Raw genomic sequence first — 125,970 nt, 5'->3', positions numbered from 1 at the left:
CCAATTACAAAGATGTTTTTTGTCTTTGTTATTAGTAAGATTGTGCTATGAACTTTTACTAAGGAAAGTAAATACCCATATTAAGACTTAAGAGGAGCAGAGGAGAAGTCTCTTACCAATTTAAAACTAAATCTGCGAGAAATGACCATAAAAGAATAAATGAATCCAAAACGAACAAAAATAAAAAAAATGGAACAGATACTGTTATAGTCAACTGAATAAATTCTAAAACGAGTAGAAATTAAAGTGAATGTTCAAGTCAAACTTAAATGAACCGAAATTGCTACAAACAAGAGTTTCACCGCTCCCTTTCCCCCACCCGTAAATCTTGAAAAGACTCTTGCGTCATTTGCGCTTTCATGGAAACTATGTTGTATGTATTTGCATCTGTGATGTTTAATTTTTCAAAACATTGACGAAAATAGAATTAAACAAATTTAATAGCCTAATTTAGATGACTTGAACAAATATAACCATAGAATAATACGCCATACTAATCCCCCAGAGGCTATTTGACCTGTAAATTAGTTGGAAGATGGTATGGTTCACTACTAATAGAAGAGTAGTCACTTACTTTCAGAGAGAAAAAAACAATAAAGAATAGATATATTAGATATATTCCAATAGTAAAGAAAAAAATGACATTCAACAAAGACACAACAAATGTCCCCGCAAAGACTAAACGGCATGTAAAGGAGGGAAAAGATACACGTTATATTTAAACACTAACTAGCTAACACTAAAAAACAGTGAGACAGGGGAAGAAAGAGAAGGGGGTGAAGTTGGAAGGTATTTCAACTATTTATAAGAATTTATTTGGATTACCAAAACGGCTCCAATGGAACCCAAACAATTAATGATAATGATGGAAAACAACTTATTAGAATTAATAAACAAAACAACGTATGGAAGCAAAAAAAAAAATTACAAGTCTTTTGAAGGTACCAAGCAAGTGGAATTTTTGTTGAAATCAGATTTTATTGTTCGAGAATTAGGATATTCGAAAAGATACACAGCTAACGATTTGACCAATCAGATACAAAGGATGAAGCAAAACTAAGTGATCAGGGAAGATCCATTGTGGAGTTAGGGAAGACGAAATATACACAGGAAGCAACATAAAGTTTTTTAACGTCAATCAATAGTTTAGTTGCTAAATGATTTATTTCTTGGATAATATTTATAATTCTATTGTAACAATTGGTAAGTGATTTAAGAAAAGAAGGAAAAGCGGTCATTTATATATCCCGGCAATAAAATGTACGAATAAATTAAACTGAAATAGGATGCTCAGAATTTGTTCAGGGAAAATTTGTTCGAGTTTTCTTAGAATTCCAAGGTTTCTGCATTTTTAATTTTAATCAAATAAATATGGGCCTTAAAAGATAAATTTTGATCTAGGAGATTTCCATGGAAACAGATACTGTCGTTATTTGATCTTCTAAAAGAGTTTTAGGATGGATGGATTTCAGATAGTTGAGGATAAACCTGAGATACACGAGAAAAAAAAACTAAAAGCTAAATTTAGGAACATTTAGGACAAGGGAGTTGGCATCAAACCAAAATAATTCTCTCGAACAGGTCCACTAACTTTTTACCAAACTCAGCCTCCGTTCTCATAGAAGTAACAACGGTAGTATCATCAGCAAAAGCGACAAGAGAATCCAAAGAAGGTAATCCGTGTTTATGACCATGGGAAAAAGTTGGATGACATAGACGGCAGTAATGTAAGCAATTTCCTTTTCCAAATGCGAAAATTGGGTTATTTATATAAATTAAAAACCCCTAGAATTGACCGTTGAGGGACACCATGGTCAACGTGTGTCAGTGAATGGAAAAGTAGATCAGCAGAAATTGTTCTATTAGACATTTAAGACTTAAACCGATGAAACGCACTACCTCTTAGGCGAGAAAGGAAAAGTTTAAAGAGATGAACACTGTGTGCTAATAAATCAAGATTTTACGACCATCCAGGAATGAAGCTGCAGGAATCGAAAGGGAGTCTAGTCCAGAGAGGAGATAGCCCAATAAAATTGCACAAACATGCACAGTTGAATGATTTATTGGAAAAACAAATTGAAAATTATGAACACAATCTTAGAAGCCATAAAATTATTAAGAAGAGAAAGCATCACCTTTTTAAAATTTTTGCTAAACTCAGACAACAGAAAAATAGGCCGACAATTAGCTGGATTGTTTCGTCACCCACTCTTATATATTATGTATAATTATCATATATTATAACCATTTTTATTATATTATTATAACCATATATTATTATTATATATTATAATAATATGTTATATAATTATATATTAGATATATATATATTATAAACCGAGCATGTTAGAAAATATTCAGGAGAAATGCCATGCTGAAAGGATAGGCTAATACGTTCCGTTAAGAGAGAAATAATAGGAGGAACTATGGATTTGATGACCTCAGCAGGAATATTATCAGGGACAGATTACAAGCAATTTTTCAATGCCTCAGTAATTCTAGTAGTTTTTGTATCAGACTGTGACAGAGATAACAGGAAAAGCAGTCCTCTGAACAATATTTACAAAATATGAAGTAAAGGCATATTGAACATTCAGCTCACCCTCAAATTTATCACCTGTCAAGTTTTCCAAACACATTTCCTGCAATCTGAAAACAATTAAAATAATGTCGAGACTTGGTCTTTTGACACACAGAAGTATAGATATTTTTTTTTAAATTTCTGAATCGTTGAAGGTGAATAGCACTAATTGAGGGGCTAAAGCCCTACAGAGACTATTTTTTTCTACAAATCCTAAGATGACCAGGGGTTATCCAAGGATTTAGAGGAAAGGTCCTCTTTAGTTTTGACAAGATTTTGGAAGAAACAAAATTTCATTTTTTTTTGGGGGGGGGGCAGACCGGAGTTTTGAGAGGGAGGGGGAATTCCGAGGTCTGGGAGTAATGTTTGGTGTAATGGAAATTTTTTATTTCGAACTACAGACTTTGAAGTTTGAACCTCCTTTTCTATTACATACCCTTATTTAACCATTATTTTCATAAAGTGAAATGAGAATTGTTGCTTTCTGCTGAAGAAAATGTTTTGCTCTACAATTTTCTTCCCTTAAAAATCGTCATAAACTAAAAAACAAACTCACAAATTATTTTTAACATCTCGTTTACTATATTTAATTGAAACTTATGTATTAGGAATTTCTCCGTCTTCCACCAAAAAATTTATTTGCGGCACAAACCACAAATTCATGGAAAATAACTGCCTTAAAATTTTATTTTCTATAAGTTAGTTTCCACACCTGGGGCTAAGCAAAAACCAAGAAGTCCTCGAATAAAGGAGGAGGGATTAGTAAGCGAAAATTGACGAAGGAGCTTTATGAAAGGGTATAGAGTAAAGCTTTGCACTGTATGGGGAAGGAACAAGTGTTGCTGTATTGACCCCAAGCGTCGCTTTGGCAGTACAGTCTATAGTAAGTATTTATCAAACATCACAGCATTCACTTTAGTAAGTAAGTAAGACGACACTATACACTTCAGGTCTAAACCGGCGGTGCTGATCTCCGCTTTATGGCCTTATAGCCAATGGTGCAATGGGGGTGTTGAGGCCGACCATTTTGTGCTTTCGTATACCCTTCCTGCTTAAGTTCCCCAGATTTCCATTTAGAGCTGGGAAGACTCTTGCTGAGCAAACAGAGTCACGCAACTGACCCCTGTCCTAAAAAAAATAAACGGCCACGCCTGGAATTGAATCCATGCCCCGTGGCCAAAGAATTATCAAACCAGCGCGCCATCCACTTAACTGGGACGGCTCTTCACTTAGAATTCATTCCCCCCCCCTTTAAATGATTTTATATGGTAGGGCTGTAAGTATAAAATTTCTGAATGATCAATTAGGAGAAAGATCACTGTTTGTTAAAAACATGGTAAATGTTGGATGTATCGGCGTGAATTTGTCTTTTCGTGCTGGATTTGTTCAAAGAAAGCATGTTTTGGCGTCCGTCCTCCTGTAATCCATTTTTTGTTGAACTTGATGAAGAGCCATAGTTCAACTCTACCTTTCAACCAAAGCGGAACTGGGTGGACAAGTCCACATTTTTGATGAGCAAATATTTGTTTTCACAGGAATGGGAAGCAAAAATGAGTTCAACAATTATCCCAGTGAAAACAGGCCTTAAAATGGCTAGGTGGCACAGTATAAATATATAAACAGCTGTAAAATCTCCTAGACTCTCTGCAAAAGATTTTATTAATCACATACCTTTCTTCATCAGTTGAACACCTGTTTTCATTGCTCCACCTTCTTTATTATTTATGCTGTGGTAGCAATTGAAGCTATTACTGCGACGCGAAGGGAAACTTCGCTTTCTGCGCGTTTTGATGTCACCTTTCTGAACCAAATTTTTGTTAATATTTAACAATTATATTCTGGCTAGGCAGCATCTAGGATTAGCAAAATTTTTAAAATTCAAATACATGCAAAAATGTCTAGCTCACACTTATTTTTAAAATCTGGTTTTCTTCATTCAACGCTTGGAAATGGAATTGGAAGATATGTTTGTCAACTCCAGAGGCTAACTTTCAAGTTTTGTAAAAGCACTGGACCAAGTAAAGGAGTAAGGTGGGTAAACATTTTACCAGCCTGACAGGTTTAGGCTGTTACTTTTCATGTAAAGACAAAAAATGGGTCTATGCCGGGCCTGTGCAAAATATAGACAAATAATATTGCAAAGGAAATCAGGGATGAAAAAACAACTGTAGATTAAGAGAGTTGAGTACTTCAGTTCCAACTCTTTGAACACTTTATGACAACAAGCAAAGGTAACCTACAATAGAGAAGACTCATATTTTGGTATCGTAAAATTCTAGTTAATTGACTTCTTGCTATCTCAGAAAGGGTTTAGGTTAGGAAAATGAAACTTTCAGGGATGAATCTACAGACTAAAGTATGTCCCGGGAAGGTATTTTGAAGCAACTATCTCCACTCCTTCTCTCTCTAGAGGGCCCTGACCTTTGGTGACCTTTAAAAATATATGTGCTGTAAAACTGAAACCTTGCAAAATAGATCTTCTACTTAATTAAAGTACAACAAAATTGTTTTCAGCTTCATAACTTTGCTCAATTCCATTTTAGGTAAAATTCTAGTGAATTGACTTCTTGTTATCTTGGAAAGGGTTTAGGTTAGGAAAATGAAACTTTCAGGGATGGGTGTACAGGCTAAAGTATGTCCCGGGAAGGTATTTTGAAGTACCCACCTCCACTCCTTCTCTCTCTAGAGGGCCCTGAAATTTGCCTACATGACTGGTCTATACCTATTGAAATTTTGACAAAACAACATTATACCTTAATTTTCAGTTACTAGTTGCTTTTTCTCTACCTTTAGTTCTGAAAATACAATTCCTGTTATTTGAGTAGAATTCTGAGCCATATCAATGTTTTTTTTTCAAAATTTAGGAAATGTATTTGCATAGGCCTATCTTTAAAACCTTATAAAATGGAATTGAGCAAGTCATGAAGCTGAAAATAATTTTGTTGTACTTCAATTAAGCAGAAGATCTATTTTGCAAGGTTTCACTTTTATAACACATATTTTTAGAGGTCATCAAAGGTCAGGGCCATCTAGAGGGAGAAGGAGTGGAGGTAGTTGCTTCAAAATACCTTCCTGAGACATACTTTTGTCTGTAGATTCATCTCTGAAAGTTTCATTTTCCTAACCTAAACCCTTTCTCAGATAGCAAGAAGTCAATTAACTAGAATTTTACCCCATTTTATAAGGTTTTAAAGATATGCAAGCACATTTCCTAAATTTTGAAAAAAAACATTGATATGGCTCCAAATTCTACTCAAATAACAGGAATTGTATTTTCAGAACTAAAGGTAGAGAAAAGGCAACTAGTAACTGAAAATTAAGGTAAAATGTTGTTTTGTCAAAATTTCAATAGGTATAGACCTGTCATGTAGGTGAACTTCAGGGCCCTCTAGAGGGAGAAGGAGTGGAGGTGGGTACTTTAAAATACCTTCCCATGACATACTTTAGCCTGTAGACCCATCCCTGAAAGTTTCATTTTCCTAACCTAAACCCTTTTTGAGATAGCAAGAAGTCAATTAACTAGAATTTTACCTTTGTTATTTTTCTGCTAATTTGTTGTAGCCTAATAGGGTTACAATTGGTTTTTTGACATATAATAGACAGAATACTACACTAAAATATTTTTCAAAGATATAGGCTAAGGCAGAAAACTGTAGAAAAACAAAATGTAGGATTTGTATGGTGCTTTTTGTAAGGTAGGCTACTGCCAAAAATTAGTGGTGGACCACTTCAGAAGAGAACATGCCTTATTTTATGCTTTTCCATAATAACCTATCATAGTTGCTTTTCTGGCAGTGTATCCCCTTACTTTGCTCTGTCTTTTTTATTCAATGGATAGATTGAAATGATGATTTATAAACAGTAATGAATAAACAGAGATTAAACTTACAGAAAGTATGTTTGAGACATAATAGCTGATAGTTTCCCTTATGAGTTACTTCAGAGACATGCCATGTTTTTTTATGGACTGAGCTTAAATTTCATCTATCCAACACTCCTAGTCATAAGCCATCTTACTGTCTTTTAGATGTTGCAATACCCCCCTTTCTTCATTTTGTGCCAAGTATATAAATATTTACCATTTTTACCTTATTTTGCTGCAAAGTTTGAATTAAGATAACTTAAGACCTAATAAAATTCTTCTCTGTTAATTGAAAATAGTTGTAGTCTATGTCATAGGCTCTTTGGTCAACCGGGCTTCTGTAATGTCAACTAGATGAAATTTGGATTTTGCTGAATAGTATGGTAGTGAATATGGGCTATGTGTTGGATTATGCATAGTGGTTATAATCTCCTCAAGGAAACACTATAAAATTCTGGAAACTAATTTATAGCATTCTAAAATACTTACTTAGGTTATGATACCCAGTACATAGAGAGCCAATTTACACATCGAAACTTAAATTACAATAAAATGTCTACCATACCACCTAAAACATAAATTGTTTTGTCATCAGACTCACTAATATATTCCAAATAAGTATATTATTAGCTTGACCATTTTAACTATAAACAACACTAAAAATTTCAAATGTCATTAAATGTGAAGAACTGTGAGGTTTGTCATTAAATTTGAAGAACTATGAGGTACTAATATTATCAATAGCCAATATTATCAATAGCCAATATTGGAGTCTAGTCTTAGACACACATTTTATGCTTAAGCCTGATCATGAAAAATAATGTCCAACTTTGGACATAGGATCTTAAACTTAGAACAAGGTATCATATTTAAATCACAGACAGGCTCAATCTTAGTCATATTTAATGTTTCAAAAATGTCTTGAATCCAGCTAATTATGTTTAGGCCTAAATAGGCTATACTGTGAAGGTAACTTTGGTCTAAGTTTAAAAAAGGTTTTTGAAGATTGCAGTCAGCCAATCCCAACTAGTCTAGTGTTAACAATCAACCAATCAAAACTACCAAACCTATATACGTCATATCCAAGATTAGGAGCCTGTTGTCTGTGATTAGGAAAGATACATTTTTTTCTATCAAGATGTTTGAATATTAAGTGCTGTCTGAGTACTGAGGTCTTATTCTAAATTATTTCTAAATGTGTTTGCTTTATTCCTTCCCTACTCAGTGAATATATAATGCCTGCTCATTGAATGGTCAATAGGATAACTCTTTTCATCTTATTAATTTATAAGCTATATGGAAGTGGTATGGATGCTATATAAGAGAAGGGGGTTATGTTTAATTGTTCTTCATTTAATAATTACATAGGTCAAAGTCCTGTGGTGGCGCAGTGGGTTTGACCTTAGCTTGGTAATCCAGGACCCAGAGATCAAATCATGCTGCAGGAATGCACTGCAGGTCCAACGCAGGGACCTTAGCAGTCAAGAAGCACTGTTAATCCGATACAATACAACATAAGTCAACATTTTAGAATATTTTATAGTTTCCAGAATGTTGTAGTATTTCCATATTTAGTAGAAAGTAAAACCACTAAATATTTACCAAAATATTATTTTTAAAAAGTGGATGACAATGTAAGATAACATTATAATTCATTTAATAGAAACTTCCTACATAATATTGGCTTATGTGGAAATTTTATTGTTTTGAAGTTTTTTCTGCATTCTCAGAACTATATCTGGGACTTTCAGGGAGGTTGGTGCTTTTTGAGAAAAGTGACTATGATATTTGGAAATAGCATAAGATAATGAACCTTATCCTGTTCAGCATTTTTTTTTTTGCTTGCAAGTGGCCAACCACTAAATATTTGCCTTAGGGCTATATTCAGTCCAATTAGGAAAGGATTTAGAATAAGAATTCAAATTTTGCCTTATAATCCAACTCACATTCTATTAATGAACTTTATTAAGGCTTATGTATCAAAAAGAAGTAGGGTCTAAAGTTCACACCTTAATTACCTTAATTAGCACTTCAGAGCAAATTAGTTGTAAGAACTGTGATGCTCCATAGTTGATGATGGCAATAGATCTTGTTTCTGTGTTAAGGTAAAGCAACAAACCATCAGGACTAGAGAGTGCTTGAGAGATACAATTTAAACCCACTTGTTAACAGTGATCACATGGTAGGTGTGGTTTAAGAACCATTGTCTATTATTTTAGAGTTGGCACCACTGCACAACAGCAACTTTGGTTTGAGTGTGCAAGATGGTTGGGTATGGCAAGCTGCATCACCCTCTAAGGTGACTCTAGAGTATTTATTCCGAGAGTGTTATGGTAGTGAGGGCTGGGAAGGATTTTCCCACAAATCTTCATGGTCTGGCCTCTCATTTCTTGTCAAGCCTTGTTTTGAATTCCTCAGGCAAGGTTGCAGAGAGTGTCTGTTGGCCTAGTTGGTTCCAATCATTCACCACTTGCTAGATGATAAAATCTAGTTAGGTTTTGGTATTAGCAGTGGATATGAATAGCTTTTTGGAAAGTCCTTGTGTTTGTCTGTGGTGGGGAGATAAAGTCAAAGGCTTCTTGTCTGTTTGCTGGAGATATCTGTAGGTGAGCATCATGTCATTATGCATATGCTGAAAAACGAGTGTTGAGAGGTTAGCAGAGTTTGAGAGGGTGTAATCTACTGCATTAGGCTGACTGTGCAAACCTTTGATGCATTTTCTCCTTTGGACACCTTCAACAAGCTGGATATTGCTCTTGTAGAAAGGACCAGCAAGACATGTTCCAAAGCAGGATTAGACTGGCCAGAGCTTTGTATAGTTCCAGAAAAACTGTGGAGGGCTGATTACTGAAAGTTCTTTTCAGGAGTCCCAAATTTGTGTCCCTTTGGAAACTGCTTGGGTGGTGAATTGTGGAATTGTAAACTGTCATCCAACAGGACTCCTAGGTCTTTACCACTACTAGAAGTACAAAGGAAGACTGTCAATGACATTTTTCCATTGCACATAGTCTACTGGTTCTGAAGATTACCATGGCCAAAATGAAGAGTGATGCACTTCAAGATGTTGAAGGACAGAAGACGCTTATCTACCCATGCTTGAATTTTGTTAAGATTGGCTTGCAGGCTACTGTTGTCCATGTCACCAAATAGCTTGGAATGGTCAGTGTAAAAAGTAAGGTGGTTTTTGTTTCAGCTACCAGGTCATTGATGTAGATGAGGACTAAGGTCAGTCCAAGGATTGTTCCTTGAGGGTCGCTACTTATTAAGTTATACTATTATATTTAAGTAAGTTAGTAATGTAGGCTAATTGGTACCCAAATGATTAGATTGCACAGAACAATAAAAATTAAATAACATTACCTGCCTTGCAGCAAGGGAAGCCTAAAGATAAATTGGATATGATAAACATTAGTAGATAAAAGCAAGGGAAGAAGAGATGATGCAATTTAACATGTCAGGTCAAAAACTCAAAACGCCACAATAAAACAGCAATGGCCAACTCAGGTAAACCAGACTTAGTAAAACAGTTACTAAGCTATACTAAGAAAGATCTAGGCAATATAAAACTTATATATTTTGGAACATGTATTTAATACAAATTATAAAATTTAAACTGACAATCATGTAAACTAAGCCTAGATTGTTGACACATGGTATGATATCACAAATTTCAGACTAGAGAGCATACCAACATTACATACTACCTTATGTTCCATATTACCTATGTAAGTTTTAAATGGCAGATTGCTGTCTTGGCACCTAGACAGCAGTTTTAGGCATACCAAATACTATCAACTCAATTAATACTATTGCAGTAAATAAAATGAAATCAAAACCTGATGCATCTACTATTATGAAATAAAACTAGAAATGACTTGCATGACATAGGTGAAATGCATGCTCATTTTAGGTGACATAGGTTTATAGTTAAGTTTAATGTCTTTGTTGTTTAAGTTGCTAAGGCAAACAAACCTTTCTGCTTATTATTATCAGGACTTTGCTAAAAGTTCTTTGGTAGGTGTTTCATCTATAACTCATTAAATTATTTGCAATTCTTTTTAGCTCATTAGCTCAAAATGTAAAAATTTAGAATACAATATATTGAATGGTGAAGAAGATTACAATTAGACCAAAAAGCATTCTGATGCTTAGAACAGATTACCTGAAACTTTTGATGGTGTAAAAAAAAAAATCCACTGGCTTAGGTGTACTTTAAATGCGTGCAGTTTCTAATTTTATTGCGCAAATTTGTCAAAGGGAAAAAAAGGTTATCAAGTTTTTAGTCAATGAATCTCTCAAGTAATTGATTAGCAATTAGATCCTTGCTGACCAAGAAAAAAAGGTTGCCAATATTTCTTTATTGGCAACATTAGAGTTGAACTAAAGTTCTAAAAATATAGATTATAAAATATAAAATAAAAATATAGATATAAAATGAAAATAAAAATTTAGATGTATACAATATAGTTCTAAGACAAGCCAGTCTTAAAGTTCAACAGCACTGCTCTCAGTCAAACTGGAAAAGTAATTATTTTGAACTGAAGACTGGCATGATTAGATAGAGATTAGAGCTGGGAGTGACCTTACTACTTAAGCTTGCGCTGTAAATCCATTTCTGAACGTTTCGTTGATGTAGCTTAACAATTTTATCACTACATCTTGCAAAAAAGGCAATTGAGTCACATTTTCCAAGGAAAGTTTTAAGTACTTGTTTGAATAACCAAATATTAAACATTGAGTTATGCTGCAAATTAGATTCAATGCTACTGTCTAGGTCTGTAATGAAAGAAATGTTTAGATAATTAGGTCATGTTTTACAGATGAAGAATGATAAAGTTGCCAAGAAAATGAGTTTTTCAGCTCATTCATCCAGGGTCAATTAAAAAGTAGGAAATCCTCAAGTGGTGGTTAAAAGAGGCTATAAAAAAGAAGAAAACTTGAAGTTTGTGATTGGGGTTTAAGAGTGAAGTTTTGAGTAGATTGGGGTGGAGGAGGAGCTGTGTTAGCCTTAGTTGCCTTGGAGCTTCAATGAAACATTAGGCATAGTAGGAGTATATACTGTTAAAAGTCAACATGACCACTCACAAAGGCAAGAGTTAATTCTTTTTAAGATTTATATTCTCTATGTAAGTTTTCAATGTGTTATGTTTCTGCCATTCCATGGTTTTAGTATCAACTTTGGACAACAATTTTGTTAAATTTGACAGCTGAGATTCAGTTTTATCCATCTGCTAAATTACATCTTTGTTAAATTTTCTTTGCCCTTTTTAATTGAATACAGATAAAAAAAAAATACGTAAAGCTAGGGATATTTTCCTTTTTTAATCAAATCTTTGATTAAAAAATTCTCTAAAAAAATTTTTCAAGCAACATCATAATTCTGGCCTTGTAAATGGATCTGAAATTACCGATTCAAGAATATTACTAGTTTGTCCTTTTGGTGCATTTTTTTGGCTGTTACAAAATTGTGCATTTCAGAGGAAAATAAACATTAAGGCTTCTTAATTTCCTCCTAAAGAGCACAGTGTAAATATTTCTATAGGTTATTTTCATAGTATTTAAAAAGATTTCTAGCTCCCCCAGAAAAGATTCTTCACTGTTATATTACCTCCTTTTTAATGAGTTGTTAAAATCTTTCTACTTTCACTTATTTCAGCAAAGCTAAAATAATACATTCCTTCATTGCATCAAAATTTTAATTAGCAAGACAATTTCCAAATACTTCTTCAGTTAATTACTACTTGAAATCGTATCTTTAGGTAATTCAATTTCATTGAAGTCATTTTTGAAAAATTTTCATTCCTCTGGTCTAGAATGTTTTTGCTCTTCAGTCCTATCTTGGTGCAATTTATGGCTTTAAGCCATAAATTGCACCACATTTATTTATAAATTTTAAATAAAAATTTATAAATTTTGGCTTATATTTATTTATTTACATAGATTGGTTACAAAATCGTGTGTTTCAGAGGAGCATAAACTTAAGACTTCGAAATTTGCTTCTTTTAAAGTACAGTAAAAATGGTTGTATTGTTATTTACATAGTTTGAAAAGACTTCTAGCTCCCCCCAAAAAAGATTATTTCTCTTTTTATAATGAATTCTGACAAAAACACCTCCTTTTTAATGAATTGTTAGAATCTTTCTACTTTTACTTTTTTAGGGATTTTATTCAGAGTGACCTACTTGACTATGCAAAAAACAACCCAGGTGTTGTAGTATACTTAAAGCCAAGGAGACATCGCAGTCCTCGTGTCATTGCTGAGTATTGTAAGTTTAATTTCACTTTCAATTAAATTCACTAATTTTTTATCTTCCGGAGTGGGTAACTATGTATAATCTATTCTGGATAGGCCTTCAGAGAGCAAAAAGAGACTTCATCTCTTTGTGTTTTGCTAAGCCTTGCTTAATTAACATCCCTGACTTGAACAATGCTGGTTTTTCTTCTAAGGCCCTGTCAAAAGGTATCAATTTTTCACCAATCCATACACTTATAGAAATCTTCCAAAGAATTTTTCTCTGGTTTGGACCATAGGCCATGGGCTGGTTTGGGCCATTGTCATGGGCTCACACTAATACAACAAGCATAAACAAAAAATAAAATCTTGCTCCTGTTCATCTATACTTCCCTTTGTAATTGTTTTTTTCCCTATGTTCATTTTCTATCTCATCTTTTGCTACTTGTGGATCTTTTTTGTTTGTATACACATATTATGTATTTAAATTCTTTTTTGCTGCTATTTGTCTTCTGACTAGAAGTTAAAATTCGTCATCCACCTTATTGTTACTTTTGATCGTCAGTTAGGGATAAGTATTATTTTATCTTGTTATTTACACTGAATATTTGTCAGAGCTCAATGCATTCAATAACTTTTATTTAGGTATTTTCCATAAAGGAATACTCTGGAAATTGTGTTAAAATGAAGATAATTGCGGTTGTTTGTTTCTGAACTTGTTTTATGCTATATGATATTGAGAGTTACATTGTTGGTTGAGTTTAATATTTTTGTATGGATTTTGACTGTCCTGATATCAAGCCCTACCCTCTAGAGCTGACACTGTACAAATATTAGTTTTGCTTTCTTTTAATATAATAAGATGAAAAGATGCTTTTAGAAGTAAAATATATGAAGAATAAAAGAGATAATACAATGTAACAGTTGTTGACACCAAACAGCTTTCACTTTAAATTATGACTGTTTGATTTATACTAAGGGGATTAAATACCTTAAACTTAAAGCATCACCCTAAGTGATCACCCTAATTGCACTCTAGCATCACCCTTTAAGATGACTGTAGAGTATTTATTCCAAGAGTGCTATGGTGGTGAGGACTGGAGGGCGAACATTGGAACATTCGGGACACTGGAAGGGCAGTGGAGGGCGAATAAATTCAATACCTTAAACTTAAAGCATCACCCTATAATTTTCGACCATTATGAACATTCTTAATGTGCTTGGTCAAACTATTTAGACTTGATTTTATGGTCTTGCTATAACTTGTAGTGCTTGGATACGAAATCTGAATAAATGACAGAAAACTAAAAGCTCAGAAACTAAACTAAGCACCTCATGGTTGTATGATACAACCAATACAACCATAATTAAAATTTTTAAACTAAACATTGCACCTCAGAAACTAAAAGCTAAAGCTAAAGTCTAAAAACTTTCTCAGGAATTTTAGAAAAAACATTTAGCTTCCTTCGTTTTGTTCTGGAGATAGAGATATTTAGTTTTGATGAAACTTAAAGATATTTAGTTTTAAATAACTAGAAAGTATGAATTGTGTTTTTACAATTAAACAGCGCAGAATTTTTTTCATTAAATTTCAGGAAAGGATAGTCCCTAAAATGTCCAAGCATAACTGTAAGGAAAATTCCAAAGATGAGCTCAAAATAAAGGAATACCCTTTGGTCTACCCGCTTTGACTTAAAACCTTGCTAACGCACTTTCTAAATCAAATTTCATAGTCAAACTACAGGTTTTCAACAGTTTTCAATGATAACTAGTCCCAGGGAAAATTTGCTGATGGAACTTTGAGACGGTAAGCTGATGTGGAGGTTAAATAAATAATTTTTAAAGGATCGAATCCTCTAAAGACTAGTTTATAAATTCAAGAAATATGTACTGCTGTGAAGTTAGCATACTTGAAATTTTGAAAATTCGCAATTTCTATTAAGCAAAATTACCATCTAACTTATAAATACCTTAAAGCAGGTCTTCTTAGTGCAGCACCTCTCAGCTATAGCAGCAACCACTAAAAACCACTAATAAATCATTGAAATCTATTGATAACAGATGAATGGAAATGAGAAGAAGGTGAATTGGTAGCTCTTTAATAATAAGATGTAATTTTTTTTCGGCAATAAGGTGGATAAGACAATTGAACTATAATCTAATATCCTAGTTTTATTCAAATTTTTAAGACTTTTTGGAGACAGGCAAAACCTGCTTCCAAACATAGAATAGACGTGGAATAAAACTTGGTTGCATTGCGTGCAATGCCATCTACTTGTATATTTAGTTTCATTTTTGGCCGACAGGTTAGCGCTGATGATTAGGACAAGTTAAGATTTTGAGAACTTTTAGGAGACACACAAAACTCTCTGTTCCCAGGCATACAATAGATGTTGATTAGATTAGAGTAGAATAAAGCTTGGATTATCTTTATTACTTTTTGGCTGGGGGATTAAAAGAGCCATCTAATGCTCAAATGATATGAAGAGAAGATAAGTTTCTGTTTTAGGAGATGGGATTATAATCATCACCTTCTCTTTTAAGATTTGTTTTTTTTATAACTTTATTTCAATTGCTATTCCATTTTAATTTCTATCTCAAAATTGCAAATTATTGCGTTTTTGGATCTTGTTTTAATCTATTTTGATTAATGATGCTTATGTATGAAATTCTAAAGCTGGTTCTGCCTAAAGTATTAACGTGATATAATTAAATTTTTCTGGTGATAAACTTCTTCCTTAAGTTTGAGTTGTTTTAATTGTGAGCTATTTTGGATTTTTAGTTTATTAATATGGTACTCACTTTTGGTAGTTTTTCTTGGTGTCAAACATCTATGCATGGTGTTCCTACAAATACTCAGTACTCACCTCTCTTCCTGAAATCAGTCTTCTCATCAATCCCCCTGAAAAGGTTCGTACAATTTCCTGTTGATAATTTATCAACAAATATTTTATAAGCATATGGTAATATATTATATTTCGATTTCCTGTTTAGTAAATGGTCATAGAGAGCTGATTTCATTGGACGATTTTTCGAAAGAGGATGTTTATAGATGGTCAGAATATTTGAGGATGAGAGAAGGTAAGTTTTCCTTTTACCTCTACTCATTTGGTAAAGTAGGAAAAGGGTGCCGTCACAATCTCCATGGATAAAAATCTTAAATCTGAGTTTTAGTATCCTCACTCTTGTATGCTCTTACTCTCTCTCTTATATACCCTCCCTTTCTCTTGTATACTCTTCCTCCTAGTTGTATACTCTCCTTTCCTCTTGCATACTCTCATACTCTCTTGCACAAAGTCTCCGTGGATAAAAATCTTAAATTAGAGTTTTAGGATCCTCCCTCTTGTGTGCTCTTACTCTCTCTTATATACTCTCCCTTTCTCTTGTATACTCTTCCTCCCAGTTATATAATCTTCTTTCCTCTTGCATACTCTCATACTCTCTTGCACACAGTCTCCGTGGATAAAAATTTTAAATTTGAGTTTTAGGATCCTCTCCTTTGTGTGCTCTTACTCTCTCTTATATGCTCTCCCTTTCTCGTGTATACTCTTCCTCCTAGTTGTATACTCTCCTTTCCTCTTGCATACTCTCTTGCACACAATCTCCGTGGATAAAAATCTTAAATTTGAGTTTCAGGATCCTCCCTCTTGTGTGCTCTTACTCTCTCTTATATGCTCTCCCTTTCTCGTGTATACTCTTCCTCCTAGTTGTATACTCTCCTTTCCTCTTGCATACTCTCTTGCACCCAATCTCCATGGATAAAAATCTTAAATTTGAGTTTTAGGATCCTCCCTCCTGTGTGCTCTTACTCTCTTTAATATACCCTCCCTTTCTCTTGTATACTCTTCCTCCTAGTTGTAAACTCTCCTTTCCTCTTGCATACTCTCATACTCTCTTGCACACAATCTCCGTGGATAAAAATTTTAAATTTGAGTTTTAGGATCCTCCCTCTTGTGTGCTCTTACTCTCTCTTATATACTCTCCCTTTCTCTTGTATACTCTTCCTCCTAGTTGTATACTCTCCTTTCCTTTTGCATACTCTCATACTCTCTTGCACACAATCTCCGTGGATAAAAATCTTAAATTTGAGTTTTAGGATCCTCCCTCTTGTGTGCTCTTACTCTCTCTTATATACTCTCCCTTCTTTTTGTATACTCTCCCTCCCTCTTTTACACTTTCCTCTCCCACCCCTTTTTAAAGAAAAGCTTTTATCTCATATTTTACGAATGCTTCTTCTATTCAAGCCTATTGAGACAAATAGTGGAAGTGGGGTTGAAAATTCTCATAATGGACAGAGACGTGAAGTAAGCTGTATAGACAATTAGCAAGACTTGAGAATCCAGCTATATATTATTACACAAATTTCTCCATTATCTAGAATTTCATTGTTTAAAAAGTGTATGTCTATATGGATTTGGTAGATGATTCTGAGTTTAGTCATAATGCCTTAATTTTAGTTAATTTTCTTATAATTTTCTTAATTTTCTTACTTTAATTTTCTTAAGTTTTCTCAATTTATTAAGAAATAAATTATTAAAAATAATTATTAATAAAGTAATTATAATTATTAAATTATACCCATATTTATTATTAAAAACCATAATTATTAAAAATAATTATTATTAAATTACGACCCATAATCATTAAAAATAAATTATTAAATTTATTAAAAATAAATTTTCTTGATTTAATTAAACTTGATTTTCTTAATTTTAGTCTTAGTCATAAAGTGCACAACTCTTGTGGAACAATAACTGTGACAATTATTTCAGAGGTTCTGTTAAAAACAAATATTAAAACTAACACCACAGTATAAGTATACTAATAGTAGCAAAAATTTGATTCAGAAATGGGGCACATCATAACGTGCAGAAAGGGAAGTTTCCCTTTGCGCTACAACAATAGCTTCGTTTACTACCACAATATAAATATTAAAGAAGGCGGAGTAATGAAGAAATGTGTGCGACTGATGTGTCCCAAAAATCTTTAATGGAAGTATAAGAATTTCTGCCACTGTTTATATATTTATACTGTCATAAATACAAGAAAGACTGGACATATTTTTTGGTCCATTCTTGAAAAATATTTACACAAGAAGTCTGAATAATGTGAAACAGTGTCGAAACCCCTAAACAGTCAAGTTACCCTTTCAATGTTGCTTGGAGAGGTTCTTACTTGTTTATTCGTGTTAATTTTTTGCAGTTTGGTTTTAATTTATTGTAGCGGTTGTTTTCTTTTAAGGTCCAATTTTTTTGGGACGGTCGAGTGGAGGTCTCGGCCGAAATATTTGTATTGCAATTTAATTTTCACTGGCTGTAAATATTCTCGTTTTTCTTATTTTCAATCTGTTTCTTATCTTAACGCGTCAATTATCAAAAAAGAAGAAGAAGAAGATAGAAACGTTGAGGAAATCGATAAAAGTCTCACTTTGTAGGGGGACTTGGGGGCTACCCCCAGTGTTGGGTTCGGTACCCCAAAAAAGTATTTAAGTATAAATACAAAGTACTCAACCAAAATTGTAATTAAGTATCAGTACTAAGTACTTGAAGTAAATTGTGCTTTAGGCCTTAGTGCTTAAGTACGCAAGGGCCGTATCCAGGGGGGGCTACCAGATTTGAACCCTCCCCCCCCAAAAAAAATGCTTTCCGACTTAAAATTCATCTAAAAATGCTCTAATCTTACTCGAAGCTATTAGGGAAAATTCATGGAAAGTTTTTTTTTGGTAACCCCCCCACCCCAAACAAAATTTTTACAGTAACCCCCCCCCCCCCCCGAACGAGAATCCTGGAAACGGACCTGAACTCAGCTTCAACCATATTAGAACTTTTATAGCAAAAAAAAGGCTTCTCATTCATTATAATAGTAAAAACTGTCTAAGATTTATAATCAGTATAGACTTTCATAGCGGCTTCATTGGGTAAACATTACGGGTGACGTAACAAGTATGATATATCCAATTGTTATGTCAAATAGGCTTTTCAACCTTTTTCAGATTTTTTTTCTTATGTCACCCGTCTGAATGTCGCATTAAACATTGTTCACATTGGTGTGATATCATTGTTCATATTGGTGTGATTGGTGGGATCAGGAAAGCTCGGTTCTATTTTCTGGCATGTACCACCAATCAGAGCTTAATTGATGGTCTCAACGTGTCAAGAAAGATATGGAAGTCAACGTAACATAATATTAGCGTTACGTGGCTGTTTTATTATATTCGGATGTAGTGAGGTAACATTTCTTATCACACCAATGTGAATAATGCATTACATTTACTTAAAAAACTGAAGTTCAACCTCCATTGAAGGATTCTAGCCCCAGATTCTAGAATCTGAACCAATGGAGACCGGTCTTTTTCTGACAGATTGACAGATCCGTCAACAGATGACTGGCCTTCATTGGTCCAGAATCTGTCAATGAAGACTGAACTTAAACTATGAAAACTTCGTTTAAATAGTTGCCATAGCACTATGATCAATAGCACAGTTTAATATCCTACTACTTCGAAAAAAAAATGTTTGAAAAAAAGTCCTTATTATAATGAGGAGTCATGACATCTTTGTTTACTTTTAGTAACAAAAGCTTCTCAAACTTAGTATCTTCTAAGCAGTGTCTGTTTCAATCAATACATTTCCTTCAGCGGACAATAGGTGTTCAGCAGGTGCAGATGATGGGAGATGTGTATTTAATTTCTTAAACAGTTTTGCAACTTATAGATAGTTTTTCAGAGAATCGAGGGTCCTCCTCTTGTCTTGAAGAAATTCGAAGAATTCAGCTTTCAGACTAGTATCTATATTTACTTCTTAGTCACTGACAGTATCTTTATCTTCCATAAACGAAAATAAATCCAGATTGACTATTCCCTCTCATTTCTTAATATGCCAATACTGGAGACACTACTGGTGGAAGCTCATCACGGGAGACAAGCATGGCCGCTTTGCTCATTTCTAAGTTCATTATGTCTATTATTCGTTTTTTTGCCCTTACAAGGCTGGAGTCAACCATCGTAATTTGAAACTCGGGCGAGAGCAAGTAGCTATGACTAGTTTACTGAAGGCTATCCAATTTAATTGAGAAAACATGCGGAAAGTGTTCATGCAAACCACCTAAAATGGTCTCTACTAATGGCAAAGCATGCTTGAGAATACAGATATTCTGAAGTCCTTTTAGTTTAGTCTCCAAACCATAAAGTACTAAAAACAGCACCAGGATAGCAATTGTTTTGCTAAATATAAGGCTTGGCACAGTGGATCTGTAATAAGCACATACTCCTTAAGCAGTCCCTCTCCACCGGCTCTAACTTTGGAACTTTCAGTTCATCACAGGCACTGGATAAATGTTCTGCATCAGATATGTCTACAAAACGCTTTACTACATCATGGAGAGACTTCCAGCGTGTAGCATTTGGTGCGACTGAGTGCCTTCCAGTAATTTCCAAAAACTGTCGGCAGATTTTGTGCTGTGATTTGCCACATTCTCTATGCTTTGACATTTGGACATGGTGGATTGATGAAGTCTTTGAAATGAAGCATTAACAAATGCTTGCTCAGTATCTTTTTGTGCAACCAGGCTTAGTGTATGATTACAGCATCTCAAATGCTCCGGGAGATAAAATTTTCACTGTCGATATCATCTATGCTGTTGTCGAGAATCGTAACAAAACTAACTCGTTACAAAACGTAACGAGAATCGTAACCAACAGATTCTATAGTAACAGTATCTTCATCACAGTAAAACTCATCATCAAAATTTTCCGAAACACTAAAAACTCTCTTTTCTCTGTTCACTCTCTTTCTCTGTCACTGACGGAGCAGTATACTACCTGTAAGCTTTAACAAAACTATTGCCATTATCCGTGATGGATAATTATGATTATCATTATCCGTATAATTATCATTATCATTTACGGATAATTATCATTATCCATGCCATTATCTGGCATAAACTAAAGTCTTCATTGATTGAGTTTGGATGGGAAGCACAAGCAGACAAATCATAGGTTCAAATAAATCGTCTCTACGCAATTGAAGCCTACTTTCTTACATAATCAGAGTCAATCCAATGGGCCGTAACACTTATGTATTTTTTGTGATTTGTGCTCCAAATGTCAGCAGTGGTGCAAAGATAGTCAGTCTCACGAAATATTTCAATAGAGGATCTTTTCATTGTTGTATGCTTCGATTCAACGCACGGATATGGCTCTTTTTGTTTCATTATGATTGCATATGGGGCCAATCCCAGAACCAGTTTCCTGAAGGCAGGTTTCTCAACTGTGCTTAAAGGGTAAGTAGACTCTGATTATGAACTAACATAACATTGTGAACTAGCTTAAGTGGACTACATAGTTGACTATCAAATAATCAACTTGGCTTTTACTTAGTTTCACCAGTCTCTTTTCAAAAAATTCTCCACTTGGGGTTCTTGCTCTTTCATAATTTGATAGCTTTTCAGAGCTACTTGTACTTGGAAGAGAACGCGAATCTTGCAGTGTCCCCTCTTCCATGCTTTCTTCATTTCCTTCATCCTCCATTAGGAATCTTTTCCTATCAGAAGACTGTTTTTCTGCTTTTTCCTTGTATTTGACAAATGTCTGATGCGACCGAGGGTGGACGAGCTACAAAAAAAAATTTAAATACAAAAACGGAAGACACTTCAGATACATTGAAATAGCATAGGTTTATGTTGAGATTTGAAGAAATATGAAGATTAGAGAAATTAAGACAGTAATGGAAAAAAAATTGGACCAAGCATGATTAAATAGCCTACAGTCTGCTCAATCAATTAGATATATGATTGTAGTGGCTCATCTAAACCCTCTTGCTCATATACCTATTTTCATCAAGTTATTGAAAGATTTGGTATGGGTTTTAATTTTCGTGATCTTGGTGCCTGGTAACCATGATTTTGATGTGGTGCCTGAGCCCTAAGAGCAAAGATAGTTCCTTAAACCTAAGATCTACAAGCAGTGGCGAGAATACACAAGAATCCTGATTGGGGGGGGGGGGGCAAACTTCCAAAGTTTTCGCTACCTTACGGCGAAAATTGTGCAAATTTTCCACCTAAAAGTTTATTTTTTCTAATATTTTCAAAATAGATACAGTGGCAGATCAAAGATTCCAAGAAGGAGGGAGGGGTTTGGCTACGATGTAAAATTACGCTCTTATCTAAATACTTATAGTTGTAGCCAAAGGTGTCACTACCCCTTTTCTTTTGGATATTATATATATAAAAAATGGTTTAAAGTGGTAGAAGTTTCAAACAGTTCGTGGTAACAAACTGTAGTAAGGAGCGACCCGGCTCAATAGTAACCGAAACTCTAAAAAATGAAATTTTAATGCCAATAGTTACATCAAAAGAATCGCATTTTAATGCTGATTTTAAATATATAAGTTTCATCAAGATTAGTATTACCCATCAAAAGTTACGAGCCTGAGAAAATTTGCCTCATTTTAGAAAATAGGGGAAATACCCCTTAAAAGTCAGAAGATCTTAACGAAAATCACACCATCAGATTCAGCGTATCAGAGAACCCTACTGTAGAAGTTTCAAGCCCCTATCTACAAAAATGTGGAATTTCGCATTTTTTGCCAGAAGACAAATCACGGATGCGTGTTTATTTGTTGTTTTTTTTTCCCAGGGGTGATCGTATCGACTCAGTGGTCCTAGAATGTCGCGAAAGGGCTCATTCTAGCGGAAATTAAAAGTTCTAGCGCCCTTTTTAAGTGACCGAAAAAATTGGAGGGCACGTAGGCCCCCTCCCACGCTCTTTTTCCCTAAAGTCACCGGATCAAAATTATGAGATAGCCATTTTATTCACCATAGTCGAAAAACCTAATAACTATGTCTTTGGGGACGACTTACTCCCCTGCAGTCCCCGTGGGAGGGGCTACAAGTTACAAACTTTGACCTTTGTTTACATATAGTAATGGTTACTGGGAAGTGTACAGACGTTTTCAGGGTTTTTTTTTGTTTTGGGGGGGGGAGAGTTAAGGGGAGGGGTTACGTGGGAGGATCTCTCCATGGAGGAACTTCTCATGGGGGAAGAGACTTTCAATGGAGGGGGCGCAGGATTTTCTAGCATTATTTAAAAAAAAAACAATGAAAAAATAAATATGAAAAGTTTTTTCTACTGAAAGTTAGGAGCAGCATTAAAACTGAAAACGAACAGACATTATAACGCATATGAGGGGTTTACCTTCTCGTAATACCTCGCTCTTTACGCTAAAGTATTTTTAGTAATTACAACTACTTATTCTACGGCCATTGTGATTCAGGGGTCATTCTTGAGGAATTGGGACAAAATTTAAGCTTTAGTGTAAAGAGCGAGGTATCGACGAGGGGTGAGCACCCTCATATACGCAATAAAAACATACAAATACAGATGTTCGCTACGTAAGTTAATTCGTAAGTTACGTATATTTTTTACTTACGAAAACGTTTGTAAAAAATTTAAAGTTATAGTTGCCTTTTTAAGTAATCAGCAAATTGGAGGGCAACTAGGCCTTCTCCCTCGCTCCTTTTTTCTCAAAATCTTCCGATTAAAACTATGAAAAAGCCATTTAGCCAAAAAAAATTAATATGTATATTTCGTTTTAATTATTTATGTGCGGAGAGCCAAGATTAAAACATGCATTAATTCAAAAAGTCCAGAAATTAAACAAAAAAATGACAAGTTTTTTAATATGAAAGTAAGGAGCGACATTAAAACTTAAAATGAACAGAAATTACTCCGTATATGAAAGGGGCTTTTCCTCCTCAACGCCCCGCTCTTTATGCTAAAGTTTTTTACTGTTTTAAAAAGTAGAGTTAAGAAAAAGAGTCAAACTTTAGCGTAAAGAGCGGGGAGTTGCGTTGAGGAGAAAAAGCCCCTTTCATATACGGAGTAATTTCTGTTCGTTTTAAGTTTTAATGTCGCTCCTTACTTTCATTTAAAAAAAAACTTGTTTTTTTTGTTTATTACATCATAGAACTACTAAGGTCTATTTTCTTATTTGCCTTATTATGCCATACATTTCTTACTTCAAGAATGTGAAATGGCTTACTCAATTCCAACTATAAGGATGTCAACTCCAATTTCCAATTTAAAAAATTGTATGATGTATTTCGTATTTGGACTAGATTTTCACACATTCAACAGGCCAGTGACTTCTTCAGGAAATATCAGCATTGATTTATATTCAAATTTACTGCCTCAAAAATAGCCGCGTCGCAATTCTGCATAAAAATCCTGTTATTCATTTATAATAAGCCTAACGTTTTGAAATTTGTTCTGATTTCTAGACGACTTTGCAGAAGTTCAAAACGAAATTGTACTTTGTACTTAAGTATCGATAATTAGATGAAAAATGTATTTAAGTATGTACTTAAAGTACTCTTCAAAAAATGTCTTTAAGTATGTATTTAAGTACTTGGAACTGTACTTCAGTACCTACTTAAGTACCTTTATTTAAGTACCGACCCAACACCGGCTACCCCTTGTCTATATGCTCGATTAGGTGTATCGTCTAAAGGAACTAAATGCTGCTTAAGTACAGGAATTGAATTTGTGGTATAAAAAAAGGTTGGTGTTTTTAACTTCCTTGGTCACTTCTCATGTGAATACTAGGTGGCCATGCTAAAGACAGCTTCTTCCAAGATTTGCTGTTTAAATTTTCGGCTCCTATGGCCCATCGTTTTCTGACTTGTACCACAGTACTGTACTTTATTATTATATAAAACTTTTCCCCTGAAAATAAATAAAGGTATAAATACAGATTTATTATAAAGTACAAAGTATTCAGTTGTGCAAATATACAAATCAAGCTTGAAACGAAAAAAAATTAGTGCATGCCTCCTTCTCTCATTTTAAAAGTCTAAAACCTACTGCATCATTGGCGCTTTACTGAAAACAATATGTGTCTTAATCGGTCTTGGAAAGTAAAAATAAAATCTGTTGAATATTTGATATGTAATGATATTAATTGTTGAAAGATCATCAGTTCAAGGTTTTTATTTCACTGTAATTTTCGTTTTCAATGCTATAATGACTGGAAAAGAAGATATTTGTAATATGATTCGTTTTCAATGAAACGCCAATGACACAGTAGGCTTTAGTTTTTTGCAGTTAAGGAAGGGGCAGTATCCAAACTCTTGTTTGTATTGAAACTATATTCGTCTTGAACAATCTTAGAAAGAACTAATAAATTAAACTGAATACTTGATGTACAGTGATATTAATTGCTGAAAGCTTATCAGTCCAAAATTTTACTGTAAATTTAATGTTTAATTTTCACTGTAAAATTAATGTTTAATTTCCAATATTAAGTACAAAAGAAAATATTTGTAATTTAATTCATTTTCAGTACAGCGCCAATGTCGCAGTAGGTTCTAGACTTTTACAGTGAGATAAGGAGGCGATACCCAAACTCTTGTTTGTACTGATTCTTATTTGTTTCAAGCTTGATTTGCATATTCAATTTAAGTTTCACTTGTTTTAAGATTTATTTATTCATTTATACTAGTATCTCCTGTATGTTCGTTTGCAGTGATTGTTTATTTAATTTCCGTTCATTTTGTGTTCCATTTATGCTTCAATAGCAAAATATTTTTTTTTGTTTCAAGCTGGATTTGCAAATTCAATTTAAGTATTACTCGCTTTAAGATTTATTTATTCATTTGTATTAGTACTTGTTGAATATTTTTTGCTATGATGGTTTTATTTCATTTCTGTTCGTTTTGGGTTATTCTTTAATAGTAACTTTTAAAATAGTAATTTTAACAGGTATTTGTATCTGCTGATCTTAAGTTTAATATGGCCTTTACCTTTCTTTTGAAAAACTTCTTTTTGGAAAGTTATTTTTAATTAATTTTTGTTCATTTTTGATTGCAAAATGTTCCGAGTTTATAAAAAATTCCTGATTTCAAATTCTTTTTTTTTTACATCAAACATTCATTGAAGTATCAAAACTAGTATCAAAGTAACAATATCAAAGTAAAAAAATAACAAAGCAAACAAGGTATCAATTGATGCATTTGGGGAAAAGGGTGTGGAGGGCTAGCTGCCCTCCAGTTGCTTTATACTATTAAAAAGTGAACTAGAAATTTAAATTTTTAATCAAATGAGCCCTCTCTGAAGGTTGGTCGAGCATCTCTTCTGTAAGAACCATATGTGCCCCCTTGGCATAACTTATAACGACTACCCCTGGAAGGTTGTGTCGGCACCAGAGTTTTGTTATCTGACCTTTGAACTATTTTTAACAAAATGGCTATCTCAAAATTTTATCTGATGCATTTGTGGAAAAAAGGGCGTGGGTGGGGACTAGCTCTTCCAATCAAATGAGCCCTCTCTGAAGTTTATAGGAGCATCCCTTCCATAAGAACCATATATTTCCCCAGTGCATAACTTACAAGGCCTGTCCCCGGGCCTCAGGGGATTGTGTCGACACCAGACTTTTGTTATCTGACCTTTGAACTATGTTTGAATAAATGGCTATCTCAAAATTTTTATCTGATATATTTGGAGAAAAAGGGCGTGCGGGGTAGCTGCCCTCCAATCTCTTTAAACTCTTAAAAAGTGAACTAGAACTTTCAATAAATAATTTCTCGACCACATTGGCTAATCACGATAAAACATAAAAATCGCGAAAAAAGGAAGAAAACGAGGACAATAAATAGCCAGTAAAAAAATTGAAAAATTATGTAAACATTTCGGTCAAGACCTACGCTTGACCGTCCTCAGTGCAGAATAAAACTGATAAAAATATAAAAAACCAAACCTTAAAACAAAATACCAACGTCACCCCACTATGTTATCCCTATTCCCTGGGTGGGGGAAAGGGGTGCCTTTTTGGAATTGGTCTCCCCCCCCCCCCTCTTGCCCTTGCCAAAACTTAAAATTATGGTCTGTGATATATATTTTAGTCTTTTTTACCATCTGTTTTGTAATAGGGCTTGGAAGAAGGATAGATTTTTAAAGGTGCTTAACTACTTAAAATATAAGGATTATTATCACTTATGGACATAGATATTGTGTAGAGATATTGGATATTGATATTGTTTTTTATAGATACTGCGTTGGCTGTTTATTTTTCTATTCTTTAATTTTCAAGGAATGCCGCCAATGAGGTTCATCAAGCCACAGAGGACAGATAATCCTTCAATTCAAGGTCCCTGGACACCATTCACTCATGAGGCTCCTGAGATAAATCTTGCCAAAATTCCAAGCGTAAGGAAGTATTTTTGGTTGAAATATGGTCTTCTGTCTAGAGTTTTTGAAATAGTCTTTCCTCTGTACAAAGGATGAAACAGAGAATGGTAACGGTGTTGACGCCTCACACCTTCTCTTCTACCCCGCAAGGATTAGAGCGTAATTTCTACAAAATGCTGGAGTGGGGGTGGGGGGCAAGTTGGAGGCAATTTTTCCAAATCAAGTCTTTCCCAAATCTTGTTGCAGAAACAAACTTAGGGGAATTTCAAAGAAAAGATTGAAACCTCTCAGAAGTTGCGGTGGATCAAAATGAAAAAATGCACCATCTTCCGTTTCTCCATTTTGTTTTCCCTGCTAGCTAAGGCTAGCAGGATACTGCAAGATTGCTGAGACCTGCTTGATGGCTTATTTTAAACTTTTCATCATATTTACGTGCTTTTTATTAATTTTGCCTTGATAATGACGTCGCAAATGCCGTATAGCACCTTTTCGATGATATTTCTGAGTTTGAAAGACAGTAAAATATTAACAAAGGTACACTTCCTTGGTTTAAAGCCCTTTGTTTACAATACTCCCTCTTGTATAATCTTCGCCCATTTTTTTTAGTAAATATAAGTTAAAAAATACATTTTGAAGAAAGACATTTAAACTTTATTCACGAGTAACAGCTGTTATTGGTGTTTATCTTAATAATAAAAGTCAATTGCAAAAAGTATTTTTAGAAAATTTTGGAAAGGAGCTTGAAACACTGATTTGTCTCTTTCATTTTTTTTCCCAGTACTAGTGAAACGTCGTAACGAGCTGTTTAAGAGCTTATTACACCTGTGAGCTAATTATACATGTGTCTTGCCAAAGCCATCGTAAAGTAGAACCTGCAACTCATGTATAATCTCTGCCTATTTTTTTAGTAAATAAAAGTTAAAAAACACATTTCGAAAAAAACATTTAAACTTTATTCACGAGTAACAGCTGTTGTTTGTGTTTATCATAATAATAAAAGTCAATTGCAAAAACCATTTTTAGAAAATTTCGAAAAGGAGCTTGAAACACTGATATGTCTCTTTCATTTTTTTCCCCAGTACTTGTGAAACGTCGTAAGGAGCTTTTTAAGAGCTTATTACACCTGTGAGCTTATTATAAATTTGTCTTGCCAACGCCATCGTGAAGTAGCACCTGCAACTCTTGTATATTCTCCGCCCATTTTTTTTTAGTAAATAAAAGTTAAAAAAAACACACTTCGATAAAAAAAAACATTTAAACTTTATTCACGAGTAACAGCTGTTATTTATGTTTATCTTAATAGTAAAAGTCAAATACAAAAATAATTTTTAGAGAATTTCGAAAAGGAGCTTGAAACACTGATATGTCTCTTTCATTTTTTTTTTCCAGTACTAGTGGGACACTGGAACGTCGTAAGGAGCTGTTTAAGAGCTTATTTGTAGGCTAATGCTTACATCTGCGGGCTTATTATAAATTTGTCAACGCCATCCAACTTTACGATGGCCAATGCCATCGTAAAGTAGCACCTGCCGCTCTGTGTCATTTCCGGAGTGGACAGGCTTGCAAGCATAAATATTGGACCATAGAAAGCTCCATGTTCGAAAATCTTTAAACGGATGGTTAAGATCCTCCCTTTGAATATTTCCTTTCCTTTTCTCCCTTGTAAGTGAATTAAATAAAAAAACAAGTTTTTGCAACTGAAAGTAAGGAGCGACATTAAAACTTAAAACGAACAGAAATAACTCCGTATATGAAAGGGGCTGTTCCCTCCTCAACGCCCCACTCATTACGCTAAAGTTAGTTTTTCTGTTTTAAAAAGTAGAGTTGAGAGAAAGAGTCAAACTAAAATATTTTTCAAAAATTATTTTAAAAATTATTTATCTAAAATTATAAAATATTTCCTAAAATTATTTTTCTAAAATAAGGCAAATTTTCTCTGGATCATAACCCTTGATGGGTAAAACTAAACTTGATAAAACTTATATATTTAAAATCAGCATTAAAATGCGATACTTTTGATGTAACTATTGGTATCAAAATCCCGTTTTTTTAGAGTTTCGGTTACTATTGAGTCGGGTCGCTCCTTACTACAGTTCGTTACCACGAACTGTTTGAAAAAAGTGGTTTTGAAAAAAAAAAAAAAAAAAAAAAAAAAAAAAAACACCTAGCGAGAAAGCGTTTTCACTCAAATTCAAAGCTGATTAAGTAAAGATCTTAAGTGACATTTATGTGTATGTCCATTCAGTAAAAGTTAAATACGAAAACATTATTTTTGGTAATTCTAAAAATGAAATTGAAGCGCTGGTGTGTCATATTTTTTCTTATTTTTCTCCTGCACTATTGGGGCACCAGCACATCCTAGGAATTTTAGAATGAGTAACATAGCACCTTTTTCGAAATCAGGGGCTTATATTACTTCCCCCGCCCCGTCAAGTCGTCTATGAATTCATCATTGGATTTTAGGTTAAATGCATACATGGCATTTGGGGACAAGAGAATTGGCTTCCCTGAATTTTTCACAATTCAGCTAACTTAAGGAAATATCACGAGTCAGGTTCTTTGAGCTATTTTCGTAGATATATGTTGTGTAGTCTTTGAAGCAATAAGTTCTGTTCTTTGTCAATTTTATTCTTGCTTCCATCAAAAAAGCTTAGTTAAAAAAAAAATACTCTGAAAGCATTGGTTCCCCATTTTGTTCCCTACTAAGGTTAAGGTTAGCTGTTTTTGATTATATTCTTTTTGTCATTAACACTATACGTGCAGGCAAGATCGATTTATTCTCATTGTTAACCACGACTATACATTAGTAGTATAGTATATTTCCCAAAATTAGTAGTTAGTAGTATATTTATAGTTAGTGTATTTATAGTTTGTAGTATATTAGTAGTTAGTAGTATAATTAATTAGTCATTAGTAGTATATTTTCCCAAAATTAGCTTTTATGTCAAAAGTTTCGCTCTAAGAAGCACAGGTGGTGTAATTTGTCGGCCATCAAGTTGAAGTTATGATTATTTTAATTATGTTTACTAATTACTCCGCATGGATGCTATGCATGGAGGTAGGAGATGTTTATTCTCTTTGTTAGTTTGTGCTAAATAATATTCATATAGAGACCCTTTGTCACAAGCCTGGTATCAAACTTTCAACCCGTGTGGACTGTATTATAAGAACAGGCATACGGAGATCGCTGAAACTCGCATTGTCTAGTTTCTTTTATAACTTTACTAGTACATATTACACATATTTTGTGAGGGTTGAAAAAAAATTATTTTCCCCTCTTCCCCTCAGCGAACAATTTGAAGTATCATTACCCCCCCCCCCCCCCCGCTAAAAAAATCCTTCAAATTTCAAATCCAAATCTGGCTAAAATTGAAGTACCAATCTTTCGAATTGATATCTGCCCTTGCACTCCCCCCTAAAAAGTCCTACTTTATCGCCCTTGATCAAGAGGGAACTGGCGGCGAAAATATTTCTTCTCAAGTTTACACTAAGCGCTCTGGGATTTGTTTGGATATATATATACATATATATATATATATATATATATATATATATATATATATATATATATATATATATATATATATATATATATATATATATATATATATATATATATGTATATATATATATATATATATATATATATATATATATATATATATATATATATATATATATATATATATATGCATTATATATATGCATTATATATATGCATCTTTTAATAAATAAACTTGTACTTGTTGTACATTAAGAGGTGCCGCAATCGTTGAAAATATTTACTTTTAGGAAGAACTTGGTCGGGCGCACAATTTGCCGCCCACTGCAACAGAAATCATTTTGGAGATGCAAGAAAATGCCAAGCAAATTGATTCAAATCCAAGTGAAACTAGTTTTTAACCTTTTCATTTTTGTGCTCAGCAAAGTAAATTTCTTTAGTTTTTTCTTTTTGTTTTGATTATAAGTTCAGACTGACTGATAGAGCAAAAATTTCAAACGTGTGGATTAAATGAAAAGTGAATTAAAAACGAAAAAAAAAAAAAATGAATGTATCAAGAAGACCAAAAACGAAACTAAATTCTTTGATTTGGTTAAGTGGAAACTTACAAAACCTTATACCAGGGGCGTAATCTATTCAAAATTCTGAAGGGGCAAAGTTGGAGCTAATTTCCCTATATCAAATGAAAATGACATTGAAAACTGAAAAATGAATCATATAGTACCATAAAGGCAAAAATACAGTAAAGAATACTGAACCGTTTCGGTGAATTTTTAAATTATGCAGGCTTATCTTAGTTCTGATCCGATTTTTGAATATTTCAAATTTTAGCTGGGGGGAGGGACAAACTGGGGTCTGGGGGCAGTTGCCCCCTCTCCGTTCTATAACGCATTCCACTCCTGCCATATACGTCTCAAAACATGCGGAATATCGTAGTCCAAGCTACTTTTTTGTTTTTCAAGTCAACATATCTTCTTTGTTGTTCAAGCAAAGGAAGTTTCCTATTTAGAAGTATTGGACAATGCCGTTCTAATAGTGCACTTTGTTTTCTGATCATATTCTAGCTTTAGGAGTTATGGACTATTCCATTTTTTTACTATGAGGCATGATTGTCTCTTATTAGGTTGCTAGCTACCACCGCAACCCGGACTATATATATATTATTTATGCAAAGCAACCTCTTCAACCTGGTTACAACAGCAACTATGTTTATGTAATTTTCAAAGATAAAAACAAAAAGGAAAAAACCTATGGCTTTTTCTTATTTCAAATGGTAAGAAACAAAACTTACATAATATGGCAGCTAAGTAAGTAAAATATGTGCTGAGGTTTTTTCTTTACTAGATTTCAGCTATCTCTGCAACCGTGATACCAATTATCCGTTACTGTGGGCTGGAGTTCGTTCTTTATTAGAAAATGGAAAAAAAGATGCCATCGATGCAGAATATTGTGCATGGAGCCACTTTTTTGTTTTTCAAGCTAATATATTTTGCTCTTTAGTCAAGTCAAGAGACGGCTAGTTTCCTATATGGGGGTATTGAACTAGGTTGTTCTAATAGTGTACTTTTTTTTATGGCACTGGGTAAATACCAAGTGCTATATAGCAATCGCAAATTCTGTTGGTCTATCGGTCCCGGTTTTGCTAGTTTAGGCACTTCCAGATAAGGTAGGACGATGAAATTTGGCAGACATTTCAGCGACCAGAGCAGATTAGATTAGATTACAAATTGTCGTTACCCCGATTCGACCATCTGGGGAGGGAGTGGGGGGACGGTTAATTCGAAAAAATTGAGGCATGTTTAGCTTACGAGCGGGTGATCGGGTCTTAATGAAATTTGGTATTTAGAAGGATATCGTGTCTCAGAGCTCTTATTTTAAATCTCGACCGGATCCGGTGACATTGGGGGGAGTTTGAGGGGGGAACCTAAAATCTTGGAAAGCGCCCAGAGTTGAGGGCTCGGGGTGAAACTTGGTTGGAAGAATAACCACAAGTCCTAGATATGTGATTGACATAACCGGAATGGATTCGCTTTCTTTGGGGAGTTGGGGGGAAGGGTTAATTCTGAAAAATTAGAAAAAATGAGGAATTTTTAACTTACGAAGGAGTGATCGGATCTTAATGAAGTTTCATATTTAGAAGGATCTCGTAAATCAGATCTTTTATTTTAAATTTCGACCAGATCCAGTATCATTGGAGGGAGTTGGGTGGGGGGACCAGAAGTCTTGGAAAAAGCTTAGAGCGGAGAGATCAGGATGAAACTTGGTGGAAAGAATAAGCACAAGCCCTAGATACGTGATTGACATAGCCGGACTGAATCCGCTCTCTTTGGGGGAGTTGGAGGGGGTTTTAATGCGGAGAAATTAGAAAAATTGTGGTATTTTCAACTTACAAACGGGTGATCGGATCTTAATTAAATTGATATTTAGAAGGATATCGTGTTTCAGAGCTCTCATTTTAAATCCCGACCGGATCTGAGTACATTGGGAGGAGTTGAAGGGGTAAACCTAAAATCTTGGATAGCGCTTAGAGTGAAGGGATCGGGATGAAACTTGGTGGGAAAAATAAGCTCAAGTCCTAAATACGTGACTGAAATAACTGGAACGGATTTGCTCTCTTCGAGGGAGTTGGGGGGAGGGTTCATTTTGAAAAATGAGGTCATTTTTAACTTGCGAAGGAGTGATCGGATCTTAATGAAATTTCATATTATGGAGGAACTTGTAAATCAGATTGTCATTGGGGAGAGTTGAAAGGAGGAGGGGACCGGAAATCTTGAAAAACGCTCAGAGTGGAGAGATCGGGATGAAACTTGGTGGGAAGAATAAGCACAAGTCTTAGATACGTGATTGACATAACCGGACTGAATCCGCTGTCTTTGAGGGAGTTGGTCAATTCTAAAAGAAAATAGAAAAATTGAGGTAAGTTTAACTTAAGAGCGGGTAACCGTTCGTGAGGTATTTTTAAATTTAATATTTAGAAGGAGATTGTGTCTCAGAGCTCCTATTTTAAATTCCGACCAGATCTGGTGACATTGGGGGAGATTTAGAGGGGGAAACCGGAAATCTTGGCAAACAAACTTGGAGGGTAGTATAAGCAAATGTCGTAAATACGTGATTGATGCAACCGGATTGGATCCACCCTTTGGGGGAGTTAGGGGGGTCCAGCGCTTTGGCGAGTTTGGTGCTTCTGGACGTGCTGGGACGATGGAAATTGGTAGGCGTGTCTGGGACCTGCACAAATTGACTTGATAAAGTCGTTTCCCCAATTCGACCATCTGGGGGAGGGTCTGAAGGGAGAGGAAAAATTAGAAAAAATGAGGTATTTTTAATTTACGAGTGGTTGATTGGATCTTAATGAATTTTGATATTTAGAAGGACCTCGTGTCTCAGAGCTTTTATTTTAAATCCCGACGGGCATAATCTATTGATTCTTAGAATTTCGCTAGAGCTCATGCCATATCAGCTCTTGGCTCTTCCGACCTCGTCACAAGTGTCATATGAGATCTTGTTATTTGACTAATTTTAACAGTTTAGGGCAATATTATTTTTTACTATCGGACGTGGTCGTCTCTTACTAGGTTGCTAGCTATCGCTGTAACTCGGATTTTTTTCTTTTCAACGTCGCTTCAATTAATATGGGGTAGAAGTCGGTCCTTCCAGTAATATTTTTTGCCGTCGATGCAGAATATCGTACTTGGAGGCACTTTTCTTGTTTTTCAAGCTAATGTATTTTGCTCATTAGTCAAGCAAAGGGACAGTTAGTTTCCTATATGCGGTTAGCTAGTGCTCAGGAGAAAAATACGGAAAAAAAGATGCCTTTGATGCAGAATATCGTGGTTGCAGTCACTTTCCTTGATTTTCACGCCAATATGTTTCCGTTGTTGTTCAAGCCAAGGGGTTACGGACAAGGCAGTTCTAATAGCGTACTTCTTGTTTTGATCTGACTATTTTCTAAGGAGTAATAGGTTATTATATTTCTTAGTATTGGACATGACCGTCCCTTACTAGGTTGCAACCCGAACTAGACGGGAAAAAAATCTTCAAAGCAAATTACAAACAGGTTAAAGCCTATGGCTTTTTCTTATTTGCAATAGTAAGAGACAGCGTACTTCTTGTTTTGATCTGACTCTTTTCTAAGGAGTAATAGGTTATTATATTTCTTAATATTGGACATGACCGTCCCTTACTAGGTTGCAACCCGAACTAGACGGAAAAAAAATCTTCAAAGCAAATTACAAACAGGTTAAAGCCTATGGCTTTTTCTTATTTGCAATAGTAAGAGACAGCGTACTTCTTGTTTTGATCTGACTCTTTTCTAAGGAGTAATAGGTTATTATATTTCTTAGTATTGGACATGACCGTCCCTTACTAGGTTGCAACCCGAACTAGACGAAAAAAAAATCTTCAAAGAAAATTACAAACATGTTAAAGCCTATGGCTTTTTCTTATTTGCAATAGTAAGAGACAAAATTCTGAGAATAAGCCAGTTAAGTAACAAACCAGTTACGTTGGTTTGTTCTTTACTAGGTTATAGTCATTTCTACATCCTTGATACCGATAGAACTTCTATAATCTCAATTTGTAATTAGCTATATTGATTATTGATCCTTTATATAATCAAAGCCTGAGTGGTGCAGTGGATAGTGTGTTGGAAGTTTACTCTAAAGGTTGGAGGTTCAATTCTCACCAGGGGCTGTTCTTACACATTTGTCAATTTAAAGTCTAAACAAAACTCCTATTAATGACTGCTACATGAGATGCTCTTCACTTACACCATTTATGACGAAATATGTCGATCCTTTATGTGAAAATTTACACAACTTACATTTATAATTAACTATACCTATTCTTTATGTAATTTTTATAACTTGTAGCTCACTTAAACTACCCTGTAGATAAATGCTGTAATTCCTTCTTTTACATATTAAATTAATTGCTATGGGCAAGAGTTCTTTCTTTACCAAAAACTAGCTACCGCTGCAACCTGGATCTTCACTGGGAAGTTTTTCATTTACTATGGGCAACAGTTCGTTTGTTAATATAACCATTACATAAAATACTGAAGTTTTAGGATAGAGTTTATTGTTTATTCAATTGCTTTATTACCCAAAGGTACTAGATGTAGAAATTTTCTTTAAAATAATTCATTAAATAGCTCTCTATGATGTTCCAGTTCCCCTCTATCTGAGGGGAACAGACAGAAGTAAAAGATGTCATTCATGCAGATATTGTAGTTCAAGCAATTTATCTTGTTTTTCAAGCCAATAGATTTTCCTCGTTATTCAAGCCAAGGGGTGGTAAGTTTCCTTTTTAGGGGGTTTCGAACAAGACGGTTTTAACAATGTACTTCCTGTTTTGATCTGACACTATTTTCAGGAATTTTAGGCTATTACATTTGTTAGTATTTGACGTGATCGCCTCTTACTAGGCTGCTAGCTATCGCTGCAACCCGAATCATTAGGTATTTTTTTTAAAACACCTTTTCAACTTTTGGTACTATGTGCTATGGTTGCATAGCATCTTCGTATACAAGATGATTAATGACTTCATAATCGTAGGTTACGAGCCTAAACGACGTTATAGTGAAACTATATGATGATGTTAGGTGCAACAACATTAGAACAATTATGAAAAGCTGAAAGGTAAGGTCAGATATGAAAGTTAACAAGATTTTCAAGACTATATCAAATATGGTTTAAAGGGTGGTGTGCTTGATTGTAAAAAAAAAAAAAAAAAAAAAAAAAAAAAAAAAATACTATTTGTAAGGAGACACACAAGTTCTGTCTACACGCGTAGGTACATTAATTTCTAGAAACAGTCCAGACGAGATTAGATAATTCACTAGACTTACAGTTTAAGAATCACACATCCTATTAAATAGGAATTGAAATTGTTAGTAAGGAATACAATTCTGCACTATTGGGATTTGATCCATGAGGGACAATAAAAATTTGTGAAATTCCTCATATGACGAAAATGGTGATTTGTAACATGTTGTCCCTAATATAATAGAATTCTTGATTGTATGTTATATTTATATATACTCCTAGTCCCTGTCTCTACCTGTGAAGCCCAAGCTTTAGCAAAATTGTAACCAGGAATTACCAATAAGGAGTTTCTTATTGAGTTCAGCCATGTTACAGCTAAGGTTATCACCTGAAAAATATGTTTACCGCCAACTCAGACACAAAATGAAAAAGAAATGAAAATGAAAAACAATAAGAAACCCTCAATTGTCTTGTAACACAGATTTTTAAATCAACAGAGTAAAAATACTTCAAATTCTATAACACACATTAATCATTCGTCACATTTTTTCACCCTAAAGCCCAACTGTACTTCGCACAAAACTTTGTCGACGGTTCTTCTTTCATCAAAAAAGAAAGGTCCTCAAAATCAGAGGCACTAAATGTACTTATCTGTCCTAATTAGAGATGGGAGGGGGAGTAGTTAAATTAGCACTTACAAAAACCATATATATGATACGATAAAATTCCCTACTTTGGTAGTTTCCACACCACTGAAAAAATATATTTGGAACAGAAAAAATAAGACTTCAGTAATAATTAATGATTATTACAGTAATAATTACTGTGAAGTCACTAGCACGTCACCCACTCTGGTCACCCCTCTGGTTAAATCTAACCAATAACCAATTTGGTTTCTAAGAAACCAAAATCAATAACAATGCAAATATCTCAGTCAATCATATCAAAATTCTTAATCAATAGCTACTAGCAAATTTATTCATACCCTACATGAAAGTATAGTTAAACTGTAGTCTTGTCCTGGTTACAGCGCCAGCTGCAATTTAGTGAGGAACGAACTTTAGTGACCAAAAGTTTAAAAAAAGTCAAAAAAAGTTAAAGTTAAAAAGTTAAAAAAATTTAAAAAAGTTTAGTTACCAAAAGCCTTAATGACCAAAGTTTTAAAAACGTGTTGAAGAAAACTAACTAGTTCTAAACAAAAAATTCCAGTTGTATGTGATTCAGGAAGATGAGGCGCCATTTGGGGGGGGGGGGGTCAGGGGTGGGCAAATGCCCACCCCAGATTTTCCAGGGGGCCCAAGCTTCCACCACAAAGGGCCCTTTGCCGGCCATAATAATCCATTATGTCCAACATAATCGATTCTGTCCAATTGATTTGAAATTACTGCACGCCTATTAACCAAAGAGCGTAATTACTTGACGACCCTTGGGGAAATTACGCTATTTGCTATTAATCATTGTAAACTTTGAAAGTAGGTAAGATACATAATAAAATTCTCGAGTACTGTCAAATGCCCATTTCCTAGATGATTACGCGATACGAATTGAGTTGGGGGGGGGGGGCAAGATGGAGTTCATGCCCACCCCAAGATCTGGTCCAAATGGCGCCTCTGTCAGGAAGTATCGACTCGTTCCAACTGCAAAATACAATCTCGAAAACAATCGTATAATAATATCAGAAAATAACCTTTAACCCCTCATAAATGTCACCAGGTTGAAACAAAAATTACGCCATTAGAATTATCTTGTTCAAAATGTAATTTTTGTAAGAAGGTAATTTGCTTGAACAAAAACGAAAATCATTTTTTTCCACGGGTTGAACTAATGTATCCCCTTTTTTTCAATCTTGACTGCTTTAAAAATTTAATTTTTGGACAAAAACCGTATCTTTGTATACAGGATGATTTTATATTAGGTAAAAATTATATCAGAATTCAAAACAAAATTATTTCAGGTCATAATTTTTCCATCTTTAGAGAATTATTTCAGGTCATTATTTTTCCATCTTTTAGAGAATAGTGGAGCGTTTTGGATTAGTTTCACTGGAGAAAAAAAAGGAAAATGTAGATGTCACAGTATTCTTTACAAGATTGTCTTTTGCACTTTAGGATAAAATAAATATTCTTTCTTCCTCTTAGTTTGCCATATAGAGGGGTGGATCAGCAAATTTCTCAGGGTTGCAAATAGTATTGGAAATCGACGTCACAACTATGAATATATTATTCTCAAAATGAGTTTTCGAGCAGTATGACAATTTTGTTCTGAGGTTGCAAAATACAGAAACTTTATACAGAAAACAATAATAATTTTAACTTTTTTTTAGAGAGAGATAAGTTTATTATTAAATACAAGACAATACAAAATCCAATTCAAAATTTGAATCACAATACACTTTATTTCCCCTTGAAAGGCTCCATGGCCAGGGATACAATACGAAGCCCCACAGTTTTCTTTTTGTAAGCCTAATGTCTTATCTTAAGAGCCTAATGTCTTATCTTAATCTCATATATATATGTTCCATAATCAACATTATTAAAATGAAAAATATAAGTATATTATATCTTTTGTTCTGCAATTCTGTTTATGGAGAAGATAATCAAAGGGTAAATGCTGATATTTGAGGAACTACAAATTTTATTGTCCTCAAATATCACATGTGATGGTAGTAGAGACAGTGGTAAAATTTTAGCATACTCCCTTTTTGGCGACTAGAAAGACTCGTATTGGAAAAAGTTTTTTTACACCGATGAATAAAAATATACTTTTGCCAAAAGATTTTACCCAGGATGGGTCCTTAGAATCTATCACAATCTGCCATCACAAATCATTTGTGAGCTAGAATCAACTAATGTAAGGTTTTGTAATATCACTTCATTGGGTTCTGATTACATTACAAGAAACTTCAAAGATATCAAGAGGCAGTGATATCTCCATCAAGAGGCAAAGATATCTCCACACAAAGAGTGTGGAGATATTTGGCCTTACTTGACCCGAGTACTGAAGTAGTAATGTTTAGAGATAGCGATGCAATAATGCTGCAAAAAGACGTGAACGCTGCCACTCAGCGTTCCACTCAGCTCGATTGTATCACTCAGCTCGACTCACACTCATATGGCTCCACTCGGCTCGATTGTATCATGTTATGCGAGACCATTATTACCATGGAGTTCCAATTTTAGCAGGTATGTTTGGGGTCAAGTTGGGTCAACAGAGGAAAGAAATCCGAAAATACGCTTCAGAGTTGATATATCGCTCAATAGGCGATCAAAATAAAAACACTGACCAGAAACTGCTTGCAGAAATATTTTGGAATCATGTCAGCAAAAACTCTACAGTTCATGATGCTTACTTCTGTGAGAGTTTTAAAGTATGCCAACGCGAAATTCGGCCATTTCCTACTAAAAGGAAGTCCCTCACATTTGTTGGTAATACACAAAATAACCGAGTGAACAAAGCTTGTCCAGTCGAATGCAGACCCAAAAACCACAAAGATTGGCTGTTCTGTTAGTAGTACAATCAAAGGTTCTTTGTTAAAAACATGGATTTAATGCCTGTATAGGTTCTAAATGACACAGAAAAAGTATCGACAGATGCAAGTAGGCAGTACTTTGGGAAAATGTATGGAAATAGAGCCACATGTAATGCCAAAGCTAACAAGAATTGTGGCAGTCAACATGGTAATAGATAGGCAGACCAAAAAGCAATTTTTTGTTTCAAACACCCTAGAAAAACCTCTACTAGTGGCGTAAAAATAAAGCACAGAGATTACTCAAAAAATCTGTCTGTAATTTACTACGGTTTATTGTATCTAATTATTATTAACTATTTGTTACTTATTTTCTTTAAAAAATGACAGATAAAATAAGTTTAGTACCTTCAATACCTTAGTAAGGGGTTTGTGACATCATAATGGTATAGTACATGATGGAAGAAATATAGACCTGAAAGGTTTCTTCCTATTAATCAAAGTCTAGTGAGACCAAATGACATCAGCATTGAAAAAAAATTGCAAAGAACCGCATTTTTAAAAGGAAATGCAATTTGATATATTATACAATGAATGTCGTCATGGTTTTATTAGAAAGAACTATGACGTAAATAGAAAAAGGCAACTTAAATGATAAAAAAAGAGCAAATTAACACCAAAAAGCAATTTGGGAGCTTCTTACTTCATAGTGATTATTTTTGTGTAATTTGTATTTGGGGTACGATATTGTAAAAAAAAAGTGTGTTTTCTATTCACAGAGAACCAGGTTAAGGGTAAGGGGTTAATGTTAAGGGGTAAACATGCATAGCAAACGACGTTTCTACGACCTAGCAGTCAAATTCATGTTGTAAAATTTCGTTTTGAGAGACAGTATAAGAGTTAGTTATACCGTCTTAGTTATTTCTATTATGAGTTTGAAGAGCTCAAACTGAGTCCAACTGTTTAAACTGAGTTTGACAAACTGAATAAAATCTTGGGTATTTGAGGTGATTAAGAGACTCAGCCAGTTTCATATGAGTCTACTTTCGATTTTGATTTAGCGTTTGGAGTTTCATAAACTAAGCTAAAGTCCTTCCCTTCGGAAAGTTATTAGTTATTTTACTTATTTATCTATTTACTAGCCCCAACACCTAGTTGGTGGGGGCGTTTCGCCCCCCCCCGCGCGTGTAAGTCGTTACGCACTATTGTAGTTGTGTCCCACCTGTGAATATAGAAATATATATATATATATATATATATATATATATATATATATATGTTTTTAACTACGTAAAACTTGCGAATATACAACATTCTTCGATGTCCCATTGTCTGTGCATATAAATAGATTGTCAGGTTTACCGACTCTTGAACATGCAACATAGAATTGTCCATGGGAAAAGCAATCCGTATTCAGATCTATACCTGATTATTCTAATGATTGCCCTTGAGCTTTGTTGATGGTGATTGCAAATCGAACATTCCCTGTGTCCCCGTCGTCATTTATATATCCCCCTGTGCCCCCGGCATCCCCTTGTAGTTGTGTCCCTGTGTCCCGGTCGTCATTTATATTCCCTGTGTCCCGGTCGTCATTTGTGTCCCGGTGTCCCGGTCTGTAATTTATCTTCGAGTGTCCCGGTCGTTATTTATATCTCCCAGTCGTTATTTGTGTCCCAGTGTCCCAGTGTCCCAGTCTGTAATTTCTCTTTGACTGTCCCGGTCGTCATTTATATTCCCTGTGTCACGGTTTTTAGTTTTCTTTTTCTCCTTTATTTTTCAGTTTTTTCCTTTTTTTAGTTTTTTTTCTTTTTCAGTTTTTAGTTTTTTTATTAGTTTTTGTTTTTTTTTCTTTTTAGTTTTTTGTAGTTTTTACCTTTTTCTAGTTTTTTACCTTTTTTTAGTTCTTTTTTAGTTTTTTAGCTTTTTTAGTTTTTTTAGTATTTTCTTTTTATTTTTTTTGTAGTTTTTACCTTTTTTAGTTTTTTTTCTTCTTTTGTATTAATGCTAAAGCCAAGGTTCGAACCTGGAACTTCTCGGACCTGGAACCTGGAGCATAAAGTTTTACCAACTCAGCTACTTCGGCTTGATTTCTTGCTGTTCTTGTGATTCCTCGGCACGCTTTCTTTTCTTACTTTCTCTATCAGCCGCAAGTTTTTTGGCATAGACTCTTTGAGCAGCTTTCTCGGCTGTTGCCATTGTGGGTTCTTCAGTCATTTTACAATTAAAAATTTTTCCGTCCACGATCTTCTTACAATTAAAAATTTGTCTTTGAACGACTTTCTTAAATACCTTTTATGACGTCATCGTCACAACAAACATGACGACAACTAACTTCATGACGACATGACGTCACTCGACAGACATAACCCACAAACAACTTATTTTTATATGTATAGATTATTGTTAATGTTGTTGTTTTTGTGTGGGGGGGGGTCTTTTTCTCGGGTTTTGATTTCCCTCCTGTTGTCCCATTGCCGGTTGAAAAAAATTGGTATATCGTCGGGTTAGGTGTCTGCTGTGGCGTGGTGAGTAATTAATATTATGTCTATTATATTTTTCTCTTTCTTCTTTGTCATATGTTTCTTTGATTGATTATCAATTTATTTCTTTAGTGGTTTTATCTCAGCAAAACCAGCTTGTCTCTCTACCTGATATTTTGTATATTTAGTATCTTATGTATGATTAAAAATAAAAGTACCTGAACCTGTTAGTCCGTTTGTCGTATTTTTTTTCAAATTTTCTTGAATAAAACATTCTTTCAATATTTTTAATTCTCGGAGATTGTTGAACATGATCACACTTTAAGATTTGAACCTCTTTTTATGTTTTTTTTTTTTTTTATCCACTGTTTAGCCCTGTCTCGTTAATTATATTAGCCCCTACGAGAGTTAAATACACATATGAAAACCAACAAAAATGACTGTAACTCCTTTTTAACATAAACCGTATTAACTTGATACTTATAGAGAATAAACGAAAAAACATCCAGACAGTAAAGGTTTAAAACACTAAAGTGTTATTTCTAAATTTTTTGTATTTATAATAAGGAGCTAAGAAAGACTACATAATTCTCAAATATTTTAATTAATTACAATCTATTCGAATCTAAAGATTCTAATCATTAATAATTAATTAGAACTAATTAATTAGATAACATAATTCTCAAAGATGTTCCGCAGAACTTCGACCTCTTTTTTTCTCGAGTTGATAATCACCAACTAGGATTTTGCCAGCATTTATTCTATAGTTCTATGAATCATTTTGTTGTATCCATTTCAAATAATTCTTCTTCTTAGTTTTATATTGTAAAAGAGATTACATTTTGCTTAAAATTTAGAAATTTTAATTTTGAAACCATGCGAGAGATACATGCTTTACAGCTTAACAAAGTACATAATATGGGAATCTCTCCATAAGCAGCGACCTAATAGACACTTCAAGGAACAATTCTAGCCTAGAAATAGACTCTTTGCTTATTTCCAGATCTTTAATGTTATAAGACTGATTTTATCAACAAATTTAATCTTTGAACATTTTATTTTTCTTTTGGAAATAGGAGCTTTTGGCTAAACTAGCCTTTTTTGCAATATAAGCGTACTTTATTTCTCACATATCCGACAAGATTTGAATTTTTTTTTCGTATTGCTTCAAACATGTTTTTGCAATAATGTAATTCCCCAGGAGATCAAAAGAATTCAAAAGAAAATAGGATTGTGGATAAAACAAAGAAAATAATCTGAAAGTGACAAGCGGGTCTATGGCCAGTGAAAGAAACGAAGAGAACAAAAATCAAACGAATATTTCGCCCGTACAAAACAAGAAGTCTTCAGCGTAGAATTAAAAAAAAACAAATAGAACCTAAAATTAAAACAATATATATAAAATTTTTTATAAAACTAGAACATATTAAATAAAATATAAATTTTAGCATAAAGCCTGTTTTCAGATTCTTTTTTGTTTTGTCTTGGCTGGCCAGTTCAGCTTTAGATCTTTTATTGACTGTGGATAAGAATTCAAATTTGGTAAAGTAACTCAAATCAATTTTCCACTGATTAAAAATAATATTGGAATGAATAATACGCATTAAAGGGTTGGGTCTTTTACAATGTTCCCTCACCCTGATCCAGGGAAAAACATTAAACTTACAGCCAAAGGGGTTGCAATTGCAATAGGTACATAGACCAAAAGAACTACCTATTTGTTCTCATTGTACGTGCAATTAACTAACTGTGGAATCTCTTGTGTTCTATTGATTTATTATCAGTTTTGGTAGTTAAGATAATGCGAAGATCGCCCCCCCCCCGCGCGCGTAAGTCATTACGCGCCATATTGGTTACGCGCCATTGTAGTTGTGTCCCTGCGTCCCACCTGTGAATATAGATAGATATTAATATATTTTTAACTACGTAAAACTTGCGAATATACAACATTCTTGGCTGTCCGATTGTCTGTGCATATAAATAGATTGTCAGGTTTACCGACTCTTGAACATGCAACATATAATTGTCTATGGGAAAAACAATCCGTATTCAGATCTATACCTCATTATTCTAATGATGTGTTCCTGTGTCCGGGTCGTCATTTATATTCCCTGTGTCCCGGTCGTCATTTGTGTCCTGGTATCCCAGTTTGTAATTTCTCTTTGAGTGTCCCGGTCGTCATTTATATTCCCTGTGTCCATGTGTCTCGGTCGTCATTTATATATCCCGCCTGTGCCCCCGGCGTCCCCATTGTAGTTATGTCCCTATGTCCCGGTCATCATTTATATTCCCTGTGTCCCGGTCGTCATTTGTGTCCCGGTATGTAATTTCATCAGTTGACAAACATGACGTCAGTCGACACACAAACATGACGTCACTCGACAGACACACACACACACACACAGACAACTTATTTATATATATATATATATATATATATATATATATATATATATATATATATATATCTTTCATTGACTATATCACATTCTCGGCCAGTTCTTAAAAGAAAACTCAATTTTTTTTTAACTGAAGATTTTTGACAATTTCTCATTTTTTGTTTTCCTGCTTATCAGCCCTGATTACGGCAGGGCTTGTTTTAGGTTTTTTTTCAACTTGATATTATATCACATTCTCGGCCAGTTCTTAAAAGAAAACTCAATTTTTTATAAGAAAATCCGTTTCATTAAAAAACTAAGAAAATTCAAAAGATTATTTACTCCCATCTTGAACGCTTTTTCTGAAATGCTTCAGAGCCATCTTCATTCACAGCAACGTAATAGCCTTGTGATTCGTATTTCCTCTTCATAAGGGCCAGATAAATTAAGCATCCAGATATTGCTGTCAGCCCAAGAGCCATTACAACTTTATTCTAAAAATAAAATTGAGTTTACGTGTGATCAATACTTACGAGCCAACGAATTGGCTCGAAAACAAAATTGGCAGGAAAACAAGCTGTGCAGTTGCATTGAAAAATTGCAAAAGTGACTTAGTTTCTAATTCAGTTAAATAAAGAAGGAAATCGTGATTTAGTACAAAAACTAAAGATCTAACTCTGTGAAAAAAAAAAAAAAATCTCAGTCCTGACTCAGAGTACTTAGAGTTTAGTTACAAAAAATCTGACCAAGAACAAGAAAAAAGCATGATTTTTTTTTGTCGAGTGGTAGCAAACGTGACTTTTGGGATAGCAACAAGTTATTTTTAAGGAATCATTTAGAGTAAAATAAAGTAATTTATCTTAAAAAGCTATTTTGGAGCTATTTTGGAGGAAAAGTGATACCAGACACAACTCTTCGGGATACCCCACCTGTTATCTGTTGTGTAATGAGCAACAGTCAATAGCCCCTGACTTGAAAGAAATCAATAACCCCTTAGTTCTTTAAAACTACATTTATATCCGAAGCAAATAACAAAGGAAGATTTTCAGATTAAGACTCATAGAGCCGAAACACAGGAAACATCGTGGTTAAAACAGAGGCCTCAGAGCCAAGATTTTACCAATTAGAAGAAAAATATTAATAAAGAACCCAAAGTAACAACAGGGCTCTTTTAATAATCATAGCTCATAACTGTAACACTTGCTGATTATATGGACCTCGGAGACAGATTGTTCTGATTTTCAAATCCGTGCTTGGGGTAAATTCATGGATGATGTAGTTTGTATTTGAAAGCACAGATTTGAATCCTTCAGTCTTTTTCTTGAACATTTAAATAGCTTTAATAAAAACATTAAATTTACAGTTGAGTCTGAAGAAAATAACAAGCTACCAATTCTTGAAATTTTGTTAATTGAAAGAAATAACCATTTGCTTTTCTCAATATACAGAAAACCTACACAAAGGAATAGCTATCTAAATTCTTACTTATGCCACCCGGTTTCAGTGAAAAGAGGAGTTAGGATTTCCTTAGTTGACAAGGATTTTAGAATATATTCCCAGGAATATCGTGATTCAGAATGATTGAATTTAAACAATATTTTATTTTGTTATAGTTACGCAACTAAACTCATAAGTCGAAATATTAGAAAATAAACACATTAAACCTAATAATACAACAAATGAAATTTCACAGTCTACCCAATTGAATTTGACAAAATATAATGTTTCTTTACCTGGTCTAGGTGAAAAACTTGTCAGCAGTTTTCTAAATTCTGGGAAGGATTTGACTCATATTAATTGAATAGAGGTGTATATAGTACACCTTGTTCGTGTGGAAAGTTTCACATGTGTCGAACTCACCACCAGTTTGTTGAACGATTTATTGGGCATAGTAACTATAAACCCACCTGGTGTGTGCCCAGGAGGCTACCAGGGTTGCCCTATTGGCTCTCCTAAGCCACAACTGACGGTCCCAAGTCCAATAAGTGTTGAGGGTTGGTCGACAGACTAATAACCTGTCACCGTAAAAACCAATTATTTCGGAATCAACAATTGAGGTATTAAACCCTGAACGCCCCCGGACAAGATTTTTAACTACGAAAGATGCTTTCCGAATTGGATTTTGGAATGTTGGTACAATTAATCCAGATACTCAGCCGGGTCGGATAAATAATGTAACGCAACAGATAAAGCTCTGAAATATAGCAAGCCTCTTGGAACTTTTGTCTCGGCTCTGGCAGAACACATTTTCTACCACCCTGATCATTACACACAATTCGACGATCCCCAGACCATTTCTGAAGATAGAGGGTTAACCTTAACACAGTGGGCATGGAAGGCAATTGAAATAAAAATACAACAGATTCTTGCTGATATTTCAATAAACAGACATACAGGTAATTTAAATACTGACCCAATATATACCACTCTCCTTAAAAGTAAACCAATAGCTAATGAGGGTCATAAAGCTTTACAAAATCACCAAGGGACTGTATTAAATACAAGACCTAGGAGAATTGCAGCAGTAGTTGCAGGCAATTTTGCAACAGAATAATTGATTTCATACTCATTTTATTTTATTCAGTTGCTTTAATGTTCTCATTGAAACGACTCTATTTAGCTTATGTGACGTTCAGTGACACTAGCGACAATTTTATATGTAGATATTTGTTGTTTTTATTTCTTGGTTTCCGATTTAATTTTATTTTATGTTATTTTAGTTTTATCTTTGTTTTCTTAGTGTTGAGGACGCCTTGTTTCATATAGGCAAAATATCCACGTCACTCTAGTTTCGTCTTTTCCTTCTACTGGTGGTAGTCCCGTTTGTTTTCTTCATCGTGAGATTGTTCTCTCTCTTTGTTTTTGTCATTGCTGGCTGGTTCGACTTTAGATCTTTCAAGGTCTGTGATATGCAGTACTTTTACTACTATTATTCAAAAAGAAACCGAAATTCAATATTTTCGATTTTATTTTTTATAGAACTAATATTTTGCTCTTAGACTAAACTAGGATGCATTATGGGTATTGTTGACTCGATACCAAAAAAGTGGACATAACAAGTTGAGGGACAAGATAGCGACTGCAAAGTAATTCATCACTTAATTTATAATTCTCATTGTTCAAGTAAAATACAAAAAACTCCTCAATCGAGTATATGAAAAAAATCTGATGAAAAAAAATCAGATGAAAAAAATCTGAACATCCATGAAAAAACATAAATAATGAAAAAAAGAAAAACGTAGTAACGAAACATATCAACAGTTTGTGGTAATGAACTGTAAATAACGAGCGACGATGCTCACTAGTAACCGAAACTCCAAAAAACAAAAGTTTGATATCAATAGATATATCAAAAGAATTGGCCTATTATGTTGATCCCAAATACATAAGATTCACAAAATTTAGTGTTACCCATCAAAAGCTACGAGCCTGAGAACATCTGTCTGATTTTCAAAAAGAGGGGAACACCCCTTAAAAGTCAATGAAAATCACTTCATCAGATTCAGCGTATCCGAGAACCCTATACTAGTGATCGCATGGAGCAAATAATCCTAGAACATCGGGAAAAGCTTCGTTCGAACGGAAATTAAAAGTTCAAGAGACCATTTTAAGTGACCAAAAAGACGGGAGGACATCTAGCCCCCCTTCCACCCCCCCCCCCCTTTATAGCATAATCCCCAAATCTAATCTCCGGGATTAAAACATAATCCCTGGGATTTTTCCGGGTTAGAATTGTCTAGAGTATCTCCGTAGGGGGGGGATCTTCCATGGGAGAAATTTTCCATGGGGGAGTTTTCCATGGAATAAATTCTGCAGGTAATTTTCTGCGGGAACAACTTTCTACCAGAGATTTTTCGGATTAAAAGGCAGTGTACTGAGAAAAATTTCCCAGCCAGAATCGTCTACAAGAAATTTTCCGGGGGAATTTTCAGCTAGAATGGACATGTCTGGGAGGAATTTTTCTGCTGGGGGGATATTTTACGAGGGAAGAACTTTCCATGGAGGGATTTTCTGTGAGGGGGAGGAATTTTTTATGGAGGGTGGGGGGGTCAAATTTCCGGCATTATTTAAAACGATCAGAAGTTAAATTTTAAAAAAATAAGTTTTTTCAATTGAAAGTAAGAAGCAACATCGAAGCTTAAAACGAACAGAAATTATTGCGTATTTGAGGGGGATTGCCCCTCCTCAATACCTTGCTCTTTCCTGCTAAAGTTTTTCAAAAACATTTAAAAAGGCTTATTATTCTGATTAAGCGGCCCTTGTGTTTCAAGAGTCGTTCTTAAAGAATCTGGACAAAAAGTAAAACTTTAGAATAAAGAGCGAGGTATTGAGGAAGGGGCAGCACCCTCATGTACGTAATTATTTCGGTTTGTTTTAAATTTTGGTGTTGCTCCTTACTTTCAGTTGAAAAAACTTGTCTTTTTTTTGATTTGCCAACTAGCTTGGAAAATATATAGATAATTTTTGTGACTAAGATTTTGTCAAATAATATATCGCCCAATAATATTATATTTTGCCTAATTATAAATATAAATAATATACAAAATGTCAACATGAATATAATAAAAATAATGTAATTAATAAAAAATATAGATAAAATATTATATGATAGGGATTATTTATAACTTCATAATAAAAAGTAAAACACATTTAAATAATGATAAATAGGGATTCGTAGATGGAAGTGTAATTGTAATTTTCTTGAAAGAACAAGGATTGTGATCAAGGTTAAGCTAACTGAAGTATCAATTAAACTATTTATTTTCTTAAGATTACAAAATTAAAAAAAAACACATATATACGTGTTTCAAATAAATACAAAAAAAATGTGATTTTCCATTCTTAAATTCAAAACAGGATTCACCATTTTATGCTAAAGATTTGCTTCTTCTTACAATTACATATTGGAAACTGTGGAAAGTTTTATCAAGAAACAGTGAAACTGCCTATAATAGTACCATATAGTACCGCAGAGCGCAATAGCAAACGCATAAAAAGTTAGGGATATTACTGCAGAAAACCTTGAGTACGCGGTAATATTTATCACAGGAACAGTTACACTTCGTGACATTATTGCACATATACCACGTCTCGCATCAAACTAACTCAAGTCAATCATCATAATTAAATGTTAGTCCGCTTCCCAAAATCTTAAGCAATAAAATCTGTCCAAAAAAACTTACTGGCTTGACAAAAAGCTCAAAATTCAATGCACGGAACAATCCAGTTACTTGGAATCTGTTTGGCCCACTTGATGCTGCAGGTCTCTTGGTGTTTCTGTTGTCATTTTGCATTCCCTATAAAAGAGCAGTAAAATTAAAATAGCTTTTAAAGAGCTTCTTAAATATATATATATATATATATATATATATATATATATATATATATATATATATATATATATATATATATATATATATATATATATATATATATATTACCGTGAATGTCTGCAAATTGGTGAATCTCGACATTCACCAGTTAATGCTGGTCCACCGAGTTCTGTCTGAGTTCGGTCCCCTAATGAACTCAGTCCCCTGAGTTTTTTTCATGGTGTATGGTTGTCTTCTCTGCGCTTTGACTCCCAGGCCTCAGGTATGTTCTCTATGTTCAGGTATGCTCTATCGTTCTCTCTCTTTTTTTCTTTTTTTTCGTAGCTGTTGCTTATATTGTATACCATTTATACATATTGCTTATATTGTAGTTGTTATTTGTATTTTTTTGTACCCCCCCCCTTGTATCCCTGGCCATAGGGCCTTTCGAGGGGGAATAAGTGTATTGTAATTCCATTTTAAATTGTATTTGTATCGTATTGAATAATAATAATAACAATAATAAAAAATAATATCCGAAATACCTTTCTTTCTACTTGGATTTAGCCAGCTTTGTCAGTCAATTTTTTTAATTTAATGCAAGGTTTGATGATGACCGGTTAGGTTAAAATAGGTTAGGTTGGGTTAGGTTAGCTTAGGTTACGTTTTTAACTCATTTCTGATATTTAGAACCTAATTTAACCTACCCTAATCTAACCTAACCTAACATAATCTAACCCAATCTAACTTTTACCATCATAGCTTGCATAAGACTGAAAAAGCTGACTTGCAAAGCTAATTGAATCCAAGCAGAGAAAATGGTATTTCGAACATTCACAGGTGAATGTCAACATTAACTAGATTTTGGACATTACGGTAACATATATATATATATATATATATATATATATATATATATATATATATATATATATATATATATATATATATATATATATATATATATATATATATTTATAGTTATATATATATATTTATATATATATATATATATATATATATATATATATATATATATATATATATATAGTTATATATAGTTATATATAGTTATATATATATATATATATATATATATATATATATATATATATATATATATATATATATATATATATATATATATATAACTATATATATATAACTATATATATATATATATATATTAAATAAAAAAAAACGAGTTTTTTTAACTGAAAGTAAGGAGCGACATTAAAACTTAAAACGCACAGAAATTACTTCGTATATGAAAGAGGCTGCTTCCTCATCAACGCCCCGCTCTTTATGCTAAAGTTTGACTCTTTCTCTCAATTCTTCTATTTAAAACAGTAAAAAACTTTAGCGTAAAGAGCGGATCGTTGATGAGGAAGCAGCCTCTTTCATATACGAAGTAATTTCTGTGCGTTTTAAGTTTTGATGTCGCTCCTTACTTTCAGTTAAAAAAAACTCGTTTTTTTTATTTAATTTCTGAACGTTTTTGAATCAATGCATGTTTTGATTTTGGCTCTCCGCAGAGGAATAATCAAAACGAAATTTGCATTTTTTGGGGGGGGGGGCTAAATGGCTTTCTCATAATTTTGATCGAATGATTTTGAGAAAAAAAGAGCGGGGGCGAAGCCTAGTTGCCCTCCGATTTTTTGGTTAATTAAAAAGGCAACTAGAACTTTTAATTTTTTACGAATCTTTTTATTGGTAAAAGATTTACGTAACTTATAAATTAGCTTACGTAAAGAACTTTTGTATTCTCATGTTTTTATTACATATATGAGGGGATTCGCCCCATCGTCAGTACCTCGCTCTTTACACTGAAGCTTAAATTTTATCCCAATTCATTAAGAATGACCCCTGAATCACAAAAGCCGTAGAATAAATAGTTGAAATTACTAAAAATACTTTAGCGTAAAGAGCTAGGTATCATAAGGAGGTGAGCCCCTTATATGGGTAATAATTTCTGTTTGTTTTAAGTTTTATTGCTGTTCCTTACTTCCAGCTGAAAAAGCTTTTTCACATTTATTTTTTAATTTTTTTTTTTTTAATAATGCTAGTAAATCCTGCTCTCCCTTCATGGAAGTTTTCTTCTCCCATGACAAATTCTCGATGGAAAGTTCCCCCAGCATATCCCCCTCTTCTCAATCCCTCCCCCCAACCAAAAAATACTCCTGAAAACGCCTGTATACTTCCCAATAACCATTACTATATGTAAGCACAGGTCAAAGTTTGTAACTTGTTGCCCCTCCCACGGGGACTGTGGGGGAGTAAGTCGTCCCCGAAGACATAGTTATAAGGTTTTTCGACTACGCTGAATAAAATGGCTATCTCAGAATTTTGATCCGTTGACTTTGGGAAAATAATTAGCGTGGGAGGGGGCCTAGGTGCCCTCCAATTTTTTTGGTCACTTAAAAAGGGCACTAGAACTTTTCATTTCCGTTAGAATGAGCCCTCTTGCAACATTCTAGGACAACTGGGTCGATACGATCACCCCTGGGAAAAAAAAAAAAAACAAAAAAAAAAACAAATAAACACGCAACCGTGATCTGCCTTCTGGCAAAAAATGCAAAATTCCACATTTTTGTAGATAGGAGCTCGAAACTTTTACAATAGGGTTCTCTGATACGCTGAATCTGATGGTGTGATTTTCGTTAAGATTCTATGACTTTTAGGGGGTGTTTCCCCCTATTTTCTAAAATAACGCAAATTTTCTCAGGCTCGTAACTTTTGATGGGTATAACTAAACTTGATGAAACTTATATATTTAAAACCAGCATTAAAATGCGATTCTTTTGATATAGCTATTGGTATCAAAATTCCATTTTTTAGAGTTTTGGTTACTATTGAGCCGGGTCGCTCCTTACTACAGTTCGTTACCACGAACTGTTTGATATATATATATATATATATATATATATATATATATATATATATATATATATATATATATATATATATACACATGTATATATATATAGATAGATATATATATATATATATATATATATATATATATATATATATATATATATATATATATATATATATATATACATATATACATATATGTTACCGTAATGTCCAAAATCTAGTTAATGTTGACTATATAGTTATTGTTATATATATATATATATATATATATATATATATATATATATATATATATATATATATATATATATATATATATATATATAACTATATACATAAATATATATATATGTATATATATATATATATATATATATATATATGTATATATATATATATATATATATATATATATATATATATATATATCTATATCTATATATATATATATATATATATATATAGTTATATATATATATATAACTATATATATATACAACTATATATATATATATATATATATATATATATATATATATATATATATATATATATATATATATATAACTATATATATATATATATACAACTATATATATATATATATATATATATATATATATATATATATATATATATATATATATATACATATATATATATATATATATATATATATATATATATATATATATATATATATATATATATATATATACATATATATATATAGTTTTATATATATATATATATATATATATCTATATATATAAAAATAAGTTGTCTGTCTGTGTGTCTGTCTGTGGATCAGGTGACGTCATGTTTCTGTGTTGACTGACGTCATGAAATTAGTTGTCGTCATGTTTGCTTTGACGGTGATACAACATTAACAGCTTTTTTTTCGCTTTGCAAAAATGATTCTTTTGCAAAAAAACTGCTGTATACTGAAGTGCCTTCGTATTACACGTGGAATACTAAAAATAAAGTATTTGAACGTTGAAAACAGGGTAAGTCAGTCGACGGCCAACCTACCATCTTCAAAGATACCACGATAGGAAGACTCTACACCGTTCACCCCAATCAACATGAATGCTTCTTTCTACGCCTGCTTTTGGTGAATGTACCCGGTCCGACATCCTTTGAGTATTTGAGAACTGTAAACGGTACTATACATGACACTTACCGTAGTGCATGCCAAGCTCTGAATTTATTGGAGAATGACCAACACTGGGATAACTGCATCAATGACGCGTGCGAAACGTCAACCCCAAGTCAAATTCGTGCATTGTTTGGCATCATTTTAACAACTTGCTCTCCATCAGCTCCTACAGAGTTATGGGAAAAATATAAGTCAAAAATGTCCGAAGATATACTCCATCGAAAACAGTTAGAGACGTCAGATATGACTTTTGATTTTACCGACATCCTTTGAGTATTTGAGAACTGTAAACGGTACTATACATGACACTTACCGTAGTGCATGCCAAGCTCTGAATTTATTGGAGAATGACCAACACTGGGATAACTGCATCAATGACGCGTGCGAAACGTCAACCCCAAGTCAAATTCGTGCATTGTTTGGCATCATTTTAACAACTTGCTCTCCATCAGCTCCTACAGAGTTATGGGAAAAATATAAGTCAAAAATGTCCGAAGATATACTCCATCGAAAACAGTTAGAGACGTCAGATATGACTTTTGATTTTACATCAGAAATTTATAACTACACTTTAGTTATTATAGAAGATTTGTGCGTACGTATGGCAAACAAACCTCTTCAGGATTTGGGAATGCCTTCACCTAACCGTATCGCTGCTGTTTCGACATGTGTAGAATTGGATCGTGAACAAAGTTACAGTACGAGTGATCTATTGTCGTATGTACAAAATAACATTTCCAAGTTAACGTCGGAACAAAAAGACATTTATGATACGATAATGCATTGTGTCGATAACAACGTTGGAGAAATTTTCTTTTTGGATGCGCCAGGAGGTACTGGTAAAACATTTGTGATAAAACTGATTCTGGCATCAATTCGATCAAAAAATGATATAGCGTTGGCAATTGCGTCGTCCGGAATAGCCGCAACATTGCTGCCTGGTGGAAGAACTGCTCATTCCGCTTTGAAATTGCCTCTGAATTTGCATTCTACAGAAACTCCCACGTGCAATATTTCCAAATCATCTGGGATGGGTAAAGTATTGCAGCAATGCAAACTTATTATTTGGGATGAGTGCACAATGGCACACAAAAAATCGCTCGAGGCTCTGGATCAATGCTTGAAAGATTTGAGAGGGAAGTCGAAACCCTTTGGCAGCACATTAATATTGCTTGCGGGAGATTTCAGGCAAAGATTACCTATAATACCTAGATCAACTCCTGCAGACGAAATGAATGCTTGCCTGAAAAATTCTAATTTATAGGCACACGTAAAAATATTAAAATTGACTACAAATATGCGTGTCCGATTGCAAAACGATGACTCTGGTCAAACATTTTCAGATCAATTGCTGACAATTGGAAACGGAAAGCTCCCAGTAGACTCAATTTCAGGACGTATACAACTACCTGCTGATTTCTGTAATTTAGTGACGTCCAAAAATGAATTGATTGAAAAAGTATTTCCGAATATTCTAAAAAATTATAAAAATAATAAACGGCTAAGTGAAAGAGCGATTCTCGCACCCAAAAATATAGACGTCCACGAAATCAACAATATTGTTTTGACCAAGATTCGAGACCAGGCAGTCCTTTACAAGTCAGTCGACACAGTTTTGGAACCAAATGAAGCGGTTAATTATCCATCTGAATTTTTAAATTCCATAGATCTTTCAGGGTTTCCACCACACGTGCTACAACTAAAAATAGGCGTACCAATAATACTTTTAAGAAATATAAACCCACCAAAGCTTTGCAATGGCACTCGACTTGCCGTAAAAAAAACAATGGAAAACCTAATAGAGGCCACAATCTTGACAGGGCCTTTTGAGGGCGAGGCTGTTCTTATTCCTCGCATTCCCATGATTCCAACGGATCTGCCTTTTCAATTTAAAAGATTGCAATTCCCAATTCGATTAGCATTTGCAATCACCATTAACAAAGCTCAAGGTCAATCATTAGAAAAATGTGGTATAGATCTTAGTACTGATTGTTTTTCCCATGGACAATTGTACGTTGCATGTTCGAGGGTCGGTAAACCTGACAATCTATTTATATGCAGCGACAATTGGACAGCGAAGAATGTTGTATATTCGCAAGTTTTACGCAGTTAATTTGTATTGTATCTATCTATCTATCTATCTATATAAAAACGAGTTGTGTGTATGCATGTTTGTTTGTTTGTAAAAAGAGCGTTTGCATATGATGTCATTATTAGTACATACGGCTTTGTATATGCAGAGACAATGGGAAAGCCAAGAATGTTGTATATTCGCAATTTTTACGTAGTTTAACTCCTGCAGACGAAATGAATGCTTGCCTAAAAAATTCTAATTTATGGGCACACGTAAAAATATTAAAATTAACTACAAATATGCGTGTCCGATTGCAAAACGATGACTCTGGTCAAACAGTAGACTCAATTTCAGGACGTATACAACTACCTGCTGATTTCTGTAATTTAGTGACGTCCAAAAATGAATTGATTGAAAAAGTATTTCCGAATATTCTAAAAAATTATAAAAATAATAAATGGCTAAGTGAAAGAGCGATTCTCGCACCCAAAAATATAGACGTCCACGAAATCAACAATATTGTTTTGACCAAGATTCGAGACCAGGCAGTCCTTTACAAGTCAGTCGACACAGTTTTGGAACCAAATGAAGCGGTTAATTATCCATCTGAATTTTTAAATTCCATAGATCCTTCAGGGTTTCCACCACATGTGCTACAACTAAAAATAGGCGTACCAATAATACTTTTAAGAAATACCAACCCACCAAAGCTTTGCAATGGCACGCGACTTGCCGTAAAAAAAACAATGGAAAACCTAATAGAGGCCACAATCTTGACAGGGCCTTATGAGGGTGAGGCTGTTCTTATTCCTCGCATTCCCATAATTCCAACGGATCTGCTTTTTCAATTTAAAAGATTGCAATTCCCAATTCGATTAGTATTTGCAATCACCATTAACAAAGCTCAAGGTCAATCATTAGAAAAATGTGGTATAGATCTTAATACTGATTGTTTTTCCCATGGACAATTGTACGTTGCATGTTCGAGGGTCGGTAAACCTGACAATGTATTTATATGCAGCGACAATTGGACAGCGAAGAATGTTGTATATTCGCAAGCTTTACGCAGTTAATTTGTATTGTATCTATCTATCTATCTATCTATATAAAAACGAGTTGTGTGGATGCATGTTTGTTTGTTTGTAAAAAGAGCGTTTGCATATGACGTCATTATTAGTACATACGGCTTTGTATATGCACAGACAATGGGAAAGCCAAGAATGTTGTTTATTCGCAATTTTTACGTAGTTTGAAACACATATATAAATCTATCTATATTCACAGGTGGGACACAGGGACACAACTACAATGGCGCATAACTAATATGGCGCGTAACGACTTACGCGCGCGGGGGGGCTTGGGGGGGGGGCGCGAAGCGCCACCCCAACAGCTAGTCTATATATATATATATATATATAAATATATATATATATATATATATATATATATATATATATATATATATATATATACATATATATATATATATATATATATATATATATATATATATATATATAATATTTTCGGAATCAGAAGAAAATAAATATTGTTTTGATTTGTGAATAAACACAAACAATCTATCGATTAAACAGAGTGTGTTAATAACCAGTATTTCCTGTTTAGACAAGATTAGCTGGTCCCATTTCTTATTACATTGTCAAGGGATAAAGCTAAACTGGGTGAACAAGTGCAGGGTTAACAAGTGATTGTTAAGCAATTTAATGACACCAAAAAACGCGAAGTTTTGACGTCTGAAGCAAAAAGTGAATTTAATATTTGTGCTTTTCACAGTAAAAATGTATCAATAAACTGATATTTTCGGAATTTGAATAAAATAAGTATTCTTTTGATATGAAATTAAAGTTGAAACACGAAAAGGGTACATATAAAAAAAATGGGATAATTGTTCGGTACTTGTGTATTATTCAGAAAACACTAAATAAGTAAAGTTAGGTTCTTTCGTGAAACAAACTACGATGCAGGTACATTATAATTCAATATTGTATATATAGAGGTTGTTAGGTAAGGTCAAGTTAGGTATTTGATATAATGCACCCCCCCCTTCCCCTAATGTGCAAATATATAGTCCAAACTTTTGATAAAGCTAATGAAATAAAACAAAATATGATGAAAAAATAATACTTTATTAGGAAAATTGTAAAATTACCATATAAATGGTATTCTACTATCAGCAAATCCCATATTTACACGCAAATTTATTTTTTTCAAACATGGCTTATTGTTACACTTCCAAAAATGTTCCTTCTCGTAAGAGTATAAAGTCAAGTTGTGCCCATTGACGCACTGTTTTGTTGTGGGCAACAACCCCTTATCCTGGAAAAATATAATTGCGTCTTTTTCAGTTTTTGGCAAATCCCAAACCTTCATTTCAAAATCCATGTTCAGACACTATCTTCTATCACTATGTGTAGCAAATTAAGTTGAATTTTGTCTTTATGGCTATGAAACCTGATTTTCTCAGCAAAATTCTTGAGTGCATTTTGAATAATGTACAAGTACCAAATATTTAATTAAAATGTACCTGCATCGTAGTTTGTTTCACGAAAGAACCTAACTTTACTTATTGAGTGTGTTCTGAATAATACACAAGTACCAATTGTTGTTGCAGGTAGGCCAAGTCAATTACCTAATAATTTGGGCTATTTACTCTTGAATAATTTAAAGCAGCTTACAGTTTCAGCTATATAATGATAGAGCAAGATGTTAGGGTTCTATCTTAAATGATTTCGTTCATTCAACCACTTGCATTTTGCCCAGTTTACTACCAATTAATGACAGTGTTTGTATCAGCTATCAGGAAAGTTTCACTTTCCTGAAAGTGAAGTTGTATCAGCTATCAGGAAAGCTATCAGGAAAGTGTTTGTAAAATAGCTATCAGGAAAGTTTCACTTTCTAAAGCTTCATGATGATACTTTTTTTCAAGCATTTTCAGTTGATTTTTCACATGCATTTCTTATTTTCAAGCTTCATGATGATACTTTTTTTCAAGCATTTTCAGTTGATTTTTCACATGCATTTCTTATTTTCAAGCTTCATGATGATACTTTTTTTCACTCATTTTCAGTTGATTTTTCACATGCATTTCTTATTTTCAAGCTTGGCACCCACTAAGTGCTAAAACTGCATAAATTCACATTGAAGTCTTTTCTATCAAAAACTACATTCCTGGTCCTTCCTAGATTTTTAAAACAATTCTAAAACAATTTAAATTTTTTCAACTATTTTTTAACAATTTCTTTTATTTGTTTAAAATAATGAATTAAAACAAATTTTTAAAACAATTTAACTTTTTAACAATTTTTTAAAACAATTAATCTTTTGGAACAGTGTAAATAATTATTATTTTTAATTTTCCCAATTTTTTAAAACAATTTAAAACATTTTCTGTGGTTGTTTAAGTTCCCACTCAGTCAATTAAAAAAATCAGATTTCATTTGTACTGCCTTTAGCACTTTAAGGCTTTAAAGTGTTTTCAGAGCATTGTGGTTCAGGACATATTGGACAAAAACACATACTGGCAAATCTGTAAGCTCATTGGCTAAGCATGCTTATAAATAAAAAAAAGGTGAATAATTCAAAAGAAAACGAAGACTGCAAAAAACAGAAAAGAAACTTAAAACATGTTTGCAAGAAAGTATTGTACTAAAAGAAAGTATCATTAGTTTTATCTTTCTCCACAACCCAATCTCAACCATTGATCATGGAGAAAAAATCCCAATCATTGAAACTGGTTTCGAGACCAGTGACAACCATTGGAAGAGGTAGGAGATGGAATTTCCCTCTTTCTGTATTTTACTTTGAATATTTTTGTTGTATCTAATTGGGGAAAAAAAGAAATGCACCCTCTTAAGTTTTGAGGAACACAGTTTTCTTAAGATCATTAAAACAAAAATCAAAATGAATACTTGTTCTACTCCCCACAATTTTAATGACTCACTCCCACTGTGTAGGTGCTTTTCAAGGGGAAATCCCCAAGATGATTTTAAATATTTGTTTTTGTCCAAAAGGGAAAATTGCACTAAAGCCGGCCAAAAATAAAGTCAGTCACCTCAAGACCTCTTCGAAGTATGATAATTTAACAAATCTTTCATCTTAGCATAGAACTTATTTGTTTATTTAATTATTAATTTGTGGATGCTTATTCTCTGTTTATGTTTTCTGCTTTGAATTTGAATATACATTTGACTGAAATGTATTAATGAACAAATTAAAAACTCTAGCACTGAAGCACTTAATCATAGGCAGTGCAAAAGCGCTGCCTAAGTAAAGAGTAATGTGGACACAAGTATTATTTTTTGTTTGTCTTAGACCAAGGCACTTTGCATAGAAGGAGTTGTCCTAGAAACTTCGAAAGAGGCTAATTCAACTGGAAATCGCAAGTTGTAGAGCCATTTTTAATAGGCAAAAGTGATTGGAGGGAAACCAGCCCCCAAGGGGAAGGATTGTAAGTTATGCCCCAGGGGCATATAAGGTTTGTAAGGAAGGAATGGTCGCAAAAACTTTGGATGGGGCTCATTGGGTTGGAAATCAGAAGTTCTAGATCCCTTTTTAAGAGTCAATGTGATTGCAAGACAACTAGCCTTTCCCCCCTTATGGCCTGTTTTTCCCAAATGCATCCGATAGAAATTTAGAGATAACAATTTGTTCAAAAACAGTCAAAAGACGACATAACAAGGCCTTTGGGTTGACACAACCCCCCAAAGTGTGGCGGGAAGGGTTGTAAGTTATGCCCAGGGAGCATATAGGGTTTTTATGGAAGGAATGGTTGTGTGAACTTTATACGAGGCTCATTTTATTGAAATTTAAAGTTTACTTTCAAGAGTCAAAAATGACATAGGGCAACTAGCCCCTACCCCCTCTGGCACCCTCTTTTCCCCAAACACATCCAATAAAGTTGTGACATAACCATTTTGTTCACAGTAGTCCAAAGAGCATACAACATTGCCTTCAGGGTGTACACAACCCCCAAGAGCCCAGGGACAAGGGTTTCAAGTTATGTCCCAGGGCATATACGGTTTTATAAAACGACGAAAGTAAAACAGTTCAAAATAGGGATGAAAGCTTTTTATTGACAGTGAATAGATATAAAATTATTTAACTTGATATTTTGAACAATTGGATATTTTATAAAATGAGTGGTCATATAAACTTCAATTTAATGGGGCTCATTTGAATGGAAGTAGAAAGTTCTAGTGCCCTTTTTAACAGTCAAAAGTGAACGGAGGGTAACCAGCCCCTCCCCAGCAAGCCTATCATTCCCCAAAACACATCTAATCAAAATTTTTAGAGATTTATTTTGTTCAGCATTATTGAAAGGTCCAGCAATTATGTCTTTGGGTGTGTCAACCACACCAGAGTCCTCAGGGAAGGGCTGTAACCTAAGCAATTTGTTCATTGTTTACATATGTATAAATTATAGAGAAAGGTATATATGTTTGAACTTTACTCATAGACTGTACAATAGCGCCGCCTAAGTAAAGAGCAATGTGGGCATACTGTTTTTTATTGTTGTTATTTATTTTTTAGGTCAAAGCACTTTATATACAAGGAGTTGTAGAAACTTCAAAAAGGGCTCATTCGATTGGAAATTGAAAGTTAAAGTGCCCTTTTTGATAGTCAAAAATGTGCACATCTATCATTTACCCAAACACATCAAATCAAAACTGCCATTTTGTTCAGCCAACTTGAACTATGTCTTTGAGGATGACATCCCCCATCCAGAGCCCTCAGGGCAAGGGTGGTAAATTATTTCCCAGGGACAAGAAAGGTTTTTATGGAAAGGTTGGTCACATAAACTTCAGAGGGGGCTCATTGGATTCGAAATCAGAAGTTCTAGTGTTGTTTTTAAGAATCAAAGTGATCAGAGGGCAACTACCTCCAGCCCTTACTGTCTATTTTTCTCAAATGCATCCAATGTAAATTTTGAAATACTCATTCGTTCAGGAAATATTCCAAAGATCCCATAACGAGGCCTTCAGGGTTGACAAAACCCCTAAGAGTCTTGGCACAAGGGTTGTAAGTTATGCCCTGGAGGCATATAAGGTTTTTTTATGGAAGAAATGCTCTTGTGAACTATGGAGGAGGCTCATTTGGTTGGAAGAGTAAAGTTCTAGTTCCCTTTTAAGAGTCAAAAGTGATGGAGAGGAACTAGCCCCCCCCCCCAATACCCTCTTTTCCCCAAAAGCATCCAACGAAATTGTAAGAAAGCCATTCTGTTTACAGTTTTCGAAAGAGCATAAAAGAAAGCCTTCAGGGTGGACACAAGCCTCCAGGGGCATGGGTTGTAAGTTATGTCCTGGGGCATAGCTTGGGGATTTCAGCCTCCGCACAGTCCTTAGGAGGCTCTAAGCTAGGCAACTTGTTCATTGTTAATATATAGTATATGCTACTAATTGTCAAAACTATTGACTTTAAAGGGTTGACTCTCATATCACTAGCAACAGCTTCATCTGATATTGATTCCAAGACGTTCATTAGGTTACGTTTATATTTTTTAAGCATTTTTCTAAGGCAGTTAAATCATCAATAAATTTCCATCTATCTGAGAATCAACACCAAGACTGTTTATCATGTTAAGAAATAAAATTGGGCCTAAGAGGGTTCCCTGGGGCACACCATTATAAATTGGGAGGGGATCAAAATATACATTCAGGTGTTTGACGACTTGCATTCTATTAGAAAGAAAGGACAAAATTATTCTCATTATATAGGGGTCAACTAGAAAGTCATTTTTAGTTGTTTTTTTTTACTAATGTATTATGGGTAATTAAATCAAAAGCTTTTTGTAATTCAACTGCGGTAACATTGAGCCAGGTATTGGGTTTTTCAAGTTTATTACATATAGTGTCCAAAACGTGAACAAGATAGTGTGTGGTAGAAGTTGAGCAAAAATTTCCGAATTGCCTTTGGTCAACATTTGGGATTATTTTACTTCCAACCAATTAGCTAAAAAGCTTTCATATAACTCAGAAAAAACCGGAGTAAGAGTCATGGGCCGGACACCAGCAAAATCTTGTTTGCTATGTAGAGGTAATTTCATTAAAAGGTACAAACAAAGGTTCTGAAAGAATGTCTGCAAAGGCTTTAATTAGTACATTTGGGATGTCTAGTGGACAGGTATTGCACTTTTTAATGTTTTTAATTTTTGCCTCAACATCTGAAGGCAAAATAATAGGAAAATTGGGAGTATAGATCATAAGCAGCATTAGTATAGAGGAAAGGGAGGCTTTGAACTATGGAGTAAAGAAATTTATTCAGATCATTAGCTATAACAAGAGGCTTTTCTTATAAATGGATATCTATATTATTATGTGTTTTCCTACAAATTTTGTTATAATCTTGTACCACTATTTTGGTCTAGTAGAAAACAAATCCTTGACTTCAAATTTGTAATATACAGAAGTAGATTTATGTATTTCTTTTTTTATATGTTTGCACAGTGAGTTAGCTTCAGATGTCTTTTTTAACTGACTAGTAATGTAAGGTTTGTCATTATTATAAAAAAAAACATATCAGGAACGTCATAGCAATGGCTAACTGTGTTAAGTTGAAACTTCTGGGTCTTGATAAGAGAGATGTTTAACTAGCCAAAAGGCATTATGTTAATACTACTGCTGCTACTAGTACTCCAGCAACTACTATTAATACTACTTCTAGTAATGCCAATACTACTACCATGACTACTATTACAATTATACCTAAGGATATGGACGTGAAATTTTCAAGAAATTTTGAGATGAACTGAATCACAACACTTTGTCTGTATGCAGGTTGTCAATAGATGGTAACAGCAATATCTGTGGAACATTTTGGTGTGTGAAGTTCAAACTAACAGGGTATTGTTGTGAGGGATTTTGAACTAACCAAAAGAAAATATTTGCATCCTAATGTGAATGCTTCTACTCATACTACTACTACTGCTCATATTACTGCTTCTACTAGTACTACTGTCACTAAACCTAAGGCTATTACTATTAATTCTACTGCAACTATTACTACACCTACTACTAAAACTAAGGGTATTAAGGCAAAAATTCAGGAAATATTAAAACTGTATAGAACTAAATAAAAACACACAATGTCTAGGCAGGTTATCAAGTGGACATACCAGGAATGCTTTAGGAATGGTTAATGATATTAAGCTGAAACTTTCAGCATGTGTTAAAGGGGATGTTGAAGAAACCAAAGGTGATATGCAAATACTGCTACTAATGCTCTGGCAATTATTGCTAATACTCAAGCTAGGAGTATTAAGATGAAGCTTTTAAGGAATATTTAAGTGGATGTTGAAGTAAGTCACAATGAACTATGATGAACTATGAAAGCATGTAGATTTTCAAAAAGGTGACAAAGCAATATCTCAAGAACAGCTTATATTACTAAGTTAGACCTTTCAAGGTAAGTTTTTGTGGATTTTGAACTAGCAAAAGGCATCATATGCATACTTTTAATACTACCTCTGCAGTTGCTGTAATTATGACACTAAGGATATTAAGGTGAAAGTTTTAGAAAACATTTCAGGGGAGGTTCAATTAAACATTGAAAACATTGTTTGTTCAATAAGAACAAACATGTTATCAAAAGGACACATCAGCAATGTAATAGCAATGGCTAATTGTGTTAAGTTGAAACTTCCAGGTCTTGACAACTACCATAACTACTACTGCTACCACTAATACTACTACTACACACTACTCCATTTATAATATTGAGAGGAACTTTTGAAATAAACCAAAAGATGCTATGAGCATGTACACTGTCAAAAGAGAATATCTCAAGAACTGATTTGAGTCTTAAGTTAGAGCTTCCAGATATGCTTAAAGGGGAAGATCATTGACCAATAAGGCTGTACTACTATCACTACGATATTTACTAATACTACTACTACTTCAACAACTACTTTTACTGCAACTAATTTCAAGGCTAAGAGCATTGAGATGAAAATTTCTAGAAGTATATGAACAAACATGTTATAAGATAAAATAAGATTTATTTCAACAAAGCAGCTATCACAAGCCCAAAATTTCAAGAAGTATATGAACGAGCATGTTATCGAAAGGACATATCTGCAACGTAATAGCGATGGCAATCATGTTAAATTGAAACTTCCAGGTCTCAAGAAGAGAGATGTTTATCATTATGTTAATACTATTGCTGCTACTAGTGCTCCAGTTACTACTATTAATACTACTTCTAGTAATGCCAATACTATTACCATGACTACTATTACAACTATACCTAAGAGTATGGAGATGAAATTTTTGAGAAATATTTAGGTGAACTGAATCACATAACTTTGTCTGTATGCAGGTTATCAATAGATGATAACAGCAATATCTTAGGAACAGTTTAGTATGTGAAGTTCAAACTGACAGGGCTTGTTGTGGGGGAATTTGAGCTAACCAAAAGAAAATATTTGCATCCTAATGCAACTGCTAATATTACTGCTTCTACTAGTACTTCTGCCACTAAAGCTAAGGCTATTGCTATTAATTCTACTACAATAATTACTACACCTACTACTAAAACTAAAGGTATTAAGGCGAAAAATTCAGGAAATATTGAAACTGTATGGAACTAAATCAAAACACACAACGCAATCCAAACACAGGTTGTCAAGTGGACATACCAGAAATGCTTTAGGGATGGTTGATGGTATTAAGCTGGAACTTTCAGCACTGGATGTTGAAGAAACCAAAGGTTTTATGTAAATACTGCTACTAATGCTACAACAATTATTGCTACTATTCAAGCTAGGAGTATTAAGATGAAGCCTTCAAGGAATATTTAGGTGGATGTTGAGCTAAGTCAAAATGAACTATGAGCATTTATATTTTCTAAAAGGTGACAAAGCAATATCTCAAGAAAAGCTTGCATTATAAAGTTAGACCTTTAAGGGTAAGTTTGGGGGGATTTTGAACTAGCCAAAAGGCATCAAGTGTATACTATTAATACTACATCTACAGTTACTGCAACTAACAACACTAAGGATAGTGAGGTGAAAGTTTTAGGAAACAAAAACAGGGGAGTTTCAATTCAACAAAAACTATATGCATGCAGGCTTTCAAAAGGGCACATAAACAATATCATAGGCAGTTCTGCCTCCTGAGTACAAGCCCATTCATTTTCCAAACACATCCAGTCAAAATTTTGCAACAGCCATTTTGTTCAGCATAGTAACAAACCAGAAACAATGTTCTAGGGATACAGGCAGGGCTATCATGTATATCCCCCCCCAATTTTTTTGGTCACTTGGTAAAAGAAAATAACTCAGTAAAATTTTTGTGCTTTGTACCATAATGTTCCTAGTGCCACTAAAATTCTATGTTTGGTTCAATAAAGACCAGGAAAACACTGACATGTTCTCTACAGAGATTTTGAAATTGGTTGGTAAATGCAGCAGTTTGACCAACTAATGCTGTGATTTTAATGACAATGGCACAAGTTTCCATTTGGTTAAATAAACAGCATTAAAATAGTGACATGATATGTATCAAAATCTAAATCTCAGTTGGTAAATGAAGTGTCTTTGCTGACTTATGCAGTGATCTTATGTATTGTATAAAAACAGACATTACACTAATTATTAACAAAAAAAAATCTGTAAAAATGACCAACCAGTCAGTAAACTCTTTTGCTCCCCTCAAAACATTTTGGCTGGTAACAAAACTGGACAAAAGGTATGTCAACCCTCCCCCCCCCCTCAGCTATGCTTCAAAAAAACACCTTATCAATATATCAAGAGTGCCTGGGGGAATTGAGTTGAGACATTTGGGGTTACTACTATTACTACTTCTGTTCTTACAATTTAAATAAATCAAAAGAGTGTAGGTGTATCCAGGTTTTCAAAGAGCAGAGAGAATTTTTTTTGGAATAAATATTCAGATTTATGTTTCATGTCAACTTGAGGATGTATAGAATTGAATTAAACAAGAGGCCTACCTTTAGCAGTAGGATTTAAATTTAAAAAAAAATTACTTGAATGTGCAAATAGCAAGCCAAACTATAGATTCTTATAGAAAAAAACAAAAATATATAAAATATTGTTTTTTTTTCTGAATGAAAAGATGATGTCAAAAACAAACAAACAGAAATTAATCTATAAAACTTTTTCCACAAAAAAAAAATTTCAAAGAAAACAATAAATGAATGAAACCCAAAACAAAAAGAAATTAAAATAAATAACCAACTCAAACTCAAAACAAGCAAAATTAAAAGGAGTAGGGCTGACAACCACCATGACTTCTCAAGACCAGAACATAATCTGTACTTTGCTGAAAACAAAATATGTTCAAATGTTTTCACTTTTTTTACTTTGATAAATAAAAAGGTACTAGAACTTTAAGGATTAAATATCAGTATATGTGTATTAAATTGATAATCTATGGTCATTTCTTTGTTGTTGTTTTTTTTCTTTAGTAAAGAGAAATTATATTCTGGTCTTGAGACCAGGGGTTGTCAGCCATAGGGGTTGTCAACCCCTATAATGATGTATAGCAAAACAATCAAAATGTACCTATTTTCTCTATCTGGGAAGTTATCTAATTTAAAAAAAGGTAATATTCAATAAGTGTCAATTATCTGAAAGAAATGTTTGAATAAAATGGTAGTACAATTAGGTTCTTTGTTTTATGCTCTTTCTAAATATTATGGTTGCTTGTATGATAGTGGGTAAACAGCAAGAAGAGACTTCTTACTATCTCAAAATATAGGTTGAGTTACATCTCTCAGAAGTGAATGAAACTGTCAGGAATGAACCTGGGACCAAAAACATACCCTGGGAAGACACTGCCAAGATACTGTGTCTACTCTTTTATTATATCTAGGGCTTAGAAATTGCAAAGATGACAGCCCTATGACAGTCATTGCATTTTTCTGCAATGGAAAACACAGATTTGTCTTTGTCATTGCTAGGGATTGAAAAGTGATCTCTGTGATGGCTCAAATTGAGACATTTTCCAACAGATTCAGTACTGTTGCTATGCAACAGAAATTTTCATTCCAGAAAAAATACACCTTTAAATATAAATGATATATAGAATTATGAATTAGAACTGCTTGTGGAATTGTTTTGGGGTACACATAGGTAAATGTGTAGTTTTGTCACAAGTGCTCTAAACTGGAAACTATGCTGTCAAGCAGCATAGTTTCTAGTTTAGAGCACTTAGAAATGCTAATTCTTGAAGCCCACCCATTTCTGGTTGATCCTCCTCCTTTATGGAGCAAACTAAAAATGTATAAAATGGGCTTGCTTACAGGTATTATTACCTATAAAGCAAAGCATATTAGTCCATGAGCCCAGCTGGCAGCTGGGCAAGGTCTGCATTCTATAATTTTTTAATAAAACCCATTTGAGGTTTTTTTTTTTTAGTTTTATCACTCTTTGTTGAATAAATATAGAATACAGACCTTGCCCTTCTGCCTGTATTACATGTAATGGTACCTGTAAGCAAGCCCATTTTTGGTCTTATTGGAGGGGGATTTTAGAAAGCTAAAAAATGGATGTACTTTTCTAATAATGACTAAGAAGCAATATTTGATCATCATAATCTTGTTACATGCAGTAATTTGCACTTTAGGCAGCTTGTGATAAAACCAAACATTTACCTAAACATATGTACTGACAGAATATTCAGACAGTGAGAAGACAAATTTACCTTTAGAATCAGAACTTTGTCCTGAATCTAAATATGCCATTCATTTCTGTCAAAAATTTTAAATTTAGCCCTTTATAGAATCCTTTGAAACCAAATGATACCTTTTTCTCTTATTTTGGATATGGCTTATGCACCTGTGTTCACAAACTTATCTCTGTAATCAGAACTTCATCTTTACTCTAAATATGACATTTATTTTCATCATAAATTCAATTTTAACCTAACCTTTCTAACCTTACCCAAATATATAGCTTATATTATATATTTCCTATGCATATATTGATTATTGATTTTATTGTCATCAATTCAATTCTCCCCCCTCCTCAGCTGAAATTTAGGCTCTTCAAAAATATTGTAAAAACTAAGATAAGTCTGAATAATTCAAGTATTGACAGAAAGGTTTCATATTTCTTTAGTATATCTTTACCTTTATGGTACTATATAGCTCATTTTTTTCAATTTTCATGGTCATTTTTACTTTATTTGGGAAAAGTGGCCTCAACTTTACCCTATCCCAGGGATTTTGCCTAAGTTACACCACTGTACATAAGTATTGATCTCCCCTTGTTTTAAAAGTAGTGCTAATGATAATTTTAACCTAACCTTTCTAACCTTACCCAAATATATAGTCTGTATTATATATTTCCTATGCATATATTGATTATTATTTTATTGTCATCAATTCAAATGGTAAAAGTTTTGACAAGATTTATGCTAACATATGTATAGCTTATGAGCTGAATTTAAAGTAAGAGAAAAGGGCATCAATTTTGAGGGTCTAGAAAGGGCAAAAAATGAAATTTACTATGGAAATGAATGTTATATTTGGATTCACAATGGAATTCTGGTTGTAGAGTGAAGTTTGTTTTTTGGCTATCTGAATATTGGGTTTTGTTGTAGGCTAAATAGGTGACTTTTGAGTAGCCTATATTACTTTTGATTAATTTATTGATTAAAATTAAAGTTATTTCTTAACCACTTTTAAAAACCATTGCTAGGGTGGATAATTTTTTTTGTTGCAAAACAAAGATACCTTTGAAGCCTCTTTAAGGGCTCAAGGTCCAATGTCCCCAGAAGCAATTATTGATTAGTGAAAGAGCAGAAGAAGGCATAAATTAATATATTCGTTGACATCTAGCTAAATTATGTTTTAATTTCAAATTTATTGCACATTTTTACAAAAATTTAGCCTATAATAGACCTATGTGGCTAGAGTTAAATGATGGAAAAATGGGCCTACATTATTAGTAATACCACAGAACTGTCAAGAGGGATAGAGTTCATTGTCAGCGCAACAACTATTGGCAAGCTAAAATAAGCAATCTGATGGGTAAAGATCAGGAACAGTGGTTCTCCAGAAGGAGATCTACTAGAACGGTAAGACATTTTTAGATTGTTAATTTTAAGTTCATTTTCATGTCTTGGTTGCATTTTTGACAATTCATCCTCTAATGGCATACCATAACCTTGTGCTATATTAAAAAGAATACCAAAATAATTGTGCAGTGATTCTTGTTTTTAAATATGCTGCCAAAATCGGCATCTAGCATTTTGAATTAAAAACATTTTGGAACTCGCACAAGCTGCGTTTTTTTTGACAGTGTCAATTCTGCATTGACGAATCAAAGAATTTTCTCTAGCGTTTTGAATCAAAAGAAAAGCTCGTTTTAAGTTTAAATATTACTCCTTACTTTCAGTTGAAAAGGCTTTTGTTAAATTTAATTTCTGAAGGTTTTTCAAATAACATCGGGATTTCCTCTTCCCTCTCCATGGAGAATTCCTCACCAGCGAAGGATTTGTCTATGAATGAATGAATGAATGACTGTATTTAAAGCCATTTTTTAGGCCGTATACATAGATATATAACAACAAACAAACTAAATTATGTAACAACCGACTTTCGAATAACAAAACCCTTCCGGACAAAATTTGCCACTGCTACTATATTTATTTTCGACGTCGACTTCAAAGTTCCAAGAAGGGGCTCACGACCATCCACCCCAAGAAAGCTCCCTCTTAGCTCATTTAGCCCCTGACACCTGAAAAGAAAATGGTCTAGCACATCAAGATCACCGCAAATTGGACAAGTATTCCGCATTTCCGGGTGACACCTATTTTTCCAAATACTGTGAAGAGGGAGACAGTTTGCTCGCACCTGCATCCAAGACCTCAGGGATTCTTTTGGAATCCCTAATTTAAAATATAACTCTTCACCATAATTTTCTTTCACCTTATAGTAAGAACTTAAGCTTTCCGACTGGCTAAGGTCATTCCACCATTTCTGAATTTCTTGGTCTTCCAGCCTTGTTTGGATCTCTGACAGAAAGGCTTTTTGATCTGAGATTGGGCCCTCTCCACCATTCCATGCATACGATAGACCTGTGCTGTCCAGTAGTTTTTTGACATGGAAGGGCCATGACGATTTTTGTCCCAGGGTAAGTAATTCATCATACGCTGCTCTGATGAGTCTTGAGGAGGGATATTGGAGTATTTTGAGCCAAAACTTAATTAATTGGATCTGTCTATGTTTTCTCATGGAGAAAAGTCCCAAATCTCCCTTGATGAGAAGTGTGTGAGTTGTGGCGTGCAGACCTAGCATTCGTTAATAATATTGTAGCTGTAGAGTTTCTAATGAATTTGCCACTTCTAGGGCCCATACTTCCCCTCTATAGTGGAGGATTTGCCTTATTTTTGAGTTGAACACATTTTTGTGCATCTTTAAGTAACCTATTGCCGTCAAATTACTGTTCCTGAACAGCGTTGCCATTGCTGCTTTTCCTCTATTTGCCATCTTCGAAATATGATTGCTCCATCTTCCGTTTGATATTAGATGGAATCCTAAATACATTGCCTGAGACATAACCTTCACAGCTTCACCATTCAAATTAAAACTTTTTTCATCTTTATTTCCTGTTGATTGTCTACGGCAAAAAAATCATCACCTCTGTCTTTTTTGTGTTAATTTCCAGTTTCCTTTCCTCTAAATATTCAGCTGTTTAAGCTGACAGAGTTTGTAGCTCCGAATTGGATCTGGCGAACAAGGCAATATCATCGGTAAATAATAGTAATGATAATACTTTATTTCCATGGTGTACAACTGGCGCCCACCTTTTTTCAAGGTATTCGGCAAGATCATTTATAAAAATAGCAAAAAGTTTCGGTGATAGGGTACTACCCTGTTTTACTCCTTTTACATTAAAAAAACTCTAGATATACCGCTTCCTGATATCTTTACCACATTTCTGGTCAAACAATACATCGAGAGAAGAACCCTTAAAAACGGTGACGGAATTCCTGTTTCTAAAAGCGTTCTAAACAGAATTATACGGTCAACATCGTCAAATGCTCTACTTAAATCAAGAAAAGCCACGTACAACTTTCCGTTTCCCTTGCAATACTTACTAATCAATGCATTTAGAACAAACATTTGATCAGATGGTGAGTATCCTTTACGAAAACCGGCTTGCTCTTCTCTTAGAATTTGCCTCTCATCCAGCCATAATTCCAGCCTTTTGTTTAAGATTTTGTCCAAAATTTTTCCAAGACAGTTTCCTAAGCTGATTGGTCGGTAATTCTCGCACAAACTTGCATCACCTTTCTTAAATAGGGGGATAACTACAGATATCTTCCAAAGGATCAGGCCACTTTTTTTTCATAACCAAGTTATACAACCCCAGAAGCAGAGGTAATAAAACTACTTGTAGTACATTCAAAGCCTTTGCTGGAATTCCATCTGGTCCTGGCGCAGACCCACCTCTAGTTTGTTTTATGGCATCTTCTACTTCTTCTCGCTGGATTTGGCGGCAAAGGTGATAATCTTCTTCCAGTAGGAGGTATTCAGTGTGGTCACAAGAGGGGGTTCCGACTTCTTCTGCCAGTTTTTCGAAATCGAGTGGGGGCTGTTGTGTGCCAGATGCTGTACCTGCTTCTAGTTTCTCAAAGAAGGGGGGCCATTCGTCTTCCTGCGGAATACATTTGGGAGCAGTCATTTTTTTTATGAAACTCTTTTCCAGAATTCCCGGAAATCATTTGTCTTATAGAAATGCGCAAGTTCATTTTGTTCCCGCCATCGAAATTCTAGTTTCTTCATTTTTATCATTAGTTTATATTCTTTTCTTTTACTTCTATTTTGTCGGAGCAATTCCAGTTTCTCAGTTTCCTTTTTGGATTTTTTAACATATTCTAGCATGTGATTTAATTCTTCTTTTTTCCGTTCACATTTATTGTCGAAGAACGTGCTTTTTTATTTCCCCTGTTTTTTTCTTTTTTTTTAAGTAAGGGACTCCGTATCAGCTCGGCAAATTTTGAAGAAACTTCATTTACATTTCCCGTATTTTCCTAAATCTCACATGCTAGGGCATTCAACTGTTGAACCATCAGCTCCGAGCAAAAAATAATCTTTTATTCGGGTTACATCTTTCTCCACCCACTCACATTGTATTCTTGATTTTACCAAGCCAGTGCTACTCGTTCCTGTCCCAAATGTCTGATACTTTAGTTTTTCTCTTTTCCGCTTTTCCGCTTTGTCGACTGAAAACAAAAAATTAATGGAAAATGGTCAGAACCAGCAAAATGCACTACCTCAAGGTTTAGGGAAATAAGTGCGAGCCTACTGTCCACCAAAACATAATCAATGACACTAAAATTCGTTCCGGAAATGCAAGTAAACTCACCGTGTCCCGCATCATTTCCAAACCTTCCATTTCCAATGACTAGACCAAATTCTCTGCAAATTCCCAACAACCTCCTTCCCCATTGGTTAACTTTTCCTTTCACATCTTGGCTCCTCCTTGGAATTTTGTAGCTCTCTGGAATCCTCAGTGACGTCAGATCCTTTCCTGAAAGAAAAACAAGGGGAATTTCTGGTTCTTCTGACGTATAAGCATTAAAATCACCCATCAAAACAAAAAACTCTTCACTATATTTTCTCTGTAAATATTCCAACTCATTTTCAATCAAAGTCCACATATCTTCTTTCATATATCTACTATTCTGTGGAGCAACATATATGCAACCCAGAACAATCTTTGATCCATCATGACACTTAAGGTTTAACCAAATAATGTTCTCAGATTTACTTTTTATTCTATGACAAACTTCGAAACTCTGTTTTATTACAAAAACCGCGACTCTGCCGTAAAAAACGTGCATTACGGGAAATTTGCCGGTCAGCCCAGAAAACTGTTTAATCTTTAACCGACAGATCCTCCGAAGGCGGAGTGCATGTCTCAATTAAACATGTTACATCACACTTCAGAAAAGACTCATTTAGACACTGTTGTTTTTTACTCATTAGGCCTTGGACGTTCCATGTCATACGACCCACTTCCTATTCCTCGAAATTGAAAGGGCTTCTTCGTCTATTTCTGAGTGAGCGGCGTAGGGGTTCTCGACCAAGGCCTCGATTTGCTGGGTCACGAGTTACGTTCCGACGATCCTGCCTGTGACGATCTTCGGGGCTGATTATCCCTTCTAAACCTCGTTTACTCGTGGCTCCGCTCACTCCGGGTTTTTTACCGTCTGCATGGCTAATAGGCTGATCGTGTGTGAGACTACCGCTACGAATATCCGAGTTTACCTCTGACATTTGATCCCCACCTTCACTTTCCATTTCCGCGTTAGATCCAGTGTGCTCTTGCACTTGAGATCGCGCTAGTTCTTTTGCTTTATTTCTTCCATTATTTCTAAGTTTTCCTGATTCATGTTCATACATGAACAATTCACCGCGTACAAACAAACGAGGGCCCCTGAATTTCACCTCGCGGTCCTCTTTGATTGCTTTCTGCAAAAGTGGTTTCAGAGCGTTGTGAGCAATTCTCTCGGCCCGTGTATAATCCGGAGCGAGGGAGATACCGCAACTCTGGAAGCGAACTGAGTTTCGCAAAATCAAATCTCGCAAATATTTGGTTGTGAACTTCACTAAAACTGGACGGATTTCTCCTTGTTTTTTAGTGTTCAAGCGGAATGCGTCATTTATGTCCCATCTCCTGATCCCAGTCTGTGGCAAACAGCCGGAAATGACCTCACTGATTTCCTCCGCAAGTGATCCCCTAGGTGGGTTTAGGGGTTTAAAATTATAAAAAATCAGGTTTGACTGTTTTGCTTCTTTTTCTAACAACCCTCCGCGCCTCTGCGATTCGTCTATCTTTTCTATTATTTTCTGGATGTCCTCCGTGGTTTTTGATTGCGACGCCTCATTTTTCTTTATTTGGGAGGATATGGTTTGCAGTTCTTCCGCTATCGACGCGAGCTTAGAAAGGTCCCCAAGCTGGTTTTCTATATTTTTCAGACGCTCTAAAATATCCAGATTTGTTTCCTGTTGAACAGACATTTTCGTTATTTAAAATTAATTAAAATTTACTTATCTCAAAAAGGGACAGGCCCACGCAAGCAGTGGCAATCACTTTGTGGTTAGTGGCCCGATGGGACGTGGGACCTGCCTGGCTTATTTCCCACCGTACTCCGACATCCAACAATCCAAGCCTTCCTTATTGTGTATATATTTCACTTATTGCGAAACTTCAATAATCACTGACAGTCACTGTATTTCAAACATAATTTATTCCAAACTTTAATCCTGCTTCAAAATTTATCGATGCTCACAGGTCAAATGCCAAACGACAACTATGGATAGTGCCTCTTGTGCAGAATTCCCCTGGGAAATTCCTTCGGACAACTTCATCCTCGATGAAAATTACCCATGGGAAATTTTCTCGTACAGTTCCGCCTAAAAATTTCTCCCAAGCCTATGTTTATCTGAGAAAGGCCTCTCATCTCTATTTGATTTCGGTCATTATTGAAATAATGATGAAAATCCCCCTTCCTGTACATTTTTCCTAAAAATTGCTTACTGTGATCAATATCTCCTATGATCATTCTTTTAACAAAAAATAGTACAAAATCCCAGATTTTTGAGGATGGGAGTTTCAAACTTCTACAGTAGGATTTTCTGTTACGCTGAACCTAATGGTACAATCTTCATTGAATCACCTTGTGTTTTTAGGGGTATTTCTTCCTCTTTGAAAAGCAAGGGAATGTTCCCAGGCTCGTAGCTTTTGATAGATAATATTAAAACTTTTTGCAATTAGAGTTATACATATTTAGAGTCAAGATAAAGAACTAATTCTTTTGATGTATCGATTGTTATCGAACTTTCTTTTTTAGAGTTTTGGTTTCTATTTGGCTAAAGCGCTCTTCACTTACAGTTCGTTAATACGAATTGTTTGATATTCTTAATAGATGTATAAATCGAAAATGATGTCTGTGATAAGGAATTTTTTTTATTTCTGTTGACCTATTCAAATAAATTATCAAACTATGCTGCTATAAATCAGAAGAACTGCTGCCAGTGATAGAATGAGCCCTATAAAGAAAATCCTGAGTAATTTACAGAGGGCCCAGGCCACTGATAATTCCCTCAATTACATTACTTCTTACTATTCTTATTAGCTTATATTCTCACTTTCTAACTAAAGATCAATATCGATATATTTTTTCAAAATTCATTATAACACTAGTTTACTTAGCACATCAAATCAACAAATCATTGCAAAAATATAAGGTTTAATATAGACAGATCGGTGGAACGCCACTCCCGCATCGCTTGCGCGCTACCAAATTTTGGGTTCACGCAAGAGTGTCTTTCATCGGTGGAACGCGTTAATCTCCTTGCTTGTTTGTTATTTATTTATATTTTTGTGTCTATATCGCCCATGGGTTTTTGAAATACACTTATCTATCTATCTATAATGGAGATACGGTTTGTCTTGACTGATATGATTCAGGTAGAAAATTTATAAGATAAGTTCGTTACCACTAGAAATACGCTTATTAAATGTGTATTTTTTTCGGAATCCTTGGGTAGAGTCCCCCGGAAGATCATAAGATGAGGTAGTGAAGATCAGGGATAATCGCAACGAGACCTAAAGCAACAAAATGGAGTAAAACCACTGTTAATGCACAAATATCAAAGATACGTGAAATTAAGCTGAATAAATGAACATAAAAAAGATTTTAGAGCAACTATGTTATAGCTTATGAAAAATTATAATACATGAGCTGGTGCCAAGAAACGAAAGGATTCGGCAGAAAACATAAAAATGTCCTTCGTGGGAAAAACGTAGCTACTTGCGCTCCGCGATTCTTTGCTTAGGTGTGATTGTACCCTAAGCTCATGCAAATTGCTTAAAGTACGTTCATCGTTATCATTGTGATACACTCTTATGCTTTGCGTTGCCAGTGGGTGATCAAGCATTTTCTTAAAGCCTTTTGTATTGAAAAAGTATTCCATTTAACTTATTTGTGTTGACCTATCTGATTTCATGAATATGTCTGTATCAAAGTGCCGACAGAATTTTCATGTTGAAGTTGAAGCTGCTATTAATAAACAGATTAATTTGGAACTTCATGCATCTTACATTTATCTTTCAATGGTAAGTGCAATATATTGTTTTTATATCCTTAGGCTTTTCTGTAAAGTCAAACTAAGACTATTTAAGCTGATGGATCCAGACTGTTTGTCCTGTAATGTGAATTGGTCTATTCTTGCCTCAATTTGACATGGTATCAAGAAGCCCTTAAGTTCTACCTAAAAAAGAGGAAATTTTCAGGTGAAGGGACCTTCCACCACCCTATAAAGTAGCCTCTTAGTTAGTTTCAGCATAATATGTTCACTATAAAGTGAACATACCATATGATGCCTTTTAACCTATGTTCTTTATGAACATAATAATTGCTTCTACTGCAAATTCAAGTTTAAGCACTTTTTGACCTCTTAAAAATGATGAATTTTCAATTAAAGCATGAGGCATCAGTCATTTTCAACAAAATAAGACTACATTTTCTCAGTGCTGTTTTCTTGGTCATTTTTGACAAAATAATAGGCCTACTATATTTTCTCATTGCCAAAATTATTGTCATTTTTAATAAGGTTAGGCTAGGCCAAAAAGTGCTTAAATTTGAATTTGCAGTAGGCTAGAAGCAATTATTATATTGGTATAGAACATAAAAAAGACATCAAGCAGTATATTCACTTTATTGGTAAGCAAAATTTTTTTGGCTGTTTGTCAAGTTGTATTGTTACCTTTTAGTAAGTCCTATATGAACTGTGAAAAATTTACTGTCTGGGCTATTTAAACTGACAAATTTGCCAATTGATATAGGATAAAAAAAAACAGTAGGCTATTCAATTGAGTGAAATTATGTAAAACTAAAACACACATCTTGTTACCAAAGAGGAATTGAGAAGAATTGTATACATCAGAGAAAAGCTGAAAACCTAAGCTACAGCCTGTGGTAAAATTGGAGCAAACAGTATTAATTGCCTTCATATAAAGTGAATATACCACTCAATGCCTTTTTTAATGCTCTTTACAAATATAATAATCACTTCTTCTGGAAATTACTTCTTCAGATTTAATAATCACTTCTTCAGATTTAAGCACTTTTTGACCTCTTAAAAATGACGTAAATATGGGGTCATTACAAATCTGTAATAGTTTAGAAACAAATTTGGGATATGTATTTGCACATCAGGGGGGGGGGTAAAGCATAGCATATATTAAATATGTAAACTAACCATTGCTGTTTTTTGTGTGTGTGTTTGTGCTGCTGCACTGGTGATTTCTCTTTAACTAGATTTAGGGAATGTACACCTATTTAGAGACCTTTGAAAAAAAAACAGCAGTGGTTTGTTTATGTATTTAATATATGCTATGCTTTACTCCACCCCCCTGATGTGCAAATATATAGCCTAAATTTGTTTCTAAACTATTACAGATTTGCAATGACCCCATATTTAGGTCATTTTTAAGAGGTCAAAAAGGTCATTTTTAGTGCTTAAATCTGAATTTCTGGTAGAAGCAATTATTATATTTGTAAAGAACATTAAAAAAGGCATCAAGTAGTATATTCACTTTATATGAAAGCCAGTAATACTTTTTGCTCCAATTTTACCCAGCCTATATTATTATAAGAATTAATGATGCTTCTTGACTCCTATCCCCTGTCAGCCCTGCAGTACATTCCGGCAGCGCAATTCAATCTCTGGGTCCTGTATTACCAAGCTAAGGTCAAATCCACTGCACCACCACAGGACACCCAGCCTATATCAATATGGTTACTAGGCTATTTAAATTATTTGATATCAAACACTTGAAATTTTTGTAATTTATTGACTTACCTACAAGGATCTCTTTGGAAATATTGTATTTTTCCACTGACATTTTTCCATATATATATATATTTATAAAATATATTTGGGAATATATTTATCAAAATAATTATCTTATTTTAATGTATAGCCTATATCCTTTTAGTGTTTCAGTTTTTTTTTTCACAGAAAACTAACTTTCTTCTGATTGCTAAAATTTAACTCCTACTGATTGATATTTATTCTATAAATCACAAATATATAAATAGCCTATATTTATGCTTCAATTGCTTATCAAAACAGACCACATTTTTAATTTATGCTGACAAATTCTAGGTGGTCCAAAAACCCATTGCTATTTTTCAGGAATGCCAAAGAAAAGTGGTCTTTCCCAAAAAGAGGGCTTTTACCCTACTACTTGGATATCTAAGAAAAGACTTGCATCTTTAGAATCACGTTTCTGTCCTGAATTCTGATTTAAGCCTCCCCCCATCCATAATATGTTGTTATAGTTTTGTAATTTTGCTGATAGTGTTATATTTTCATCATATTTTGGTTTATTTAATTAGCATTAACCAAGCTTCATTTCTTGACAGAACTTGAGTGTGGTGGCTATAAGATACAAGTACCTAAATTTGTTATGCATTTTTTAGGCTTTAGTACTTTCCCTCTCTCCCCCCCCAGAAAAAAAACTGAATACAGCCCTGTCCAGAACCATCAAACAGACACAGCTGCAAAGAAAAGATTAGATTCTGTCTAGGGTAGATCCACCTTGGACATGGTTTGTATGTACAATAGATAATTTGAGAATAGTCAAAGCTCTAGTCCTCAGACTATTGGGCCTAAGGAAAAAAAGAAATTGGTCTTACAACTTCTTACCAGCCACCTTTGGTAATGTTTATCATCAATCATTCTTGGAGAGTGAGCTACCCATATTGTTTTAAATTTATGAGTTATCTCCTATTATTCCTCACCCCTAAAGGGGAGGGAGAGATTCTTCCTCTGATAAATATTAACCTCTTTTTGGTGTAAAATGGCTAATATTGCTAGTCTACTAATAGCTTGTGAAACATATGCTTACTTTGTTTTGATTCAGGATGGTTGGGCTGCAAATTGATTTATTTTGTAATGATTGTTTATCTTTTAATGTTAGAGTGGTGGAAGGGTCTGTTTAGTGATGTTTGGCTAAGAATTATGTTTACAGCCATCTGATCATACTTGTTGAGAATTTTTCCTGACTTAATAAAATGTGGTATACCCTTGCTACATGAAATCTGTCCTTTGTGTCTGAAATTGAACATCTTTATTGCCATATCAGTCTCAGATTTGTTGCTGGCCAGATTTGTTGCATGGCATTGTGTTCCTTTCTCTAAAATGCATATTTCAAATCTAGGTTCTATATGGGTCATTTGCACAGAACTCCTAGAGTACACCAGGGCCTTTAAAGGGATGGGAGATTGCCCTGCACTTAGTTTCAGCTTTAAAAAGGGCACTAGAACTCAGACTTTGATCTAACCAGCCCTTTCCAAACTTTTAGCAACCATTTGCTCTATATGATGATCCCTGGGGAGAAAAATAATGTGAAAAAAGCATATGTTTAAAAGATTCATTTGATTGAGCCTAACATTTGTCTTCCACCTTGCTGTGCAAGCTGGACCTCTGGAAAGTAAGAAAGTTTTATGACACAATGGCTTTTAATCAGTTTGACTTCTATTTTTCTTGTTATTTTCAAAAATAAATGTTTCATTTGTTGTTTTTTTATATAAGAGGTTAAGTGTATTTTTAAAATTAGGTTAGTACATTATTTATATATATATATATATATATATATATATATATATATATATATATATATATATATATATATATGTGTATGTATGTATGTATATATACCACTACCATCTTCAATAAAGTAGGTTTATTTTCTCAGAAGTATGCATCTTCTGACTTCCTCTGAAGTTGAAACTTCTATTCTCTATTAGCAGTAATAGAGTTCACATTTTAGCAGGGTTTCTTAGGCTTGTTCGCTTGGGTGGCAGTAGTTTTATTATGGCACTTGGTATCTACCAAGTCACATATTGTGATTGCAAATTATGTCAGTCTGTCTGTTGGCCTGTCCTGGTTTTGCTACTTTAGGCATTTCCAGGCAAGCTAGGATGATGAAATTTGGCAGGCGTATCAGGAACCAGACCAGATTAAATTAGACATTGTTGTTTCCCCAATTTGACCATCTAGGGGGGGGGGAGTGGGTGGATGGTTAAGTTAGAAAAAGTGAGATATTTTTAACTTACAAATGGATTATCAGATCTTAATGAAATTTCATGTTTGGAAGGATATTGTGTCTCAGAGCTCTTATTTTAAATCCCAACTGGATCTGGTGACATTGGGGGGAGTTGGGGGAGGGTTAAAATCTTGGAAAACGCTTGGAGTGGAGGGATCAGGACGAAACTTGGTGGGAAAAATAAGCAAAAGGCCTAGATACATGATTGCCATAACCAGAACAGATTCGCTCTCTTTGGGGGAGTTGGGGGAGGGTTAATTCTGAAAAATTAGAAAAAATGACGTATTTTTAACTTACAAAGGAGTGATTGGATCTTCATGAAACTTCATATTTAGAAGGACCTCGTAACTCAAATTTGTTATTTTAAATCCCAACCAGATCCAGCACCATTGGGGGCAGGGGTCAGAAATCTTTGAAAATACTAAGCTGAGAGATCAGGATGAAACTGGGTGGGAAGAACAAAAACAAGTCCAAGATATGTAACTGCCTTAACTGGACCGGATCCGCTCTCTTTGGTGGAGTTGGGGGGGGTATAATTCAGAAAAACTAGAAAAAATTAGGACTTACGAATAGGTAATCAGATCTTAATGAAATTTAATATTTAGAAGGCTCTTGTGCATTAGAGCTCTATTTTAAATTCTGACCAGATCCTATGATATTGGGGGGAGTTGGAGGGGGAAACCGGGATTCTTGGAAAACGTGAAAATTGGGGTATCTTTATCTTCTGATCTTAATGAAACTTGATATATAGAATGATCTTATCTCTCAGATGCTCCATTTTTGACTCAAATTGGATCCGGATCATACGGGGTTGGAGGGGGGAAACAGATATCTTGGAAGATGCTTAGAGTGGAGAGAATGGGATGAAACTTCATGGAAAGAATAATCACAAGTTCTAGATACTTGATTGGCATAATTGAAACGGGTCCGTTCTCTTTGGAGGAGCTGGGGGTTGTTAATTTGGAATAATGAGAAAAATTGAGGTATTTTTTTTCAAACAGTTTGTGGTAACGAGGAGCAACCCGGCTGAATAGTAAACGAAACTCTAAAAAACGGAATTTCGATGCTAAAAGATATATCGAAAGAATCGGATTTTTATGCTGATTTTAAATACATAAGTTTCATCAAATTTAGTCTTTGTCATCAAAATTTACGAGCCTGAGAAAAATTGCCTTATTTAGGGAAATAGGGGGAAACACCCCCTAAAGCTCATAGGATCTTAAAGAAAATCACACCATCGAATTCAGCGTATCAGAAAACCTCCAATCTACAAAAATGTGGAATTTCGTATTTTTTGCCAGAAGACAGGTTATGGGTGCATGTTTATTTGTTGTTTTTTTCCAGGGGTCATCGTATCGACCAAGTGGTCCTAAAGTGTTGCAAGAGGGCTTATTCTAACGGAAATGAAAAGTTCTAGTGCCCTTTTTAAGTGACCAAAAAAATTGGAGGGCACCTAGGCCCCCTCCTACGCTCATTTTTTCCCAAAGTCAATGGATCAAAATTTTTGAGATAGGCATTTTGTTCCTCATAGTCGAAAACCATAATAACTATGTCTTTGGGGATGACTTATTACCCCACAGTCCCTGGGGGAGGGGTTGCAAGTTACAAACTTTGACCTATGTTTACATACAGTAATGGTTATTGGGAAGTGTACCGACGTTTTCAGGGAGATTTTTTTGGTTTGGGTGTGGGGTTGAGGAGAGGGGGCTATGTGGGAGGATCTTTCCTTGGAGGAATATTTAATTGGGAAGAGAAATTCAATGAAAAGGGCGCAGGATTTTCTAGCATTACTATTAAAAAAAACAATGAAAATATAAACATGAAAAAGTTTTTTCAGCTGAAAGTAAGGAGTAGCATTAAAATTTAAAACGAACAGAGATTATTACGCATATGAGAAGTTCTAAAAATACTTTAGCATAAAGAGTGAGGTATTTAGGAGGAGATCAATACTTCGCTCTTTATGCTAAAGTGTTTTTAGTAATTTCAACTATTTATTCTATGGCCTTTCTGATTCAGGGGTCATTCATAAAGGATTGGGACAAAACTGAAGATATAGTGTGAAGAGCGAGGTATTAGCGAGGGGACAAACCCCCTCATATATATATAATTAAAAATATAAGAATATAAAAGTTTGTTACGTAAGTTAATTCTTAAGTTACGTATATTTTTTACTAATAAAAACGTTCGTTAAAAATTAAAAGTTCTAGTTGCCTTTTTAAGTAACCGCAAAATTGGAGGGCGACTAGGCCTCCTTCCTCACCCCTTATTTCTCAAAATCGTCTGGTCAAAACTAAGAGAAAGCCATTTAGCAAAAAAAAGTATTAATATGCAAATTTCGTTTTAATAATTTATGTACGGAGAGCCAAAATCAAACATGCATTAATTCAGCAACATTCAGAAATTAAGTACAAAACTAGTTTTTTTTTTAACTGAAAGTCGGGGGCAACATTAAAACTTAAAACGAACAGAAATTACTCCGTATATGAAATGGGTTGTCCCCTCTGCAATCCCTCGCTCTTTACGCTAAAGGTTTTAATGGTTTTAAAAAGTGGAGTTGTGGCAAGAATTGTTAGCTTAAAGAGCGAGGGATTGCGGAGGGGACAACCCATTTCATATACGGAGTAATTTCTGTTCGTTTTAAGTTTTAATGTCGCTCCTTACTTTCAGTTAAAAAAACTAGTTTTTTTATTTAATTTAAACTTAAGAATGGGTGACTGGATCATAGTGAAATTTGATATCTAGAAGGGACTGGTGTCTTAGAGATTTTATTTCAAATCCTGACGAGATCTGTTGACATTGGGGGGAGTTGGAGTGGGAAATCGGAAATCTTGGAAAACGCTTAGAGTGGAGGAATTTGGATGAAGCTTAGTGGGTAGAATAAGCGAATGTCGTAGATACGTGATTGACGTAACTGTACTGGATTCGCTCTCTTTGGGGGAGTTAGGGGGTCGGGTACAGTGCTTTGGCGAGTTTGGTGCTTCTGGACGTGCTAGGACGATGAAAATTGGTAGGCGTGTCAGGGAGCTGCACAACTTGACTTGATAAAGTTGTTTTTCCTGATTCGACCATCTGGAGGGCTGAAGAGAGAGGAAACATTTGAAAAAACGAGGTATTTATAACTTACGAGTGGGTGATCGGATCTTAACGAACTTTGATATTTAGAAGGACATCATGACTCAGAGCTCTTGTTTTAAATTCTGACCGGGATTAAGCCTCCAATTTTCCTTTTAAATCAATCTATTGATTGTTGGAATTTTGTTAGAGCTCATACCATATTAGTTCTTGGGTCTTCTGGCCTTGTCACAAGTGCCATATGAGCTCTTAGCTCTTGTTCATTAATAAGTTTCCCAAATTGTTTCTTCAAACTTATTTGTCTGTCTTTTCATATTGTCATTTAATATAGAAGACATTGTCCTGTGTGAGTAGGTGGTAACACCAAAGCTAAACATAATAATTTCTGTCTGGTTAAGTTTTACTCCTTAGATGAATTAATTTCTGCTCATTCTAAGTTCCCATATTAATCTTAGTTTATAAGGACCGTTTATAATCTTAGTATATTGACCTGCTCAATAATGAAACTAAAGTAGTCTTCTTAATTTATTGTATCAAATTATGACATATCAGTAAGTTCTTTGGTTAGTTATTTTTTAGATGCTTCTGGAGTCCAATCTGTTAGTTCTGTTATAGATATTCAAAATCAAGTCGAATTGCAATTTCTATCTCATTATTATGTAGGATAAGGTGAAACTAAGTTTGCCATTGAAGGAACAAAAACAATTCTTGACAAACAATTCTTTAAGGGCAAGTGATATCTTAAAATACTTTTGCAATCCTTAGCATCTGCTGACCCTCTCAAAGAAAAGATTACATTAGCTAATTCTCTAAGGGGACTAGCTATCATCAAAGGCTGTTGAGTTTCTGGGTTTTGACTGTGAAATGGGACTTAAAAACACTGAAATTTACATCTTTTGTTGGCAAGTTTGTCAATCTAAGCAGGGAACTCCCAAAGTGAACTAATAACTCAAATAATAGTTCTTTTAGCCTTTCACAAAAGGTATACTAGAAAATTAGAAAGGTCTCTCCTGAACTTCAAAAAGAAAATTTTGTTTATTAAAATCAAAAAAATTTTTGCTTTCAGACAAAGTAAGTTTTATTAAAAATGAGCATATCTGTCTATAGCACAACACAAGGGATGTTAAATGGTTTTTCAAAGATTTGTAATTTTTGGGTTTTAGTTTTTTTGTTTGTTCAAAAGTTTTTTTAGTTTGTGTTGAAGTCTCTTCAACACAAACTAAAAAAAAGTTCATGGAGGAAATAGGTTTTTTTTTCTCTATGGATTTTTTTTTATTTTTGTTTATTTTTTTATTTTATTTATTATTATTTTTTTCTCTTTTTTTTTATTCATCGTCTCTGATTGCTCATGATTTCATTCTCTGTGCACGTTTGTTTGATTGTTTTGTTATTGTGATTTTTATTTTGTCTTTCTGCTTTGTGTGGTGGGCCGTGGACTTGGGTATTGAATCTTCAACTAATATTGTTTATGCTATAAATATTGATGGGGTCACCACAATCACGAGCTCAGTCTCTCCGTGGTGACCCAGTGTATTTTATTTGTTATGCGTATTATATTAATGAATTGAATTGTCCAAGCTCTACAAGCTATGGCAAGAACACCCAATCAATTCTAAAAGAGTCATTCACACAAACTAAAAAAAAGCTAATGGAGGAAATAGGGTGATTCTTTAAGGAATTGTAGGGACTTAGAGAAACGTTGGAGCTCTGATCTTGCTGCTTTGGTGGTTTTTTTTTTTTTTTTTTTTTTGGAAAACCAGTTGATCTGAGCTAGTAGATGCAGAAACTAAGGGGAGTAGGGTTGTAGTAGGGGACTAGGTTGATATGTCTAGTTGCTTCTAAGAATGTAATTTACTCTTAACAGAAAACATAAGACATTTATATGTTTTCTTTTTTACTTTAATAAATCAAAAATTATTAAGGCTCTCAAGATTGAATATCTAGAAGGTACAAATGCAAACAGTGAACCTCTTGAAGGTGTGAATGCATTATGTTGGAAAAGTTTTTTTTTTATGTATTAGTTTCATTTTTGTTTCTCTCATGTTTTTAATAAATAATTAAACTCTGGAAAAAAAAACTCATTACACTGTCAATCCATAATCCAGTGTTTTTTTTTTTTTGTTTTTTTTTTTTTTCTAATTTAATAGTTCTAATTAGTGTCTTTTGATTTATTTTAACACCTGCTCAACATTCCGTAAGGTCTCAGCAAAATACCATTAGATGTTCTCAGATATTTTGGATATACTGTTCTGACAACCAAGATGCACATAGCGTGTTTTGATTGAATATTTGGACCCTCAGGCACTCCTAAAACATTGCAGATATGCCTTTTTGATAACTTAGCTGCATACAGTATTGTTTGATTTAACTCAACATTCCAAGACATTTTACCTCAGTACCCTTAGTCGCTTCCAACACACCCAGGATCAAAATTCATTTGACTGTTTGCCACACATGAGAAATAGGTTCATGGGCCGGAAATCTAGTCTCATTTGTTTCGTATAGTTAGAGGATTTATATATTGTCATGCCACAGTTGCTTACCACGCCATTGCTTAGATTATAATTTTTTATTATCCCCGCCCCTACTAAAAAAAAAATACTGAAGAACGCCTAGTGCATGCGTGCCTGTTATTAATGTAATTTGAAGTACAGTATATGCAAAAGACACCGATATGCTCAAAATGTAACAACATGTCTGGCCTTTCAAAAATGTTTCAAAAAATCCGTGACTTATCATGATAATTGTTTTCTTCCCGGGTCTAGATAAGAAAAGGTATTTTAAAAATTAGAGTATTTGGATAAGTAATGCTGTTATAGTTTATACCACAGAGTTATTTTAGTTTTCAGTTTTGAGCTAAAGAATACTGAAAAGTATGTGTGCCAATAACAGTTGGTTTCCCCTAGTCCTGGACCCAACGGTGTAAAAAGTTGGTTCTAACCATCTTTGTACCAATTTTTAAACGTCTCAAAAAGGTTTGTTCCCTAGCAAATATTTTAGCACTCTGCTTTTTATTCCTGGTTTTCGGTTTCTTTAGCCCCTTAAATGAAGCAATATATATATATATATATATATATATATATATATATATATATATATATATATATATATATATATATATATATAGAGAGAGAGAGAGAGATTTATTATTTGTAATTTACTTATTATTATTACTTGTATAGATTTAGCGTCATTCTAATTTACTTTGAATTATAAAGGAGTTTCCCTTTGTTCCTTGCTTTTAGGATTAATGTTTCATTCCGCTACATTTTGTCCCACCCCCTCTTCTTTTAATTCTTATGCTCTTATTTTTAGTTAGGTTTTATTTATACATTGGTTTTTCTTTGACATCATCATTTTTCTGTATTCTGTGGTTATTTTTTTCTTCTTGTTTCGTTTGTAATTTGACTATTTAGACATTTAATTTTCTTATTACATTTAATTTATTTTTTCATTTTTTCATTTAATTTTTTTATTTCATTGATTGATCCATATTGTATCTATTACTTACTATTTTCATTTACTTTAGGTTTTTTTTTACATTTAAGTTCATTTATTATAGGCAACTCGTTTCGGTCGTGATGACGTTGCTCTACCAGGCCTTGAGAAATTTTGCTGCATTTTTTATAAGCAACTTATTTTGGTCGTGATGAGATTGCTCTAACAGGCCTTGAGAAATTTTAATGAATTTCTTATAGGCAACTCATTTTGGCCGTGATGACATTGCTCTACCAGGCCTTGAGAAATTTAAATGCATTTTTATAAGCAACTCATTTTGGTCGTGATGACGTTGCTTTACCAGGCCTTGAGAAATTTTAATGCATTTTTATAGGGAACTCATTTTGGTCGTGATGACATTGCTCTACCAAGCCTTGAGAATTTTTAATGCATTTTTATAGGCAACTCATTTTGGTAGTGATGACGTTGCTCTACCAGGTCATAAGAAATTTTAATGTATGTTTTTTACAGGCAACTCATTTTGGTCGTGATGACGTTGCTCTACCAGGCCTTGAGAAATTTTAATAAATTTTATAGGCAACTCATTTTGGTTGTGATGATGTTGCTCTACTAGGCCTTGTGAAATTTAGTGCATTGATCGTGATGACATTGCTCTACCAGGCCTTGAGAAATTTTAATGCGTTTTTTTAGGCAACTCATATTTGTCGTGATGACGTTGCTCTACCAGGCCTTGAGAAATTTTAAAGTATTTTTATAGGCAAATCATTTTGGTCGTGGTGACGTTGCTCTACCAGGCCTTGAGAGATTTTTATGCATTTTTATAGGCAACTCATTTAGACCGTGATGACATTGCTCTACCAGGCCTTTGGAAATTATAATACACTAGCTGTTGGGGTGGCGCTTCGCGCCACCCCAACACCTAGTTGGTGGGGGCGCTTCGCGCCCCCCCCAAGCCCCCCCGCGCGCGTAAGTCGTTACGCGCCATAATAGTTACGCGCCATTGTAGTTGTGTCCCTATGTCCCACCTGTGAATATAGATATATATATATATATATGGTTTTAACTACGTAAAACTTGCGAATATACAACATTCTTTGCTGTCCCATTGTCTTTGCATATAAATAGATTGTCAGGTTATCCCCCTGTTTCCCCCGGTGTCCCCGTTGTAGTTGTGTCCCTGTGTCCCGGTCGTCATTTATATTCCCTGTGTCCCGGGTCCCGGTCATCATTTGTATCCCGGTGTCCCGGTCTGTATATACATTCGTTTTTTAGTTTTGTTTTTCTCCTTTATTTTTTTCCTTTTTTTTTCTTTTTTAGCTTATTTAGATTTTTAGATTTTTTAGTTTTTTTTTATTAGTTTTTAGTTTTTATTTCTTTTTAGTTTTTTTGTCCCGGTCGTCATTTATATCCCCCTGTTTCCCCCGGTGTCCCCGTTGTAGTTGTGTCCCTGTGTCCCGGTCGTTATTTATTTTTTAGTTTTTTACCTTTTTTTAGTTTTTTTAGTTTTTTTGCTTTTTTATTTTTTTATTAGTTTTTAGTTTTTTTGTAGTTTTTGCCTTTTTTTTAGTTTTTTTAGTTTTTTAGCTTTTTTATTAGTTTTTAGTTTTTTTTGTAGTTTTTGCCTTTTTTTAGTTTTTTTAGTTTTTTAGCTTTTTTATTTTTTTTATTAGTTTTTAGTTTTTTTTGTAGTTTTTGCCTTTTTTTTAGTTTTTTCAGTTTTGACGTCACCTGATCCAGTTTTTTCAGGTGACGTCACCTGATCCACGATCCACAGATCCACAGACAACTTATTTTTATATATATAGATAGTTTTTTTTTTTTTTACTTATGTCCTGGTCGTCATTTATACTCCCTGTGTCCCGGTGCTTTGTTGATTGCTAATCGAACATTCCTTTTGTCCTGGTCGCTTTCTCTTTGAGTGTCGTCATTTATTAGTTTTTTCCTTTTTTTTTAGTTTTTTATTGGTTTTTACCTTTATTTTAGCTTATTTTTCAGTTTTTTCCTTTTTTTTAGTTTTTTTTTATTTTTTATTTTTTTTAGTTTTTTACCTTTTTTAGTTTTTTTAGTTTTTTTAGTTTTTTAGCTTTTTTACTTTTTTTATAAGTTTTTAGTTTTTTTTGTAGTTTTTGCCTTTTTTTAGTTTTTTCAGTTTTTTTTTAGTTTTTTATTGGTTTTTACCTTTATAGTTTTTTTAGTTTTTTAGCTTTTTTATTTTTTTTATTAGTTTTTAGTTTTTTTTTGTAGTTTTTGCCTTTTTTTTAGTTTTTTCAGTTTTGACGTCACCTAATCCAGTTTTTTCAGGTGACGTCACCTGACACATCCATCCACACATCCATCCACACATCCACAGACAGACAACTTATTTTTATATATATAGATTTTATAGGCAACTCATTTTGGTTGTGATGATGTTACTCTACTAGGCCTTGAGAAATTTAATGCATTGGTCGTGAAGACATTGCTCTACTAGGCCTTGAGGAATTAAATGCATTGGTCGTAATGACATTGCTCTGCCAGGTCTGGAGAAAATTTTAATACATTTTTTATAGGCAACTCATTTTGGTCGTGATAACATTGCTCTACCAGGCCTTGAGAAATTTTAATACATTTTTTATAGGCAACGCATTTTGGTCGTGATGACGTTGCTCTACCAGGCCTTGAGAAATTTTACTTTGATTCCAGTCATGAAGAGAGAGATCATGCAGAAATGTTCATTAAGTACCAGCTGAGCAGAGGAGGAAGAGTTGTATTTGCTAATATAGAGAGACCAACGAAAGAAGAATGGTCAACAGCTTTGGAGGCAATGGAATATGCTCTCAACTTAGAGAAGGAAGTTAATGATGTATGTCCTTTACCTTTCTTCTTCTTTATGAGTCTTATTATCAATTTTGGGGAACCCACACTTGTATTGCCCTAAATAACGTTTAGTCGTAATTTACGTGTTTATTTTTTGGAAAGGGAAATTGTAGAGAAGTCAGAAATTCTTAAGATTTTTAACATTAAGTAATGAGGAAACGCAGTATAACATGCAGATTTGTCAAAATTCATGAAAAATATGAAAATAAAATGAAAACAGTGTGGAACCATGAAAATAGATTTCTGTGAAAGAGAAAAAGTTAATTCTTTTGTATCATTTCACCATAAAATAATGTACACATTTCTGGGGAAAGGGAATCATGAGAAAATTTTTGAAAGGAAAGGTTATTAAAAAGGCATGAGTCACTATATCCAAGGTTTCCAAAATTGGGCTGTACTCTCCAAGGCTATTTCTAATATATGCTTTCTTTTTGTAGATTCCGAAGAAATTTGGTGATAGGCCTATAAGTGCAATATAATGTGTATATATGGTTCTGTGATGTCGAACTGTACTGAATTTTCATCGCAATAATACATATTTAGATTCTTTCATTAATTCTCGTTTTTAAAGGGTGTAATATGCGCCCCCTTTCTACTAAAACGTGTCTATGATGGATAAACTGATTGTAGAATTTGGAGCCTTTGGGGCTACCTCAGCCAGGTCCTCCTCCTCCCTTCCCCCTTGAAGGTTAAGCTTGGACCTTTCAATGACTAAATGATAAGAGTATCTCAAAATTAAGATTGGTGCTATGGGGGACTACATAGGTGTCCAGGGGTGAACTGTGACAAGAACTGTTCATAGTTGCCATTATATGCACACCCAAGGATACAGTGAAGAAAGTTCATATTATCCCGGTTTCCTAGATCGCGGTAGTATATTTCTATACATATTTATTTTCTTTTAAAATTATTAGACTGTGTATTCTAATTTGGGTGAATGACCGTTTTATGAGATTTCAAGGGGTATTGACCAAAAACAAAGGTCGGGAACCGTTTGATTTATGTAATAGTTTCAAAACAAGATAGGTTTTTCTTTTTTCATTTTCTAGACATTGTATCTTAGACACAGTTCCCTAGTATAGTTGAATTGTTACTTTTTTTACTTTGATAGTTAAATTGTTACTTTGTTACCCTGGATCTAGTTACTTTTTCGTGCAAATGAATTATTTAACAGCATTTTCTAAAACTCCTTAGTCCTCCCTTCCCCTGGAAATTCCCACTTTGTTTTTTCCTACACAAAAAATGTCATAGCCGATATCCTAAAGCACTCTCAGATATCACAAGATAAATGAATGGAGTTTTACTTCATATGTCTGTTTTGTACCTATATGTACCCATTTACATAAACCTGAGCCTCCATTGAGCCCCCTCCTCCTTCTGAGGATTGTTCAAGAAAATTCAGAGGTAAATTTTGAGAGAAAAAATAAACTTCTTCTACTACTACTAACAAATCACCGCAGCACGAAACCGCCTGAGGTCAACACAGCTATACATCCTTCTCCTCCATCCCAATCTATTTAAAGCGTCACTTTACACTCTTGCGAGAAGTTCCAATTTTCATTAAACTCTTCAATGTGACTTCCTTTCATCCCATTCGGGGACAGGCTGCATTTTCTTTGGCTCTAGTTTCTTGGCTAAAGAGGACAATCTTTGGCAATCGGTTATTTTTCATCTGCAGAAAGTATCCTAACCATCTCAATTTTTCTCTCACTACAGCCCTAGAAAGTGGATAGATCCGAATTTTTCGTACAGCTTACTGTCTGAAATACGGCCAGTCAGACGGGTGCCCAAAACAGTCCGTAGATAATTCCTCTGGAAAACACAGTATCATTGGAACTGAACCACCGTGTAACTGAACCCCATGCTACTGAACCCTCGTGCAACTGAATACCATTTATCTGAGCCATCGTGCAAATCAACCCCATTTAACTGAACCCTGTGCAGCTGAACCACCGTGCAACTGAGCCCTCAACCTTCATATAACTGAACTCTCGTGCAGCCCTACATTCGGTAAAACACAAGTTAGAATCTTCACATGTTCAACCTTGTTGGAATTGTTAGCTTTTTCATGACGTGCAGTTTTTTGCAAGTCATGCTGTAAATGACTGTCGAGATGGTGAATAAAAAGATTCTGTTTTGTTGTTGCAAAAACAAAGAAGATCGAACGTCACAAACTTAAAAAACTAGATATATTTCTCGTTTTTTATGTCTGTTAATAGGTGTTCCGTTTACCCTGTCACTATCTAGAAGTCTAGGCGTTTACCCCCCCCCCCCTACCACTGAAAACCCTCTTCTGAAAATACCCTTTCGCAGAAAATATGGTTTTCCATATTTGGAAATTTTGAGTTGTGTTATTTTTTAGCTAGGTGAGAAGTGCTAAGGAAACTGGAAAAGAGGAGTGTCTGTGCAATTATTGCCTCCCCCCTTCAGAAAAGTCCTAAGCAAAATATGTCCGTATTTTTTTCAATAACAAATACTATCTGTAAACAATGGGCGAATTACAAAACTTAAAAAGGTACTTAAGCTTCTGGAATGGGTTCTCTGATTGTTATGTAGCTAGGGAGAGAGTCTCAATACCTCAAAGGGTGCATTTTAATGGCAAAACATCCCAGCTCTCATTGAGCCTTCAGATAAATATAGAATTAACTCTAAGGGAGAGACGAGAGGAGGATGGGAGTAGAAGTTGTTTATAATACCTAGGCAGTTCTTTTTTTTTTTTATAAGTGTGCAGGATAGAGTATTTTCCTTGAGGTGGTATTCTCCGGGGGTATTTTCCCAATGGCTGGGGGGGGGGCTTGTGGCCCTCAAATCACTTTTACCCTTAAAAAGGGCACTAAAACTTTGAATTTCCAATCGAGTAATAAAACGTGATTAATAAAACCCCTACAGTCCTCGGGGTATAGGCTATTGCAAATTACCCGTTTTTGGAATTTAAGGTTTTTATAGAAGGGATGGTTGTACAAACCTTAGAGAAGGCTCATTTGATTCAAGTTTAATTTTGAAGAATCAAAAGTAATCAGAAGACAACCAGCACTTCCCTCTTAATTGCCATTCCCCCGCCAAATGCATCCGATCAAAGTTAAAAAAAAAATGTTGGTTCAAAATAGTTTAAAGGTCAAATAACCATGCCTCCGGGGTTAACAATCCCATCAGCAGCTCATTGGGGAGTGTGCTGTAAGTTAAGCCAGTTGCTAATTGATAACACATAAAGTTTGTATGTAAAAGATTTTTGTATGAACTTGGGAGGGAGGGTACTTATTTGATTAGAAATCAAAAGTTCCAGTGCACTTTCTAAGAGTTAAAAGTGATCGATGGGCTTCCACCTCCATCCTCCTTTTATCCTCAAATACGTCTGATGGATAATTTGAGATGGCCATTTTATTTGAAACTGTTCAAAACTTAAGTAACCATGCCTCCAGGGTTCACAACCCCCAGCCCCTGCTGCAAGCGCTGTAAGTTATGTATGTTGCCTATTTTGAACATACAGGTGTTTCTCATCAGGATAAGAGGGCATGTTTGATTCTATAAATAAAAAAAACATTGAGTATTAATGCCAAACCTCAGGGAAATGTCTAGAAGAATGCCTAACACATTCAAAAAACATTTTCTCTTTTATTGGTTGTGAAAAAGAAATATAAGCAATGTCTAGAATGGCTGATGGTATCAGCTGTCACATCGGAAAATGTTTAGGAATATCTCCAACTAAACAATAAGTGTTATATGCATTCAGTTTTACAAGAAGAACTTATCTGCAATGTTTCGGGAACAGCTGTGGATATAAACCTGAGAATATGAAGTTGAAACTTTCAGGGCATGTTGAAGGAATATTCAAAAAAGACTGGAGTGTAACCAGTCCCCCTTCCGTGTCCTTTTTAGCTACAATATCCTCAAAGACATCTGATCAAAATTTGGTATCAATATTCACATAGGTCAAATAATTTCAACACATATCTTTATTACTTAACGTCCAGAAAGGTCTGATTTATCTGAAAAAAAAAGAGAAATAAATCTGCTGTAATTGTTTGTGACATCGGACCTTCTTTTTTCTTTTTTTTTTCAAAAATAAAACCAAGCTTTTTTATGAATGATCTTGACAGGCGTTTATATCATGATTTTAAGAAACAAACAATTCCCAAAAGATTTATCATCAATTCCCACAAGATTGAACATGTAAAGATTCTAATTTGTAGTTTACCCAATGATATTACCTCACATTTCTAGAACACTGAAAAACTGAGTTCAGTGGTTCAGTTGCATGGAGGTACAGTTACGAGGTAGTTCAGTTACAAGCACACCAGAAAACATAAAATAAATCATCTTCCGTCTTTTGGAGCGCCCGCGTCTCAGAACCATACGTGACCACTGTCATCACTGTAGCCTCCAAATTCTAATCTTGGTTTGCAAACCTGTCTTCCTATTCTTCTAAAATTTTATATATTGTGAAAAAAACAGTTTTTTTTTCTCCCGTTAAAGTTGCAATAAAAACTAAAGTATTCAGGGACTGAGTGGCATCGTTCATGTTCTTAAATTTCACTATTTAGAGGGTAAATTTCAGTAGCTTTTTTAAGATCTTTTGAAGTTGCATCAGTCAGGGACAGGGATTAGGTGGCATCAATCATATCTTTGAATTTCGGGGATTAAATTTTGGTTTTATTTTTAATTTTAGTCTCTTTTATGTTCACATTGAATTTTCTTTGAAGGGTTTCTATTTTAAATAATAATTTTTCATTTGTAGTTCTTTTTATGTTGCGTCACGGAATATGTAGCATCAGTCGCATCCCTGAATTTAATTTTTAAGATGTCAAATTTAAATAGCACTTTTCTTTTTTAGTCCCTTTTGAATTTGCATTAGGGGCTAAAGTATTTAGGGATATATCGTTGGTTTTCTGGTTTTTCAGGGACATATTTCGTTGGTACTATTCTTTTTTAGTCCCTTTTGAAGTTGCATCAGTCGAAGACAGGGATTAAGTGGCATCGACTATATACAGGGATTAATTTGAATTCTTATATTTTCTAAAATAACGCAAATTTACTCAGGCTCGTAATTTTTGATGGGCAAGACTTATATATTTAAAATCAGCATTAAAATGCGGTTCTTTTGATGTAGCTATTGGTATCAAAATTCCATTTTATAGAGTTTTTGGTTACTATTGAGCCGGGTCGCTCCTTACTACAGTTCGTTACTACGAACTGTTTGATTAAAAAACCTGAAAATAGATGCTATGATAAAATGGATAAAGAATCTGGCTTAGGGTGCGTTTTAATATTGTTGAATACAAATGTACCTCCTAGATCCTAATTTTGTTGAATCGAATGTAGCTTTTATTGAATTTCAGTTTGCTGTATTTACCTGTATAAATCGAGGAAAACAACTTCACCCAAGTTAGGTTGCAGAAAGCATTTGAATTAGGAAAATTTATCTATTACCTATTCTTCTTTTTCCAAAGAGAAAGGATAGATTAAATTTTGGTTTTTATTTTTAATCTTAGTTCTTTTATATTCTTATATTTGAATTTTTTGAAGGGAATCCACTTTTGATAGTATTTTTCGTGTTTAGTCCTTTTGATGGATTTTTCAAACTTAAATAGTGCTTTTCTTTTTTTAGTCCCTTTTGAAGTTGCATCAGTCAGGGACATGGATTAAGTGGCATCGACCGTATCTTTGAGTTTCAGGAATTAAATTTTGGTCTTTATTTTACTCTCTTTTCTATTCTTATCTTTGAAGTTTCTTTGAAGGGATTCATTTTTGATAGTATTTTTCTCTGTTAATCCTTTTTATGTTGCTTCAGGAACTATGTAGCATTAGTCACATTTTTAAGATATCAAATTTGAATGATAGTTTTCTTTTTTAGCCTTTTTTGAAGTTGCATCAGCTGGGCTCAAACTATTCATATCCTTTCAACCGCACTTTTGACTTTTAAAAAGGGCACTAAAACTTTCAATTTCCAATCGAATAATAAAACGTGATTAATAAAGCTTCCACAGTCCTCGGAGCAAGGGTTGTAGGTTATTGCAAGCTACCCGTTTCTGAAATGTAAGGTTTTTATAGAAAGGATGATTGTACAAACTTTAGAGAAGGCTCGTTTGATTCAAGTTCAATTTTAAAAAATCGTAATCAGAAGCCAATCAGCACCTCGTAATCAGAAGCCAATCAGCACCTCCCTCTTAACTGCTATCCTTGAATCCATCCAGTCGCATCCTTGAATTTGATTTTTAAGATATCAAATTTTGATCACACTTTTCTTTTTTAGTCTCTTTTGAAGTTGCATCAGCTTGGCTCAAACCACTCAGATCCTCATGTGACCGACTTTTTGGAAGGGAAGTTTTTGGACGAGCAAGTGGAGTCGATTAACAAGCTTAGCCATTTCACAACAAAGCTGAAGCGCGTCGGGGATGGACTTGGAGTTTATGAGTTTGATAAAGAATTGCAATAACTTTTGACATCTGTTTTCTTTATTGCTTTTGAAGCGCTTAATGTGTAAAATGTAACAGCTTTAAAAGAAAAAAAAATGCAGGTGGTTTCTATATTGGTTTATTTTATTTGTGGTTGGGACCATTTCTATGTTTTGACTTGATTTTCTTTAAGACTTGGAAAACAGCTTAAAATGGTCGTTTTTCTTTTCTTTGGACCTCAAGCCAATATATGTTGTTTACGTACGTTCCATTGGTCTGCTCCTGAAAATGGATACACTAAGGTCACTGCCATTTGAATGGAGGCTATTCGCTTTACAGCAAAAAAAGAAACTAGTCCGCATCAAGTCCCACAATTTGACCCTTTCCTACAGAAAACTGCTGAAACTGACCTATTAAAATTCCATTTGATTGATAGTAAATATTTGAAATATTTAATGAAATGCCTAAGGGTCTGGGAACAGGGTATTACCCTATCCGTCTTGTTGAGAAATTAAATACAATTTGGACCATTTGTTGATGGCTCAGGAAGAAAGAAGAGGGCTAAATAGTGAAAACTGTAATCTTGATAATTATAGCTGAATTGGAAGAAGATTTGTGTTATTTGTCCTATGGTTTCTGTACAAGATTGGTGGTAGAGGAGGTACGTGGGGACAATCAAAGCAGTAAACTCAAAAAGAATATGTGGATAAAATAAAATTTTAAATCATTTGAGACAGGCAGTAGGGCAAGGAATGGTCGTTGTTGCAATCTATGTACATTCAAAATACAACACATTTATTAATTACAAATGCATTCATTACAGCAAAATAAAAATAAAAAAAAAACAGAGAAAGAACACTTGTCGCTTCTTCTTTCCTATTGATTTTCTAATTTTTGTGGTGTATCCATCTTCATGGAAAGGCCTTAATGTATTAGGTAGTGTTAAATTTTGGTTTCTACTTTTATTAGCTGATGGATAAATAAACGACGTAACTATTACTAATTTGTTATTCTTTAGGCTGAAAATCTGCATCAAGGCAGGTATAGCGGTGCTATTTTTCCGGTTCTCTACAATGTGTGAGTGTCTGTAAAGGCATATAGAAGATTGTAGTTTGGGGGGGGGTACAAAAAAATTTAAATATGCATCAAAAGTTTATTTATATGCATTTTCGTCGCGTTTTTATAAGCTGGAACAAAAATTGTGTGGATGGAGAAGATTTGAGCTTGGTAATCCTTCCCACTTGATACGGCCTTGAGTATGTGCTATTGTAATTTTGGGAAAAAAGCGATAATCGTTTGTTAGATTTGTTCTGGGAATTCTACTGTTTTGGGTGGTGGAATTCCACATCACTTGAATATTTTAATCTTTGAAAACTTCCGTTAATAAATAGTCTTCTCCTAGTTCTGAAAACCCTTCTAAAAGATTTTAAATTAATTTTTTGAGGAAATGATGTTAGAGCTCTGTTAAAGAATAAAAAACCTGAAAATAGAGGCTATGTTAAAATCTGGTTTAGGCTGCGTTTTAATATTGTTGAATAAAGATATAACTTTCTAACTCCTAGATCCTAATTTTGTTGAATCGAATGTAGCTTTTGTTGAATTTCAATTTGCTGTGTTTACTTGTATAAATCGAGGAAAACAGCTTATCCCAGGTTAGATTGCAGAAAGCCTTTGAATTAGGACAATTTATCTATTACCTACTCTTCTTCTTCCAAAGATAAAGGATAGACGAGAGATAAGATCGCCCTATATAGCAACTTTTTTTTAACCACTTATAATACTACTGATAACTCGCTGTAAAATGAAGCTGCCGGAAGCCAGCACAGCTGCATATGCTCCTCCATCCCAGTCGATTCAATGCTTCACTCTACTCACTCCCAAGAAGTTCCAATTTCCTTTAAATCCTTCCCTACGACTTCCTGCTTTTTAATCAGTCCTAGATGGATGACCGAGAAGAATGTTCTTTTTCAGTTTGTCAGTCGTGAAATGTGTCCTAGCCATATCAACCTTTCTCTCACAGTCCTAGAAAGGGGCATTGAACTACATTTTCTCGTTTGGTATGCTGCCAATCAAACTGGTAACCAAAACTATCCACAGATACTTCCTCTGAAGAATATCCGGTGAACCAACATTAAAAAAAAAATTGTATTATGCCCTAAACTGTGTCACTGTTCAATTTATACTGCTGAAAACTAAGTATAAGATTATGAAACTACTAAAATTGGCAAATAACTATGTTTCTAACTAATCCCATCTGGCGTCAACCCAGTGCTAAAATGGTATAATAAGCAACTGCTCATATTGCTCCTCTTCAATGGACCGAAGAGTATACCTTGACCTAGAGTCAGTACTTGACAAGTAAATGTAACACAGTAAAGGAGATAAGTTCTGCTCGCCAAACTGTCAATCGTGAGCACCATCTTGGGAATGTCAAATCCATATTTAAAATCAAAATAAAGGCAATCAGATATAAGTATGGAGAAACATGAAACGAGAAAGATTAAAATACTTTAGGTAGTAATGTTTAATCTTCTTTCTGTTGTCGAAAACAAGCTGTGGCAAAACATATGCTGCCACATTTAAAACCCAAACGCTCGTTTCAAGCACTGTTGCCAGAAAATGTCTCACTATGGTCATGCTCAAGCACAAATCAAAAAGCAGATTCAGTGAAATAATTTAGTTATTGATAAGGCAAATTCTTGTCCCCCAAAAATTTTGGCTTAGTAAATCAAACCCATTCATTGTAGAGGCTATTTCTCTTCTAAAGCCATGCATGGAACCCAACGTAGAGATGCGCAATTGAGGAGTTACTCGGGTTGGTCAAATCAGCAGTTAAACATACCCTTTTCCAGCAAACGAAGGGGCACCAATTCTCAAAAATGTAGGCGGGTGTAAAAAATTTCTCATGAAGATATAAAAAAAACTTCAAAATCTAGGGGCTCGATTTGTAGTTTTTAACAGAAATACCAAAGAAATTTTGCAAAATCAAGGTGGGGGCAATTACTCCCCTCCCGGAAAGTCCAGTTGTTTGTTGATTTAATTTTTCCAAGCAATTACAATTGGATTAAAATGATTTTCATTCGGTTGTAAATATTTTCGAATTCAAAATCGTGAAAATGCCAAATTTTGCCATCATATCAGAAATTAGGCTTCAAAAATGCTAGACTAAAAAGTTCAATGGCACTAATCTTGTGCATCGCGGGATCAAGCTGAAAACAAACATTTCAATCAAGGAAGTAGCTAGGGGTTTTGTTTGGAGGGGTAGGGGGCACTAAAAACATCAAAATTTGCTTATATGTATTTTTGCTACGTTTTTTCGTCACAGTCTGACAAAAATGTAGGGGATGGGGGTTCGAACTCCGTCCCCTTTCATCACTTTTGCCTCTTAGCAGTGAAGTGGAATTTTCATTTCCCAATCAAATGGTAAAGTTCATACGGCAACCTTTCCATAAGAACCTTATATGTCCCCCAGGGCATAACCTACAACCCTTGCCCCAAAGCTTTGGGGTTTATTTCAAGCCTAAAGGCCTTGTTATATGATTTTTGAACTATTTTGCCTAAATTGGCTATCTCAAAATTTCTATTGGATGCATTTGGGCGAAAAGGAACGTGGGGGGGGGGGCTTGTTGACCTACAGTCACATTTGACTCGTTAGAATTTCTGATTTCCAATCGAATGAGCCCACTCCGAAGTTTATACGACCATCCTCTCCATTAAAACCTTATATGTTAATAATGGGCAACTAGAATAACTGATAGCCCTTGTCCTGATGGATCTGGGGGATGGGTTGTCATTTCCAAAGACATAAAGGCTGGACCTTTCAACTGTGCTGAACAAAATGCCTATATCAGAACTTTGAATGGATCTGTTTCGGAAAATTTTGGGCGGGGGGGGGGGTCGGTTGCCCTTCAATCACTTTTGACTTTAAAAAGCCACTAGAACTTTCAATTCCCTATCGAATTAGCCCCTTTCGAAGTTCCAACGAAAACTGTTCAATCCAAAAAAAAGATAATACATTGTACCCACATCGTTCTTTATCTAGGCAATGCTATTGCGCTGCGTCTGATATAAGGAAAGGGTATTTCTTAAAATCGTGGGGGCTTTTTTCAAATGAATATATCAAAAAGAAGATTTTGTGAAAATCTAGAGGGTAATTCTTCCTTTCCCTCGATTTGCGCCCCTGCCATTGATGCAATTAACTGTCAAGTTGTATCCATTTGATACGTCAAGGGCTTTTTTTTAGAGAGCAATAGGTTTTAAACATTGAAGTCTCAGTTTGTTCTTTGCTGAATCACGGGTCGCGGTCATGGAAGGTTTTTTACCTCTTTTTGCTGACCTTGCTATAAATTATCTTTTGCTTCTGGGTTTTGCCTTTTCCCTGAAAACTGGTCAAGCAAAGAAGCATATACATATTCTTAAGGTTAATAGGGGTCGAAGGTATACCAGTGTCGAACGACCTAAACAACAACCTCTTAAGGTTAATCGCTTTCGTCTAAAATAATTGGCAAATTAAATGTGAGAAATAGGTTATACTAATTTCATCACCACTATCTTTAATCACAGAAAATTCGATAATGATCTATCCATGTAGCGATTCCATTATAATTAAACTTAAAACTGAGGGTTTTCTTGTGATTATTTTATTAATTAAGCGAATCCAAGACCTGGTGAAAAAGTATCAATCGCTGATAATAACAAGAGCTAAGAGATCAGAGATCACATGGCACTTTTGACGGGGTCGGAAGAGACAAGAGCTCATATGGCATGAGCTCAAACAAAATTCTAAGAATCAATAGATTGATTTTAAAGGATAATCAGAGGCTTAATGCCGGTCGGGATTTAAAATAAGAGCTCTGAGTCATGAGGTCCTTCTAAATATCATAATTCATTAAGATCCGATCACCCACTCGTAAATAATAAATACCTCATTTTTTATATTTTTTCCTCTCCCTTCAGCCCCCCAGATGGTGTAATCGGGGAAAACGACTTTATCAAGTCAATTTGTGCTGCTCCCGGACACGCCTACCAATCTCCATCGTCCTAGCACGTCCAGAAGCACCAAAACACTGAACCCCACCTCCTAACTCGCCCAAAGAGAGTGTATCCAGTACGGTTACGCAATCACGTATCTACGATATTTGCTTATTCTACCCACCAAGTTTTATCCTGATCTCTCCACTCTAAGCCTTTTCCAAGATTTCTGGTTTCCCCCGCTAACTCCCCCAATGTCACCGAATCTGGTCGATATTTATAGTAAGAGCTGTGAGACATCAGTTCCTTCTAAATATTAAATTTCATTAAGATCTGGTGACCCCTTCTTAAGTTAAAAATACCTCATTTTTTCTAATTTTTCCGAATGAAAACCCCCCCCCCCTCCCCAACTCCCCCAAAGAGAGAGGATCCGTTCTAATTATGTGAATCACGTATCTAGAACTTGTGCTTATTCTTCCCATCATGTTTCATCCCGATCTCTCCACTCTAAGCGTTTTCCAAGATTTCCGGTTTCCAAGATTCTGTTTCCTCCATCCAGCCCCCTATGTCCTCAGATCCGATTCGAATTGAAAATGGAGCATCAGACACATAAGATCTTTATATAAACTAAGTTTCATTAAGATCTGATCACCCATTCGTAAGATAAAGATACCTCTATTTTCACGTTTCCCCCCTCAAACTCTCCCCAATGTCACTGGATCTGGTCGGGGTGAGAGCTCTGAAGCACAAGAGCCTTCTAAATATCAAACTAATTTTGTTCTAATTTTTCCGAATTAACTCCCGCCCCAACCCCCCCAAAGAGAGCGGATCTGGTCCTGTTTTGTCAGTAACGTATCTTGGACTTGTGCTTATTCTTCCCACCAAGTTTCATCCCGATCTTTCCACTCTAACCCTTTTCCAAGATTCCCGGTCCCCCCAAACTCCTCCCAATGACTCTGGATCCTGTCAGGGTTTGAGATAAGAAATGTGAGCTGCGAGGTTCTTCTAAATATGAAATTTCATTTAGATCCGATCTTTTCCGTAAGTTAAAAATTCCTCACTTTTTCTAATTTATCGGAATTAACCGTCCCCCCACTCCACTCTCAGATAGTCGAATCGAGGAAACGACTATTTCTAATTTAATCTGGTCTGGTCCCTGATATGCCTGCCAAATTTCATCGTCCTAGTTTATCTGGAAGTGCCTAAACTAGCAAAACCGGGACAGACAGACAGACCGACAGAACTTACGATCGCTTACATAGTATTTGATTAATACCAAGTGCCATAAAAAGTAACCATCATTTTATTAAAAAGTGCTGGAAATTAACTCCTATTACAGAGGACTATGTATGTTGAACAGAAACTGCTTTCATTGCAAAATTGTTTTAAATTTTAGACAGAAAAGGGTATAGACGATTTTTTTTGTTTCAATACAAGCAAAAAATGCGATGCACTCACTTATGCGATGCACCATTTTTAAAAATTTTTAACGGTTTACAACTTCGTGTTGTGGTAAACATTAGAAAATAGCCTGGTTCATATTTTAAGGCAAAGAAGGGGCTGTAAAGTAACAACTGGCCCTGATCATCTTTGCGATTATGGCTTGGCATCTTCTGCTAGTCAGTGTACCAATGATTTACTTCTAATGCATTCGAGGGTATACACAATTCGATTCCCTGTCTGCTACGGAGAGGAGGTGTAAGTAAAAATAGGTTATTAGGGCATGGTCATCCTTTTGGATAAGGTGTTAAGAATCTTCGCAAATTAGCTTCCCTTTTATTTAATCTGAAGAATTGGGAAAACAGAATTCAAAGACAAGTTGTTAGACCTGATTATCATCAGGAATGAGCTGTTGCATGCTTCTACTGACTGGTGTACCTTATGTTCATTTTTAGCAGCGTCTGTCTTAGACAAACGTATGTATGTATCGTAGACAAAGATTATCAAACGGTTCGTGGTAACGAACTGTAGAAAGGAGCGACCCGGCTCGATAGTAACCGAAACTCTAAAAAATGGATTTTTGATACCAATAGTTACATCAAAAGATTCACATTTTAATGCTAATTTTAAATATTTAAGTTTCATCAAGATTAGTCTTACCAGTCAAAAGTTACGAGCCTGAGAAAATTTGCCTCATTTTCCAAAATAGGAGGAAACACCCCTTAAAAGTCATACGATCGTAACGAAAATCACACCATCAGATTCAGCGTATCAGAGAACCCTATTGTAGAAGTTTCGAGCTCCTATCTACAAAAATGTGGAATTTCGAATTTTTTTTCCAGACGACGAATCACGGATGCGTGTTTCTTTGTTTGTCTTTTTTTCTTCCCAGGGGTGATCGTATCGACTCAGTGGTCCTAGAATCGCGCGAAAGGGCTTATTTTAACGGAAATTAAAAGTTTTAGTGCCTTTTTAAGCGACCAAAAAAATGGAGGACAGCTAGGCCCCCTCCCACGCTCATTTTTCCCCAAAGTCATCGGATCAAAATTCCTAGATAGTCATTTTATTTACCATAGTCGAAAAACCTAATAACTATGTCTTTGGGGACGACTAACTCCCCAGCAGTCTCCGTGGGAGGCGTTGCAAGTTACAAACTTTGACCTGTGTTTACACATAGTAATGGTTACTGGGAAGTGCACAGACGTTTTCACTGGGATTTTTTGGTTGGGGGAAGAGTTGAGGGGAAGGGTTACGTGGGAGGATCTTTCCATGGAGGAACGTCTCATGAGGGAAAAGACTTTCAATGGAGGGGGCACAGGATTTTCTAGCATTATTTAAAAGAAAAAATAATGAAAAAATAAATATGAAAAGTTTTTTCTTCTAAAAGTGAGGAGCAGCATTAAAACTGAAAACGAACAGACATTATAATCAAACAGTTCGTGGTAACGAACTGTAGTAAGGAGCGATCCGGCTCAATAGTAACCAAAACTCTAAAAAATTGAATTTTGATATCAATAGCTACATCAAAAGAATCGCGTTTTAATGCTGATTTTAAATATATAAGTTTCATCAAGTTTAGTCATACCCATCAAAAGTAACAAGCAAAAAAGTAAAAATAGGGGGAAACACCACCATCAGATTCAGCGTATCAGGGAACCCTACTGTAGAAGTTTCAAGCTCCTATCTACAAAAATGTGGAATTTTGTTTTTTTTGCCAGAAGACAAATCACGGGTGCGTGTTTATTTGTTTGTTTTTTTTTTTTTTTTTTTCCAGGGGTCATCGTATCGACCAAGTGGTCCTAGAATGTCGCAAGAGGGATCATTCTAACGGAAATGAAAAGTTCTAGTGCCCTTTTTAAGTGACCGAAAAAATTGGAGGGCATCTAGGCCCCCTCTCACGCTCACTTTTTTCCCAAAGTCGACGGATCAAAATTTTGAGATATCCATTTTGTTCATCATAGTCGAAAACCATAATAACTATGTCTTTGGGGATGACTTACTCCCCCACAGTCCCTGGGGCAGGGGTTGCAAGTTACAAACTTCGACCAGTGTTTACATATAATATAGGTTATTGGGAAGTGTACAGACGTTTTCAGGGGGATTTTTTTGGTTTTGGGGGTAGGGTTGAGGGGAGGGGGCTATGTGGGAGGATCTTTCCTTGGAGAAATTTGTCATGGGGGAAGAAAAATTCAATGAAAATGGCGCAGGGCGCAGGACGAATCTGGTAACGTTAGAAAAAAATGTCAAATTCATAACTTAATATACAATGCTGCGTGTTCGGAGCCTCTCTATTATGGAGTGTAATTTGAAAATAACACAACTATACGAGCGATAAAACATATATACCACAACCATAACTCAACTGACGAAAGAACTGCTAAGAGATAACACAACTATAAAGCGAAAACAGGTGAAAACTAACGGGAAAATAAACGAACTAAGAGGTGGAAGGGGCCCAGAGAAAAAATATAATCCTTTTCTAATTTTGAGCCTAACTTCCGCAAAGGAGTAATAATGTCAGAAGCCCCGAAATACCGAATTATTTTCTTTCAAACAGTTCGTGGTAACGAACTGTAGTAGGAGCGAAGAAGTTTCGAGCTCCTATCCACAAAAATGTGGAATTTTGTATTTTTTGCCAGAAGACAAATCACGGGTGCGTGTTTATTTGTTTTTTTGTTTTTTTTTTTGTTTTTTCCCAGGGATCATTGTATCGACCAAGTGGTTCTAGAATGTCGCAAGAGGGCTCATTCTAACGGAAATGAAAAGTTCTAGTGCCCTTTTTAAGTGACCCAAAAAATTGGAGGGCACCTAGGCCCCCTCCCACGCTCATTTTTCTCCAAAGTCAACGGATCAAAATTTTGAGATAGCCATTTTGTTCTGCATAGTCAAAAACCGTTTTTTTTTTATTTTGGGGGTGGGGTTGAGGGAAGGGAGCTATGTGGGAGGATCTTTCCTTGGAGAAATATGGCATGGGGGACAGGAAATTCAATGAAAAGGGCGCAGGATTTTCTAAAATTACTATAAAAAACAATGAAAAAATAAACATGGAAAAGTTTTTTCAATTGAAAGCAAGGAGTAGCATTGAAACTTAAAACGAACAGAGATTATATACGAATATGAGGGGTCTTAAAAATACTTTAGCATAAAGAGCGAGGTATTTAGGAGGAGACAAATACCTCGCTCCTTATGCTATAGTATTTTTAGTAATTTCAACTATTTACTCTACGGCCTCTCAGATTCAGGGGTCATTCTTACAGAATTGGGATAAAACTTACAATTTAGTGCAAAGAGCGAGGTATTAACGAGGGTACAAACCCCCCCATATACATAATAAAAATTTAAGAATATAAAAGTTTGTTACGTAAGCTAAATCTTAAGTTACGTATATTTTTTACTAATAAAAACATTCGTTAAAAATTAAAATTTATAGTTGCCTTTTTATGTAACCGAAAAATTGTAGGGCAACTAGGCTTTCCCCACCCCTTATTTCTCAAAATCGTGTGATCAAAACTGAGAGAAAGCCATTTAGCCAAAAAAGGAATTAATATGCAAATTTCCTTTTAATAATCTATATGTCGAGAGCCAAAATCAAACATGCATTAATTCGAAAACGTTCAGGAATTACATAAAAAAAACTAGTTTTTTTAACTGAAAGTAAGGAGCGACATTAAAACTTAAAACGAACAGAAATTACTCCGTATATGAAATGGATTGTCCCCTCTGCAATACCTTGCTCTTTACGCTAAAGTTTGACTCTTTGCCAAAATTCTGCTTTTTTAAACAGTTAAAAACTTTAGCGTAAAGAGCAAGGGATTGCGGAGGGGACAATCCATTTCATATACGGAGTAATTTCTGTTCGTTTTAAGTTTTAATGTTGCTCCTTACTTTCATTTAAAAAAACTAGTTTTTTTTATGTAATCCATATGAGGGACTTACCTCCTCGTAATACCTCGCTCTTTATGCTAAAGTATTTTTAGTAACTACGACTACTTATTCCACGGCCTTTGTGATTCAGGGGTCATTCTTAAGGAATTGGGACAAAATTTAAGCTTTAGTGTAAATAGAGCGAAGTATCGACGGGGGTGAAGCCCCTCATATACGCAATAAAAACATACGAATACAGAAGTTCGCTACGTAAGTTAATTCGTAAGTTATGTATATTTTTTACTTATGAAAACATTCGTAAAAAATTTAAAGTTAATGCCTTTTTAATTAATAGAAAAATTGGAGGGCAACTAGGCCTCCTCCCTCGTTCCTTTTTTCTCAAAATATTCCGATTAAAACTATGAAAAAGCCATTTAGCCAAAAAAATTAATATACAAATTTTGTTTTAATTATTTATGTGTGGAGAGACAAGATCAAAACATGCATCAATTCAAAAACGTCCAGAAATTAAACAAAAAAAACAAGTTTTTTTAAATGAAAGTAAGGAGCGACATTAAAACTTAAAATGAACAAAAATTACTCCGTATATGAAAGGGGCTTTTCCTCCTCAACGCCCCGCTCTTTACGCTAAAGTTTTTTACTGTTTTAAAAAGTGGAGTTAAGAGAAAGAGTCAAACTTTAGCGTAAAGAGCGGGGCGTTGAGTAGGAAAAGCCCCTTTCATATACGGAGTAATTTCTGTTCGTTTTAAGTTTTAATGTCGCTCCTTACTTTCATTTAAAAAAACTTGTTTTTTTTGTTTTTGTTTAATATTGTAAGATTTGAGCTCTTTCATAACATCTGCAAGTATGAGGAGTTGACAACTTCATTTAGTATACACACACTGATGCACATAATTCAGATTATTTCAGATTAAAACTGGGAAATAATATAGAGGGTTGAAAGTAAAATTAGACTGTTAGACAGTGGTAATATTTGCTGGTGGGGGGGGGCATGTAATTTTTCCTAGATTAATCGCATTGACGCAATTTTCCAATTGTTATAGTTAACATTAGCTACAAAAATGTTATTCTGAAAAGTTATAAAAGTATATATATATATATATATATATATATATATATATATATATATATATATATATATATATATATATATATATATATATATATACAGATATATGTATGTATATATATATATATATATATATATATATATATATATATATATATATATATATATATATATATATATATATATATATATATATATATATATATATATATATATATATACTAGCTGTTGGGGTGGCGCTTTGCGCCACCCCAATACCTAGTTGGTGGGGCGCTTCGCGCCCCCCCCGAGCCCCCTCCGCGCGCGTAAGTCGTTACGCGCCATATTAGTTACGCGCCATTGTAGTTGTGTCCCTGTGTCCCACCTGTGAATATAGGTAGATTTATATATGTGTTTCAAACTACGTAAAAATTGCGAATATACAACATTCTTGGCTTTCCCATTGTCTGTGCATATACAAAGCCGTATGTACTAATAATGATGTCATATGCAAACGCTCTTTTTACAAACAAACAAACATGCATACACACAACTCGTTTTTATATAGATAGATAGATAGATAGATACAATACAAATTAACTGCGTAAAACTTGCGAATATACAACATTCTTCGCTGTCCAATTGTCGCTGCATATAAATAGATTGTCAGGTTTACCGACCCTCGAACATGCAACGTACAATTGTCCATGGGAAAAACAATCAGTATTAAGATCTATACCACATTTTTCTAATGATTGACCTTGAGCTTTGTTAATGGTGATTGCAAATGCTAATCGAATTGGGAATTGCAATCTTTTAAATTGAAAAGGCAGATCCGTTGGAATCATGGGAATGCGAGGAATAAGAACAGCCTCACCCTCAAAAGGCCCTGTCAAGATTGTGGCCTCTATTAGGTTTTCCATTGTTTTTTTTTTACGGCAAGTCGCGTGCCATTGCAAAGCTTTGGTGGGTTGATATTTCTTAAAAGTATTATTGGTACGCCTATTTTCAGTTGTAGCACGTGTGGTGGAAACCCTGAAAGATCTATGGATTTTAAAAATTCAGATGGATAATTAACCGCTTCATTTGGTTCCAAAACTGTGTCGACTGACTTGTAAAGGACTGCCTGGTCTCGAATCTTGGTCAAAACAATATTGTTGATTTCGTGGACGTCTATATTTTTGGGTGCGAGAATCGCTCTTTCACTTAGCCATTTATTATTTTTATAATTTTTTAGAATATTCGGAAATACTTTTTCAATCAATTCATTTTTGGACGTCACTAAATTACAGAAATCAGCAGGTAGTTGTATACGTCCTGAAATTGAGTCTACTGGGAGCTTTCCGTTTCCAATTGCCAGCAATTGATCTGAAAAATGTATGACCAGAGTCATCGTTTTGCAATCGGACACGCATATTTGTAGTTAATTTTAATATTTTTACGTGTGCCCATAAATTAGAATTTTTCAGGCAAGCATTCATTTCCTTGCTGTTCTTTTGATTCCTCGGCACGCTTTCTTTTCTGACTTTCTCTATCAGCAGCAAGTTTTTTGGCATAGACTCTTTGAGCATCTTCATCGGCTTTTGCCATTGTAAGTTCATCAGTCATTTTAAACTTAAACATTGATAGATTTCTACGTGAACATATATGTCTTAAATATCTTTAATGACGTCACCGTCATAGCAAAAATGACGACGACTAACTTCATGACGTCAGTCGACACAGAAACATGACGTCACCTGAAAGACAGAACACACAGACAGACAACTTATTTTTATATATATAGATACATGGGCCACAAAGCGAAATATTTTGTTTCTGATACGTTTAAGCCTACATTATTAGGGCTGCTGCAATATCTTATGTTGCCTAGGCTACATAAATTAAATTCGTTGTTTGGTCAAAATTATGTATTTATCCAAGTCACAGGTTTTCTTGTATTCCAGTTGGAAACAAAATATTATGACATGGAAATACGCACTTTTAAATCTCCTTGCCTTGAGACGCATGACCAGAGGATGGAAGATTGTAATCTCTACGACTGTAGAACTATTGTAGGATATATGCATACAAACACATAGAAATAAGCATGCAAAGAATATAAAAATTCAATAAATAAATAGTGTGTTTATTTTAGATGTTTTTTGAGCAGCCTTGTAGTTTAGTAACTTTAGTGTGGTTTGGATAAATATCCAAACCACACTTGGATGTGGTTTGGATATTTAGTAACTTTAGGTGGCTAACACTATGCTACAATAAACGTACCAATAAAATAAATACTTACATTTTCTATAAATCAAACAATTCGTGGTAACGAACTGTAGTAAGGAGCGACCCGGCTCAATAGTAACCGAAAATCTGAAAAACGGAATTTTGATACCAATAGATACATCAAAAGAATGCATTCTAATTCTGATTTTGAATATATAAGTTTTATCAACTTTAGTTTTACGCATCAAAAGTTACGAGTCTGAGAAAATTTGCCTTATTTTAGAAAGTAGGGGGGAAACCCCCTTAAAGTAGTCAAATCTTGAAGAAAATCATACTATCAGATTCAGCGTATCAGAGTATATATATGTTCAGAGTATATGTAAATAGGAAGATTTCTCAAAAAGTATCGTGTGAGAGGTATTACTAAATATATGCCAACCCAAAGCAGAATCAAAGGATTTATTAGAACTACTTGAAATTAATGCCTTGTCTGTCTTTTTATCCTGGTGTAGCCGTTTTCCTAGATTCTGACGGGTCCTGCAAACATAGTAATTTCCACAGTCGCAAGGTATTTGGTAGATCCCTTCTTGGCGAGTAACTGGGCTTTATCTTTACCGGAATTTAAGAAATTAATTATTTTAAAATTATTAGTAAAACTTCATACTGATTATTTTTTGTGCAAACATTTTTTAATTTTATTTAGATTTTTGGGATATACGGAAGGTAGATAATATTTGAGGGATTAACAGTAGCCTCACATTGGGACGTATATTCGATTTTAAGAGTGTCTTTTTAGTCTACGGTTAATTATCTTATTGACAAAAGGAATGGGGTATCCATTACCAAAAAGAATATCTCTGTTAAAATGAATTCCCGTATTTATATTCGAATCAAAGCAAATGTTCAGGGCACGAGTAGTGAGAGAAGTTATGCTTTCAGAAGCGCTTTAAAGGAGGCAGCCGATTCGCTGTTAATTCGTTTTGACCAGGAACAAAAAATTCAATTTTTATTAAATATAATTAACTTTCTGTTTAACCTAGACTACGCTCATAGATTGCCAAAATAACGTTTACCATTCCAAGGGGTGTCAAACAAAAAAAAAACGAGTCACCGTCAAAATAGGTGGGAAGAGGCTTTCAGAAGCGCTTTAAAGGAGGCAGATGATTTGGTGTTAATTCACTTCCACTTGGAAAAAAAAATTCAATTTATATTAAATATTAAATTAAAAAAAAAACAAGTTTTTTAAATGAAAGTAAGGAGCAACATTAAAACTTAAAACGAACAGAAATTACTCCGTATATGAAAGGGGCTTTTCCTTCTCAACGCCCCGCTCTTTACGCTAAAGTTTAACTCTTTCTCTTAACTCTACATTTTAAAACAGTAAAAAAACTTTAGTGTAAAGAGCGGGGCGTTGAGAAGGAAAAGCCCCTTTCGTATACGGAGTAATTTCTGTCCGTTTTAAGTTTTAATGTTGCTCCTTACTTTCATTTAAAAAACTTGTTTTTTTTATTTAATTTCTGAACGTTTCTGAATCAATGCATGTTTTGATTTTGGCTCTCCGCAGAGGAATAATTAAAACGAAATTTGTATGTTTATTTTTTTGGGCTAAATGGCTTTCTCACAATTTTGATCGAACGATATTGAGAAAAAAAGAGCGGGGGAGGAAGCCTAGTTGCCCTCCGATTTTCGGTTAATTAAAAAGGCAACTAGAACTTTTAATTTTTACGAATCTTTTTATAAGTAGAAGATATACTTAACTTATAAATTAGCTTACGTAAAGAATTTTTGTATTCTCATGTTTTTATTACATATATGAGGGGGTTCACCCCCTCGTCAGTACCTCGCTATTTAGACTAAAACTTAAATTTTGTCCCAATTCAATAAGAATGACCCCTGAATCACAAAAGCCGCAGAATAAATAGTTGAAATTACTAAAAATACTTTAGCATAAAGAGCGAGGTATTAGGAGGAGGTGAGCCCCTCATATGGGTAATAATTTCTGTTCGTTTTGAGTTTAATGTTGCTGCTTACTTCCAGCTGAAAAAAAAAACTTTTTTCATATTTATTTTTTCATTGTTTTTTTTAAGTAATGCTAGTAAATCCTGCGCTCCCTTCAGGGACATTTTCTTCCCCCATGACAAATTCCTCAATGGAAAGTTCCCCCAGCATATCCCCCTCTTCTCAACCCCTGCCTCCAACCAAAAAATTCTCCTGAAGACGCCTGTACACTTCCCAATAACCATTACTATATGTAAGCACTGGTCAAAGTTTTGAACTCCCACGGGAACTGTGGGGGAGTAAGTCGTCCCCAAAGACATAGTTATAAAGTTTTTCGACTACGCTGAATAAAATGGCTATCTCAGAATTTTGATCCATTGACTTTGGGAAAATAATTAGCGTGGGAGGGGGCCTAGGTGCCCTCCAATTTTTTGGTCACTTAAAAAGGGCACTAAAACTTTTCATTTCCTTTAGAACGAGCCCTCTCGCAACATTCTAGGACAACTGGGTCGATACGATCACCCCTGGGAAAAAAAAAACAAAAAAAAAACACACAAATAAACACGCATCCGTGATCTGCCTTCTGGCAAAAAATATAAAATTCCACATTGTTGTAGATAAGAGCTTGAAACTTCTAAAATAGGGTTCTCTGATACGCTGAATCTGATGGTGTGATTTTCGTTAAGATTCTATGACTTTTAGGGGGTTTTTCCCCCTATTTTCTAAAATAACGCAAATTTTCTCAGGCTTGTTACTTTTGATGGGTAAGACTAAACTTGATGATACTTATATATTTAAAATCAGCATTTAAATGCGATTCTTTTGATGTAGCTATTGGTACCAAAATTCCATTTTTTTAGAGTTTTGGTTCCTATTGAGCCGGGTCGCTCCTTACCACAGTTCGTTACCACGAACTGTTTGATAATTAATATTTTATCAAACCTGGACCATGCTCATACATTACCAAACATTACGTTTATCATTCCGAGGGGTGTCAGACGAAAATATGAGTCGTCGTCAAAATAGGTGGGAAGATGCTTTCAGAAACGCTTCAAATGAGGCAGAAGATTCGCTGTTAATTCACTCTCACCCTGAAAAAATAGTTTATTAAATATTAAATTTAAATATTAAATTTTATTAATTTTATTAAATATTATTAGATGTCTTGTCTAACCTGGACTACACTCATAGATTACCAAAAATTAGTTTTATCAATCCGAGGGCTTTCAGACAAAAAAACAAGTCACAGTCAAAATAGGTAGGAAGATGCTTTCAGAAGTGCTTAAAGGAGGCAGACGATTCACTTTTAATTCACTTTCACCTGGAAGAAAAAAGTTAATTTTATTTAATATTATTAACTTTTTGTTTCTTTTTTAATATTAAAGTAAGAGTTCTGAGACACGATATCCTTCTAAATATCAAATTTCATTAAGATCCGATCACCCGTTCGTAAGTTAAAAATACCTCATTTTTCTATTTTTTCAAAAATAACCATTCCCAACCCCCTTCCCCCTCAGATGGTCGAATTAGAGAAAAGACTATTTCTAATTTAATCTGGCCTGGTCCCTGATACGCCTGCCAAATTTCATTTGGCTCCCTGGGTCCCTGACTTTCATTTGGGTCCCTGATCACGCCTGCTCAAAAGATTCCTTATTAAACTACATAAGATATAGCACTTTTTTTCCGAAATTTACTTAGCTGCAGTTTAGGAATAGGCAGATTCTTTTTAGACGTTTCAAGGCTGTATCCATGGGAGGGGCTAAGGAGCTTGTCCCCCAATTCTTTTTGTCCGCCTCAACAAAAAAAAAAAAACTTAGCAAAAATCCATTTAAACAAATTGTTGACATAAGTAGGAAAACGCAGATTGAAAGCCTATATATCTGAAACGATAAAAGAAAAAAAAATTAGGACCAGCGTAAAATGTTGTATCAAGGGAATTCCATGTGGGCAGGAAAACAGAGATTGAAAGCATGTATATCTAAAAGGAGAAAAAAAAATTAAATTAGGACCAGCGTAAAACGGAAAGATCAATGTCATTTTAATGACAAACATTATTGAAACACTTTTGAAAAATTGCAAATAGTCTAAGCACATGAAAATATAAACCCAAGAAAAAAAAACCTTGTCTATAGACACGCTTTAATATTAGAAGAATTAATATAAACTTAGAATAGGGAAATTCATATGAAATTCATTTAAAGTGATGAAATAGGGAGACAAAAAAAGACAATAAAGACAAGAAAGCAATAAAGACAATAAACAGAAAAATATTAACAAAATAACAAAATGAACAGTCAAAAGCAAAGAGAGAAATATACCAGCAACTAAGTATTTTCACAAATTTACTGTTTACATAAGAATACAAAAATCGGAAACAAGGAACAGGGATTAAAAATATAACAATTAGCAATACAGAAATTAAAACAAATTAGAATCAAAATATAAAACAAAATAAATTAATAACAAACATAAAGAAATATAAAAAGAACCAAAACCTACTTGGCATGATTCAAAGGAGTTGCCATCTCAGGAAACATAAGGTTTTGTGCTCAGGAAACATAAGGTTGGGACACCAACTTGATCAATTCTCAAATTCGGATCAGGGGTAATGACAATACGCGCTGAAAAGTTAACACTCTTGCCCAAAATATTCCACGAATTTTTCCTTCTTTATCTTTCAGACGGGCTATGAAATATTAAAAGAAATCACATTCATTTTCTTCCTAACTTAAATTATACTAAATTGATATAAGGATATCTAAAGATGCTGTTTTTTTTCTGAGTAAACTAAATAATTCAGACTTAAAAGATAAAAATGGGAACAACAAATAAATAAAAGACAACTTTTAAAACAACAGCAGAAAAAAAATGAGAACAACATTTTATTATTTAAGAATTAACGACGCTTCTTGACTACTAAGGTCCCTGCGTCGGCCCTGCAGTGCATAAATGAGAACAACAATTAAATAAAAGACGAACTTTTAAAATAGCAGCAGAAAAATAAAAATGGGAACAACAAATAAGTAAAATACAAACTTTTAAACTAACAGCAGAAAAATATTGATTGTACAGCGAGAATCTCATGTCTTTATCAATAGAAAAAAAAATCACTATCTGGTCAAAACAGTGGAAGAAAAAAAAAACAAAAAAAAACGCGCTCTAGGAACAGAAAAACTAGTTTTTACACCTTTAGTCAATATAAATGTGCCAGAAAATTTTTTTTGGTGTTAAATAAAAAAGGAGTTAAGGAGCGACATTAAAACTTAAAACAAACAGAAATTATGCCGCATATAAAAGGGGTTGTTCCCTTTTCAACGCCCCGCTCTTTATGCTAAAGTTTGACTCTTTCTCTCAACTCTTTTTTTTATAACAGTAAAACAGTAAAATTCTCTGATACGCTGAATCTGATGGTGTGAATTTGTTAAGATTCTGTGACTTTTATGGGGTGTTTCCTCCTATTTTCTAAAATAAGGCAGATTTTCTCAGGCTAGTAGCTTTTGATGAGTAAGACTAAACTTGATGATACTTATATATTTAAAATCAACATTAAAATGCGATTCTTTTGATTTAACTGTTGGCATCAAAATTCCTTTTTTAGAGTTTCGAATACTATTAAGCCGGGTCACTCCTTACTACAGTTTGTTACCACGAATTGTTTGATTCATGCAATCTCAAACTTGTTAGCAGAATGGAAATCTTGATGAAAATAAAAACTTGCCTAAGAGGAGATAAAAGGAAAATAAAGACACAGAAAACCACAGTCCAAGAAAAAAAAAACAAGCTTGTCTATATGCTCATTTTTAAACATCTTTTGTAAATACGAGCATAGACAAAGTTGAATAGTTTAAATCCAGGGGGACAGAGAATAAAGTATAAACCAGCCTAAATGGCTAAACATACAAATAAAACAATGAGATTGAAAAACGCAAGTTTTTGAAAGTAAAAAACAATGTTTTAACGCTGTACCATTGATCCTAGAGATGGAGGCCCTTACCATTGTGTCCCATCATGAAAATTTAGGGCAATGGGGGCATGATAAAAGTGCTGCTACAACGACTGTAGCAAATCCCTAAATGCCCATTTTTTTTCGATGAATGAACGGTTGTAGGATTATCTTATTTATTTTGCGCTATGAAAAACAACGTAGATTTGTTACGAAACTTGATTTGAACTGAAATCACGAACCTGTACTAACTAGCTATGTAAATAATGCATCAAACAACACTGTCTTTCCATTTGTTTAAATAAAATATTGGAATAAATAAGTCAAAGGTAAATTTTTAAGCAAAATAGTAAAAGAAGTTAACTAAATAATTTCTTAGACCACACTGCTTTTCCATTTACGGAATACGTACTTTTCCGTATACGTACGTAGAAGTTAACTACTTTCCAACAGTTTAAAAAAAGCGTTGTGGCATTTTCGTGACATACTATAAATTCGTTAGACTGAATTCAAGTAAAAAAAAATAATGTAATGAAAACATAAGTATTGATCTCCCCTTGTTTTGACGGTTGATCCGAATGATAATGCTGCTAATGATAATAATAATTTTGCTCCTTTTTATGTTATACATCCCCTATTAAATTATGATGAAAGTTATCTTTGGTTTAAAATTACCTATATAAGCTGGTATACGATAAGCTACTGGGTTTTTGGCAGAATTTGGATTGCATATATGTCAGTTGAGGAAGCAGTCTCGAGCCCGATGAGGTTCTGGGGCGTTAAGAAGGAAGGAATGTTATCCCCATATGCTGTCATGGGCCACTAAGAGATAGGCCACTAGGATCCTTGACCCTAATGCTGCCATCAGCAGGTGTATTGAAGGATATAACGAACAAGTCAATAGACACCCATAGTGTTCCAATTTAAAGCAGCAATTTATCTCTTTTTTAATTACTTTAAGTACACCATATTATAAATTTCGTTTTTAGTTTCATATGACATTTTCCGAATTGTGTTATTATTGTATCTGTATCTGGCTAACAATTTTGTTTATTTCTTTTTTCTGCCTTTTTTATATTACGCTCCGTTTGTTTTATATTTATAACGGGCCATAAACAAATAACCAATTCAATTTTGAAGTATAGCTTGGCTACTCATCTCCGTAGTCTAAAGCGTTCTTGGTCTTAATGTGACCTCGGCATTAGCCAAATTACTTGCACTAATGGCGTCTTCTGAAATTAAGGGTTTCAGTTTCAGAGATCCAGTCCAACTGAAACAATGGCAAAAACTTATTGCCGAAACAAGTCTATGGGAAATTCAAAAAGAAAAAAAAATTCTAAGACCCTGTAAAATAATGTCACACCGAAATGGTAACTGCATCACTGGAATATCAATAATCAGAAAAAGAGAGAGAATGATTTATTAAACGACTTTCGTAGCTCTTGGCTAATTTGCAGTTGCAAAAGCATTAAAACCAAAAATTTTGCACAGTTAAACATAGAAGTAAAAAAGGCACAAATGAATTATAATATCGGTTTGTCCGTGCACGTATAGGAATCAGTTTGGAATTCTGTCTGGTTCTGCTGTCAGGCGGGCCATCTGCTTGTAAGATGTGTCGATGGGCTGGGTCTAAAAACAATGCTTTTCAAAACCTCATAATGAGATAACACAATCTTTGTTCTCGGCACTGAATGTTTAGTCTAATGAGTGCTTCTTGGTAAGGAATATCTCTAGAACCCAGGATAATCCTAGGTGCCCTTTTTGCACTAACTCTAGGTTGCACATTACTTAGAAACCCCACTTAGAAGAATTGAAAATCCCCCATCTTGAGCAAGAACAAACATCATTTCTGCATGGTAAGCAGCAATGTGTGTCCTTTCTTTTATTATCCTCCTTCTTCTTCACCTTTCTACTTTTTTTGCCGCCACTAGTCTCCTTTTTTATTATCCTCCTTCTTCTTCATCTTTCTACTTTTTTTAGCCACCACTAGTCTCCTTTTTTTTGCTATTCTCCTTCTTCTTCACCTTTCTACTTTTTATAGCCGCCACTAGTCTCCTTTTTCATTATTCTCCTTCTTCTTCATCTTTCTACTTTTTTTTAGCCGCTATTAGTCTCCTTTTTCTTATTATCTTCCTTCTTCTTCACCTTTTTACTTTTTTTAGCCGCCAATGGTCTCCGTTTCTATGGCACTTGGTATCTACCAAGTGACATATAGCGATCGCAAATTCTGTCGGTCTGTCTGTCCTGGTTTTGCTATTTTAGGCACTTCAAGGTAAGCTAGGACGATAAAATTTGGCAGGCGTATCAGCACCCAGAACAGATTAAATTAGAAATTGTCGTTTCCCCGATGACCATCTGGGGGGGGGGAGTGGGGGGACGGTTAAATCGGAAAAATTAGAAAAAATGAGGTATTTTTAACTTATGAACAGGTCATCGGATCTTAATGAAATTTGATTTTTGGAAGGATATCTTGTCTCAGAGCTCATATTTTAAATCCTGCCGAATCCGATGACATTGCGGGGAGTTGGGGGGGGACCTAAAATCCTAGAAAACGCTTAGAGTGGAGGGATCAGGATGAAACTTGATGGGGAAAATAATCGTAAGTCCTAGATACGTGATTGACATAACCGAAACAGATTCGCTCTCTTTGGGGGAGTTAGGGGGTAGGGTTAATTATGAAAAATTTGAAAAAAATGAGGTATTTTTAACTTACGAAGGAGTGATCAGATCCTAGTAAAATTTGATGTTGGGAAGGATATCGTGTCTCAAAGCTCTTATTTTAAATCCCGACTGGATCCTGTGACATTGCAGGGAGTTGAGGGGGAGCCTAAAATCTTAGAAAACGCTTAGAGTGGAGGGATCGGGATGAAACCTGGTGGGGAAAATAATCACAAGTCCTAGATACGTGACTGACATTACCGAAACGGATCCACTCTCTTTGGGGGAGTTTGGGGGGGGGGTTAATTCTGAAAAATTAGAAAAAATGAGGTATTTTTAACTTACGAAGGAGCGATCTGATCTTAATGAAAATTCATATTTAGAAGGACCGCGTAACTCAGATCTCTTATTTTAAATCCCAACCGGATCCAGTGTCATTGGGAGGAGTTGGAGGGATCGGAAATCTTGGAAAAGGCTTAGAGTGGAAAGATCAGGATGAAACTTGGTGGGAAGAATAAGCACAAGTCCTAGATACGTTACCGACAAAACCGGACCAGATCCGCTCTCTTTGGGGGAGTGGGGAGGGAATAATTCGGAAAAATTAGAAAAACGAGGTATTTGTAACTTACGAACGAGTAATCAGATCTTAATGTAATTTGATATTTAGAAGGATATTGTGCTTCAGAGCTCTCATCCCGACCAGATCCAGTGACATTTGGGCAGTTTGAGGGGGAAAACGTGAAAATTGAGGTATCTTTATCTTACGAATGGGTAATTCGGAAAAATTAGAAAAAATGAGATATTTGTAATCCCGACCAGATCCGGTGACATGGGGGGAGCTGGAGGGGGAAACCGGAAATCTTAAAAAACGCTTAGAGTGGAGAGATCGGGATGAAACTTGATGGGAAGAATAAGCACAAGTTATAGATACGTGATTGACATAATTGGAATGAATCCGTTCTCTTTAGGGGAGCTGGGGTTGTTAATTTGGAAAAATTAGAAAAATTAAGGTATTTTAACTTAAGAACGGGTGACCGGATCTTGATGAAATTTGATATTTAGAAGGAACTCATGTCTCAGAGCTCTTGTTTCAAATCCCGACCAGATCTGTTCACATTAGAGGGAGTTGGAGGGGGAAACCGGGAATCTTTGAAAACGCTTATAAATGTCGTAGATACGTGATTGACATAACCGGACTGGATCCGCTCTCTTTGGGGTAGTTAGGGGGTGGGGTTCAGTGCTTTGGCGAGTTTGGTGCTTTTGGACATGCTCGGACGATGAAAATTGGTAGGCGTGTCAGGGAGCTGCAGAAATTGACTTGATAAAGTCGTTTCCCCGATTCAACCATCTGGGGGGGGGGGGGGCTGAAGGGAGAGGAAAAGTTAGAAAAATTTAGGTATTTTTAACTTACGAGAGGGTGGTCAGATCTTAATGAATTTTGATATTTAGAAGGATCTCGTGACTCAGAGCTCTTATTTTAAATCCCGACCGGCATTAAGCCTCTGATTTTCCTTTTAAAGCAATCGATTGATTCTTAGAATTTTGCCAGAGCTCATACCATATGAGCTCTTGGCTCTTGGCTTCTTCATCATCTTTCTACTTTTTTTAGCCACCACCAGTCTCCTTTTTCTATTATCCTCCTTGTTCTTCTCCCTTCTACTTTTCCACTAGTGGTGAAACATCCTGGAGAGATATTTGAGGGCTTTGAAAAAAAAAAATGCAATATCTACGCGCTTTTTGTAAGTAGCAAAACATGATATTAGAAATAAACTATAATTTTTTTACCAAAACTGCATCTTCATATACAAGTTGATATAGCATATGAATGACGTCAAATATGGTTGTCAAACAGTTCGTGGTAGCGAACTGTAAAAAAAGCGACCCGGCTCAATAGTAACGGAAACTCTAAAAAATGAATACCAATAGGTTGATACCAATAGTTACATCGAAAAAATTTCATTTTAATTCTGATTTTAAATATATAAGTATCACCGAGTTTAGTTTAACCCATCAAAAGTTACGAGCCTAAGAAAATTTGCCTAATTTTAGAAAATAGGGGGAAATATCCCCTATAAGTCATCGAATCTTGAAGAGCACATCACACCATCAGATTCAGCGTATCAGAGAACCCTTCAGCAGAAGTTTCGAGCTCCTATCTACAAAAATGAGGAATTTTGTATTTTTTGCCACAAGATAGATCACGGATGTGTGTTTATTTGTTTTTTGTTTTTTTTTCCAGGGGTAACTGTATAGACGCAGTAGTCCTAGAATGTTGTGAGAGGGATCATTATGAAGGAAATTAAAAGTTCTAGTGTCCTTTTTAAGTGACCATGCAAATTGGAGGGCACCTAGGCCTCTTCCCACGCTCATTTTTTCCCTAAGTCACCGGATCAAAATTCTGAGATAGCCATTTTATTCACCATATCCCAAAAACCTAATAAGTATGTCTTTAGGAACGACTTACTCCCCCACAGTTCCCGTGGGAGGGACTGCAAGTTACAAACTTAGACCAGTGTTTCCATATAGCAATGGTTATTGGGAAGTGTACAGACGTTGTCAGGGATATATTTTAGGTTAGGGGGAGGGCTTGAGGGGAGGAGTTTATTTTGGGGGAACTTTCCATGGACGAATATATCATGGGGGGAGAGAATTTCTGTTAAAGGGGAGCATGATTTTCTAGCATTTAAAAAAATGAAAAAATAAATATGAAAAAGTTTTTTCAGCTGAAAGTAAGGAGCAGCATTAAAACTTAGAACGAACAGAAATTATTACACATATGAGGGGTTCACCTCCTACTAATACCTCGTTCTTTACGCTAAAGTATTTTTAGAAATTTCAACTATTTATTCTACGGCCTTTGGGATTCAGGTTTTGAGGAGTTGGGACAAAATTTAAGCTTTAGAGTAAAGAGCTAGGTATTGAGGGTGGGCGAATCCCCTCATATACGTGGTAAAAACATACGAATATAGAAGTTCGTTGCGTAAGTTAATTCGTAAGTTACACATATTTCTTACTAATAAAAACGTTCGTCAAAAAAGTTCTAGTTGCCTTTTTAAGTAACCAAAAAATTGGAGGGTAACTAGGCCTCCTCCTTCGCTCCTTGTTTCTTAAAATTGTCCATTCAAAACTATGAGAGAACCATTTAGCCAAAAAAATAAATTGATATGCAAATTTTGTTTTAATTATTCATGTGTGGAGAGCCAAAATCAAATGTGCATTAAATCAAAAACGTTCAGAAATTTAATAAAAAACACAAGTTTTTTTTTACCGAAAGTAAGGAGCGACGTAAAAACTTAAAACGAACAGAAATTACTCCGTATATGCAAGGGGCTGTTTTTAGTGTTTTAAAAAGCGGAGTTGAGAGAAAGAGTCAAACTTTAGCGTAAAGAGCGGGGCGTTGAGGAGGGAACAGCCCCTTTAATATACGGAGTAATTTTTGTTCGTTGTAAGTTTTAATGTCGCTCCTTACTTTCAGTTAAAAAAAACTTCTTTTTTTAAAATTAATTACTGTAAAGAGCTGCTCGAATAAAAGTGATGACAACGTGGTTAGTTCTTTGCAAGGGTTCTGCTAAGAAAAGCTGAAGTTTTTTACATGTGTGTGATATATTTAACCAAACAAATTTTCTTTCTTTTTTTTTAACTGATTCCTTTGTAAGAAGGAAACCTTGATAAGTATTAAATAGAACGAACTCCGAAATCGTAAAGTATTATTCTTAGCATATTTAATTTCATAGTTGTTTTTTTTCGTTCGTATGACGATTGTTATGGTTTAAAAAAGGAACTATCTTGGTAAAACTGTGGTTGAACACGACTTCTAACAAAGATAATTAGAATTTGTTTCGCTTTTATGTAAAATAAGTTTTATTACCTGATTTTGTTTTTTAACCGACTCCTTTGTAAGAAGGAAACCTTGATAAGTATTAAAAGAAACGAATTCCGAAATCGTAAATTATTATTCTTAGCATCTTTAATTTCATACTTTTTTTGTTTTGTCGTTCATATGACGATTGTTATGGTTTAAAAAAGGAACTATCTTGGTAAAACTGTGGTTCACTACGAATTCTAACAAAGATAATTAGAATTTATTTCGCTTTTATGTAAAATTAGTTTTATTACCTGATTTTTTTTTTTAACCGACTCCTTTGTAAGAAGGAAACCTTGATAAGTATTAAAAGAAACGAACTCCGAAATCGTAAAGTATTATTCTTAACATCTTTAATTTCATACTTTTTTTGTTTTGTCGTTCATATGACGATTGTTATGGTTTAAAAAAGGAACTATCTTGGTAAAACTGTGGTTCACTACGAATTCTAACAAAGATAATTAGAATTTGTTTCGCTTTTATGTAAAATTAGTTTTATTGTAATAGTCCCCTCATTGTAATGATGGAGCAATACAAATAGTAGGCCTAGACACATATAGCAGACACACTTACAATTGATTATACCACCCAGCTTGTAAGTCAAACCGTCATGACCCTTAGCAGGTCCAAACATAATAACCGTTGGCCGGACATTGAGCGGAGGTGCGGGAATTACAGTCAGAAACATCCAATCAGGTCTTGCAAAGTTTGGATCCATGCCAAGAAAGTGACATTCCTCATCAGGAATGTGTTTGAATATTTCATAGACACGTTCAGCAGTCAAGGCCAATTTTTTTTTCCTGGGAGTCTTCATTGACATGTTTCCATTCAGCGGTCAAATCTAGGGCCACGCGACGAATTTTTGGCTGATATCGAACACAGCCACCGTGACCAACTTGCTTGGCCTGAAAAATAACATTTAGACACAAAGAATATTAGCTAGCATTTTTGTTTTTAGACAGAACTTTCGTAAATTATAATGCACCAAAAATAGCATAGGAATTTTGTTGCAGGTGAAGGAGGAATTACATAGTAAACAGAAGTGTCAAACCACAAAACAAAGGTCGAGGCAAAATACATTTTAAAATCCGTAGGGGGGGGGGGGTATTTTGCTGTTCTTTCAAATGTTTTGCAATGAAAATACCGAAAATGATATTTTTCAATACAAATACCAAAAAAAGTGCGATTCGGGGGGGGGGGGCAATTTTATTGACCTTTTGATTTTTTTTCAGTGAAAATGTCAGAAAATATATTTTCAAAACCAAACAAAAAAAAAAATATCTACTGGGGGAGGGGAGAGCAACTAAAACGTCTAAATGTGGGTATGTAATTTAATATGCAATTTTAGTGAAAAATTACGGATAAAATAATTACCGAAGTACGTGATTCCTTTCCCAACAGAGGCTGTTCATCACATAACATAAATCTAAGGCGTATTTTCGCTGTCCAAACAAAATGTTAGTAAACAAAAACGTATAATTTATATCTAAAGGGTTGGCCTTCGAAGACCTAATCTCAATATTACGAACTGAGAGGATTCAAGATAAAATAATTTATCAGAGAGTTTGTATTCCATTACTGAAAACAATTTGGTAAGAGGTTGATTTTAAGAATAAATAATGTAAAAAAAATAGTAGTAACTTCACGGCATTAAAACAATTCTACTACATAGAAAAAAGACACCTAATAATGATTAAACAAAAAAAAAAACTACTTTTTTTAGCTGAAAGTAAGGAGCGACATTAAAACTTAAAACAAACAGAAATTACCTCGTATATGAAATGGGTTGTCCCCTCCGCAATCCCTCGCTCTTTACGCTAAAGCTTTTAATTGTTTTAAAAAGTAGAATTGTGGCAAAGAGTCAAACTTTAGCGTAAAGAGCGAGGGATTGTGGAGGGGACAACCCATTTCATATACGGAGTAATTTCTGTTCGTTTTAAGTTTTAATGTCGCTCCTTACTTTCAGCTAAAAAAATTAGCTTTTTTATTTAATTTCTGAACGTTTTTGAATTAATGCATGCTTGGTTTTGGCTCTCCGCGCATAAATTATTAAAATGAAGTTTGTATATTAATTCTTTTTTGGACCAAATGGCTTTCTCTTAGTTTTGATCAGACGATTTTGAGAAATAAGGGGTGGAGAAGGAGGCCTAGTTGCCCTCCAATTTTTCGGTTACTTAAAAAGGCAACTAGAACTTTTAATTTTTAACGAACGTTTTTATTAGTAAAAAATATACGTAACTTAAGAATTAACTTACGTAACAAACTTTCATAATCTTATATTTTTATTATGTATACGAGGGGGTTTGTACCCTCGTTAATACCTCGCTCTTTACACTAAATCGTAAGTTTTGTCCCAATTCTTTAAGAATGACCCCTGAATCAGAAAGGCCGTAGAATAAATAGTTGAAATTACTAAAAATAATTTAGCATAAAGAGCTAAGTATTTATCTCCTTCTAAATACCTCGCTCTTTATGCTAAAGTATTTTTAGAACCCCTCATATGCGTAATAATCTCTGTTCGTTTTAAGTTTCGATGCTACTCCTTCCTTTCATTTGAAAAAAACGTTTTCATGTTTATTTTTCATTGTTTTCTTATAGTAATGCTAGAAAATCCTGCGCCCTATCCATTGAATTTTTCTTCCCCCATGACAGATTCCTCCAAGGAAAGATCCTCCAACACAGCCCCCTCCCCTCAGCCCCACCCCCAAACAAAATAAAATCCCCCTGAAAACGTCTGTACACTTCCCAATAACCATTACTATACGTAAACACTGGTCAAAGTTTGTAACTTGCAGCCCCTCCCCCAGGAATTGTGGGGGAGTAAGTCATCCCCAAAGACATAGTTGTTAAGGTTTTCGACTATGCTGAACAAAATGGCTATCTCTAAAATTTTGATCCGTTGACTTTGGGAAAAAAATGAGCGTGGGAGGGGGCCTAGTTGCCCTCCAATTTTTTGGTCACTAAAAAAGGGCACTAGAACTTTTCATTTCCGTTAGAATGAGCTCTCTTGCGACATTCTAGGACCACTTGGTCGATACGATGACCCCTGGGAAAAAGAAAAAAAAAAACAAACAAAACAAACAAATAAACACGCACCCGTGATTTTTCTTCTGGCAAAAAAATACAAAATTCCACATTTTTGTAGATAGGAGCTTGAAACTTCTATAGTAGGGTTCTCTGATACGCTGAAT

The 125,970-nt window shown here is 34.5% G+C and overlaps 4 protein-coding genes across 4 annotated transcripts; 3 read left to right on the top strand and 1 right to left on the bottom strand.

Annotated features, from left to right (window-relative positions):
• The first annotated feature begins 4,404 nt into the window (after positions 1-4,404).
• On the top strand, positions 4,405-30,806 carry LOC136024756 (large ribosomal subunit protein mL43-like). The gene is made up of 5 exons (XM_065700206.1): positions 4,405-4,612; positions 12,603-12,709; positions 15,670-15,756; positions 26,760-26,875; positions 30,650-30,806. Exons 1-5 carry the CDS (start codon positions 4,476-4,478, stop codon positions 30,758-30,760), a joined length of 558 nt encoding a protein of 185 aa, XP_065556278.1. The 5' UTR covers positions 4,405-4,475; the 3' UTR covers positions 30,761-30,806.
• An 849-nt stretch (positions 30,807-31,655) lies between these two features.
• On the top strand, positions 31,656-40,727 carry LOC136024688 (uncharacterized). The gene is made up of 3 exons (XM_065700106.1): positions 31,656-31,666; positions 39,033-39,188; positions 39,236-40,727. The coding sequence occupies exons 1-3, from the start codon at positions 31,656-31,658 to the stop codon at positions 39,630-39,632; spliced, it is 564 nt and encodes a 187-aa protein (XP_065556178.1). The 3' UTR covers positions 39,633-40,727.
• A 3,982-nt stretch (positions 40,728-44,709) lies between these two features.
• On the bottom strand, positions 44,710-70,131 carry LOC136024755 (small integral membrane protein 8-like). Its single transcript, XM_065700205.1, has 3 exons — positions 70,044-70,131; positions 49,632-49,745; positions 44,710-44,942 (listed from the first exon to the last, which is right to left on the bottom strand). Exons 1-3 carry the CDS (start codon positions 70,101-70,103, stop codon positions 44,787-44,789), a joined length of 330 nt encoding a protein of 109 aa, XP_065556277.1. The 5' UTR covers positions 70,104-70,131; the 3' UTR covers positions 44,710-44,786.
• Positions 70,132-76,751: 6,620 nt separating this feature from the next.
• Positions 76,752-97,762, top strand: LOC136024754 (soma ferritin-like). The gene is made up of 3 exons (XM_065700204.1): positions 76,752-76,985; positions 90,133-90,357; positions 96,622-97,762. The coding sequence occupies exons 1-3, from the start codon at positions 76,875-76,877 to the stop codon at positions 96,802-96,804; spliced, it is 519 nt and encodes a 172-aa protein (XP_065556276.1). The 5' UTR covers positions 76,752-76,874; the 3' UTR covers positions 96,805-97,762.
• Positions 97,763-125,970: the final 28,208 nt, after the last annotated feature.

This window comes from Artemia franciscana, chromosome 3 (genome assembly GCF_032884065.1).
Source record: "Artemia franciscana chromosome 3, ASM3288406v1, whole genome shotgun sequence".
Classification (NCBI taxonomy): domain Eukaryota; kingdom Metazoa; phylum Arthropoda; class Branchiopoda; order Anostraca; family Artemiidae; genus Artemia; species Artemia franciscana.
This window is presented reverse-complemented; position numbering and strand designations above follow the sequence as displayed.

Bases quoted from the DNA above. Each gene is read 5' to 3' on its own strand.
- LOC136024756 (XM_065700206.1), top strand. From the start codon at position 4,476: ATGTCTAGCTCACACTTATTTTTAAAATCTGGTTTTCTTCATTCAACG. The intron at 15,757-26,759 runs GTAAGTTTTCCT...TTAATTTTCAAG, and splicing joins ATATTTGAGGATGAGAGAAG to GAATGCCGCCAATGAGGTTC. The intron at 26,876-30,649 runs GTAAGGAAGTAT...ATTTACTTTTAG, and splicing joins ATCTTGCCAAAATTCCAAGC to GAAGAACTTGGTCGGGCGCA.
- LOC136024688 (XM_065700106.1), top strand. The intron at 39,189-39,235 runs GCGTTCCACTCA...ACTCACACTCAT, and splicing joins GACGTGAACGCTGCCACTCA to ATGGCTCCACTCGGCTCGAT.
- LOC136024755 (XM_065700205.1), bottom strand. From the start codon at position 70,103: ATGCTAGATGCCGATTTTGGCAGCATATTTAAAAACAAGAATCACTGC. The intron at 49,746-70,043 runs GTATTCTTTTTA...GCTCTTTTATAG, and splicing joins ATCACTGCACAATTATTTTG to GGAATGCAAAATGACAACAG. The intron at 44,943-49,631 runs GTAAGTTTTTTT...TTTTATTTTTAG, and splicing joins TTGAGCTTTTTGTCAAGCCA to AATAAAGTTGTAATGGCTCT.
- LOC136024754 (XM_065700204.1), top strand. From the start codon at position 76,875: ATGAATATGTCTGTATCAAAGTGCCGACAGAATTTTCATGTTGAAGTT. The intron at 76,986-90,132 runs GTAAGTGCAATA...CATTTTTTATAG, and splicing joins CTTACATTTATCTTTCAATG to GCAACGCATTTTGGTCGTGA. The intron at 90,358-96,621 runs GTATGTCCTTTA...TTTCTTTTTTAG, and splicing joins TAGAGAAGGAAGTTAATGAT to TCTCTTTTGAAGTTGCATCA.